The following is a 144,179-nucleotide window of genomic DNA, read 5'->3' on the forward strand; positions in this document are numbered from 1 at the left end:
TATTATCTGAACGAACAAAGTAAGCGAGAGAGTTCCAAAGACTCTACTCTTAGACGGTACAGGATTTATCGTATCCTTGAATTCCTATGTTTTATGTCCATGGCTTCCAGAGATCTTATGTTGCCTAGAGTAGTCCAGAGTATATTTTCATGAGTCCTTCATGCATTTATATATATGTATAGCCATTTTCTTATACCGTGCCTATATGGCCGGGCAGCACCACTACGGTGGGCGGCTTATGGAAGATAATATATGATAATACCGTGCCTACATGGCCGGACAGTATAACGCCGTGCCTATATGGCCGGGCAGCACCACTAGTGGGCGGCGTGAGATGACTATCGTCCCAGACGCGGGATGATGATGATGACACCGCACCTATATGGTCAGGCAGTTTACTATATATATATATATATATATATATATATATATATATATATATATATATATACAGATGTACATGATTTTTACAGAGTGTATATATATCATACACCGCAGAGGTATCTTCAGTCATACAGAGTCATTTAGACAGTCAGTTTGTTTATGAATTTCAGATTCCTTTCATGATTCTTATGTATATGTTACTTTTATGCCTTGTATCCTCAGTACCTTGTCCGCACTGACCACCGCTGGATGAATGTCCTACTGAGCTGGATCACCTGTCTGTCTACCTGTACCTGCGGGCATGAACGCAGCCCCCGAGGTACTTTTGAGATATAGATATGTATATGGGTATGACGGGTCCCTGTTCCATCCTTTCTACAGCTTTTTTCCCAGTAGAGGTCTGTAGACAGTTATGTGTAGATGACTTATGACGTAGCCTTGTCGGCCCCTATTCTTTTGTGTACAGATCATGTGGCAGCCTAGTCGGCCTGCATTGTTGCCTTCACTATATATATGCATATGCACAGTTCTTGCTATTATTCTTTCATGAGTCAGTTTAATCCAGATTGAGTTGCTTGTGGGCCCTTATTATGTAGTATTATCCAGGTGTGAGTATAGGGGTGTTTGGTCACTAGAGATCAGGCGCTCGTCGCGACTCATCGGTTTGGGTCATGACAGAAGTGGTATCAGAGCAGTTCCGTTCTAGGGTTGTCTACAGACCGTATCTAGTAGAGTGTTGTTTATGGGTGTGTCGTGCACCATACTTATAAACAGGAGGCTACAGGACATTTAAATTGCCATTCTTTCCCTCTTAGATCGTGCGATAGAGCCATTTGTTAAGAGTTCGCTTCCTAATAGTTTGTTTTGATTTCAGCGATCCCTCACAAGAAAGCTACAGTTGCCCAGAAGGGCAAGGGAGTGGCTGGTGAGGCCACTAGCCGTACTCAGCGGGCTACCAGAGCTCGGGGCGAGTCTCAGAGTGAGAGTACATCCCAGACTTCGCATACACTGCCTCCAGCACCTGCCCCAGCGCCCCCAATTCCTTAGCCAGACGTGTCGGGCCAGGAATTGGTGTTGATCAGGGAGATCGAGCCGGTAGTGCTAGGGTTAAGACTTTCCTCGAGTTATATCCTCTAGAGTTTTCTGTGTTAAAGCAAAATATGGATCCTCATGACTTTTTTGATAGTATGCAGAGGACTTTGAGTGTTATGCACGCCGATGAGGTCGAGTCAATGGAGCTGGCATCTTATAGGCTCCGTGATGTTGCAGTACAGTGGTATCAGGCATGGGAGCTGTCTAGGGGAGAGAATGCTCTTCCAGCTATTGGGCGAGAGTTTTCAGATGATTTTATTCGTCATTACTTACCATCAGAAATTCGACGGGCCCGAGTAGATAGGTTTTTGCGTATCGAGCAGGGCAGTATGAGTGTTCAGGAGTATTGTGTACACTTTGATTCCTTGGCTAGATATGCCCCAGCCATGGTGGCTGAGACGGAGGACAGAGTTCATCACTTCATGATGGGTCTAGGGCCACATTTGATAAATAAGTGTAGGACAGCTGCATTACAATCGGGCATGGATATTTCTCGTATACAGCATATGCGCAGAATTTAGAGGATCGTAAGCGTCAGCGCATGACAGAGCGTGAGCGTGACCGGAGCCATGGTAGGAGGGCCAAATCCTTAGATTGCTGGTGAGTTCAGGGGAGGACAGAGACAACAGCATTCCCGATATTCATTTCATTCAACAGGGAGTGCACATTTGCAATTTCAGGCCCTAGATTTGATCGGTCTTCTTATTCAGGAGTGGGCCAGAGTTCTAGAGCATCCGGTTCTCAGCATAGACCAGAGTCAGGCCAGATAAGACCACCTGTACCGCGGTGTGCCCAGTGCGGTAGATTACATTCCAAACAGTGCCGATGGGGATCAGATGCTTGTTATGCTTGTGACCAGCCAGGTCATGTGATGAGAGAGTGTCCGTCAAGGGGTGGTATAGGCATTGTTCAGCCCATCGGGTCCGTAGCTGGTTCTTCTTCGTCAGTACGTTCCTCAGGGCAAGTTTGTCAGACACCAGCGGGACGTGATAGAGGAAGGAGTGGAGCATCTAGCTTGAGTGGGCCTCAGCACCGCGTTTATGCATTAGCCGACATACAGGATCATGAGTCGTCTCCTGATGTGGTTACAGGTATATTATCAGTTTCCTCCTATGATGTATACGCATTGATTGATCCAGGTTCCACCTTATTATATGTTACTCCATTTGTTGCTGGTAAATTTGGGATAGAGCCTGACTTGATTGAGCTGTTTGAGGTGTTAAAGCCAGTTGGTGATCCAGTTATGGCTAGGTAAGTATATCGAGGCTGTGTTGTGATAGTTTGTAACCGCCACACCCTAACAGATTTAATTGAGTTAGATATGATTGATTTCGATGTTATTATGGGCATGGATTGGTTGGATTCCTGTTATTCTAATGTCGATTGTAGAACAAAGATAGTTCGATTCCAGTTTCCCGATAAGCCAGTCCTAGAGTGGAAAGGTAATGCTGCTTCGCTGAGGGGTAGGTTTATTTCCTACCTTAAGGCAAGGAAGATGATCAGAAAAGGTTATATATATCACCTAGTTCGGGTCCAGAATGTGCAAGTAGAATCACCGACCCTCCAGTCTGTCCCTATAGTCAATGAGTTTCTAAAGGTGTTTCCGAATGAGCTTCCAAGCATTCCACCGGAACGGGAGATTGACTTTACTATTGATCTATTGCCAGATACTCAGCCAATATCTATTCCTCCTTATAGAATGGCCCCTGCGGAGTTGAAAGAATTGAAGGAACAATTGTGGGATTTACTCGAGAAAGGCTTTATTAGGCCCAGCACATAATCGTGGGGAGCGCCGGTATTATTTGTAAGAAAGAAAGATTGCTCTTTGCGAATGTGTATTGATTATCGACAATTGAATAAAGTAACTGTAAAGAATAAGTATCCACTTCTGAGGATTGATGATTTATTTGACCAATTGCAAGGCGCCAAATATTTCTTGAAGATAGATTTGAGGTTGGGATATCATCAGGTTAGGGTGAAGGAGGAAGATATTCCGAAGACTGCAATCACGACTAGGTATGGGCACTATGAGTTCCGTGTTATGTCTTTCGGGCTAACTAATGCTCCAGCCGTATTTATGGACTTGATGAATCGTGTATTCAGACCCTTCCTAGATCTGTTCATGATCGTGTTTATAGATGATATTTTGGTTTATTCACCGTCAGTAGCTGAACATGTAGATCATCTACGTGCAGTGTTTAGAATTCTTTGAGATAGAGAATTATATGCGAAGTTTTCCAAGTGTGAATTCTGGCTGAACTCTGTGGCTTTTCTTAGTCATATTATTTCAGATGAAGGCATTAGAGTGGATACTCAAAAGATTGAAGCTGTGAAGAATTGGCCAAGGCCGATGACACGGACAGAGATACGTAGTTTCTTGGGCCTAGCAGGATATTATAGAAGGTTTGTGGAAGGATTTTCATCTCTTTCAGCCCTATTGACCAAGCTGACTCAGAAATCAGCTAAGTTTCAATGGACGGATGCATGTGAGTAGAGTTTTCTGATATTGAAAGACAAGTTGACCTCAGCACCCTTCTTGACTCTTCCAGAAGGAACAAAGGGCTATGTGATATATTGTGATGCTTCGGGTATCGGTTTGGGCTGTGTATTAATGCAGCATGGCAAGGTTGTTGCTTATGCTTCTAGACAGTTGAAGCAACACGAGAAGAACTATCCAACTCATGATCTTGAAAATATGGAGGTACTATCCAACTCATGATCTAGAGTTATCCAATTCAAGAAAGGTTACTAGCGGTGCAGAGTCGACATAAATCCTATGCAGATAAGCGGCGGTGAAAGTTAGAGTTTAAGGGAGGAGATTGGGTCTTTCTGAAGATTTTGCCTATGAAGGGAGTGATGAGATTTGGCAAGAAGGGTAAGATGAGCCCTCGATACATTGGGCCATATAAAATCGTTCGTACAGTGGGTAAGGTAGCTTATGAGTTAGAACTACCTTCTGAGTTGGAGTCTGTGCATCCGGTATTCCATGTGTCCATGCTCCGTAAGTGTATAGGAGATCCTTCGAGAGTTGTACCGGTAGAGGATATCTAGGTGAGCGAGCAAATATCATATGAGGAAACCCGGTGGCTACATTAGATATGCAGATTCGTCGATTGCAAATTAAGGATGTGGCTTCCGTTAAAGTTCTTTGGAGAATTAATAACGTTGAGGAAGTGACTTAGGAGGCTGAAGAGTAAATGAAGGCTAAATACCCATATTTATTTTCGTCATCTCAAGAGGTTCAGTCTGAGGCATTATCTTCCCCAGGTATTGATTTCATTTATAGTTATGGTGATTGGTCGTGAGGCCATGGTGTTGTATATTTTAGCATGTGGCCCTGTGTGGCATTATTTTGGGTTGCTGTGTACAGGTTGGATTGGTATATTTATAGGGGAGACTCTGTCGAAATTTTTATAGCCCATGACTGGGGGAAGGGAGGGGGGGGGGGGGGGGGGGGGGGGGTGGGGGGGGGGGGGAGAAAATGTTACACCTCGCGTTTTCGTCGTAAGAAAGTCCTTAGCTTATGGGTGGTCTATACCCTTAGTATAGGGATCCGTATCCGAGTTTTTGAGAAATTAAGTGCCTTACCCGCGTGTACCAAAGTGTAATTATACGTTCTTTGCGATACGATAGGATTAGAAGTGAAATGAATCGAATCGACGCAAGCCGGAGCGACTCAGCAGACTCTGTAGAACTCAGTCACCATCGACATGTCGACGTGCCCTCATGGTGCACCGTCCCTGCTCCGCCGCCTCTGAAGTTTCAGATGGCAGGTCGACGGGGCACGTTGACGAGCCGTCGACCTACTGTCGACCCGCACCACTGGAACTTTCTAGTTCCCTCTATATATATTTGACCCTCACGTTTTATTCTCATTATTTCCCACTTCCAAAATCAGAGAAAGTCGTAGAATATTCCTCTTAATATTTTCCATCATCATAGTGAAGATTTAGCAAGATCCGAGCCCGTAAACTCGAGCTTGTGAAGGGAAAGTTGCTCCTAGGGTTCTATTGGAGTTTTTAAGCTTTGGATTTGGAGTTGAAATTTGATTCTTGGAACCTTAGACTCCTCAAGTTATGTATATGATTCCTACCTTTGTGTTCAAGTTGATTATCAAGAGTTTTAGTGGTTTTAAGTAAAGAGAATTATAGTTTTGAAAGTTGTAAGTTGAATAAGGGTAGAGTTGGACTTGAGGGCTATTTTGAAGGGTGATTTGGAGTAGAAGTGATTATATTTTGATATATAAGTATTGATATGGTTGTTGTTAGTATTGTTGTCGATATTTAAGTTAAATTGGAAATTGAGGAATTATTGAGTTATGAAGGGGAGGTTGTCCGAACTTCGTTAAGTTCTTTTTTCAATTGAATTGGATAGTAAGTGTTATAAAAGAGGCTAATTGCGGTCTATGTTAACTTGATTGTAGACTTGCGAGTTCAAGAAGTAGACGTTGGACGATTAGATACGCTTCAAGGTATGTTAAGGTTGTCCCTTTTATTCTTTTGGCATGATCCTTATTATCTGAACGAACAAAGTAAGCGAGCGAGTTCCAAAGACTCTACTCTTAGACGGTACAGGATTTATCGTATCCTTGAATTCCTATGTTTTATGTCCATGGTTTCCATAGATCTTATGTTGCCTAGAGTAGTCCAGAGTATATTTTCATGAGTCCTTCATGCTTTTATATATATGTGTAGTTATTTTCTTACACTGTGCCTATATGGCAGGGCAGCACCACTACAGTGGGCGGCTTATGGATGATGATGTATGATAAAACCGTGCCTACAGGGCCGGGCAGTATAACGCCGTGCCTATATGGCCGGGCAGCACCACTAGAGGGCAGCGTGAGATGACTATCGTCCCGGACGCGGGATGCCCGGACGCGGGATGATGATGATGACACCGCACCTATATGGTCGGGCAGTTTACTCTCTCTCTATATATATATACACACACACACACACACACATGTACATGTTTTTTACAGAGTGTATACACATCATACACCGCAGAGGTATCTTCAGTCATACAGAGGCATTCAGAAAGTCAGTTTGTTTATGAGTTTTAGATTCCTTTCATGATTCTCATGTATATGTTACTTTTATGCCTTGCATACTCAATACCTTGTCCGTACTGACTCCCCTATTGTTCAGGGGGCTGCGTTCATGCCCGCAGGTACAGGTAGATAGACAGGTGGTCCAGCTCAGTAGGACATTCATCCAGCGGTGGTCAGTGCGCTCCACTTGATCCGGAGCAGCAGTTCATTTTGGTATGCTACTTTTGAGATATAGACATGCATATAGGTATGACGGGGCCCTGTTCCGTCCATTCTACAACTTTTACCCCATTAGAGGTCTGTAGACAGTTATGTGTAGATGACTTGTGACATAGCCTTGTCGGCCCCTATTCTTTTGTGTACAGATCATGTGGCAGCCTAGTCGGCCTGCATTGTTGCCTTCACTATATATATGCATATGCATAGTTCTTGATATTATTCTTTCATGAGTCAGTTTAATCCAGATTGAGTTTCTTGTGGGCCCTTATTATGTAGTATTATCCAGGTATGAGTATAGGGGTGTTTGGTCACTAGAGATCAGGCACTCGTCGTGACTCATCGGTTTGGGTCGTGACACTTTGGGTTAAAACCGGACGATGACCCGCAGAATTCATAGATGAGATGTTGAGGACATTGCGGGTAATGCATGCTTCTGATGTTGAGTCAGTAGAGTTGGCCTCTTATAGATTGCGAGATGTAGTTGTTCATTGGTATAGGCCTAGATATCTTCTAGAGGGGTAAATGCAGCTCCACCGGTATGGCAAGAGTTTGTAGATGCTTTTCTCCGAAACTATTTACCGCCAGAGGTTCGACGAGCCAGAGCTGATAGATATTTAAACCTCAGACAAGGGAATATGAGTGCCTGGGAGTATAGCCTTCGTTTTAATTCCTTAGCTAGGTATGCTCCAGTTATGGTTGCTGATATGGGAGATAGAGTTCACCGATTTGTGAATGGATTGGGACCCCATTTGATTGATGACTGTTTGACGGCCTCACTTCAGGAGGGTATGGATATTTCTCGTATTTAGGCCTATGCACAGAATCTGGAAGGACGATAGCAATAGCAGAGGAGTGAGCGTAATTATGATATGGGTTATAGTAAGAGGTCCAGATCCTCAGGTTCTATTAGTGACTTCAGAGGGGGTCAGAGGCAGCAGTATTCTAGGCACTCGGGCTAGTCAGCGGCTAGTGTGCCCCCTCGATTTACAGGCAGGATACTTGATCATCCTATTTATTCCTGATCGGGTCAGAGCTCTAGAGTTTCGGATTCCCAGTATAGAGGTGATTCCTGCCAGATGAGACCATCTTTACCACGATGCACTCAGTGTGGTAGGCTACATTCGGGGTAGTTCCGTTTGGGATCAGATGCTTGTGGCCAAACATGCCATATGATGCGCGACTGTCCGCCGAGTGGTGGTAGAGGTATGGTTCAGTCCATAGGATCAACAACTGGTTCTTCATCGTCCGTACGCCCTCTGGGGCAGAATTCACAGGTACCAGCAGGTCGGGGTAGAGGTAGAGGGGAGCATCTAGTTCGAGCGGTCCTCAGAACCGTATCTATGCACTAGCTGGGCGACAGGATCTTGTGTCCTCCCCTGATGTTGTCATCGGTATATTATCGGTGTCCTCTCACGATGTGTATGTATTGATTGATCCGGGTTCTATATTGTCATACATTACTCCTTATGTTGCTGGTCGGTTTGGGGTGAAACCTAAGTCGATTAAACCTTTTGAGGTATCTACACCTATTGGTGACCCAGTGATAGCTAGACGGGTATATAGAAATTGTATGGTTATAGTTTGTGATCGTCGTACCATGGCAGATTGATTGAGCTATGTATGGTAGATTTTGATGTCATTATAGGTATGGATTGGTTAGCTTCTTATGCAAATGTTGATTGTATAATGAAGATGGTTCGTTTCCAATTTTCAGGAGAGCCAGTTCTGGATTGGAAGGGTAATACAGCATCTCCGAGAGGTAGGTTTATTTCCTATCTCAAGGCAATAAAGATGATTGCTAAGGGATGTAGTTATCATCTAGTCCGGGTTATACGGAAGCGAAGCCACCAACTCTTCAATCTGTTCCAGTAGTGAACAAGTTTCCAGATATGTTTCCGAATGAGCTTCCAGGTCTTCCACCACAACGGGAGATTGATTTTTCCATTGATGTATTACCGGATACTAAGCCAATATCTATTCCTCCTTATAGAATGGCTCCTGCAGAATTGAGGGAGTTGAAGGAGCAGTTGAAGGATTTGCTTGAGAAGGGCTTTATCAGGCCTAGTTCGTTGCCGTGGGGAGCATCGGTGTTGTTTTTAAGGAAGAAATATGGCTCCTTGCGAATGTGTATCGACTATAGGCAACTGAATAAGGTGATGATAAAGAAAAAAGTCCCCCTTCCAAGAATTGACGATTTATTTGATCAATTGCAGGTCGCCAAATGGTTTTCAAAAATAGACTTGAGATCGAGGTATCACCAGGTGCGTGTTAGGGAGAAATATATGTTAGTGTCAAGTTTTTATGATGACAATTTTACTTGTGCAGGTATAGTAATTAAATCACACAAAGAATATATGTGAGCCCACAAAACAACTCCAACAAAATGGAAGCCCACAGAACAGCCCCAACGAGCTGGGCTCACTCAAGAAATAGCTTCCCAGCCCTAACGGTGCAACCAACAGTACTCTTTAGCAGTACAAAATCTTTCAAGAAAGGAAAAGATATCTGCAAAATAAAGAAGCAATATTCCTGCAGCATCAAATTGTTTCAAAGAAGGAAAAGCCATCTCCAACATTAAAAGGCATATCTCATGAAGAGTAATAATTCGGATGCTGCCTCGACGCACAAGGAAAGCAGCAAAAGCTCAGTGTTATTCTTGGAAATAGGATCCTTAATTCCATATCCAAGGATCAAATCCCTTGGGTTGATCTCTCTGCGTGAAGAGCCTAAAACACTATAAAAAGGGCTGCTTCACAAACACAAGTTTTATGCAACAATCTCATTACCTCCATTACTCTGCTTTACTTTTAAATAAACATTGTTAGTCTGAGTGATTCATAGTGTAATAAGAGAGAAAGGAGAGTTACAGTTTGTGAGGCTTTGTATCAAAAAGAATAAGAGTGTTTTGAGTGTAGACGTAGGGACTTCATTCAAAACCTTCATTGTACCAAACCTTATAAAAGAGCTGCAGAGAACACCCTTGCAACCCAAGGGGACTGGACTAGGATTCACATTGAATCTGAACCAGTATAAAATACGTGTGTCATTTATTTTCTGCACCTTACTTTAGTATTCACTGAGTAGGTAGTCGACTACTGGATTAACCTAGTCGACTAACAGATCGAAAATTTTAACAATTCACCCCCCCCCCCCCCCCTCTTGCACTTTCAATTGGTATCAGAGCAAGGTCTCACTTTCAGTGCTTAACCGCACGTGAGAAAAGATCAAATGGTTGGATATCAAATTCCTGGAGCAATATTGCAAGATGGGCACTCCACAACAAGACCACCATACTTTAATGGTGAACACTATTGCCACTGGAAGGAAAGGTTTAAAATATTCGTGCAATCAACTGATTATCAAGCCTGGGTCGTGATTAAAAAAGGATCTAAACCCATTCCCAGAGCGAACACTGAAAACAAAGAAGATGCAGAAACTTCAGCAATTGATCTAGAGTCACACGACATTACTAAAGAACAACAAGAGACACTGCAAATAAATGCAAGGGCAATAGCCTTGCTCTACTGTGCAGTGAGTGGAGAAGAGTATGCAAGAATTTCAAATTGTGATACTGCCAAAGAAATGTGGGATAAACTTGAGGTCACTTATGAAGGAACATCAAAAGTAAGAGAAATAAAAATTGATGCTCTAAGACACGATTACGAAGCATTTATGATGAAAGACGATGAGAACATCGAATCAATGTTCACAAGATTCAGCAAGATTATTGGAGAACTTAAATCGCTTGGAGTAACCTATACCAACTCACAACAAGTTAGAAAGCTTGTTAGAAGTCTGCCAAAGACTTGGGAAACCAAAGCCATTGTTCTTGAAGACAGAAATCTGGATAAGTTCACCTATGATGAATTAAGAGGAAATCTAATAGCCTTTGAAAAGAATCATATACAAAGATACCAGAAGGACGAATAGAAGAAAGTGGTCGCTTTCAAGGCTCAAGTTGAAGAATCTGATGATGATTTTAAAGAAGAAGAAGTAGCTATGATTTCGAGGCATGTGATAGAAGCCATGAGAAGATCAAGAAATAACAGAAAAGGAAGCTCAAACTTTAGAAAAGGCAAGACCCCCACTGGACAGCAAAAGAATGACGGAAAATGTTATGAATGTGGAAAATATGGCCATATTGCATCTGAATGTCCTGAGATAAGAAAGAAACCAATCAGAGGTTATCAAAAACAAAGAGCATTCAGCAGTTGGAGTGAAGATGAGATCACAGATGAAGAATCTGAAGAAGGTGAAAATATGTGCTTCATGGCTCTCGAAGGGGGCAGTAAGGTAAGTTCTCATTCCTGTGCTAAATGTGAAGAAACTCAAGAATTATTAGATCAAACTCTTATAGACCTAAATAATGTCTTTGATGAATATAGAAAACTGAAGAGAGAGAAAAAGGAATGGGAATCAAGACTAGAAATTTGCGAAAAAGAAAAAAATTCAATTCAACATGAAGTTTACAATTTACAATCTAGATTAGATATTTTATTGAAACCTTCCAACCATAACCATGTCAAGTCAAACCAATCAAATTATACACATAAGTTCACTGGGAAAAAGGTTGTGCAAATAACTAGCAATTTTGAAGGAAAGAAAACTGGTTCTTTAAACACTGATAAGTCAACTAGAACTCTTAAAAGGACTGAAAGGAAATCTGGAATGCATAGTACAACCGATTCCTATATTGTGAAAGGAAAACCATTTCAAACATGTTTTTGCTGTGGAAAACTCGGCCATAACTATTATAACCGTAGATTTCGATTTTCAACTGCACCTGGTTGGATATGGAAACCCAAGAAAATTAAATGTTTTGAAACTAACCATCAAGGACCCAAGAACTCTTGGGTACCTAAACAAGAATAAAAATTTTGTCTTGCAGGAACACCACAAGAAAAATAAAAAGGGAAAAATGGTATCTAGACAGTGCGTGTTCAAGACATATGACAGGCGACAAAAGTCTATTCAAATCAGTCGCTGACTTTGATGGAGGATTGGTAACTTTTAGAGACAATTCAACTGGAACGGTAATTGGTATTGGTACTATTGCTTTTGATAATTCCTGTGAAATTTCAAATGTTTGGTTGGTAAAGGGACTTAAGTATAACTTGTTAAGTGTAAGTCAGCTATGTGGTTCAGATCTTGAGATAAGATTTAGTAAATCAGGTTGTGTCATAGAAGACTCCTCTGGGACAAAGATTCTTCGTGGAAGCAGAAATAAAAATGTATACACTCTGGACTCTGTCAAAAATCCTAAAGGTCATATATGCCTGGCATCAATGGGAGAAGATCCGTGGATGTGGCACAAGAAGCCTGGGCATGCCAGTATGCGATTAATTGAAAAACTAGCAAGACATGATCTTGTAATAGGATTGCCAAAACTCAACTACACAAAAGATCACTTATGCGATTCGTGTCAAAAAGGTAAACAAACTAGAAACTCCTTTAGTTCGAAAGATATTGTGTCTACATCAAAGCCCTTGCAATTACTTCATATGGATCTAGTCGGTCCTACTAGAACTGCTAGCATTGGAGGAAAAAGGTACGCATTTGTTATAATAGACGACTTCTCTCGTTTTACTTGGGTAATATTTCTTGCTCATAAAGATGATACTTTAAAGAATTTTAAATTTTTTTGTGAGAAAATTCAGCGTGAGAAAGGATATTACATCACTTCCATTAGAAGTGATCATGGAGGAGAATTTGAAAATAAAGCTTTTGAAGAATTCTGTAATGATCAAGGATACACACACAATTTCTCCTCACCTCGATCTCTGCAACAAAATGGTGTAGTTGAGCGAAAGAATAGAACCCTTCAAGATATGACAAGAACAATGATCATAGAAACAAGCCTACCACATCACTTTTGGGCAGAAGCGGTAAGTACGGCTTGTCATATTTTGAACATATGTCTAATTAGACCAATTCTTAAGAAAACTCCGTATGAGCTATGGACGGGTAAGAAACCAAATATTAGATATTTTCATCCTTTTGGATGTAAGTGTTTTGTTCACAATAATGGGAAGGAAAATCTTGATAAGTTTGATCCTCGGAGTGATGAAGGTATATTTCTTGGTTATTCTCCTACTAGTAGATATTATAGAATTTATAACAAACGTACATTATCTATTGAAGAGTCTATTCATGTTGTATTTGATGATACTAATCACCTGGCCGAGAAAAGGAAAATTTCAGATGAAGAAGACAGTCAAATACTTACTGCAGTGGTTACAAAACCCACTGAAGAAAAGGCACCCTGTGAGTCGACTTCTGATGCACCTCAGTCGACTGATGTTACTATTGGAACAGTTCCATACGAATGGAGAAGTGAACCTGACTATCCAAAGAAATTTGTTATTGGAGACATCCATGAAGGGACGAAAACTAGAGCATCTAGTAAAAATAATGTAAATCTTTCTCTTATTTCTCAATATGAACCAAAGAAAGTTGGCGATGCCTTAAAAGATGAATACTGGGTCAAGGCTATGAAAGAGGAACTTGATCAATTTGAAAAGAACAAAGTGTGGAATCTAGTTCCCAAACCTGAGAATGCTTCAATCATTGGCACAAAATGGGTATACAGAAACAAGCTAAATGAGGCTGGAGAAGTAGTTAGAAACAAAGCCCGACTCGTTGCTCAAGTATATTCACAACAGGAAGGTGTTGGCTATGATGAAACTTTTGCTCCTGTTGCCAGGTTGGAATCCATTAGAATTTTGCTTGCATGTGCTTCTTTTAAAAATTCAAACTTTTTCAAATGGATGTCAAAAGTGCTTTCTTAAATGGGTTCATTGAAGAAGAAGTGTACGTCAAACAACCGCCAGGTTTTGAAAACTTAAAATTTCCCTATCACGTCTTTAAATTAAGTAAAGCTTTATATGGTCTTAAACAAGCTCCTAGGGCATGGTATGATCGCTTAAGCTCTTTCTTGGTAAGTCATGGATTTTTTCGAGGAAATATCGATACAACTCTTTTCATTAAACGATCCTCCTTAGGAAATCTCATTATACAAATATACGTTGATGATATTATTTTTGGAAGCTCTAACCCTTCTATGTGCAAGGAATTTTCTGATCTTATGCAAAGCGAGTTCGAAATGAGTATGATGGGAGAATTAAAATTCTTCTTGGGACTACAAATCCATCAAACTGACACTGGAATATCCATATGTCAAGCAAAGTATGCTAATGAACTCGTTCAAAAAATTGGGATGTCTGACTCAAAAGCTATGGGAACTCCAATGAGTCCTACTTGCTCTCTTGATAAGGATTAAAAAGGAAAACCTGTTGATGAAACCAAGTATCGCGGTATGATTGGATCACTGCTTTATCTAACTGCTAGTCGACCAGATATTATGTTTAGTGTGTGCAGGTGTTCTAGATTCCAAGCTGCTCCAAAGGAATTTCATCTTACTGCTGTTAAATGTATCATTAGATACCTTGATGGAACAACTAACTATGGTTTATGGTACCCTTACACCACTGATTTTACGCTTGAAGGTTTTTCAGATGCAGACTTTGCAGGTGATAAAGATGATCGAAAAAGTACCAGTGGTACTTGCCAGCTTCTAGGAAAATCTCTTATTTCTTGGAATAGCAAAAAACAGGGATCAGTCTCTCTATCTATTACTGAGGCTGAATATATTGTTGTTGCTCAATGTTGCACATAGCTAATTTGGATGTCTTATCAACGAAGTGATTATGACTTATTTTTTAAACCTGTAAAAATTTTCTGTGATAATTCGAGTGCTATCTGTCTGTCCAAAAATCCTGTGCATTATTCTAGGGCCAAGCATATAGATATTAAGCATCATTTTATCAGAAATCATGTTGCTCAGGGAGATTTTGAAATAGTTTTTGTTAACACTGAAAACCAGCTTGCTGATATTTTTACTAAACCCCTTCTTGAGGAACGTTTCTACATGCTAAGAAGATCTTTGGGAATTATTGATAAATCTGTCTAAATTTTGAACAATCCGTGCCAAGATTTTCGGCTACTCAAATCTTTGCCATAAATTGTATTCCCATCAAATTTATGACAATCCCATCTTCCCATATTTACTTTTTACCTTTCCCATAAAACCTTTTGTTTTACCCGTATCCCCATAAACCCTTTCCACCTTCCTCTCCACCTTTCCCTTCCAACCCTTTCGTCCGTCTTCTCATCTCTTCAATGGTGAAAAACGCGAAAACCCCTACTCTCTCCACACGTCAAAGCTCAAGGCTCCAGGAAATGGGTAAGACTCTCTCCTCTACTCCTCATGACTCTGTCATCTCCGGTGACCCTGCTTCCTCTGACGACTCCGACTCCGTTCCCATTTGTAATCTTGGAAAGCGAGCCCTTTCTGAGGTTGCATGCTCCACCTCATCTAAGAAACTCAAAACGATCTGTGATAAACCTCTTGATCTTCGGAATTTTTTTTGGGATGACCATCATCAAGCACTGTTCTCGTCTCTTGAGGACAAAACCATCGTTTCTGGTAGGATTGTCGATCTTGACCTTATGCTTTCTCTAAGTTGTAAGGTTAAACAATTAGTTGTCTATCAAGAATGGGAAAACTTTTTTAAAACCCCTCCTCATGTGTATGAAATTCCTGTTCGTATGTTCTATGCCAATCTTCGGTCTTCTAAAGCTAATGAACTCGAAACATTGGTTCTTGGCACTCACATTGTGCTAAATTTCTTTGTCCTTGACTCTATTTTTGGTTGCACCTGCTCTGGTTTTTCTGAACTACCCAAAATTTTTTGGCCTGAATCCCTTGAAGTGTCTTTTGACGATGTTAAGAAAACCCTCTCAAATTCCACCTCTGTTCATGCTCAAATTGGTCCGTCCAATATCTCGTTTGAGGCTCCTGTGCTTGCTCATATGGTTGCAACTACCATTGTTCCTCGTGCTGGGTCCTACTCTACTATCTCCCAACGTGATGCTATTTTTGCATTTTGCCTTCTTTCCAAGAAAAAAATAAATTTGTCCTCTATTATTATCAATTACATGATTGAGTGTGCTTCAAATCCGTCTAGTCTTCCATATGGTATGCTTATCTCCTGCATACTAGAAGTCCACAAAATCCACTTATTCGACTATCCCGTCACTCTAGTTAAGCAATGCTACAACTATAGGGCGTTTGGTAGCATGGGATATGTCTTGAGCAATGATCCCTGGTTGTTAAAGGACGTCTATGAGGCATCTCAACCTGGTCCCTCCACCAAAGGGAAAAAATCAGATCCTTCTGTTGTCTCCACTGAATGCTATGAAGAACTTCTCGCCAAACTTTCCTCTATGGATGAAAAAACTGAGTCCATCAAAGACTTAATGGCATCCACATTGTTTCAAGTAGAGAAGATTCGTGATGCGACTAAGGAAACAGGTCCTGATGTCTCTAAGCTGCGGCTGAAACTGGATGTTGTTATTAAGGAAGGGTCAAACTTTCCGCCAAGCTTCAAGCCAGTGTTGCCGCCATGCCTGAACGTCTTACTACTCCGTTGACTGAAATGAAGGATGCTATTGTGAATACATTAGCCTACTTTATTCGTCGTCCAGTCTTCCGCCGCCAAGAATAGTTCTTAGTTGGCTGGTTTTTTTGAACTGTTTAAACAATGTTTTTGTGGGACTTATGTTTGGTTGTGCTGCTAGTTGCTATTTGCTATTTGTTTTTTGGTTTAGCCTGTTTTGTTGTGTTGGTTGTTTGTTGTTTCTTTGCTTTTTTTTTTTTTTTTTTTTTTTTGAGTGATGCCAAAGGGGGAGAAGGACAGTCAACTGCTCAGGGGGAGCCTACAAGGACTAGTCGACTAGTCAGGGGGAGCCTCCACCCATTCAGGAGGAGCATCCGTTACAGGGAAGTTGAATACATATTATCTAAAATTGTCATCCTCAAAAAGGGGGAGATTGTTAGTGTCAAGTTTTTATGATGACAATTTTACTTGTGCAGGTATAGTAATTAAATCACACAAGGAATATATGTGAACCCACAAAACAGCCCCAACAAAATGGAAGCCCACAGAACAGCCCCAACGAGCTGGGCTCACTCGAGAAATAGTTTCCCAGCCCTAACGGTGCAACCAGCAGTACTCTTTAGCAGTACAAAATCTTTCAAGAAAGGAAAAGATATCTGCAAAATAAAGAAGCAATATTCCAGCAGCATCAAATCGTTTCAAAGAAGGAAAAGCCATCTCCAACATTAAAAGGCATATCTCATGAAGAGTAATAATTCGGATGCTGCCTCGACACACAAGGAAAGCAGCAAAAGCTCAGTCTTATTCTTGGAAATAGGATCCTTAATTCCATTTCCAAGGATCAAATCCCTTGGGTTGATCTCTCTGCGTGAAGAGCCTAAAACACTATAAAAAGGGCTGCTTTACAAACACAAGTTTTATGCAACAGTCTCATTACCTCCATTACTCTGCTTTACTTTTAAATAAACATTGTTAGTCTGAGTGATTCATAGTGTAATAAGAGAGAAAGGAGAGTTACAGTTTGTGAGGCTTTGTATCAAAAAGAATAAGAGTGTTTTGAGTGTAGACGTAGGAACTTCATTCAAAACCTTCATTGTACCAAACCTTATAAAAGAGCTGCAGAGAACACCCTTGCAACCCAAGGGGACTGGACTAGGATTCACATTCAATCTGAACTAGTATAAAATACGCGTGTCATTTATTTTCTGCACCTTACTTTAGTATTCACTGAGTAGGTAGTCGACTACTGGTTTAATCTAGTCGACTAACAGATCGAAAATTTTAACAATTCACCCCCCCCCCCCCCCCCCTCTTGCACTTTCAAGATATCCCGAATATGGCCTTTAGAACTAGATATGGTCACTTGAAATTTCGGGTAATGTCGTTCGGATTGACTAACGCTCCAGCGTTATTCATGGATATGATGATCAGTGTATTCAGGCCTTTCTTGGATTCGTTTGTGATCGTATTCATCGATGATATTTTGGTATTTTCTCGATCTGAGGCAGAACATGTGGATCATTTACGTGTTGTTCTTAGAGTTCTTCAGGCTCGGAAGTTGTATGAAAAATTCTCAAAATGTGAGTTCTGGTTGAATTCTGTGACTTTTCTAGGGCACATTATTTCAGCTGATGGTATTCGGGTGGATACCCAGAAGATTGAAACTGTGAAGACTTAGCCGAGACCTACAATGCCTACTGAAGTTCGCAGTTTTCTGGGCTTGGTAGGTTATTACAGAAGATTGTTTGAAGGATTTTCTTCTATCTCTGCACCACTAACGAAGCTGACTCGGAAAGCAACTAAGTTTCAATGGACGGATGCTTGTGAGCGCAGTTTTTAAGAGTTAAAGAATATATTGACTTTGGCCCCGATTCTGACACTTTCTGAAGGGTCGGAGGGCTATGTTATCTACTGTGATGCCTCAGGAGTTGGGTTACGTTGTGTGTTGATGCAGCATGGTAAAGTCATTGCCTATGCTTCAAGACAGTTGCAGAAACATGAGAAAAACTACCTGACCCGTGCTCTAGAGTTGGCTGTGGTAATTCATGCATTAAAGATGTGGAGGCATTATTTGTATGGCGTTCGTGTTGATATCTATACAGACTATAAGAGCCTCCACTATATTATCAAGCAGAAGGAGTTGAATTTGCGGCAAAGGCGATGGTTGGAGCTATTGAAAGATTATGATATTAGTATCTGATATCATCCTGGAAAGGCGAATGTGTAGCGGTTCTATTTTTTCCGATTCGTATTTGCACTTGCCTCATTTAAAAAGGAAAGTGTCCCGGGGAAGTACAGTTGTCAATCGTACCGGGGAAAAGGAAAAAAATATACTTCTACGTGGATTGTACTCTAAATGGACATATTTTAGAGTCGCCACCTAATTTTTAGGAAATTAGGAAAACCAGTTCGAAAAGGGTTCATTCAAAACGGTTAAATTTTAAAAAGAATACTAATCTAACCAATGTATGGGTAAGGTTCTGGTGATCTCCCGGGGAAGGTGTTAGGCACCCTGGTATTAAGAATCCGCTCAATTGCAGTTTACCTACGGATTCTAATAGTGGTTCTGTGTAAATATAAATTGGTTGTGATAAAAATAGTTTTTTTTACATTTCCGCAAATGGAAATTAGTCACTTATGCAAAAATACCACGTTTCAAGAATCAAAAGTGGTGAAACTTCGCCCAAAATTAGGCGTTTAGGGTGTCGGAGTAGAACACTTAGGCTAATACCCGAAGGTTCTTAGCCTAAGTAGGACTCTACGCAAGTCCAACCAAAAAATAGTTTAAAAATATTTTGAAGTGTAAGAAAAATTGTTTTAAGAAAATAACTTAGATATACTATTATAGTCCATATAGTATTCTACATATATAGTCCATTTTTATTCTATCTTTTGCTAAGTTTTGGTCAAATTTTATTAATATATATACTTTTTTAGTCTAAGTCTAAATAGTCACAATTAGTCTCACAAATTTTGTCCAAATCAGTCCACACGTCCAAGTCCACAGTCTTTGGCAAATGTTCAAATCAGTCCCACATTTTACAAAAAATCGGCAATTTTGGTCCTTTTGTCAAATCAGTCCCAATTCGAGTTTAAAGTCTCAAAAATTAGTCTTGATTTTTGTAGTAAACTCATTGTTAGCGACTTTAAAAAACAACAATCTCATAAGGGTCCCAATTGACATAACAACTACACAAATAATAACTAAAAAATGCGTAATTTAAAGGAGATAGAGAATTCGGGCCGACCAAGCCCAAAAGAAAATATTTATGCATTCGGGTTCGTCTTAATTCCAACGTATGCTCCATTTATCTCCAAGTTGGGGTTGACTTGACCTAGACACGTTAGCGGACCTCATTGGGGCCCACCAACGGGTTTGGGTGGACAAATATATAGAAGGGTATACTCAACATTAGAATACATCAAAGAATTAAACTTAGTACAAGAATTAAAATGATACGATAACTATTACAATGTCAAAAGATTAACTACAATTTATTGGGCCTAGCCCACTTAATACTTTGTGACGACAAATAACGAAAACGGCCCAGATCTGAGGTAGACCCAGAGATAACATTAATAATAGGCCACACAGGCAACAGGCCCAAATGACTAGCCGAGGCCGAAAGTTTCCTAAGTATTAAAGGGTAATATACGTTGTATACCACATATACACTATTCTAATTTTCACAAATTTTTCTAAGTGTCAAGTGTAACGACCCATTTGGTCGTTTAGCACTCTTGGTCTCTTTTTCGCTAAAATACACTTTCATACTTTTTTAAAAAAAATATTTTGACTTGCGGGAGTGGGTGGCCCGGTAATTTAAGTGATGGGTAATTTTCGGAATATATTTACTTAAAGTGTGCGAATAGTTTAGTCATAGGAATTTTATTTCGCTTAATTGAGGTATAAGTTGGTGAATAGTGTAATTTACTGATGAGACAATTATTTTAGTTGGGGAGTAATAGTACCAACCCAAAATTAATTTAAGACCCTATAACACAGGGCCCATAAATAGGAGTGAAATTAATGGAGTAGGGTTCACAAACCAAAAGGGAAGGAAAAAAAAACTGCTGCATTCGGATAGGCAGCCGTTTCCGTGGAAGGAATTGAACACCATCAGGTATGCTTTTTCGTTTTATTTGGTCTGTGACGTTTGGGTTAGGGTAGAGTAGGATTTCTAAAATCATTAGTCATCAGTAGTGTTGTTCGTCTAGTCCTTGTTCCTTTTACCTAGAATTATCAATTTGTGCATTGGTTAACATAATGAATAGGACAAGTAGGGGACAACTAGTACAACATTGGGTGGCAGCAAAAGGACGATTGGATGGGGAAAAAAAAGGCTTCACACGTTTTTCTTGCTTTTCTTGTATGCACAGTAGCAATTTTCAGCTTTCTTCAAGCTTTGGAAAGTGCCCCATGATTTGTTTATTATAATATTGGTTTGTGAAGAGAACTTTTACAATGGTCAATTGAATTGAGGACTAAAGGTATGGTAATAATTTCTTAAACCACTAGTTGGCAGTAAGGAGTGAAAATTTGCATAGAAATTGATTCATACGTTTTTCTTTCTTTTACAAGGACACTGCACGAATTGTAATTGCTAATATAAAACTTCTTTTTATGTTTTCGTGTTCCAATTTCAATCCTTATATATAGGGTCTATATATTTTTAATATTAGGTGTATTGGATTATATGTGTATTTCCAAATTCATGGTATTTAAATTGTGGAAAGTTAGATTGTGTCTTCAGTTAAGATTTTTGGATAATTGAAGGTTTTGAGCCCTATTCTTAAGAAGTGAGAATTAATTATTTGAGAATCCACTTGTGAATGAAATTGACTAATTTTCTGGATATATGACCCTTAGGTTATGGATGAAATGAATTTTAAATAAAATTTTAGTTTTGCCCTTGTGGACCCGGGGTCACTTTTCGGGGTGCATTTTTAGGTTTCACATATAAGAATAGCAATATGAGTATCCTTAGAGTCGTATTCTAATGAAGATCGCGTATTCTAATGAAGTCGTATCCTTAGAGTCGTATCCTTATTCCTAAAAATGCTAGAAACTCATGATTCTCAAGGTTCTTATGATATTATTGATAAATGTTCTTTATGATGATGATGATTCCATTTCTAAAGATACCAAAACTTATAGTTCTCGATGTTCTCGAGATATTATTGAGCTTGTTTCATGATTATTGATTTTATTCATTGCTGTTGATCTCATCTTATAATAATTGTTCTTTCAAGGCTCAATATAGATATAATGATGGTTCCATAATAGAAATCGGAGGTTTACCGCCCTTATCTCACTCTGATAGACTTATAGCTTTTCTTGGGCTCTCATGCATGCTTTATATATATGTATGTATTTTCTCATACCACGCCGCACTATAGGCGGCTGGGCAGGCACGTAGATGTGCACACCACTGCAGTGGGCAGATTATGATGTTACCCCGGACGCGGGATGATATGATATATGGATCGGGCTTCACGTTCCGCAGCACTAACAATTATATTATGTATGTATGAAAAATGTTTTTTTTTCTAAAAGCTAAGCATGCGTGATATCTGCCTTAAGAGGCAATCAGATGTACAGGTTATTTCTCATATCTTATACTTTTTTCATACTTTATTTATGTTGTTATTCATGCCTTACATACTCAGTACACTACTCGTACTGACGTTCTTTTGTTATGGACGCTGCGTTCATGGCCGCAAGTAGACAGGGAAACGGACCAGACCCCTAGGCTACTTCATCAGCGATTACACAGGAGCGCTCCATTTGTTCTGGAGCTACAGTTCAGCTGGTACTATTCTTTTGTGTTTATATGGGCATGGTGGGGTCCTGTCTCGTCTTTATGATGTCATGCACTCCATATAGAGGCTTGTAGATAGATGTATATGGTTAGATATTTTGTAGCCTCCTCGGTTCTTATTTTGTATATCATTTTTGGCAGCCTTGCCGGCTTGTATATATGACATAGTTGGTGATGTTATGTAGATGTGCTACCTTTGAACTCATGCTCTTATAGATTATGGTATATATATGAGTTAGTCATGGGGTCCACCTAGATATGAATATGAAAAATATGTTAAGAGGTGCTCGGTAGGTTAGCTCCGGGTGCCCGTCATAGCCCTCTGATTGGGTCGTGACATGAGGATATCGGCTACGCATGTCGGACTCAGTCTCCCAAGTGGCCTCCTCCACAGGATGATGCTTCCATTGCACCTTCACAGAAGCAATCTCCTTAGACCTCAACCTTCGAACCTGCCTATCCAAAATCGCAATAGGCTCCTCCTCATAAGTCAAATTCTCATCAAGCAATACCGAGTCCTAACTAACAATATAAGTATCATCGGCATGATACTTCTTCAGCATAAACACATGGAAAACTGGATGAACTCCCGCGAAGCCTGGCGGTAAGGCCAGCTCATAAGCAACATCGCCCATACGGTCAAGAATCTCAAATGGCCCAATATACCTCGGAATCAACTTACCTCTCTTCCCAAACCTCATAACACCCTTCATGGGTGAAATCTTCAATAGAACCTGATCACCAACAGCAAACTCTAAATCTCGGACCTTTCGATCCGCATACATCTTCTGTTGAGTCTGAGCCACCAAAACCTTGGCCTAGATAACCCTCACTTTCTCAAGAGACTCTCGCAATAGATCCGTACCCCAAGGTCGAACCTCAAATGCATCAAACCAATCAGCCGGTGATCTATATCTCCTACCATACAAAGCCTCAAAAGGAGTCATGTCGATAATCGTGTGATAACTGTTGTTGTACGCAAACTCCGCCAACGGCAAGTACTGATCCTAATGTCCACCAAAGTCTATAACGCAAGCTCTCAACATATCCTCGAGCACCTGAATAGTCCTCTCGGACTGTCCAACCTATCTAGGGGTGGAAAGCTGTACTAAGATCCACTCGAGTACCTAACTCATCATGAAAAGCTCTCCAGAAATGGGAAATGAAGATAGTACCCCGATTAGATCTGATAGAAATGGGAACCCCATGCAATCTCATAATATCATGAATGTACAGCTTGGATAACTTCTCCACCAAATAAAAAATTTGAACTGGAATGAAATGAGCGGACTTAGTTAACCGATCAACTATCACCCAAATCCAATTAAACTTACCCACAGTCTTCAGAAGACCCATAACGAAATCCATGGCAATCTTCTCCCACTTTCACTCGGAGATAGGCATCCTCTGAAGTATACCACCGGGTCGCTGGTGCTCATAATTAACTTGCTGACAATTACCACACTTAGCCACGAATTCGGCTATATCCCTCTTCATACGACGCCACAAATAGTGCTGCCTCAAATCACGATACATCTTAGTCGCCCCCGAATGAATGGAATATCAAGAGTTATGGGCCTCAGTCAAAATCAAATGAATCAAGTCACCGACACGAGGAACGCACACGCTCCCCTTAATCCTTAAAGTACCCTCAGAATCAATCATGGCCTCCTTGGCTTCACCCCTCAAATCCCTATCTAGAATCGTGCTCAACTGAGCATCCTCAAACTGATAAGTCCTGATCCAATCTAGCAAGGATGATCTCACCTCTACATAAGCTAAAACTCTGCCTGGGGCTGAAATATCAAGATGAATGAAACTGTTAGCCAGAGTCTGAACATTTATAACCAACGGACGCTCGGAAACAACCAAACGGGCTAAACTCCCCATACTTGTGGCCTTGCGACTCGATGCATCCGCGACAACATTGGCTTTCCCTAGATGATAAAGAATAAAGATGTGATAGTCCTTCAGGATCTCCATCCATCGGCGCTGCCTGGAATTAAGATCGCTCTGGGTAACACGTGCTGAAGACTACGGTGATCGGTAAAAACCTCACAATGGACACCAAACAAGTAATGCCTCCAAATCTTCAAAGTGAAGACCACGACTAGCAACTTCAAATCATGGGTAGGGTAATTCCTCTCATGGGTCTTCAACTGAAGGGAAGCATAGGCTATAACTCTACCCTCCTACATCAAAACAACACCCAAACCCTCACGAGATACATCACAATAAACTGAGAAATCTTACCCTCCGCAGGTAATGCTAGAATTGAGCTTTTGAAAGCTCTCCTCACAATCGTCGGACCACTGGAAGGGAACATCTTTCTGAGTCAATCTAGTCAAAGACGAATCAATTGAAGCAAAACCCTTCAAAAATCGGCGATAGTAGTTGGCCAAACCCATGAAACTATGGATCTCGGTCACAGTAGTGGGCCTCGCCCAATCCCTCATAGCCTCAATCTTCTGAGGATTAACCATGATCCCGTCCTTAGACACAACATGGCCCAAGAATGCCCCAGACTCCAACGGAAGCTCGCACTTCGAAAACTTAGCAAACAAGATATTCTTCTTCAACAACAGTACGAAGATGGCTCTCATGCTCCTCTCTACTCTTAGAATACACCAAGATCTCATTAATAACCACAATCACAAAGGAGTCAAGGAATGGCCTAAAGATTCCATTCATCAAAGTCATGAATGCAGCCGGGGCATTGGTAAGCCCAAATGACATCATCAGAAACTCATAATGTCCATATCTCATCCGAAAAGCTGTCTTCGGAATATCTTCAGCCCTGATCTCCAACTGATGGTAGCATGAACTCAAGTCAGTCTTCCAGAATACTGAAGCACCCTGAAGTTGGTCAAATAAATCATCAATACGAGGCATAGGACACATGTTCCGAATAGTAATCTTGTTCAGCTGGTGATAATTAATGCACATCCTCATAGATCCATCTTTCTTCTTCACAAACAACACCGGAGTAACCCAAGGGGAGACACTCGGTCTAATGAATCCCTTGCTCAATAAATTCTGCAATTGCTCCTTAAGCTCTCTCAACTCAGCAGGTGCCATCTGATATGGCGGAATAGAAATAGGGCGAGTGCCCCGATCCAAGTCAATACAGAAGTCAATATCGTGATCAGCATACTCGGCAGATCGGACGGGAATGCCTCCGTGAACTCACTCACAATGGGAATGGACTCAAGAGGCGGAGATGTAATACTAGTGCCACGCACATGAGCCAACTAAGCTAAACAACCCTTGTTGACTTATTTTTTCGCCTGAAGGAAGGAAATAATCTTCTTCAGAGCAGGGCTAGGAGTACCCTTCCACTCAAGTCTAGGAATGCCCAGCATGGCTAAAGTGACTGTCTTGGTATAACAATCCTAGATCGCATGATAAGGAGAAAGCCAGGTCATACCCAAAATAATATCAAAATCCATCATATCAATTATCATGAAATCTACCCAAGTGTCATAACCCATAAAAGTAACCAAACACGACCGATAAACTCGATCAACCATAACAGAATATCCAACCGGAGTAGACACATAAATAGGTACAGCTATGCTATCACAAAGAAAATCCAATCAACGGCATATATCATACACATACGAATAAGTGGATCCAGGATTAAATAATACAGATGCTGCTCTATGTCGGACATAAACGGTACCTGAAATAACAGCATCTGAGGCCTCTGTCTCTAGTTTACCTGAGAAAAAATAACACTGGGCCCCACCACGTTCAGACTGTGATCTACCTCTCGAACCCTAGGACCCACCTCTAGAGACATGTCACCACCGCGGCCTGACTGAAAACCACCCCTCTGCGAAGCACCTTCTCGGCTAAATGAAGATACCGGAGTCCTCTGGAACTGATGATCCTACCTGGGTCGGGGACACTCTCTAGCAAAATGATCGGACTCTCCACACGAAAAACAAGCCTTAGAAGGAGGAGACTGATAGACTGAAGCTGAAGAACCAGCTGGAATAACTCTGTCTGCTGGTTGAGAGAACGAGCTCTCAGAAGCTCTCTGCATGGATGGCCCACTAGAGGAAGTCTGCAAAGCTGACTGCACAGGGCGACCGGAATAGGGCTGATACTACCTAGAAGACTGACCGGCGCCCCTCGAGCTAGAACCACCATAACTCCTAAGCTATCGCTGCCTCTTCTCACTAACCCCTCCAAATGTGCAGGCCTTAGCGGCCTCGAATAAAGAAGCATGCTCAACAATAGACTGGAAGAAAGCACCCATGGCGTCAAGCTAAAGGCATAGAATCTGAAGAGAACCAACGAGCCCACCAACAATGTCACACCCGACCTTTGGTAAGGCGTGATTGGCACCCAGGACCTTACGAAAACTGAGTGAACCAACTTATAACTTACATCCTTCGTGTCTCAAATGGAAACAATAGGATCAAGAGGCTAAATACGAACATAATATCATGCATAAGTATATGTACAATGGACCCATGATGCCGACATTAATATCGTCATACTATGACTAAGCTGTATACAGGAACTGTCTGCAAAGCCTCCATGAACATGACTGAAGTATACAAGTCAGGACAGGCCCCCCCAACATACCAGGAACAAAAATCATACATATATATATCCAGACTCGGCAGTGCTCCACAAGAAGTGGAGCTCACCAATCAGAGCTGGTACCTGAAGGCAGCCTCCTATGGAAGATCCTTGTCTTATCTATCTACACCTGCGGGCATGAACGCAGCGTCCACAGGAAGGGACGTCAGTATGAGCAATGTACCGAGTATGTAAGGCATAAATAGTAACATGATATAAGAATGATGATGACATTGGGGAAAGTGAGTAACTATAACTCGTACACTTTCTAAGATCTCTGTCATGTGAACTGCTCGTCGATAGGAAAAACATTTCATACACATCCATACACAACATGCATACATAACCATTCAGATACATTTACTATACATACATCTGTCATATCTGTACCCGGCCTTTCCGGGACTCGGTGTCATCCGTACTCGGCCTTTTCGGGACTCGATGTCATCCGTACATGGCCCTTTCGGGACTCGTTGTTATCCGTACAGGCCCTTTCGGGACTCGTTGTTATCCGTACACGGCCCTTTCGGGACTCGTTATACTCAACTGATCAGTGGAGGTGCAATGCATACATACATACATATACATAAAAATACATAAATGAAATCAACATCATTATTAGCATTATCATTATCACTATATCCTTCCTTAGAAGATAAACTATCTTAATGTGAAGTCGACGATGTCATGGGAGTCTCAAGAATCATGAACTTAGATAGCATTGGAAATAGAATTATTATCTTCGCTATATCTCACCTTGAAGGAACAAGTAACATGAGGTAAGACTATCAACAATGAGTAAGATCAAGGGATTTATGGAATGGCTCAATAATCTCATAATGCCCTCAAATCATAGCTTCAGAATTTCTAGAATAGAATCATTATCATCGTCACAATCATTGTAGAACATTTTACATTTAACAACGTAAGAGCTTTGGAAATCCTGAGTTTCTACTTTTGGTAATAAGAACATTATAGAAATATGTACGGAATCCTAGCATAAGAATCATGCCTTTAGAAAGAAAGGGACTAGCCTTAACATATCTTTCGGTCGCCTTATTCATTCAACGTTTATTGTTCCAAGCTCGCAACTCTAAACATAAACCATCCATATTATCATTAAGCTCAACATCATACACTTGTCTCAAGCATACAAATGAAATCCTTTTAGAATCTGCCAAAATTCGGGCAGAATCCCCCCTGTTTATATGCCTAGGCCGAAATCATATTCCAGCAACCAACAACAATAACAACAATACCAACATCAACCACAATATTATCAATACCAATATATTCCATAAAATATCCCACACGACATTTGTCCAATTTTTTCACCCACAAATCCACTATACAATTATTCAACAACTATACTTCCGTAAATAAACTTATATCCATATCAATAAAGAGAGATTCTTACCTTATTCTCGCTAGTACCGCGATATCTCCAATATTTGCCTTGAATTTCAACCAAGATTTACCGTAATACGATAGTATAATCGCAATTACGCGTTGTCCGAACATAAATTCGGGGATGATACTTAATTTGCGTTAAAATCTAGAGGACGGAAGTTGGGAGAATTTTCTAGAAAATTTGAGAAATATTTGGAGTATTTTTTTTTTTTTTGGCTGAAAAATGAGGGGTAAAACCCCTTTTATAAAGTTTTAAAGTCACAGTACTGTAGCAGTTACTTTAGCGCGCGTTTCTGCTCTGTCAGCCTAACTTGTAACGTTCATAATTCTCTACTCCGATGTCGTATCGACGAGCGGTTTGTTGCATTGGAAACTAGACTCGACGAACTTCATTTTTTGCTCTAGTTTTGCTCCAAAACTCTTCATATACTATAAGATATTCTTCCTCCAAGTTGGACCGAAGTCGCCCTTCATGTTTTTCCAAAGTTCCAACAATTTAACTCTTTTGCTTCACTTGCCTTACAATCATTCCATATCTTGCTATATGAACGTAAACTGTCATAACCATAGGATTAGCTCGCATAATAACATATATCCTTGAAGAGAACTCTAGTATGCGCACTTAAAACCTTCAACACTTATAAATCTTGACGCACGAAACTACGAGGTGTAACAAACAAAGCATCGAATCCTGTTAGGCTCGGTAAGAATCAAGGATGCTGAATAACGAGCCAAATGCAAGTAGCGAGTAACATAAGCATCCACAGATAGTCCCCTCTGGTGCAAGTAAAGAAACTCATCCCTACGTGCCTCTCTCAAGGCCCGAGGCACATACTTCTCGAGGAAGGCCCAATAGAACTATGTACAAGTCAGTGGAGGAGAACCCTTAGGTCTGCAAGCAATAAAATACCTCCACTAGGTTTTCGCATCCCCGCGAAACTGGTATGACACATAATCGACCCCATGAGACTCAACAATCCCCATCCTGTGCAGCAACTCATGCATGTCCAAAATGAACTCATACGCATCCTCTCCAAAAGTACCCACAAATCTCAGCAGCTACAACTTCCTAAACCTCCCAACTAGCTCCTGACCAGTCAAGGTCATAACAGGGCCTGCCACGAGTCTAAGATCATTTCCCGGGGCTGGCACTGCATCCATCCGTGGAGCCATAGCCGCAGCAGGGTGATCTACACGAGTCGATCTCTGCTCAGGGGTCTGTGCCCTAACTCTAGTCTGCGATCCTCCGCCCGGAGAAGTAACACCAGCGGCAGCCTGTTGGGCATCCAAATGGAGTAGAACACGAGCCATAGTATCCTGCATCATCTGTTCTGAAGTGGCCTCAGGGTGTTCTCGTGCTGGAGTCACATTATCTATGGTGGCCAGGTCTCGAACCTGCTAAACCTCAAGCTCTGGAGATAGAGATCTCTCACACCGCTGCCCTACCACAGGAGCCCTGCCCCTAGCTGGGACAGCCTCATGGCCTTTAGCTCTACCGCGTTCTCCAGCTGTCGCTCGCCCCTGGTGCCAGTCGTAGCTGCAGGCTCCGGTACCTGGTCTCGGGCTATCATAGCTCGAGTCCTCATCATATGTGAGAGAAGAGATAAGATTCAGCTATCAATTCGATTGTTCCAGATACCAATTAGAATAAAATAACACGAAAGAAGGAAAGAAAGTGAAGTTTTCTAAATGTCCTATAGCCTCTCATAGATAAGTACGGAGCTCATCGTACCGATCCACTAAACACGCTTTTGTATTATAGACTGGTAACCTAAGACTCTGATACCAACTTGTCACAACCCAATTTCACAAGTCGCGCAGGCACCTACCTATCCCACCTCGGTAGGCGAAACGTTAACCCAACATTCACAAATACAGTATAAATAGCGAAAGAAGATAAAGTAACGTAAGTCTGACATATGAATATATAATAAATGTGGAAGTAAATCAAAACCACCCAGTATCTGGTCTGGTCATACAAGAGCATCTAACTAAAATCTATAAATCTGAAAGTAATAATAATACATCAATAGGCTCAACAATGTCTCAGAATAGCAAAGTTAGACATAATAAAAGAAGAGGTTTCGAGTAGCGAAGTGCCCACATGCTCACCCCAAGAGGCTCGAATCAGCAGCCATAAAATATTAGCCATGAGGGGTAGACGTCGATGCCACTCGATACTCTACATTTATAAAAGAATGCAGCAAGTGCAGGTCAGTACAAATAACACATACTGGTAGGTATCATAGGCCGACTAAGATTAGCTACCATATATCAAGGCAGTAAAGTAAGATAAACAGGTAAATCAACAAGGTATAAGTCAACACGATCCAGTAACCAAGTGCAAGTCATCACTATGTTATAGCATCTAAACCCAACTGTGCCAGGAGTACACCCAATACGAATCCGTATATCATAACTACATCACAAGAACATCACAATAAAAGCCAAGGTACAATGCAATGCAATAATGTATGAAATATGGATGCAATGCATGTGCATTAATACACATGTACTCCGATGTTGGAACATCACATCTCGGCAGCACAACCCATAGGGGAACCGCGAAGTCTATGTACCAGTCCTCATGATTCCGGCAAAAACCTCGGCAATCGCTGCCAGAACTCATACCTCAATTCTGGGATAAACAAGGGACATCGGTCCTCAAGTCACTCTCATCCGATTGAGCCCAGCTTATAACTGTGCTTCCTTGTATATCATTAATGTATCAACAGTATATTGTAACACCTCGTACCTTTAAACTAGGCTATGATTCATGATTTGGGACATAGAATATCAGACGGAAGTATTGAAAATTGAAATTGGATTTCGACGGTCAAGGTGCGGGCTGTACTTCCACTGTGAAGGTGCGGGCCGTACTTCTAAGTATGGGCCATACTTGGCATGGAAAAAATGGAGTTTCTGGAAATTGGCCATCAAAGTATTAGCAAAATGTGCAGGCCGCACTTTGAAGTGTCGGACGCACTTCCATCCCTTACTTCGCAGTGATTTTAAACCAGCTACTGGAATTTGCATTTCCAGGTACGTGTCGTACTTCAAAGTACGGGACGTACTTCGCACCCGTACATCTTCCGCTTCAGTGAATAATATAAATTCAAGACTTCAGTTTTATTTCTCACTTTTCACAGTCCCAAGGCCTAGCACAAAGTTCTTCTCTCCCAACCTTCAAGATACTTTAAGGTAAGCCCATTCCAATCATTCCAAGTCAAATTCTAACATGTCTTCATGTAATCTAAATAAGAAAATCATTGTTCTTAACCTAGGGTTTTCAAGAAACCCCAATTAGAGGGATTCAAGATTTAAGCTTTGGGATTCTTCTTCAAAATTCAGAATTTTATTACAAGTTTGGAGCATACCAGGTATGTAGTGCTTCTATCTACGTGTGGTAACATCTTTATCTTCTCCACGCCGCGTTCTTCCATGATTATACAAGAGTTCACCAAAACTAGGGTTTTTAGAAAAGTTCATGATAAAGCTAAGTCCATGTACCATGATATACTATATTAGATTACTAGTTCGTTATTGTATTCCTAATCTTCCATTTTAGTTATTGGGAATCCGTCCGTAATCCATGAAAACCCATATATTGCATCCCATGGGTTCCTACATGCAAGATATTAAATATTATGCTTACTTTCATGAATATTCTACATGTCTACACATTTTCATGCAAATAAATTATGTAATCTTTATCCATGTTATAATACAAGATATCCATGTTATAATACAACGCATGTTTTTTTTTATGAAATTCAAAGCTTCTCAGCCAACTATATCATGTTCATCTTTTGGGGAGTTATACAAATTACCGAGATGGTTTTATGCTTGAAACTACGGATGACAACGTAGTATAAGGATCGCTCCGCCTAGTAGGATGATTCCTTCATATATTCCCATTGAGGGACTTGGATCCATTCATGTCATGTTCATGTCTTGTACCCCGACAAGGTACAAGATGGCTTAGCTGATCGGGCAGAGATCAGACGCCACGTACTAACGTGGTGGTTTTATGTCGGTTACATTAATGCTCACCCATGGATACTTTTCTCATGTTATATATGTATGTATTTAAGTTCATGCTCATAATCAGGTTTCAGTTCTATTATTCCATGTGTCATGCTTATTTCATTCAGTTGATTTACATACTAGTACATTCAATGTGCTGGAGTCCCTTTTCTATTGCCTGGTGGACTCCATTTCACGATGCAGGTATGGATTTACAGGACGCCGTATCTGCTCAGCAGGACTTGCTCGTATCAGCTTGTTGGTGAGCCCCATCTTATTCGGGGTGTTATCCTTATTTATTTTTATGTCACATTTAGCAAGTTAAGGTCTGTTGGGGGCCTTATCCCAACGAGTATGTTTTACAGATCAGATTCATGATTGAGGTTTCATAGACTAGTAAGTCAGTTCTGTCAATACTCAGAGTTATGTAGCCATCTTTGGCTCAGTTGGTGATATTTCCGCATTCACGTTTTATACAAGTATTTTATTAAATATATTATGATTTCTCATGTTTCATTAAGGTTCATCATGTTTCATGTTATATTCCGCTCATGTATATGCCCCATTTTGATTCAGCAAGCCATGTGGTTCGCTCGGTTACATGCAGTCAGGAACCGAGTGTCATGTTACACCCAGGCTATGGTTCGGGGCGTGACAAAGCTTGGTATCAGAGCAATAAGTTTAAGTGTCTTAGGGAGTCTATGAAACCGTGTCCAGTGGGGTCACTTTTATATGTGTGAGGGCCCCACACATATAAATAGTTGACCACCAAGATATTCAGGATTGTCACACTTCTTTCATACTCTAGATCGTGCTGTTAGAGCAGTACTTTCAGGAATTCTTCTAACTCATGCGAATTACGTATTTCAGAAATAGCTCTGAAAAGAAAGTACAACAAGAGGAATACAGCTACTAGCCAGAGGGCTACTGCTGATGCAGCTCAAGAAGAAACCGTTCAGACTCGGACAGCTGCTACAGGCCCAGCAGCCCCAACCGCTCCAACAACTACACCTCCTAATGCTTCATACATGGATGTTAGAGGAGCTATTCAGTTGCTCACTCAGATCGTTGCTAACCAGGCGCAGCGACAAAAAACGGCTCCTAGCTCAGGTGCTAGTGGTGGGTCAACCAATTCTAGAACCCAAGAGTTTCTTCACATGAAGCTTCCGGTGTTCATGGGGTCTAAGAAGGAGGAGAATCTGCAGAATTACATTGGTGGGCTTCAGAAAGTGTTTCGTGTTATGCATGCCACTGAAACAAAGGCAGCATAGTTTGGAGCCTATCAGTTGGAGGATATGGCTCACATTTGGTATGAGACTTGGGAATAGTCCTGAGGGGAGAATGCATTTGCCGCCACTTGGGATGAATTTGTAGATGCTTTCATTGACCACTTCATGCCAATTGAGGTCAGGGAAGCAAAAGCTATGTAGTTCGAGAGGTTAAGGCAGAATAATATGACTGTTCAGGAATATTATTTCAAATTTGTGTTGTTGTCCAGACATGCTCCCCGCATGATTCCCGATATGAGAGTCGTGATTAGAAGGTTTGTGCTCGGGCTTAAACCCGAATTGTACAGGGATCCTAATATGGCTGCTCAAATGACAAGATGACTCTCTCCAAGTTATTAGCATTTGTGCAAGATAATGAGGAGAAACTGAAGGAAGAAGAAGTACAGCAGAAGCAGAAGGATACGGAATTCAACAAGAGGGCCAAGTCTTCTGGTAACTTTAATCAGGGTGGAGGTAGACAGTTTTTTAAGAATAGGTCAGCAGGACCCGCTCCATCCGCAGCCAGTGGCCCAGCCCCACAGTTTAGGAATGATCAGAAGAAATAAAGTTTCAGACCAGCAGGCTCCTACTCTCAGGCTAGTGTGGGTCAGCAGGCCTATACTAACCCGGTTCGCGGCAAGTGTTGTAAAAGACACCCAGGTGAATGTCTTATGAGTATAGATGCATGCTATGGCTGTGGCCAGAGGGGCCATATTTAGAGAGATTGTCCGTCTGCTAGGCAAGGTACTCAGTCCACAATTTCAGTAGCTCCTCGTAACAATCAGGCCCAGCAAGGGCGTGGAGCAGCAAAGTCCAGCAATACGGGAGGTGGTCAGAACCGTTTGTATGTGCTGATAGGTCGTCAAGATACAGAGCTCTGCCTATGGAGATGTGGTCACAGTTATGCTAACCATCTTTACTTATGATGTTTATGCTCTCATGGATCCCGAGTCTTCCCTATCCTATGTAACCCCTTTTATTGCTAAGAAATTTAGGATAGAACCCGAAAAGTTGCATGAACCCTTTGAAGTATCCACTCCAGTTGGAGAATCAGTTATAGCTAGACGTATTTATAGTTGTTATCCAGTTATGGTCTATCATCGCCGCACTATAGCGGACTTAGTAGAATTAGATATGGTAGACTTTGATGTAATCATGGGTATGGATTGGTTAGAACCCTGCTATGCCTCAGTGGGTTGTAAAACCAAAACAGTAACCTTCGATTTTCCCGACGGACTTATAGAATGGAAGGGTAATTCAATAGCACCCAGGGTAGGTTTATGTCCTATCTTAGAGCCAGAAAGATAATTACCAAGGGATGCAATTATCACCTAGTTCTAGTCAGGGATGCAGATTCCCAGACTCCAACTCTTCAATCAGTACTAGCTGTCAGCGATTTTCCAGAAGTCTTCCCAGAGGATCTACTCGGAGTTCCTCCCGATAGGAAAATTGACTTTAGAATTGATCTACTTCCGGGCACCAAGCCGATATCTATTCGGTCAGATAGAATGGCTCCAACAGAGTTAAAAGAACTCAAAAGTTCAGTTAAAAGATCTCCTTGACAAGGGATTTATTAGACCAAGTATCTCGCCTTGGGGCGCATCAGCCTTGTTTGTCCGAAAGAAAGATAATTCTCTATGCTTGTGTCACACCCTAACCTTACTAGGGTGTGATGGGCACCCGACCCCATATCCGAAGTCGAGCGAACCCACTGACTCCTATTACACACATAACCTCTTAGAACTTCTTAAATCAAATTAAAACGAAATACATAATAAAGCTTTCAGAAACTTTCTTTTTATCGTTCTCAAAATTAAACAAAATCTGTAATTATACAAGATTTATCACATAACACAGAATGACGTATCGGCTGATGGAGCCGCTTACAAAACTGACATTCTATACCCACGACTCTGTCTGCAAAGTCTCTAACTTCGAACAAAACTTCATAGCACACATACTCTGACTCGGCAACACTTCAGGAGCAAATGGAGTTGCCAATCCAACTGAAGCATCTTCTATCAATGTCCTTTACTCATCTGGGTGTACCTGCGTGGCATGAAACGCAACCCCCGAAGAAAGGAGGTCAGTACGGAAAATGTACTGAGCATGTAAGGCATGAAATATAGGGAACAGAATCATGACTGAAACAGAGAATTACCAAAATCAAGTATGACTTTTTAAAACATCAAAGTACTTGCCTTTTTAAATGAAAATCATGCATATCCATATCATATATCATGTATGCAGATAACGTGTCCCGGCCCTCAAGTGAGGCACTCGGTGGATAGAATCGTGCATGTTAATGTCATATATCATGTGTACATATAACGTGTCCCGGCCCTCTACTGAGGGACTCGGTAGATACATATAATGTGTCCCGACCCTCCTCTGCGGGTCTCAGTGAATAAATCATCATATGCCATCCTGGCCACCATCCCCATATCATCATAACATCATATACATATAACGTGTCCCGGCCCGCAAGTGAGAGGGACTCGGTGAATAATGCAGTAAAATACACACGAGAACATGTCCTGGCCCGGGCTTAGTGAAATCCAAACTGAGGTTTGCACGAACAGAATAATGCGAAAACATATGCACATAAATCAAGACTCGATAGACCAGTATACTTATTGACATCGGAAGGCTCAGAAACAAGTTTCGGATCAATCCGATTTAGTATGAGAAAGTTACGAGTGTTTGAAGTACAGAGCGCTCTATAAGCGTTTCAGAAGCTATTTTTGGAAAATCAAAGCAACAACCATATCAAGTACCTTTCGGATATCGTTATGGATCAAATCAAACATAACTTTTGGAACCATATGCACGTGAAAGTTACGGACATTTTTACCACAGAACTTTTACGAACATTTCAAAACAAATCTGAGATCTTTTGCGAAAGTTAGGGACATTAAAACTCACAGAACTCTTTTAGGAACAAAACTCTTTATGCTCATCCCGTTGTTCAATCACATAATAAGCTCGATCATATCAGACATACTTATATCAGAAGTGAATCAGAGTCATAGACGACCTCGGAAACATATCAAACAGAGCTTCGAAATCATGGATACATATCAAAACCATATGAAGTAGCTTATTCATTTATTAATCATACAATAGACTCAACCATACGAAATATGCTTATGACAAAAGAAAATAAGCATCGTAACCAAGCTCGGAATCAAGGAGTAGAATTACCCCAAGGTGCGTGTCATGTCATACCTTACATTGCTCTAGGACATGCCGAAAGAAAGAAAGGGTAAGCCTTACATACCTAGGCCACGACCAACTAGCTACGCTTATTTGTCCAAACTTGCTAGTCTACATTCAAAGGAGTTGACATAATCATTAGATTCATCGTCATTCACTTGCCTTAGCTTCTCAAACAAATTCACTTATAATCTGCTGAAATTTCGGCAGCATTTCCCCTGTAAACACACCATCCCCGAGAATCTAACTCGGCCAATTTTAACAACAACAAACCCGAGAATGCAACTCGGCCAAATTATCAACAACAATACCAACAATCATATCTCTAACTTCAACAATTATTTCAAAGTACATTCTAACATTAACAACTCTTCCTACACAATCCGACGACATTCCATTTATATTCAATTCAATCACATGTAATTAAGCCAATACCAATGATCTCACATTCAAGTACTAATCCGAAATCTTTCTAACATGATTCAAGAATACTCCAAACAATTCACATAACATTCTACTTCACCCGAGACCTTCCAAATTCAACAAAAACAATAACAACACATTTTCTTCTTCCACTTCAAACACAACACCCAACTTACAATCTTCCAAACACATGTTTCACTTCTAGATTCATGAAGTATATTTACAACCTACACATTAGCAACTCTATTGTTATAATTATAAGGAACCATACTAATGTCACATTAACTTTTCCAATAATGCACAAACAATTTCAAATCCATTTCAACCATTAAATCCTCATTTTGCATCATAGAATCCACAACTACAACAATCAATATACTAAATAAAATCACTTCATCATATCTACACAACCCACTCTATATTCAGCCAAGCACCATACACACATATTTCATGAATTTCATCCATTTCTACATACTATAACACTTCACAAATCATCTACAACTCATGAAGGAAAAGATTAAACCTTACCTCTTCCACCCATCCTCTTGCTCGGCTAAGCTTTCAGCTTGCACCATGAATACTTTTGCTTGTTCCAATAACCATTCCATGTTAAAGAGGACCTTCAAATTAGTAGAAATGCTAGAAGAAAATATTTTTTTTGGATCAAATTGAAGGCTCCAATTTTTCTTGGCTCTTGGCCGAATGGGATGGCCCCTTTTATTTTCTTTCTCTTCTCCAAATTTCTTGAAGGTTCTAAAGGATGAAGATGGAAAATATGACTTATTAAGTCATCTTTTGTCTATTAATAATAAGTCCCCAAGTGGGTCTTGGCCCAATCACTTGGACGGCCACAAGGCCCATTACCTCCAAGCCCATCTTTTTTTTTTGTCTTGCAATTCATGAAAAATTATTTTTTAAATTTGCCCTTAGCCTTCCCCGATATTTCCATGAGCCCTCTTGCGAATTTCCCTTCTTACCCCTAGCCTTTCTTAATATTTCCACATCAAACATTTTCATAAACAACTTGTTCACTAAAATAATTTTGAAAAATAGTCTTGACTTTAACTTCTCGCAATTATCTTGAATTTTTCGATCGTACAAAATACGGGCTATAACAGCTTGTGTATTGGCTACCGCCAGTTGAAGAAAGTCACCATTAAGAACAAGTATCCTCTCCCCAGAATCGATGATTTATTTGACCAACTTCAGGGTGCCCAGTGTTATTCCAAAATTGACCTCAGATCAGGCTACCATCAGTTAAAGGTTAAGGAAGTTGATAATCTGAAGACCACTTTTAGAACCGGTTATGGTCATTTCAAATTTCTTGTCATGTCGTTCAGGTTGACCAATGCACTAGCAGCTTTCATAGATCTTATGAACAGGGTTTTTAAGGCTTATCTCGATTTATTCATCATTGTATTTATTGATGATATTCTGATATATTCCCGTAATGAGGCTGACCATGCAGAACATCTTAGAATAGTGTTGCAGACACTCAAGGATCGTGAGCTTTATGCAAAATTCTCAAAGTGTGAGTTTTGGCATAAGTCAGTGTCATTCTTAGGCCATGCGATTTCAGGTGAAAGTGTGAAAGTCGATTTTTAGAAAATAGATGCTGTGAAGAATTGGCCCAGACCCACCTCAGCATTAGATATCAGAAATTTCTTAAGACTGGCAAGCTATTACAGACGTTTTGTAGAGGGGTTTTCCTCTATCTCGGCTCTGTTGACTAAGTTGACTCAAAAAAAATTCAAATTTCAATGGTCAGATGTATGTGAACAGAGTTTTGAAGAGCAGAAGAAAAGATTGACTTCTGCTCCAGTTTTAACACTACTAGAAGGAACCGAAAGGTTCGTACTATATTGTGATGCTTCAGGAATTGATCTCGGATGTGTTCTAATGCAGCATGGTAAAGTTGTGTCTTATGCATCTAGACAACTTAAGGCTCATGAAAGGAATTATCTGACTCATGATCTAGAATTGGCAGCCATTGTTTTTGCACTTAATATCTGGCGTCACTACTTGTATGGAGTGCATGTGATATTTTCACCGATCATAAAAGCCTGCAGTATATTTTCAAGCAAAGAGAGTTTAATCTTAGGCAGATAAGATGGCTCGAATTGCTTAAAGATTATGATGTAGACATCCTTTCTCATCTAAAGAAGGCAAATGTTGTGGCTGATGCTCTTAGTCAGTGTTCCATGGGAAGTTTAGCCCACGTTGATACAGATAGGAGAGTTATGACTGATACGCTCAAATTACACCTATAAATGGTATAACGCGGACGTTGTCAAATATAGTAACCCAACGAGGCTGGGGTCGAATCCCACAGGGAATAGGGTGTGAAAAGGTTACTAAACTCGTAGATGCTAAGTTCTAGGTCTAATGTCTTAATCCGATGATTTTGGTAAAATTTGGTTGTTCTATAACTAATTGCTAAACTATTGTTTTTGTGGTAATTGATGGTAAAAGAAACTAAGGTTGTGTCCCCGTTAGATAGAGTGTATGATCATGGGTATTGCTCTTGATATACTTGTAATGGATCATTCTACGAGTGCACTTAATCTCTAGGTGAATCTCTACTATTTCCCAATAGATAAAGATTATATGTTTCTATGATTTTCCCAAATATAAGAAAGTGATAATGAAGAACGACTAATCATGCCAAGTAAAATCTTCTTATTCCTAAGTGAATTTATTAAACAAAGTTTAAAGCTTTGAGTTCTTGTTAATTATTCTTGCCAGCCCTAATTATTTTCCCAAATAAATTAGGGTTTATGGCTTTTATCAATGTTTGCAACCATTAATTAAGAATGAAGAATGAAGAATAATTAAACCCTAATAATCCATTATTTGTATATCAATCACAAACTCAATCACAAAACACCCATCATTGGGTTCACAACCCTAGTAAGGGAATTTAGCTACTCATGACAAAGAACAAGAAATAAGAATTTGAAGAATACATGATTGCTTACTTTTGAATGAAAAAGGAATTGGTAATACTTGAATTGATGTTTGAATCTTCAAAAACTAGAGAGAATTTAATGTTCTAAGTCAAGAGACAAAAGTATGATAACTAATCCCTATTAAAAACCCTACAATGACTATTTATAGGTTTTGGAAATACATAAGTTACAGATTTTGCACTTCAGCCCCGTCATGTTGAAATACGGTCCGTAAACTGGTTTACGGACCGTAAAGTCACTTTACGACCCAGTCGTCCTTCAGCTGTCTCTTTTGAAACACGGACCGTAAAGTGGTTCACGGTCCGTAAACTGCATGCTCGTCTTTCACTTTGCCAAAACTCAGCCTTTCTGCCAGGTGCTTGAATGATTAAATACGTGATGGAATACGGACCGTAAACTGCAATACGGTCCGTAAACTCAGCTCGTAAACCACCATCTTTGCAGCTTGACTCTCTGTTGCTGAGATCCTTTAATACGACCATGGAATACGGCCCGTATTGTAGAATACGGACCGTAAACTTCAATTTACGACCTGGTTCTGGACTTCAACTGTGAATGTGCCTAATATGTTCCTTTACCTGAAAAACACTAAAAACCACGTAAAATCACCTAGGCTTGCTTAAAAACAAGTAAAACTTATAGTCAAAAAGCATCGATTGTGGCGTAAAATCACGCCACATCAATGACCAAGGAAGTTCACCGTTTGGCTAGTCTTAGAGTTAGACTTTTGGACTCCGAGGATGGCGGTGTGGTTGTTCAGAATAGAGCTCTTTCCTCCTTAGTCATTAAAGTTAAAGGTAAGCAGTATAAGGACCCCTACTTGTTGCAACTGAAAGAGGGGATTCACAAGCATAAGATGAAGGCTTTTGAACAAGGGGGAGATGATGGTACCTTGAGGTACCGAGGTAGATTATGTGTTCCAGATGTAGATGGGCTCAGAGAGAGAATTATGTCAGAAGCTCACAATTCCAGGTATTCCATTCATCCATGTTCCACTAAGATGTATCATGATATTAAAATTTATTGGTGGAATGATATGAATAAGAATGTAGCAGATTTTGTGGCTAAGTGTCCTAATTGCCTGCAAGTGAAAGCCGAACACCAGAGACCTGGTGGCTTGGCACAGAATATTGATATTCCTGTCTGCAATGGGAGATGATAAATATGGACTTCATATCAGGTCTACCTTGTTCATCCCGTAGACATGACTCTATTTGGGTGATCGTTGACTAGCTTACTAAGTCGGCATACTTTTTGCCAGTCAAGACCACAGATTTAATAGAAGATTATGCTAAGTTGTATATCAATGAAATTGTCAGGTTGCATGGAACCCCAGTGTCTATCATTTCAGATCGTGGTGCTCAGTTCACAGCGAGCTTCTGGAGATCCTTTCAGAATGATTGGGTACCAAGGTGAATCTTAGTATAACTTTTCATCCTCAAACAGATAGTCAGGCAGAACGTACTATTCAGACTCTTGAGGATATGTTGAGGGCATGTGTCCTTGATTTTAAAGGTAATTGGGATGACCGTTTTCCTCATATTGAATTTTCTTATAATAACAGTTATCATGCTAGCATAAGATGGCATCATTCGAAGCTCTTTATGGGCGAAGGCTTAGGTCACATATTGGTTGGTTTGAAGTGGGTGAACTAGAATTGCTAGGACCAGATTTGGTCTACCAGGCTATGAAGAAAGTCAAGCTAATTCAGGAGCGTTTGAAAACGGCTCAGAGTCACCAAAAGTCTTACACCGATGTGAGGCGAAGAGACTTGGAGTTTCAAGTTGATGATTGGGTGTTCCTTAAAGTTTCACCTATGAAGGGTGTTATGAGATTTAGCAAGAAGGGAAAGCTTAGTCCCCGATATATTGGACCTTATAAGATCCTGCGAAGGGTTGGTCAAGTAGCTTACGAGCTTGAATTACAACAAGAATTGGCTGCTGTTCATCCAGTATTACATGTGTTAATGCTGAGGAAGTGTGTGGGAAACCCGTCGTTAGTTGTTCCTACTGATACTATAACGATTAAGGATGGTTTGACTTATGAAGAGATCCCTGTAGCCATTCTTGATCATCAGGTTCGCAAGTTGAGAACTAAGTAAGTAGTCTCAGTAAAGGTCCTTTGGAGGAGTCAAAAAGTTGAAGAGGCTACATGGGAAGCCGAAGAGGACACGAAATCCAGATATCCCCATTTATTTGAAGAGCAAGCAGAGAATGCTCAAGGTAACCTTCCATAGTCATGTCATGTCTCATGTTTCACGCTCATGTACCCAGTGCACATGTTCTATGTCTCAATATTTATGTTTTCATGTAACCATGTCATGTTAATTCAGTCTCCATGTTTCACGTCATGTTTCCTTCATGTTTATGTATTCAAGCCATGTCCAGCCATATTCCTAACCATGACCCATTATTTGAGGATGAATAATCCCAATAGGGAGATATTGTAACACCTCTTACCATTAAACTAGGCTATGATTCTTGATTTGGGACTTAGAATATCAGACGGAAGTGTTGAACATTAAAATTGGATTTCGACGGTCAAGGTGCGGGTTGTACTTCTAAGTACCGGCCGTACTTTTAAGCCACACTTGGCATGGAAAAAATGGAGTTTTTGGAAATTGGCCATCAAAATACGGGCAAAATGTGCGGGACACACTTCCATCCCGTACTTCGCAGTGATTTTAACACAGCTACTGGAATTTGCATTTCCAGATACGGGTCGTACTTTAAAGTACGGGACATACTTCATGCCCATACATCTTTCGCTTCAGTGAACAGTATAAATTCGAGACTTTAGTTTTATTTCTCACTTTTCACATTCCCAAGCCCTAGCACGAAGTTCTTCTCTCCCAACCTTCAAGATACTCTAAGGTAAGCCCATTCCAATCATTCCAAGTCAAATTCTAACATGTATTCATGTAATCTAAACAAGAAAACCATTGTTCTTAACCTAGAGTTTTCAAGAAAACCCAATTAGAGGGATTCAAGATTTAAGCTTTGGGATTCTTCTTCAAAATTCAGATTTATATTACAAGTTTGGAGCATACCAGGTATGTAGGGCTTCTATCTACATGTGGGAATATCTTTGTTCTTTCCCACGCCACGTTCTTCCATGATTATACAAGAGTTCACCAAAACTAGGGTTTTTAGATAAGTTCATGATAAACCCTAAGTCCATGTACCATGATATGCTCTGTTAGACTACTAGTTCGTTATTGTATCCTAATCTTCCATTTTAGTTATTGGGAATCCATCCGTAATCCATGAAAACCGATATATTGCATTCCATAGGTTCCTACATGCAAGATATTAAATATTATGCTTACTTCCATGAATATCCTACATGTCTACACGTTTTCATGAAAATAAATTATGTAATCTTTATCCATGTTATAATACAAGATATCCATGTTATAATACAAGTCATGTTTTTTTTATGCTTATTTGATTCAGTTGCTTTACATACCAGTACATTCAATGTGCTAACGTCCCTTTTCTATTGCCCGGGGGCCTGCATTTCACGATGTAGGTACGGATTTACAGGACGCCACATCTGCTCAGTAGGTTTTGGTTGTATCAGCTTATTGGTGAGCCCCATCTTATTCGAGGTGTTATCCTTATTTATTTTCATGTCACATTTAGTAAGTTAAGGTATGCTGGGTGCCTTGTCCCAGCGAGTATGTTTTACAGTTCAGATTCATGATAGAGGTTTCATAGACTAGTCAGTCAGTTATGTCAATACACAGAGTTGTGTAGCCATCTTTGGCTCAGTTTATGATATTTCCACATTTGCGTTTTATACAAGTATTTTATTAAATATATTATGATTTCTCATGTTCTATTAAGGTTCATCATGTTTCATGTTATATTCCACTCATGTATATGCCCCATGTTTATTCAGCAAGCCATGTGGTTCGCTCGGTCACATGCAGTCAGGCACCGAGTGTCATGTTACGCCCAGGCCATGGTTCGGGGCATGACATATATCATGAAGGATGAAAATGCGTGCAATGTATGAGTTCAATGTCAATAATCAAATCAATCTCAACAGTACCGCACATGGGCACACCGACAATATCGATAAAAAGGCTACACAATAAGCAACAATAGAATCACAATCCTAGTCTCAATACAGGAACAGGTAAGGTGCTACAATATCATCATCACGATATATCACTAGTCACCAATATCTACTATCTTCATGTGGCAACGAGCCAACAACAAATAGAACGAGATAAGTCACCACACAACGGGATGGCTAGCCCCAAATCATACAACAAGGCCCAACCTAAGGTAATATCCAACCCAACTTCATACCCGAAGGTTTACATGCATTCTCCGACAATATCGTCTAAATATATGCTTCGCTGATCGAAGTCTCACCATAGGGTAAAGCGTAACCTACCTGGAAAGCCGAACAACAAGGTCTCCAACAACCACACCTTAGTCTTTCTTTTCCTTTGAGCCTCGTGATAATGTAAGTCTAATCATATCCGAGATATGCAATTAGAATCAAGAAGAACATCAATCAAACCTACTTCTATTCAAGACCCAAATTTCCAACTCATGGAATGAGGTTTATGAACTAGAAAGGTGAAATACACTCTAGGTGATCAATTCCCATCAATTACAAGCTAGAAGAAACAACAATTTACTTAAATTCATATTCTAGGCAAAACCCCCAAATTTGGGTATAAACCCTAACTTTCAATTCCATAATTTGGCCACTAATTAGGAAAACATCATGCAATAATAGATTCTAATCATCAATTCCATGCCTACTAGAGCTAACCCAATCAATAAGTCAAGATTACAAAGCCTAGAAAGAAGAACTCATTGAACCATCTTTTAATTCTTAAACTCTTAGTGAACTAGCATGATAATGGAATCCTAAGGTGACAATGAAATCTTGGAATGAAAAGGAAAGTAAAGGGACTTACCACAATGAATTTTCCCCAAGAATTGCCCTGAAATGCTCCCACCAACTCGATTTTCGGAATATTAAAGAATGAGAGACTTAGGGCTTTTAACACTCATTTAATGAAATTAATTGCCCGTCACCCGCTTCCGCGACCAACATACCGCTTCTACGGTCCCATGACCGCTACAACGGTCATGCCCAAATTACTTAAGCCGCTACAGCGGTAGGGTGAGCGCTAAAGTCGTACCGCTGTCGTGGTGCTGGTGCTGCTATAGCGGGCACTAGACACCAGAAATCCCAAGTTTTTCACAATCTCAACCCAACATCCCAACTATCACCCGAGGCTATCTTCTCACATACCAAATATGCAGACATACATAAAAATACGCTACAAACGCACTCGTGGCCTCGAAATTTCCAACGGAGGTCTCTTTCATCGAGTCAACCCCCGACACCTCAAATCCAACTTCCCAACCCAAGTCCCAAAATGCACCCGAGTGCATTGGGAACCGAACCAAATATGCACACAAGTTCTAAATGACCATCCGGACCTCTCGGAATCGACGAATTCCCTAAAAAGGTAAGTTTACCAAAAAGTCAACTTTGAGTCAACTCTTTTTCGCTTTAAGCCCGAATTTCCCAAAAGTCACCCAAATCATATCCAAACACCTCGGGAAGTGTGTCAACGGTCTCCTCGGGTCAAACGTGAGCTAAACAAGCTCGGGGAAGGGTCAAAAGTACCAAAAAGACTATAACGACCAAACGGGTCGTTACACTATTAGTTAATGAAACTCTTCTTTTTCAAGACTTTTTATCCTATAAATGGTGTTTCATTCTTTTGAAGAAAAAAAATCACTTCAAGAAATACTTTCCCCTTGAAAATATTTGAGAGACATTGATCAAAAGGTGAAATCACAGATTCAAGAATAGAAGAGCAACAACCTTGAATGCTACTTGTTGTGTGGCTTAGTTGAATCCCGAAGATAAAATTGTCATGTATTCTTCCGTTTGCTCGTGGGAGAGACTCCAACTATCTTCAAGAAAGGTACGTGCCTCTAAGCCAAGCAAGTCTTATTTTGGGTTTCTACTATTATGATTATCTGTATTCTAACAATTTGATGATATTTCAGTTCGAGCAGTTGGAAGATATTATTATCCTTGTTCTAACATAATTCACTTGAGTTACTTTAGTTCTTGGACTGTAATTCTAAAGAGATTGCATTAGGGAACTCCACTTGTAGGAAGCATAGTTAAAATTTCTTCTTCTTACCTTCATAAGCATGATAATAGTATGCATGATCTAGTACATTAGCTTCACTTTGGACATATTTCCCCATGCTTAATAGCATTCCTCCTTTTACATAGCTCCCACACATTAATTGCTGGTATTTCTTAAAAGATGTATTTCACATGGTAATTTACAGGAGCATCCCACCATTGATTTATAACTTGTCTCAGCTGTAGATTCTGTACGTTTAAACTCATTGGTTTGCAAAAACTGTTCCAGATGTATTGTGCTGTAGGAGAATTTAGAAAACATGTGAAATAGTTTCCACCTTTGGATCTTCACAACAATAATATCTGACGGGAATTGGATACCCCACATCTTTACTACATCATCCAGAGGCACCTTAGCTTGCTATAACCGCCATATGAAGAAAGATATATATCTTCAGTGATAAGCCTTTAATCCGAAATTTCTTGTATAGCATATTTGTCTGCATTCTCTACCTAACTAGGTTGAATGTTGTCCCCACAGTAAATTTTCCTCTTGCTTCTAGTTTCTAAAAAGGCTTATCTTGTACTTCATTGTCTGATGGAGGCTTAACACTTCGGATAATATGATCTGCAATCCCATCCTTCTTCAATCACCATATTCTTTATTAAAATCACAGTTCTGGCCATTCTGAAATCAGGGGGAATTATTTGGTATAAAGCTACCGGTTCTTTCCAATTATCAAGCCACAAGTAAGAGTTTTTTCACTTGCCAATTTTTTTTCCTATTAGATCTATGCATTGAATCACTTACCTTCCGTCTCAAAATATTTGTCATGTTTTTCATTTACACGGCCCGTAAAAAAGCATTAATAAGGGTAGCATTTTGATTTTTAGATCAGTCTCTTAAAATATTTCACCATATTATGTCTCCTCAATTAATATCTATTATATATCTAGGTCAACTAAATGTTGTAATTAATACAAAGGGTAAAATGAAAAAAACACTACTCTGTCCATCCAAATTTAAGTAGCCGTTTGGCCATAAAAATTATTCACTTTTTTCCGGAATTTTTTTTCACTTTTTTTTACTTTTAGGCGTTTGGCCATAAATATTCGGAATACAAAAGAGCGCTTCCTCATCCATAAAGAACATACTCTTTGGCGTTTCAGAAGAATTCGCAGATTCTCCTGAAACTGCATCCGACTTCGATGGTCGGAAAGCTTCAGCGGCCTGAGCAGCAGCCTTCTGAATATCCTTGGTCTCAGAGGAAGCCGGAATAGGCAACCTACAAGTAGAGTTAGGAAAGTTCAAGCAAGCAGAACGACCCCTCAATGCTATAGCTGCCACGTCATAAGCTCTTGCTGCCATTTCTAGTGTTGGAAAAGTGCCAAGCCACATCCTTGATTTTTTATTTGGTTCTCTGACTTCACAAACCCATTTTTCGGAATTCCTTTTCCTCACTCCCCTGTATATTGGATGTTGAATTTCCTGAAACTTCTTTCTCCCCGCTCGCTTTTTCGGTTTATTTGAAGCTAACATCACTGATGAATATTCAGTAAGATTAGTGGAGCTGCTATTATCAGACGTTGATGACCAGTCAGTAAGTGAGTCCGAATAATAACTTCGAAAAATATCCATTTTTGGTCACTGTTGGTTGAGAGAGTATTAGAGTAAAGATTAGTCTTGGATATTTCTTCAGTAGAGGCTTTTACTTTCTTGTCAAGGTGGGTTCTATGTATTTATAGCGGAAGTGAAGCATTCTTGAAGATAAAAAGAATGATGACGCTAAAAAACACGGCCTGTGAGGAGATAGGCTGGATTTTTTTGTGGTTCAAAATATCCCAGCTGTTTTGTGGGACAAGTGGATTGGTTTTATAAAAGTAAATTCAATCTTTAAGTGTGCTCTAACTCGTCTAGGTTTCTGCTGATGTGGCAACGTCTCTCCTTTCTTCCTTCCTTGTTTGGAGTAAAAAATTCATGGTGCATCTTATTTGAACCTTTTCACTTAAGGTGTGTATCCTGATTTTAAGTTTTTTTTCTTTGTACAAATATTTGATTCATTTTCAAAATAGATTTAAAAATATTGTTTTGTCCTTTCATAAAACACATACAGACACACTACAAGCACAAGGAATTAATGGAAGCCCTATTTTTCCAAAGCTCCCCGTAGAAAATTTACTCTCTTTGAGCCGGGATCTATCGGAAATAACTTTTCTTTACCTATCAAAAGATAGTCCCCACACTAGACCCCACCTAGTGAGATTATAGTGAGTATGTTGTTATCCCGTAGAAAATTTCTTTTTGTCTTCCGATCTCGGTTTCCAGTCACTCTTTTCATCAGAAAACATACAGCTTTCTGCACTGCACTCTTCACTGGGATGCATTCTCAATACATCTCAACGTTTCTGATATCCCAAAGCTAAACGAGATCTTGTACTACTGGCTGTTCCAGAAGACAACGTGAAACTCAAAGAAGAGAGATGACGTGAGGAGACATTTTGAACTAAACCGGCATGAATTTTGATATGTTTCATGTGATACGACTACTCCCCAAACTTCAGACAAATTTGTGTTGAACTTTTTTATTTTGGATGAGACACAATCAGCAAAAGTTAAGCGAGTGAGACTCGCTCCTTGTTAGACAAGTGGAGTTTGTAGGTCCCAGTTGATGCCACTTGATGACTAAAAGTGCTTGTCGTTTGCCGAATGATACTGAGGAAGTTAATACAAAAAATTGTCAGCCACAATCTTAAAGATAAATGGCCCACCGAAAGAATGCATAATTTTAATTAAACCACGTACAAAGAAGGAGCTGGGAGACGAATGAAAGTCTTTCAAAAGGTCTATTAGTTGGTTCCAATGACGAGAATGCATGCACGGCTCCAGAGCTGCAGTCCTCAATAGTTTTAACTTCAGCATGTTTGCATAATCTTTACTTACATCGGGTCAAAACACTAAAATTTAGCTACTTAAAAATCTAGAAAATAAGTTGGAAATTTCAGTTCTTTTAATATCAAAATGACAACTTGCATACATCCGTACCATCGAAATATTGAGTACGAAACTAGGAATATCTCCTAAATCCTTATTTAAGGAACTTCACATTGAGCATTTCCATTGCATCTATACTGTCTAAGAAGTTCTAAAAACCAGAGTTGTTTATCTAGAATAGCTCCATAAAGACATGTCAGTATCAACTTCAGCATGGTCTTCGATTTCTAAATATTGCGGTGGTGGAGGTAGCATCAGTCCTTCAGCCATATCCGCAAGTAATCCCGGCATGTAGAAGAGTTCTTCTTCATCCACGAAGGACATAGTCTGTGGCGTTTCAGGAGTCCATGATTCTCCTGAAGCACTTTCGGACTCTCGTGGACGAAAAGCTTCGGCAGCCTCTGCAGCCGCCTTTTGAATATCCTTGGTGTCAGAGGAAGCCGGGGTAGGCAACCTCCAAGCAGAGTCAGCAAAGTTCAAGCAAGCAGAACGACCCCTTAATGCTAAAGCTGCCACGTCATGAGCTCTTGCCGCCATTTCTAACGTTGGGTATGTCCCCAGCCAAATCCTTGAGTTTTTGTTGGGTTCTCTAACTTCACAAACCCATTTTCCTGAATTCCTCTTCCTGACTCCCCTGTATACTGGATGTCGAGTTTCCAGAAACTTCTTCCTCCCAGCTGGCTTCTTGGGGTTGTTTGAAGCTAACATAACTGATGAATATTCAGTAAGATTAGTGGAGCTGCTATTATCAGACGTTGATGATGAGTCAGTAAGTGGGTCCGAATAATAGCTTCCAAAAATATCCATTCCTGGTGAGTCACTGCTGGTTGATAGAGTAAAAAGTAGTCTTAGATATTTCTTGAGGTAGAGATTTTTTCTTTATGGGCAATGATGCGTGAGGTGGCTCTATATATAGTGGATGTGTAACTACTGTGATAAGTGAAGCTAAAAAATTTGATGGCTCAAGCAAAACACGTTGTTTTTGGGGGTAAAAACAAAAAAGTGGACAGGCTGGATTATGGGACGAGTAGATTGGGTTCGAAGTATTAAGTATACTGTCTCTTACTCGTTTGGGTTTCCTTTATACTTATGTGGCAGTTTGTGATTCGTTCTAGTTTCTACCTCTTCCTTCATTTCCTTTCCTTTTGGAGAGTAAACTTTATCTAGAGCATTTGACTATTTAGTCTATTACTGACCATCTCCGACATTTGAAAATGATAAGACAATTATAATTGTTTGTTTAAATTAATTAAATTTAAAATATATATTGATAATATAAATTCTTTTATTAGTGAATTATAACATGTGATAGCCTATTAGTTATTCTATTGACATTAATGCTTATCATTAAATTTGATCTATAATTACTTAACAAGTGACTTAATGATATTTTCCATATTGTGTGCATTAAACTTAACTACTCCATCTGTTTCAAAATATTTGTCTTACTTTCGTTTTAGTTCGTTCAAAAAAGTTTTTTTTTTTTTTTTTTACAACTCTTTAATTTCAATTTTTTACCTAGCATGTTTAAGACCACAAGTTTAAAAGACATTTTAGTACATTGTACATATCTTTAGTTAACAATCATAAGATTCAAAAAATTTCTTTACTTTCTTAAATTGAAAGTGTAGAGGAAGAAGTGGCAGAAGCTCTCTTCATTAGCTCCTTCTTCATGTCATTAAATTTTCCAAGAGGAAAACTTGGTGTTGCTCCTTCAAATCCATTTGCCTTTAGCTTCCGATATGTCAGTTTAGGCAGAATCCACCAAGAATATAATATTTTGCATAACAAAGAGAAAATGGTGACCATGCCTAATAGGCTAGCAACTTGAGAAAATTGGATGAATTCCATTTTTCTTACTTTATTGATCTTTCTCTCAATAGAAGAATTGTCGAGGTTGATTAGTAAATGGATTCCTAAAGTAATGGAAAGTACAGAAATTGTGTTGATGAGTGAGGAGAGTTTATAGAAGAACAAGTTTGACGAGCCCTCAAGGAAGTCAAATGATGACAATTGACCAATGTCAGAGAAATTAAATAACCAGTTTGGACGTATTTAATTTGAACATGAATATATTACGAGGAGGATAATCAGAGCCAATTACTCGGGATCAATAACGGCAGGTAAAACCTGTGGAAGGTGAAGGTTGAGTTCCTTTTGGAGTTGTGGTGTAGGACTAAATGACAAATCAGTTGTATCCTCCTATAGGGGAGAGTCCAAGTGCAAAGATCATGTTGAAAAATAAGTTAAAACAGTTGACCTTTCAAATACCTGAAGCCATTGATATTTTTGTCTTACTGAACTACACTCGCTCATTCACTCACTTGCATTAATACACGGTTTAATTAACAGTTAACATCATTTGTAAATTGCAACTACCTGCCCTTTGCAAGAAATAATGACAGAAACGAGTGGACTACGTGGAGCATGTCCAGGAAATAGGAATCTCACTAGGACAAGTGGATTGGTTTCAGAAAAGTAGTAAATTCCAAGTTATAATTAAGTGGGTATCTAACTCGTGTGGGAACTTGTGAATATTTCTAGTTTCTGTCCCTCTTTTTGGAGTAAAAAGGCATCTTATTCGAATGTTGCCATTTAAGTGGTGTATCCTGTATTTTAAGTTTTTGTACAAACGTTTGATTCCCTTTCAAAATAGATTTTTTGTCCTTCATAAAACACATACAGAGACGCCACACCCATAAGGAATTTAAGCCCCATATTTTGCCAAGTGGATTACGGGTCCAACTTCCAGCAAAAAAAACGACCTAGCCTCAGCCCCACCCTATTACACTTTTTCTCTCTCTCTGTCCAGATTTATGTTACCTTTATCTTTACCACCGGTTATTCAATATTCAAGCACTTTAAAACTAAGTAGTAGTAATTCTTTCTCTTTATTCTTCTTCTCTCAAGTAATTCCATCATTTTTTTGAATGTCATTCAAATCCATAAATTACTTTCAAGAAAATAAAAAGAAACGTAAAGGAAAGAACACCATTAACGGCCTCGACAAATAATTAAGTTTTGATGCTGTTTCTGTGAAACCCATCAGCAACAAGCAGCAATGCATAATTTTGTACACAGTATTAGCTGGGATATCCCAATACTAACTATGGGATTAATTTTGTATCATGTTTGGTAGAAGGTAAAATTTATTTTGGGATAAATTTATATCTTGTACCAAAGAAAGTATAAAGTGCATCCCAAACTTAAATTGAACCCCCACTTATTATGCTATATACGCCCCTGTCTACCGTGACTTTGGTTGAGGGTAAGCACTTTTCCATCTAGAAAAAAAAAACCTCTTTGAATACTGCAAGGGCAAAGACTCCGATTATCGTGTATACGAATATCTGTCTTAATACATGGATTATCCCTCTCAACTGTTGTGTTTCTGTGTTGTGTTATCAGATCATTATGTCTTCCCATTTAGTGATGTGTGTGTTGCGTTATCAGATCATTATGTCTTCCCATTTAGTGATGTGCTAATTAAACTGGGATATTGCGTCCTCACTATATGTCAACGTTTCTGATATCCCAAAACTAAAGAAGATCTTGTTGGCTGTTCCAGAATAAATTTTGAACTAAATTGGCCTGGTCTACTCTGCAAACTTCAGACGAACTAGTGCTGAATTTTTTTATGGCTATTTTGGGTGAGACACAATCAGTGCTGAAACTATTTTTTTTGGCTATTTTAGGTGAGACACAATCAACAAAAGTTTTGTGGGGCTCATTCTTTATTAAACAACAAGTGGAATTTGTAGGTCCCAACCAGTAGGGCAATAGATGCTATTTGATGTTTAAGAGTGCTTATTTTGCAGAATGGCGTTGAGTGAGTTAATGCAAAAAATTGCCAGCCATAACATAAAGAGAAATGGCCCACCGAAAGAAGCTCGGACACGAATGAAAGTCTTTTAAAAGTACTACACGTTGATGATGATTCGGTAAGTGGGTCCAAATAATAGTTTGGAAAAATATCCATTTTTGGGCCCTGCTGGTCGAGAGAGTAAAAAGTATTCTTGGATATTTCTAAGGGCCTATTTGGAAAGCCACCCAGGTAATTGGAATTAGATGTAATTAGATGTAATAAAAATATCAACTAAAATAAAAATATTATTAATTTGAAATTATATATCAACTATTTTTTACAATATTAGTTACAAATATATGATTATTAATTAACATATTTTCAAGAAATAATGAGTTATTAAATAGTTAATTTAATATCATGTATAAAGGCACATGTTTTTTAAATATTAATTTTAAATTTTTTATAGTGAAGGTTTATTTTAAAATTAAACTAACTGTGCAATTACACTTGTGCAACCAAACAACACGTTTGTAATTACACTGTAATTACATTATGACAAACAAACATGTCATTGTAATTATAATACTGCGTAATTACTAGGCTGTGTAATTACTAGGGTAGTAATTACACCAATTCCAATTACCAGGTGGCTTTCCAAACAGACCCTAAAGGTGGAGGATTTTTCGTTATGATGATTAGGGCTGTTCACGGTTTTGGTTAAAACCAAAACCAAACCGAAAATTTAACCAAACCGAATAAAAAAACCGACATTTGGTTTGGTTTGGTTTGATTTGGTTTTAAATTTTAAAAACCGATAATATTTGGTTTGGTTATGGTTCTATTAAAAAATAACCGAATAAATAACTGAACCAAACCGATAAATTATATACATAAATTTTATAATTATTTATATGTATAATATTAGTTTTTCATAAATAATTATAAATATTTTATACCTTTTAATCATTAATTTGATTTTTGGTCTACTTATTTCACATGATTGTTTAAGGCCCATGTTTTTAAGAATATGTCAAAGCACATGTCTTTAAGTCTTTTAACTTTTAAGTGTTAAGTGTAAACCTACTAACAGAAGCTCATGTTAGAGTCTAATGTCTTTAACTTAAAATTTAGTCTTTCTTTGTCAGCCATTTGATTTTAGGTTTTTTTTTTTTTTTTTCCGAATTTATACCTTTCTTTTTTCTTGTCTGAATGGGTTCTAAACTTCTAATATTTTTCATATGAAAAGGACAGAGGTTGTAGATTTGGAGGTTCCTATAGAAGATACTTCAGTAACATCAGCATTTGTTGTAACTCAAGTACATAGTAATGCCCTAATACTTCTTTCATGGGTAATCCTCCTAAAAAACAGAAAAGAACAACTCCTTGTAGTCGAGACCCTAGCATTGGGGATAATGATAGAAAAATATCTGAAGTTTGGGATCATTACACACAGTTTTTTTAATAAAATGGGAGAATTGAAGGCAAAATGCAAGTACTGCCCCTAAGTTTGGGATCATTACACAAAGTTTTTTTATTTCATATATTTTCATTTTAATTTTAGGTAGTCTTTATGTTTAATTAATATCTATGTTTGCAACAACGACTAAAAGCTCCTATGCTCTACTTTATTTCCAGGTATGTGTATTAAGATGACAAAAATGGTGCAACCACTACTAAGTTAGCTTTTAGCTCTATATGTAATAGTTTAGCAACTTTGGGTAACTTGAGTACTACACTATCACTAATAGTGAAAATGTTTCTATGATGTATATCGTTCCACCTTAAACTATAAATAAAAGTTTTCGTTTGAACAAAAAAAAAAAAGACATGTCTTTTTCAACTTTTTAATGTTTTACTGATAAGTCTCATGGCTGCTAGTCATAAACCGAAAAATCGAATCAAACCGAACCAACCCGACAATAACCAAACCGATGGTTATTATTTTATTTGGTTTGGTTATGGTTTTAGACATTTAAAAATCGACTAAATTGGTTTAGTTATGATTTTAATCAATAACCGATCCAAATCGAACCATGAACACCCCTAATGATGATTGTGAGAGGTGGGCTCTACATATCGTGGATGTGTAGCTACTATGATAAGTGAAGCAGTGAAGCTAAAACATTTGATGACGCAAAAAAACACGGTGTTTGAGGCTGAAAATGGACACGCTGGATTTTTTAATGGTTCAAAATATCCCAGCTGTTTGGGATCGGCCAAATGGATTGTTTTGAGAAAAGTAAATTCCAAGTCTTTATAAGTGTGCCTCAAACTCGTGTGGTTTTCTGCTGATGTGGCAAATTGTGAATCTTTCTTAGTTTCGGGGTCGATCTCTTTCTTTCCTCGTACCTTTTTGGAGCAAAGATTTTATGGGGAGCCAATCAAGCACTGCAAAATGATCTAGAAAATCTTTTTCCAAGCTAGCTGAATACTTGGAGTTGTATTCCAGAATATTAAAAACAAGAAAAACATATTTTTCAAATCTTTTTCATTTTTTTACATTACATTTCATCAAAAACTACAATTTTAAAAATTATGGCCAAACACAACTCCAACTTAAAAAATTCCAAAAAAAGTGAATTTATTTTTGGTATTTATGGCCAAACGGCACCTAAGTGTCTTAGTTTGGCTAGACACATAGTTTAAAAATTAAAGGAAGAGTTTTGAATCTTGTAGTCTTAAATTAACGATGATCCTTTAAATCTTGTGGTCTAAAACTTATCATGTAGAATGTTGAAATTAGAAAATTTACTAAATATAGAACGATACACTTTTTTTGGGACAGACAAAAAAAAAATAAGACACTTAAATTGGGACGGAGGGAGTACTTAATATTATTTTAGTTTTTTAAAATGACAAGTATATTGAGACGGATATTTTTTGTAAGGCCGACAAGTATTTTGAGACGGAGGGGGTACTTCTTTTTCAAAGCATTTGATTAATAAAAAGCATTCTAGGAGTGAAACATTTTCTTAGGTATACTCAAACTAAAACAATCACTTACTATGAATCAAATGGAGTATACAACTAGCAATAGATCGTCGGAAACACCATTTCAGTGACAATTAATTACTCGGGTGATTCTTAATACATATGACTCATGTCTGTCACGTTGAGCTATTAATTAATGTGGGCTCTAAGTCTGAAACTTAATCTGTGTCGATCTTTTTCGTTCTTGATTTTAAGGTTTACTACTACTAGTACGTGTGTCCCATCAAATGGTACAATCCATATAAACCCATTGACTTGATAGTTGAATAATGGGTTACATTTAGATGTGATTAGGTACAAATATGTAAAGAAAAGATGAAATTAAGAAAAATTAAATACTAAATGATTCACATTTTCTTCCCAATTAGGTTGACTATGAGAGGCCGAACTTGAATTTGATACTTTAGTGAAATACTTCTTCATTGAGTCTTGAATCTGTATGATAATTGATTCGTTAAATAAACATCTCAAGGAAAAATATGACAACAAAATAGTAAGATACAAAACAAATGAAGCAACAAATATTAATACACATTGAATAATAAGAAACTACAAGATAACTAAATATCACTACTAGAACATTGAGAATACCTCATTTATTTCCAATGGATGAAGGCAAAATGCAGCATACTCACGATATATTTTGTTCCAAAATCAAATCTTGTTCAATCAAATAATAAGTAGTATTTAATTATTGAAGGAAACAAAATAGATTAGGAATTCCATCAAACGTTTTGCGGGCAGTAGTCAAGATTTGGATAACCACTAAGAGGAATTTGTCTACATTGCAAAACACAAAATCAGAGAATAGCTTTAGCTTTTACTTCACGGAGAAACCTCCAACAGTTGCCGGCAATTTGGTTGAAGCTTAGACAGCTACTCTCACAAAGCACAGATAATAAATGTACGTTTTTTTCTACAATTTAATAACCTTGTTCGCCCTAAAACTTAAGTTCTACCAAGAAAGAAACAAGATCGTTTATATATCGAAAATATAAAAATCTTAACCTTTTCCAGCAACTCCGACTTCCGACTTCAGCGCAGCCGCAGGCGGAGCTTTGTGATTGTCCACAAGTCGCAACTGGCGGAAAGAACATTTTCTTGTTGTCCCGCGGGATCGCACCCGGGAGGTTGGGGTGTATTTTGAATACTGAACCGCTAAGCAAGCCTTTTTTGTATTGTTCAGGGTGTTCAAACTATATATATCTACATAAACTCAGAAAATCTACCCTATAAAATTAGTGTAATTTTTTGCCGAAAATGTCTGGGTGAACACCCTCACCTCCCCTTAAATCCGCCCCTGTAGTCCAAAGAAACAAAACCGTTTGATAATTCAGATATATAAAAGAAGGACGAACCATTGCTCAAAGAAATCTTAGAAAACTCAAGAATATTGATCGTCGATGAAAGGGATTGTAAACCTTCCACATATTTGATGCATGCAACCAAATTGTATACCAACAAACCAATTTCATTTGCCGAAAGAAATAACAAATTTAATCTTTAAACATATGTTATTCCCATCATCACAACTTACAAATAATACATATCACATAATTAAGCATCCATCCTATCATTTTTGAAACTCTTATCATAATATTTACAGAAACTAAATTTTATAAATCACATACGGTAGAAAAAGTAATTAAAAAAATGAGTAAACAAAGTAGACCTAATTATGCCATTACCTTTTTCTTGAGTCATCCCAATACGGGGCTTCTTCCATTCTCTAACAATAACAATAACTCCAACTCTTTAATTAACATCTTTGGATACAGTTAGAAAAACGAAAGAGAAGACTAATTAACCATCACCCATAGGGACACGCTCTGGACATGAAAATGTGGCATTGAGCTCTTTCTTTTAGTAATGAATATACTTCCCATCAGGAGGTTGGAAGATGGAAGAGAAAAATATTGAAAGGACATTTAAAGATTGATATGAACTGTACCTCTGCAATAGGTAGTGAAAGATTAAAACAATTCTAAATTGAATGGAAAAAATGGCATTACCTTTAGAAACAATAAACATGAATAATTCATTCTTTGCAATAGGCGATGAAAGATTAAAGCAATTTTAAATTGGATGGATTACAATAAATGACATTAACTTTAGAAACATGAACAATGCATACGGTTCATCTTTCTTTGCAATAGGTAGTGAAAGATTAAAGCAATTCTAAATTGAATGGATTACAATAAATGACATTAACTCTAGAAACATGAACAATCTTCATATAGTTCATCTTTTTTTGCAATTGGTAGTGAAAGATTAAAGCAATTCTAAATTCAACGGATTACAATAAATGACATTAGCTTTAGAAACATGAACAATCTGCATATGGTCATCTTTTACATTTATCATATACTATCACTTTATTATTTTCTGAAATGTAAATTACATTTTAGTATATAAATATTATATGAATAGGTTTGAAGTTAAAGGTAAAATTGTCGTTCAATATTTTATGGGCATTTTAGTAATCTAGCTTTGCACTTTAGAGCTTTTCACTTTTAGTATAGTATGATATGATATGATGCATATGCCTAAAGGTCATAACACAAGGACGAAAATAATTATTTTCCCTTGTAAAAATATGAATTGGAGAAATCACTTAAGGAGTAGGCATTTAAATTTTATTGGATTTATTCTTTTGAAAAAGATTGGATTAAATTTTAAATTTAATATATATTAGTTTAAATAATTATTGCGGGCTAATATAACTAAATTAACTATTTAAGTTCAATAAATATGGATAATTTTTCAATTTTATTAGGCTAGTCCATTTAATTAAGCTATAAATGATAGCCTCCTTATTTTATTACCCTAAGTTGTTATCTTATCTAAGAACTACCAACTTCTGTCACATGTCAAATTATGTGGCACGTCAAGTCAAATAGATAAGCCAAACATAAGATCGGGCCACATGCGCATTTCAAAAATGTCAAATTAAATAGTCAATGAAAATGCGTCATATGTCCAGCTAACATGTTCTGGCCAATCAAATGTGATGTTGTCACTGCTTCAATTTGATTGGTCGGTCACTTGAGTCAACCAATCAAATAGAGAAAAAAGAGTTTGTCATCATCACAACGTTTCTCTCCCTCCATTACAAATAGAGATCCTCATAATTCAAAATACACCAAAACTTATATCAAGAAGCAAGAGAGAGTTCGTGAATCGAAAACTTTAAGTTTCTCTACAAATCAATGGATTCTGCAAAAGGGGTTCTAGTTCAAAGCAAGAACTTATTAAGTGAGTTTCTTTTTCATTCCCTTGTTTCTATCCACCGATGATGTAAATATATTTACATTGTCAAATCAATTTTACTTGTTGTAACAGATAATTTGTTTTATTTTTAAGATCATAAATTCGATTTCTTATGGAGGGTTATTTGTAGTTATTTTTTGGATGACCTAATAGGTAAAGTTTTTGTTACACTTTTGGTGTATATAAATTCTATTTATTTTACGTTCTTCATGATGTTTTTATGGTGCTTGCTATTCTTAGAGAAATTAAGAAAATAAGGCACTTAAGCTTGACAATAAAATGTTCTTCTTGCAACACAAATTGCTGAGTGAAAGGATAAGAATCCAACTTGTTCAACTTATAGCAAAGGCCAAAAGTTGTCTAAGGAGATTGACCAATTGAAAGTACACTGTATTTATTAGAGTTTAAGTTCTATACACTGACAGGGGAAAAAATATATTTATATAATCATGTCACTTATTTGGTAATCATAACTAACTTTGTTGATAAACATGAATTGATAATTTGATAAAATGATAACTAACATGCTATAAAGTCAAATATTATTTGCACTGTTATATATAACATAAACCTTAGAGATAATAGACTATATTTCTTTCTTTCTTTTGCAGAATGAAAAGTAGTTGAGTTTTGTCAATTTTGTTAAGAAATTACATGCAGAAAAGTAGAGTTGGCCCTAAAAACATTCAATGAGATTGCATATTACAAGGTTTTTGTAGTAAGGGGAAATAAGTTGGATATTCGTAAAATAAAAATAATTTTTTTTATAACTCTCTATCCCCCTCTAACTCTCTATCCCCCTCTATCTCAACGAGCAATACTCATTTTCAAATTTAGTTGCTATCATGTTTTCCTTTCCTTAAATTTATACAAAGACAAGGTAAGAGAAACATGATAGCAATTAAATCTGAAAATGAGCATTGCAATATCACTAGATTTTCAAGATAATCAGGTACAATAGCTAAAGTTTCTCCTCCAGTGAGAAAGAGAGTTACAATCTGTTTTATTTATATTTTAGCAATATCCAAATTGTATCCCCGCTACAATAACGTGTTTATCCTATTTCATTGCATGTTTCTAGGGCCAACTCTACTCCTCATCATATAATTTCTTCATAAAATTAACAAAAGTCAACAACTTCTCGTTCTGCAGAATAAAAGAGACAAATAAAGTCAATATTTTATTGGATTTATATGATATATACTGATAGTGTGAATAAGGTTTCACTCTATAGCACATTAGTTACAATTTTATTAGATTATTAAATTAAAAAATATAGTTATAATTACCAACTAAGTGACATAATTATATAATTTTTTTACATGCCAGTGCATAGAACTTAAAACTTTAATTTATGGGTTGAGATGAAAACTAACCTCGACTTTCAATTGGTCAATCTCCTTAGAAAACTTTTGGTCTTCATTACAAGTTGAGCAAGTTGGATTCTCCATCCTTTGACTCGAATGGAAGGGGCTTGCAATGATGGAAGGCTTACGGGATAGGGGCATACTCATATAAAAAAATTCCTAACAAAAACAATTGGGGTGATAGACCCGCGAAGCAAAAGCTTTTTTCCTAGCATTGAACCTTACTTCAAAGACTGGAAAGCTTACAACACAGGTAATAGAGCGAAGCCTTAGGCTGATAAACTGATTGAAGGCAGACCAAGAGGCAATTTGTATCCCAAGAATAGCATATTATTTTCAAGCTTAAGTGCCTTGTTTTCTTTCTTGATTTCTCTAAGAATTGAAAGCACCATAAAAACATCATGAAGAATGTAAAAATAAATAGATTTTAACTTATATACATCAAAAGTGTAACGACACTATAGGTCATTCAAAAGATATTTACAAATAACCCTTCATAAAAAGCGAAATATATAATCTTAAGAATAAAACAGATTATTTATTACAACAAATACAATTGACCTGATAGTGAAAATTATCTTTACATCGTAGTGGATAGAAAAAAGAGGAATGAAAAAGAAATTCTCTTTATAAGTTCTTGCTTTGAACTTAACCCTTTTGTGCAGAATTCATTGGTTAATTAGAAATTAGAGAAAATTAAGAATAAAGAATATTTGCTACTTTTTTTCTTCTTTTTGAAACCGAAATTTTCTCTGTATTTAGCTCTAAAGGCGATCAGAAATTTTCATTTCTCAAATCAGTAGTCGAGGCGTATCAAAATTTTAAGGTAAGAAATCCTTCACTATTCAGATTTCTCCTCTTCATAATTTTTCTTGGGGATTTTGTGTTGGAAAAATATCTTATTATCTAAAAAAGATGATGTACTAGTTATGTTTGAATTTCTTAACATTTGAAACCAAAGGATTGATACTACTTTTATTAACCTTAATGGCTTTTCTTAATGGGAAAAAAGTGACTGTTGCTAAATCGTTTCTAACGATTTCATTTTGGTCATTTGAATAGTCATCGTTAAAATTTCTATTACCTTTTAATATTTGAACGTTGGTGCTAAGCATCAGTTCACTTTGTTTCCGTCATAGATATACACTCCTATGTGTATTTTGAGAGAGGGAACCAAAAAAAAAAAAACATGAAAAAAATTCTTCTCATTTTGTATTGCTGATTTTTTTAAAAGATAAATCCTTGTTAGATTCCCGCTTTTAGTTTTATATAAAAGAACTTGTTGAATTATGGGAGATACACCTATATCGGGTGAAACATTTTTAAGGACAATGTCTTTGACACGCCTCAAGCTTTTAAGAATTCCCTACAATTTTCATGATCAAGTATTTATCTTAAGATTTCTAACAATCTTAAGAATTTTTATTTCATGATGATTTTACGGAGAATACGGATTACAATGTCAATCAAAGTGACGAGAAGAGCAAACAGTAGTAGCAGACATGGATGGAATGGAACTTTACTTGTTGGACGTAGCTATTTCCCTTATTTTGCACTTGTTGAATAATTGAAATACCATTTGTCGGCATATTGATTTGCAATTTCTAATTCAACTACCTTCAGACACTACTTGTTGGCTTTTTCTCCCAATTAACGAAATACATTCCTCTCTTTTTCAAACTAGTCACATTTTCTGTATTAGTTTTTCAACTACTCCCTAATTTTAAACTTTATAAGTCAATTAGAGCTTTCATTTTTCTCCATTAGATCAAGCTCATTTCTCCTAACATTAACTTGCAGCTTATGTCTTCAAAAATAAAATAAAAAAGCCTCCAACTAAATTGAGGGAATACTTGATGATGACTAGGATAGTGACCCGGTCTTGGTTATCATTTGGGAGGTGGTTGTATCTAATGGCTTTTCTTTGAATACTGCATCCGAATCTAGCCAAGATTGACAATCTGACTCCCTCTCATCTTGACTATCTCATTTATGTTCTAATTCCAGTTCAAATGACATTTCACTCCACATATATTCCAACGTTTCATAACTTGTTGTCATAGAAGCTAGCAGCCAGATATGACTGAGATAAAGCTCCAACTGAATGGCTCTAAGCCGAATTATCAGGCCTTAGCTCTCAGTCATCTCAGTGGCGCGAAGGTCTTAGCTCGAAGATAACTGAGAGCTATGGCCTTTGCGCCAAGAAGATGAGAGAGATAAGGCTTGTTCTAACTCGGCCTTAGAAATAATCAATTAAAGCTTTATCAAGTCATTTAGCTGCTCACTTCCATGACTCTCACTATGAAGGATTGGCAGATATATAAACCAGATGTCATTTCAACTGGAAATGGAACATAAAAGATATAGTCAAGTTGAGAGGCACTAAGATTGGCGAGCTAGACCACCTACAGATGTTGTATTCAAATCATAGCCTTAGATGCAACAACCTCATCAAGGATAAACAACATTTTGATCATTACACTCGCCATTATTAGTTCTTTCCTCAATTTAGTTGGAAGCAATTTTTGAATTTGTTTTTATGGTGAAATTCCATTGTTTCCACTTTTATATCAACCCCAGGATGATGTAGAAAGTGAGCTTGATCTAACACAGAAGATTTTAGCTCTTATTGACTTACAAATTATCCAAAGTTAAGCTCTAGACTAAACTCTTCTGAGACAGATGATTATTAACTGGTGGATGGCCAACGGTAAGAATGCTATTCAGAAAATGGCTTTACAAATTATCCCAGGTATTATCATTTGGTAGATATGGATAGTAAGGTGCAAAACCAGGTCTGATAGTATCCAGATGCATTCTAACAGGATTATTCCTCAGATTTATCAACAAATAACTGTTATCATTCATAAACAACAACAACAACAACAAGCCCAGTATAATCCCACCATGTGAGGTCTGAGGAGGGTAGAGTGTACGCAGACCTAACCCCCACCTTGAAAGGTAGGGCGGCTGTTTCCGAAAGACCCTCGGCTCAAGAGAGGAAAACAAGACAAAAGGTTAGATAGGACCAAGCATATCGAAAACAATATGAAAACAAGGAATAACAAAAGCGAGAAAGTCATGGTAGAACAGTCCGGAAAGAAAGGAGCATTAACTACTATCATTCATAAACAATTTCCTAAATTCCCTCCTTTTATGAATTGGGATCACTTATACAGAATACTGGAGGATACTAACGAGTAAGGCCAAATGACTACTATGGCAGTTAAATGGACCTTTCCAAGTGAGGGGATACATGAAAGCTCAACTCTGATGGATGTTCAAAAGGCAATCCTGGCCCTAGTGGAGGAGGTGGAGTAACAAAAAATGATAGAGGCATGTTGATCAATGTATATGCTCCTCCTCTAGGTGTGATGACCAAAAATAAAGCTGAAGTAGTTGCTCTAAAATATGGTATCGAATGGTGCATCAACTCAGGAATTCAAAAACTGGAAATTGCACAAAAATGACCCACCTTGGTGCTTGTGGGATATCATCAAATCCACTCGAGAATCCCTAGCTCATCTGGACACTTGGTCTATCAAACATTAGTATAGAGAAGGAAACAAAGTGGTGGATATTCTTGCAAATTGGGGACTAGAATGCAACCTCATTAAAACATCTGTATTGTGGGGATAGAATGGAGCCTGTTCCATTCTTAAGTAGGTGCAGTGAGTTAAACTCGTCTGCATTGTATTTTGAATTATATGCATATAAAAAGCTTCCAACCTCTTGAGGATGGAAGAAATTGATCAAAAAAAGAATTGAATGGTTTTCATTGGAAATGTAAACAATCAATTGAATATATTACTAAGTTTGAAGAATAGAACAATTTGTTCATTAATAGGGAGAAACAATCTGATGAGTGTTGTCATAAGGAAATTGGATTAGAACTTGTAAATCAACAACAACATACTCAGTGTAATCCCACAAGTGGAGTCTGGGGAAGGTAGGACGTACGCAGATCTTACCCCTACCTTTTTGGGGTAAGAGTGGATTAAAACTTGTAAATCAACATACTAAGGGCTCGTTTGGTATGATGGATAAAGAAAAATAGTCCTGGGATAAAAATTAGTACCGCCTTATCCCACGTTTGGTTGGAAAAAAAACTCGGGATAACTAATCCCGGGATTAGTTATCCCGGATTAGAGTGTTTTTTTATCCCACCTTAAGGGTGGAATAACTAATCCCGGGATAACTTATCCCGAGATTAGTTATCCCGGGATAAGTTGTTTCCAACCAAACGAGCCCTAAATATGTAAGTTGACTATTAGCTGGAAAGAGAAATAGAGGAGTCAAAAAGTTAAAATCAGAAATTCTATCAAATGAAGAGTTATGAGAAAAAAATTTAAAGAATTAGAAGGTAGATTGTCGCTTTTGGATGTGAAAATAGCGAAAAAAATATGGTGTGGAAGTCTCGATGTCTGAATTATTGCAGAAGATTTAGGAAACGGCAAAGGATGAGGTTGTAGAATTGAAGGTGAGCCCCACACTTGTTCTGTAAGAAACATGCTCAGATTTGGAGACATGTTTTAGGAAGGTGTGAAACATTAGATTTTTGATATGTTTCTAGCCGTTGTGAATTAGAAAGAGGGCTATCTTCTTTCAAGAACGCAATTCTTTTTCCTGTTCTTAAGTCCTTTATCAAGGTTTCAGTTTGAGTTTGTGAATTATACTCAGTTTAGGCACATAATTCATTTTGACAATAACAGTACACCGTCAGCATAATTCATGCAAATAAAAGTACACTTTCAACATGATTCAAGCAAATTTAAAGAATCCTTCAAACTTATCCTTTTGGATAAATTTTGCATATCAGTTTGAGATGTTTCTTGTGTTGTTGTATCAAATTTTCAAGTAATATTTTATTCGCTTCTTATTTTTTTTCTCTAAAAAAGGAAAATAATAAAGCACGTATCATTATATACTCAGCCATTTCAGTTTAGACCCTATTTAACTTGTAAGAAAATGCTGGTTTCTGATACCTAGCTACTGAGTGAGATTTAACAGCATGCAAAAGACATAACGATAGTAAGCAAATTGGTAAAGAAACAATATGTCCATACTAAATACAGGTAGCTAGAGCAAGCAGCCTCACCAATTCGATAAGCATAAAGTCTAGATTCAGACAAACATTGGCTAGTTCTCTATTTTTTTAAGTTGGTCTACTAAACACCATGTTCCTCCTTCTGTCCTGTGGAAAGATTATTCGGGATAGAAATTGGCGATGGAGGAAGAACGTACAAGAATGCTAATTTTGAAGGTATTCGTGCACACCAGGACAACCATCCTCTTGTTTCGCACAAGCAATATTCAGTAGCGATTGGATTACCACAAGCCTCCAATTTTAAAGTCTTGACATTGTATGTGACAATATAGACCCCTAATCTCAGGCAAACAATGTTTCCATCAAATGGATGGAAGGCAAGAGGAACAGGAAATGATCCAGTTAACCCCTGGCGAGTTAAGATATCACCAAACAAGACATCAGTAACCCTAGGTCTGTGCTGCAAAGACCAAGTAGCAGAGTCATAATCATCAAGTACCCATAGAGAAAAACCTGAAAACCCAAAGGGATCCGAGGGTGCAAGAGACACCTCAAAGTACCTCAATCGACCCTGATGCAAGTTGAACAAACTATGAAATCCATTATTTTTGTAGTTTTTACATTGCTTGTCAATGTCAGGTGGAAGTCCAATGATGCCACACTGACTGGAAGCCCTGCAAGGATCACATGCCATAATCCCAAGCGAACGGTCAATCCAATGTAACATTCCACTGAAGGACAAAGGCATTCTTAGCCTGGTAATCTGAATGGCTTGGTCACTGTGCACAACAACACTCCTCCAGCTTCCAGTTTCAGAATAGAATATCTCAAACTTGAGGTTATGGGACTCCCTTAATTGACAATCAAATCGCACCACTTTATAGCTCTTCAATGTTCCCCCTTCAATTTGGGTAAGAAAACCAGTACTGACAAACCGAAAGCACAAAAGTGGTGGAGGAAAGGCAATACACTGCTGTGTGATAGGGTTATACATATGATAATCTGTCATGTGATTGATGTAATTCTCCTAATACACAATTCGTCCGTACAACACTACTCCGTCATTAATTGCTACGATATCATAGCGTTCAAGCACAGAAGGTCGTGGTTGAGAAGGAGGAAAATGAAGATGATATGATAAACTACTGGGGTACTCAATCAGATCATTTTCTTCTAACATGTCGTCCAGCATTAATGGGGGATCATAAGTGATGAACTTTGTGCCTTTAGCATGCAGACGGTGACTAAGAACGGTCCATGGTCGTGGCTTATGTGACAAAGAAACTCGAGAAATGTACAAGTTCACAAAAGAAGGGTCCGAAATAAAATAAAGCCTCTGCTTCGATACACATTTGAACCTAAAAACGCATTTCAAAGGCAATCATGAGAGGACTTCCAACAAGAACCAATCTGGAATATAGCCAGTCTCAAACTCATGAACCAGACCCAGATAATTTGTTTTCACTCTTCTTGTGAAATTCGTCTCCATCTAGTTGAACTTGCTTAATTTGCTAAATCGAGGAATTAATGAACTCACTATGGAATTACCAATTGCAATAGAATTCAGATCAACTCAGCTGAGTTACAATTCAATTTCTTGGAAACAAACTAACAGATCAATCCAATAACGAAAAGGAAATACAGTCAGATCTCTCTATAACGGCACTCGCATATAACAACACCTCTCTATAACAGCCAAGTTTTTTCGGAACCAATTTTTTATGTTATATTTTACTTCTCTATAACAGCATTTCGCCTATAACAGCAACAACCAACTTTATAATAGTACGCTCTTTGTAAAATTACCTCCCATCTAACAGCTATCTTCTTTTTTTGGTAATATAATAATTAAACATCTTTACAAAAATAGACTATATATGATTACCAATAATAAGTGTATAAATTTTGACCAAATATTTGATCATTTAATATTCTATTTATGACAAAAAACATCATATGAATATATATATTTTCATCATTAAACGATTTTCCTTCGTTGTATGTGATTAAGCTTAGAATTTGACAATTAAAAATGAAAAATAGATTTTATGGATCTTTTTTGCCTATAATAGCAAAGTATTATTTAAATGTCAATGCTATTATAGGTGTATAACAGTCATTCTCTATAATAGCTGAAAAATTTCGGACCCAACGATGCTGTTATAGGGAGGTTTGACTGTAGTTCGAATTAAGCATGTAATCAACAATTACGACAACTAAATGGAATCGAAACAGCCCAACAACATATCCCAGCTCAGCTCATCTGAACATACCGGAATTGGGAATAGAAATGCAGCTTTTAGTTCGGTCTACAACTCGAGAATATTAGCTACTCCATTTGGTCATTGAGTAATTTTAGGTATTTATAGTTGACTCTGATGCGATCCTCTCCCTCCATTCGCTTTTAATCTGAGTTGTTCACGACATTTAACCACCTTTTGAATACCGAAAGGGTCAAATATACCCCAGTACTATGAGAAATGGTTTAAATATACCCCTCGATATACTTTTGGTCCAAATATATACCCCTGCTGTTATACTATTGATTTAAATATACCCTCCTCAGTTAAAGTTACCCAATGTGGAATCCTACGTGGCACTGACATTTGATGAGATGGGTGTCACGTGGCATGTCACCTCAGCACTTTCAACCCTCTATTTGTCTTCCACCACTAAAATTTCCTTCCCCTCCTCCGTTGAAGTTGTCCATGGTGGACATCCAATCCTACGTGACACCTCAACACCCCTAACTCATTCCACCCCACCCCTCTCTATTTGTCTTCCACCACTAAAATATCCTTTCCCTCCACTGTCATTGCCACCGTTACCGCCACTAAAGTTGGAGATGAAGGTAGGAATGAACCAACTTCTACTTCTCGAGCAATGGAAGGCTGAGGAGGAGATATGACCAGTGGCATTACACAAAGTCCGACATTGATGAAATCTCTTCTTGATAAATGGAACCTAAGCCGAAAGTACCTGCTTCATCTTATAGTCCATCCATAATTTTCTAAATTGTACGGTCAAATTCTACAGACCCATTATCATCCATATTACCAAACTATTAACAAACAGAGACGCCAAAAACATTTTAAAAAAAAAAAAGGATAACAATTAATTGTAAGATTCAGATGGGAAGACAAAGACTTCATAATCCAATCACAAACCCAAATTTTTCGAAAAACAGAAATGACATGCACAAAAGTTGAACTAAAGATCAAAAGTAAAGAACCTGTCGGTGAAGAGCATTCCTGCACAGAAGCAGCTAATACAGAAGAAAAATGGTCAAATCTCTTCTCGAGCAATGGAAGGCGGAGGATGGGTTAAGGGTGCCATGTCACGGACGGATGTCCACCTTCCATAACTTTAAAAGAAAAAAAAAGGGTGTATTTAAAGCAATAGTATGACGGCTATATTTGGGTTGATAATATAAGGAGTCCAACTTAATTGACCCACAAAGTTGGATTTTGAACATAAATATCCACTAAAAAAAAGTTATAATACCACCTTTTGCGCAGGAATTTTCTGCGCAATAGGGGTTAATATAAACCCTAATACTTACCCATTTTCAAGTCACTCTTCAGCTCCTCCATTTTCACTCTTTTAACATACTTTAGTCTTCCGAAAATTATGTCCCAAAGCTCCCAAATGTCAAACTTTGCTATATAACCCGATGTTTGTGAATGCGGTTATTATTATAAGCTAAAAACATCAAGGACCCAAGATAATCCAGATCGTCGTTTTGGTGCTATAAAGTACCCGAAGGAGTTATTTTTACAAGTTTTTAGGGTTTAATTTTTTTCACATTATCTACATATTTTACTTTCAAAAACTGATTTTCTTGTAATGTTTATAGGATATGAATGATTGCAAACATTTTCGATGGAAAGATAGCATTCCCAAGGATAAAACGATGGCGGCCAAGTTTAAAAAGCCTCCTTTGATAGAGAAACCGCGACTTCACGTATCACTATAGATACCGTGAAGTTTGACTTGCAGTTTAAGCTTATGGAAGCTCAAGAAAAGATTGACCTTTTGGAGGTTTTGCTAAAAGAATCCGAAGAAAAACAAATTTTTTTCTAGGCTAACCTTAGAGATACTCAACACGAGAAAAATGCTTTGAAAGAAAAACTGAAATTTTGGAAGATTATTTGTGCTATCTTGTTGTTGTTTATTATTTCTATGTATTTTGTTTTTTAAGTTTATTATTTCTATGTTTTTTTTTTGTTATTTTTATGTATTTTGTTTTTACTAGTTGTACATTTTCATGTATTATGTAATCGGCACCTTTATGTACTAATTTATTTGTGTTTTCTTTAAAATTGTGAATTGTTGAATTTTTATGTATTATTAATTCTAAGAAGCTTATATAAATTAATAATAGACAATAACAATCAAAGCAAATTAAAAACATACTAATTTTCTTCAAATTGATGACTTCATCATAAATTAAAAATACAAACTAAATCATGAGTCTGAAACTTAAATGACCCAAAAACTAAGCAAGTGAACCAAAATAACCCTTAATCATCATCAGAATAGAAGTCTTCAATATCGTCCTCAGATCAATATTTTGGGTTTCTTAAGACATATCTTCTTTCTGTAGATGTTAGTTCTTTACCCGTTGATGATGCTTGTTCTTCGGCCAACTTTAGCATGTAAAATTTACAACGTCTTGCTAGCATTCTATTGTTTTCTTTTCTAATCCTTTGTACAACAACCTCGCGAGAATGTGGATCAGTTCGAGGCATGGTCATTGAGAACCTTGATCGAATTTGAGCGTTGAGATTTTCCAAGTCACGAACAAGACGTCCTGATTCGGCATGCCGATATGCCCATTCTCTGCCTAACCCGCAATAATATTCTCGTGGATTTGAATATTTCACATTACAAAAATCATCATTACGCTCTATAAGAAGGTGGGGTTTCAAATCGTCTATCTTTAATTCATTGTTATCAAGATAACTCGATTCACCGAAATATCTGCTATGATTTGAGCTTTCATCAGCACTGCTATTCGAATAATTTGGAAGGAATACCGACCAATCTACATTTCTACTACTCGACATTGAATATGTTGTAGCTTAATAAGAAATGAAAGGCTACTTATATAGTTGCAAATCCCCAAGTACCCTTGGGGTCGTCATTATGACCCTACCTATCTACTTTATTATAAAAAAATATTAATAGGATCACCACGAATCATCTTCATCGGACATCTCACTAGGGCTGGGCATAAAATACCGAAAACCGAATTACCGAACTGAACCGGCTATTTCGATATTTCGGTATTCGGTAATTCAGTAATTCGGTTCGGTATTTAGTACTGAAATATAAAATTCGGTATTTCGGTTTCGGTATTCGGTATTTACAATTATACCGTTCGGTATTCGGTAAATACCGAATACCGAAATTAAATTACCAATACTAATATACTATACGTCTGTAGGGCCTAAAAGAGTAAAGGGCTAAAGGCCCATTGTAAAAATATTTTAAGTCCAGCCCAAATCCGTAAAAATCAAGTGTACTCCCTAAGAGTCTTAAGACCCTAACACTTCAGTACTTCACCAGTCACCGCCTTCATCTCATTTCCCTTTCTATTCATCCAAATCCTAATTCCTAACCGAGTAAATAACTTGGACATCCAAAGCCTGTGATTTCTCCATCTTAATTTCTGATTCTGCTATCTTCGTACCTCCTTCTTCTTCTTCTTCTTCTTCTTCTTCTTCTTCTTCTTCTTCTTCTTCCGTGAGGTGACTGCTGAATTTTTGTTATCCGCTGTTCTCTGTCTACTTACTTGGGTCCTTTCTTGATTTGTTTTTTTTTATCTTGTGGTTTATGTTGGGAGCTTGGGCCTTGGGGTATTCATCTATTCAATTCGTTTTCTTTTTGTATTTCATATATTGTTCATGCTGATGTGGGAAGGGCATCGGGGAATATGGGTGTAGTCACACACAAAAGGGAAAATTTAAGTTGTTTTGGTTCTTTTTGTTTAAGTTGAAGTTGGTATGTTTTATTGTTTTTCAGTTTTTGTATTTTATTTTTATATTTTTTTACTTAGTTTAATTGTTGACACATTTTAAATTCTTTTTAGATATGGCTGATAGCTCAAAAGATTCCCTCGTTCTTGATTTGTAATCGCAAGATGCCTCAGGTATAAGGCTCTGAATTTTCATTTGATTATTCCACATTATTTCCACCAGTACTTTTAACTTTTGATAATGCCAACTGCTGCATCTTAACCTGCTTCTTCCCCTTGTTAGTTTGCCATTTGTGTAAGTCTTTAACATTGCTAAAATAGGAGAAGCAGTGTATGAATGAAGAATAGGCAATGGACAAGAGATGTATTCCTCCGGTGTAATTATGATAAGGTTTTAAACATTACTTTCAATCCTAGGTGCTAACTTGATGTTTTTGCTTTTATATTCTGCATTTTCACTGAGATACCAATACTTTTATGGTGAGGTTTATGATAAATTAGTGTCTGAAACGTATGTCATTGAGTTTCTGATGTGACAAAAAATAGAGAAGGTGCAGGGCATTGCACATCCAGTAAGGAACATGAATCACTTGGGATCAGTTTATTATACTTTCTGGATGAAGCTCTACTCTGAAAAAAAAAATGAGTTGTTGTAAGTCTGTGTAGATCAAACTTATAAATTGAGGTAACTCAAACTCAAAAGGTTACTGGTGGAAATAGTGTTATGCCTGATTTTGGTTCTTTATGTACGAAAACATTGTTAAGTTGCAATAGAGATGCTCTATGTTTCTGAAGGTGATCATAATTTTTTTATGTTAGTGAAATCTTGGTGAGTTGGTCATTGTAGAGGCTGGCTAATTTATTTGTATGCTTCAATATTAATATTACCGAGACAACAAAAAGGACCAGTTCCTATATAGTTAAAATTGGTATTGCATTTAAGATGAAAATAAATTATCATATAGTCTTGCGAAACAGTTTTCCTTTTTACCATGCGTGCTTCTGTCCCCCCTCATGAAAAATAATCTGGTTGGTACTATGGCAATTACCAAAGGATAACACATTCTCTTTTATCTACTTAATTTGTGCAGGGTGAAGTTGAGTGGTGTAAAACGTGGACCAGAATTATCCATGGCAGACAAGTAAGTCTACAGAACACGCGTGAAATCCTGTTGATATTTATGAATATGGGCTGATTGATGTACTTATTTAAAAAAAAAAGGATATGTGTTGATATATCTACTTTTATTTACCAGCCATACATACGTGTATATGCTGCCTTCTAAGCTCTACACAATGAAAGGTTTGAGTTGAAAATGTAAAGATAAAAACTTCGTTAACTGTATAATCCTTAAGGATCATAACACGACAGTGTAGAAACCATGAGTGCATCGTTTGTTTTCCAAGTTGTGCCACCATATCTAGGAAGCAAGATCCTTTGACTGTGGAGATTAAGCTAAATATACATACACTTGCTAACCGAATATGGTATTATCGAATACCGTACCGAACCGAAGTTTGATTTACCGATTACCGAATTACCGAACCGAAGTTTGAAAGTTCGGTATTTGGTATATACTTTGAATTACCGATTACCGAATTACCGAACCCGAACTTTGAAAATACCGAACACCCAGCCCTACATCTCACAGTTCGAATCCCACTTGGATTTGAATTTGACGTATCCATGTTGACTAAATTCTACCATGAGGCAATGATTTTCATCCAATTGTTGTCTTCTCAAAAACGGTTAAGAGCAAAATTGAACTCTTATGGTGTACCGCAAGGCATTGACATAACACGGCTTTTTGAACGTTTGAGTCTGAGTGCCCTCAAGTTTTGTTCTAGCATTTCAGCCTCCCTAACACGCCAGTTCCACTCAACTCTCATTGTATTATTGTATTCTTGATTGTATTTGTGGTTCGGATTATTTGAGTATTTAAAATCATCCTCATCCAGTTCCCACGTCCTACCCATTGCTTCGAATATGTTTGCTCGGGTACTGATTACTGTAGGAATGGTTACCAATGGGTGGATATTCCCTCTTGATTTCGCCATTGCCGCTAACAAGAGCAACGAGGCATGGGGGATGTTTTTGACACATTTGAGGCAATATGTTATTAAGGATCGTATGTGCATATGCATGCTATCTGATCGACATCACGACATATTGAACAATATGTTTCATTTTGCGGGGTGGCAGCCTCCCTTTGCTTACCATCACTTTTGTTTAAGGCACATAAAGACAAATTTTCAAACGAAATTTGGAAACAGCACACTAAACAAATTGATATGGGCGGCTGCAATAGAGCATCAAGAAAAAAAGTTTCTTGTACGGATGGAGATGATCAAGGCAGCAAAGCCGGAAGCATATGATTGGTTGAAGGAAATCGACATTGACAAATGGATATTACATGCGGATGAAGGCAGGAGATGGGGATGCTAACAACAAACAGCTCGGAGTCATTCAATGGTTTGCTAAAATCTGCTCGGGGACTGCCCCTTACTGCAATGGTGAGAATAACTTACAAGCAAGTTGTGGAGCGGTTTGTGACTAGAACAAGACATGCCAAAGCCATATTAGCATATGGTGGGAAATGGATGCCAAATCCTGCAAAAATGTTCGAGCATCATAGGAAAAAACATGAGCTACACAAGATGGTATAGTATAACCATGTTGAACATGTGTATGAAGTCAGGACAGGTTATTACCAACGTCGGGGAGGAAACATTCATACCATTTATGAGAGCACGAGAACATGTAGTTGTGGTAAGTGGCAATCATACCACATGCCGTGTTCTCATGCCATAAAGTGTTTCGAGGAAATGGGAAAAACGGTATCAAATTATGTGGCATCAGAATACAACGTCAAAATTTATCTTAAAGCATATGCCGGTAGTTTCTACCCATTTGGTGATCAGTCTTATTGGCCAAACGAGCCATTTCAATGATTGCTAACAAGGAGTATATCCGTAAAATATGTGTTAACGCACGAACTCGGATTCCCAATCAAATGGATATTCCGGATAGGACATACTCTCGAAGGTTCTTGACCTGTAAAGAGTTTGGCCATGATAAGCGTTTGTGTAACCTACGAGGCCGTGGTGGTGCAAGTACCTCTCGTAGTGGAAGAACCTCTCATAGTGGAAGAACCTCTCGTAGTGGAAGAGCCTCTCGTGGCTGAAGAACCTCATGATTTTATGAATGTATTTTAATTCTTCTTCATATATTCAAATTATCTTGAATTATGAATCTAAAGTAATTTGTTATTGTAATGAATGATAGTTTTTTTTTAAGGAAGCATCTTGAATTAGGCATTTTTAAAAATGTGAGTTTTTTTAACCGAATGAGTTATATAAATGCGGTCAAAAGCGAGTATAGTGTTGTCAGATGTGGGCTGCTAAATAATTAACCCCCTATTGCGCAGGAATTTCTTGTGCAAAAGGACTTCTACCTATTGCGCAGTAATTTCCTGCAGCAAAAGGACTTAACATCGCCGTTAACTGTTAAGTCCTTTTGCGTAGAAAATTCCTGCGTGTAACTTTTTTTTAGTGGGTATTTTGAATCAAACACCCACTTTGTGGGTCAATTAAGTTGCGGACTCCCTATATAAGGGCATATTTAAACCAATTCTCCTAGTACAGGGTATATTTGGCCCTTCTCCATTTTGAATAATGTCCAAATTATCGTTAATGAGCTGGTTAACTATGTGTTAAACGCTATTGTAGCATTAATTGATTTTACCCTGCTTCTTCTAGGAGCCTGTTTGGATTGGCTTATTTTAGGTGCTTTTAAGCAAAAATAGCTTTTAATCACTTTTTAGTACATGGATAAAACAAAATAAAAAGTGCTTTTAAACACTTGTTTTTAAGCCAAAACAATAAAAATAAGCCATAAGCTAGAATTCCTAACTTATGACTTTTGGCTTATAAGTCAAAAGTCATAAGCTCATCGAAACGAGTTCTAATTATTCTTCAGCTCATTACATGATTGTACATCTAAAGTTGACCCCTTAGCATTCGATTACCTAGTACGACAATGATGAGTGAATTTGGGGGAGTGGAATTATACTTTATTCCCTTCGAAATTTCCATTTAATTCTTGTGTATGATATATTCCGAGTTAAAATTTTCTTTGGGCTCTATTTTTTAGATTTTTGCTCAAAATATTGGGTTCTTTCTAATTTTCTTTTAAAGAAATCTATCGACTACCATTGGTTATGTTTTGTGCAAAAAATACATGGAAAGTATAATTGCTTTTTAGAAAAAAAAAAAGGGGAGGGGGGGGGGGGGGGGGAGGACAAAAGTCCGTCGATTTTTTCTTCACGAAAATAAAGCGCAAAACTGTAATTGAAGAGTATAATAAAAACAATGGTAGTTAGTATTTATTTTTTTAATGATTTCTGGAAAATCGACGGAGTGCTCGATTTTTTAAAACCAAGCAACTCTGTCTGTTTTTCTTTTATATCGGCTTTTCAATGCAAACTGAGATTTACTTATTTCATATAACTGATGGACGTCCCTCAAATTTAATCGAGATGGTACGTCATTTTTTCATTCCGAGGCACTACTTTTTGATGTTGTCAAATCCGTCAGTTTTTCCTCGAAGGCTATCATTTATAGCTCAATTAAATGAACTAGCCTAATAAAATTGAACAGTTATTCATAATTATTGGACTTAAATAGTTAAGAGTAAAGCACACAACATACTAAATAAGATCTTATATTATTAAATATATAGATTGTTAGCTTTGCACGACCTAAGTATCTGTCCTAAAGTGTTCCTACTTTTTGCCTATGGACAAATTAAATGCGTTACCGAACCTATTCTGCAAACGTGTTTGCGGAATAAGAAAAAACATAAAGGTAAAGGACACATTATTTTTATGTGGAAACCACCCAACTCAAAAGGTGATAAAAACCAGGACCTGCAAACCTACAGGATTTTCCCCAACTTCATCACAACAACGAGCCAACTGCGAGTTACAAATTACAACCTCTGTAATCTAACTCTTACCTCAGCCTCGCTACCCAAACTTTGACTAGCAAGCTATCTCCAAATAGTAAACTTCCTACTTGGAGTTACAATTGTTTGTATCTACTTTAATGCTTCTAAATAAGCTGATAAAGATACACTTTGATAAACCAACCTAATACACAAATCTAGACTTTAGAACTGGGAAACATTATTCAGTAAAACAGCTCCATCGATCCTTCTCTGTGTAATAGGGATGCAACCTCGAATTCTTGAATATTCTTGGATATATCTTCTTTGCTCAATATTCTGAATTCTCTCTTTGTAGGTGTGCAAACTTCTTGAAATGACCTGGGTATTTATAACATTATGCTTCGTAGGTCGGTTGAACACAAAACCCTTTCCTAGTCGGTCAATGACATGCACATAAAGTTTGTGGCGTACTTGGATTCTTGCCTTATTGAGTCGGCTTCTCTTCCTTGTAGAAGGATTACTAATACCTACAATTATGGTAAGGAATCTTTCATACTTGACCACCAAGTTCTTTTCATAATTCTGCAAATCCTAGTTGTTGTAGAACTTGCCCTGGAACATGTTCACGAACCTGTTTCATCCACCTGGTTTGTTTGCCTCTGAATCCTTGCATTGTTTGAGATAAAACATGTTCTTGTACCTGTTCCACCAATCTTTTTCATTCTTCATCTGCCGTTGAACTTCTTCTGAGATCTTGGCTGGAACATGTTGACAGATCTGTTTCATATAATTGTAAGCTCTGTGTCTGCAACTGGTCAACTTCACCTCTGATCACTTTAGGCTCTTCTTCATACAATGTCTTTGCTTCTAGGTCATTCATCCACTACACCTGATCACATGTGATCATTCCTCCTTCAGCATATGATGACTCTTTGCTAAAGAACTTGTTTTGCATACTTGTTCTATTTCTTCAATGAATTGCTTCTTTCACTGAGTCATCTATTCTCCCTTTGTTGTCTTGTTTAGTTATTCTATTCATATATCATTCATGCTATCTACTGAACATCTCTGTGTGCCTGGCTATGTCATCTTCTTCACCTCTTTGACTGTGTTTGTCTGCTTGTCTGTATCTGATGAAACATGCTTGTGGACCTGATTCATGTGCATTGCTTGAAGCTGTCTCTTGGGATCGATCAGGTCTTTGTACTAGTTCCATGTGCATTGCATTCTTACTCATTCAGGACATTGCACAGTGTTTGGAACATCTTCTTCAATTAGCCATAGGTATAACCTAGTTTGTCTTCTTCATGGTATCATGGTCAATCATTGTTCATCTTTTGTCAATCATCAAAACTCATATATGCATTAGTGCCGATATAGATATTTTTCCTTGTTTTGTCTTTAATGGCATTTTTAAAAGAAAAAAACAAGTGGGAGACCATCGGGGAAGGAGAAGGGCCTGCGCCTTTTAAGGACCCCTTTAGCGCAAGATATTCTTGCGTTAAAGGAGTTAACTGGACGAACGGTTAACTCCTTTAACACAAGAATTTCTGGTGCTAAAGGTACTTTAGTTATTTTTTTATAAGGTATTTTAGTCACTTTTTTTCTGGGTCATTTAGGTTCCAGACTCGAAAGAATGCGCATATGAAAAGTTTTTTTTTATATCAACTATAGTCACAGGTAGATGAATGTTTAATTGAATAATATGCTCAACTGATCTGTGTAAATTGAGGCTCAAATTGATGTTTGAAAGGAATTCCCTATATCACATTTTTTTTAGGCTTACTCAAGGACGAACAATAATTTAAGCGTGAGGTGTTGATGTTTGGCTACAAACTTCTATGTTTTGCTAGTATTCTCCTTGCATTTTAGTACTTTTTCGCAAGACCCCAAGGGTGAATTCCAATGCATGCTTAATATTTACTATGTTCTAGTCTGTAGGACGTAAGTTGAATGATAATCGAGGCAAAAGGAGCAAATCATTCTTTCATCTCCTACTTGTAATTTTATGATATTTAACCCCCGTGAATTTTCTAGCATGACTATGCGTGACTAGTTTCTTTAGTTCTAAGGTTATGGATTTCCGTTGTGTTGACATTTGAGGCCTGACGATAGTGTAGAGAGAAGGGTGCCAGTGACGGCCGCGATTGCAAGGGCCATGGGCCGCAATCGCGATGAGGGGCACCTAGACAGACTTAAACATTTCCCAGTTTAGGATTTGACATTTCAAATTACATATTTTGAGTCCAAGACCTCAAGTTGGAGTTATTTTGGAAGGGATTTCGAGATTCAACAAAGGGGTAAGTTTCTACCTTCATTTTAGTGATTAATTATGATTCTATGTCTATTAGAGTTTTAATTTATTTTTGAGTTGGAGAACAAAGGTCTTTATCCTGAAACTTTAAGAGAATATAATTTGAGGATTCGCGGAGCGATTAAGGGTTGGATTTGGGTGAAATTCGAGATGGGAGACCATTGGATTATGGGAACCCAATTTTGGAAGAAATTTTTTATTTTGACCCAAGGGGCTCGGGGTTGACTTTTTACCAGCTATTTTTATATCAATATGAGTATCCTTAGCTTCGTTTAATCACATTGAACTCGATTTTGAATAGATTGGGAGCGTTTGGGACTGTCAAGAAAGGGAAGGTGATTCTTTGAGTTCGTAATGCTTCAAATCAAGGTAAGTTAAGACATGACTCCTAATGAGGGAATATTTTTACTAATTAAGTAACTTGGAAGGGGTTAAGGGTAAGGAGGTACCGTATATGTGAGGTGATGAGCACCTATGGGGGTACCTGGTGCCATGTTGGTGTACTTAGGAGATTACGTGGAATCTTGTGTGATTAGCTAACAATATTTGTGATTTATGAGCATGCTTTGATTAAACTAAGGCGATTCTTATAGTATCGGCTTGCATCCTTAAACATCACTCTGAATATATCATATACTTAGTGATAATTGTGTTACATAGATTTGTTTCTTCTCACTGCGATATGCCTTATGTGAGCATAAGAAATTCATGTCTATATATGAACATCCATGCTTATTATTTCGTGATGATTCATATGGTTATGGAAAGATAGGATTTTGTTTCGAGCGGAGTGATTATTTTAGCTTGGCGGGCCGGTTGAAATGATTAGTAGCAGGATGGGACCTCGTTCCGTGCTGACATATGGACAACGTGGTTGTCCCTCATAGGTCACGCTCTCTGACACCTCTATTAGAGTTAGTTTTATGCCGGGTTTTGAGTAGTTATGGCCATTGCATTGCATTGTATTACATCCTTATATTATCTTGTTGAATCTGCTTGAGCATCGTACTACAATGTTGAGGCAATTGCGCTTATTTCCTCTTATGTGAACCTATTTTTTTTTCCAGTTGAGTTAATCCACTCTTACTTGTTGGTTATTTATCTGTTGAGACTTATAACTGTTAAAGTGTAGACACAAGTATTTCAAAGGCCAGGCCTCGCCACTACTTCGCTGGAGTCAATCGGTGATACTTGTTGAGTACACGTCGATTCCCGTACTTATGCTATACTTGTTGCTTCTTTTGTGTAGATTTAGATTCGTGCACTAGTGAAGCACGTGGACCTGTCTGATTCAGTTGCTTTCTCGGTGATCTCAGGGTGAGCTGCTTGGCTGATCCGCAACTCCGGAATCCATCTATGACTACTTTATTCTGTCTTTTTTATTCCTTAGACAGTTATATTTAGATCACTTTCAGACTTGTATTCAGTATTATAGTCACTCTTGCATTTGTGACACCATGTATTAGGTTTTATTTGTTATCTCCAAGCATTATGGTTATTAAACCACCGTTTATGACCTATTATCGTTTCTCACATTTACTTTTCCAGTTTAATTAATTGAAATGGATTAAAAAAGGAATTGATTCTCCTATCAGGTTGGGGTTTAGGTGCCATTGCGGCATAGCAGATTTTGGATCGTGACACAGGCTTTAGTATATTTTTTATAAGCGAGTAAGAATTTGAAATATTCTTGTGAACAATATTAACTCTGTTAATTAATAACTGAGATAAATAAATTGATTGATGTAAGTGGATGACTTAACAAGATTGGTAGTCGACCCAAAACTCTAGAATTTGTCTCTCGCTGAATTCAATCTAAGCTTGCCTACTCGTTTCTTCAGATTGTTTACTTTACTGTTTTCCATGAGTTTTGGTTAAGCATAATCAACAATTTTGGAAAATCGCTTGAATAAATAATCAACATTAACTTAATTTAGTTAATAAGTAGTTGATAACAAGTCTATGTAGAACGATGTTTGAGTGGAATTCATATTCCCAGTCTTGCAATGGATGCCCTCGTTCTCCCCACAAGCAAAATAGTAAGGCCGCATTTTATTCAGCACAAACTCAAATCCTTCCCCTGCACCCTCGGTTGGATCTGCTATCCTTTTAGCCCCTGTGAAGTTGCATCTGATCAAGCTCCCGTAGTTTTTTAATAGGTAAACACTGTGCGAAAATCCGGTACCATTTGCATTTGGTGGATCATACTTGAACACTATCACAAACAAAAGGGAATTCATAATTTATAGAATGATACTTATGCACCCACTATTTACTTTCTGTTAAGGACTATTTTTTTTTCCGGCTTTCTGTTAAGGACCAGAACTTAGTATAAATATACACATATAAATAACCGAAACCTAAGGAATTTTTTGAATATTATTTGCCACTTTACTAGAGGTTCCCTTGTGAGGAATTCAACAATACATATACATTAAAAAAATTGACTATATACACAATATATTTTTTTAACGTAAGAGATTTAGTTGAACCCTTCGGCCAACGTCCATATCCTTGTTGAGTTTTGTAAAAGAAAATAATAACAAGAACATGCACTAAAAGCAAAAACTTAAAAGAGAGAGATATAGACATACCTAAGGTGTCATTAACAAAGAAAGGAGCACACTTTCGAGCCCAATCCATCCTGTAGTTAAAGCCATAATGCCAATCTTCCGAACCTCCAACAACAAATTTATTAGAGGTGTGAGTAACATTTGGTGGATGCTCAGTAGTATAAGGGCACTTGGTTTTGCTCCAGGATCTAGGACCCCAATTGAAGTCAGCTAGTCCAATAGGAAACAAGGATGAGAGTACTGCAAGTAAGAGAAATATTTGTGCATTAGCAAAAGCCATTTTACAAGAATCAGCTCTCTGAAAATCACAAGTTTGCTAATGAAAAAGAAAAGTTGAATTTCTGGGAATGATAAGTGAACCCATGGATATGGAGTTATGGACTATATATAGAAAAACATACTCCTTTCATCTCATTTTATCTGTCGTGGTTACTAAAAATAGTTGTCTCAAATTATTTGTCGTTTTAGAAGTTTAAGGCCAATTAATTATTTTTCCCCCTTTTTACCTTTAGTAGAATTATTCATTAATTGAGATGACACATAAAAAAAGTAAATATTTAATGAAGAGAGATTAGAACTTAGAAATAAATAAAGGTAAGAGCAATCAAATATCCTTCGCAATTAATATTTCTTAAGGAGTCGTGTAAAATAAAAAAACAACAGATAATTTGAGGAGATGGAGGGAATATATGGTCAAAGTGAAAATTAATTAGGAAATGAGAGACGAAAGTTGGTTGGTGAGACGGGGAAAGTAAGTGCAAAAAGCTATTCTTTTTTTCCCAAAGTTTCTTTAATTTCTTTTTAAGTGAGACTGGGTAACTATTCCCAAGTGCACCAATGAAAAAGCAAATACTCTTCCACATATGCTGCCGTAGTCTTTACGATTTCAATATGCTTACTAGACTAAATTAACCGTCTAAACCCATTAGAACCATTTAAGTTTAAGCACAAGTTTCCAAGCTTCTAAACTGGAAATATTGTGAGCACAAATGTTTTTGGCTGGATCGACTAACAACGGAAAATACTTACATAGACTCGTATTTATACCAATTCAATAAATAAATAATTATGTATTTTCATAATATTATCACTAACTAAAGTAGATTTAATTATCTACACACTCATCTTAATTTATCACCTAAGCATAACTAATAATGTCCGTTCAGATGGGAAACTAGTTAATGCTTAAACTTTTCTATTTTATATATTGCCAGTGTAATCAATTTTTAAATTATTAATGTAAATTAAGTTATAGAAAGTTATTTGCTTTATTCATGCTACGATATTGCTTGTTGTAAACACTATGCAGTATGCATTATCAGTTGCAACTTGCAAGACTTTTAAAAGTCAGATTAACAGTATATACTTTTTTTTTAATGGTTATTGGGATGTTGGTCATAATCCATCATTTAGTGCTATAGTAAGGGAAAGCATTGCTTTTGAAGTTGAAAGATGGAATTGATCAAAATTACCGGAAGCCGACTGAGAAAGTGGATATATAAGGACTATTTAATCTTCAAGGATGGTGGATTGATGTAAGAATGACATCAATTAAAAAAGTGAAAGATAAAAAAGGAGAATATACACAACTAGCAATCAAATGTTAGCAATAGATCGTTGGAAACGCCATTTCAATGACAATACTCGTGTGATTCTTAATAAATTCATCTATACGCGAATCCTATCTCAAAAATTGGTCGGTCTTTTTTTCTTCTTCTTGATTTTAGGTTTATACATATGCGTGAAGGTTCGTAAAAGAAGTTTACGTTTTGTGTATTGTTAGTGTATAAAACTATTTTACTATGTGCATTTGCTCAGCCGGCTTCTTTTTATTTTGTTCCACAAGTAATATATTCCCGTTATTATGGCACTCAATGATGGATTATAACCTCTTTTTGATCAACATCCCATTTACAGTTAATCTGACTTCTGTAAGGTCTTCCAAGTTGCAGTTGCAAAAGACTTCCAAGTCAGATTAAGTATTAAAAAGGAAGAAAGGAGATAATAATTAGGGAGATATGATCCCTCAACTTTGTTTTCTAATCCCAAAAATCACCGAACTAAGGGTAGTTCACTCAGAAAGTCACTCAACTTTGTTTTCTAATCCAAAAGTCATCCAACTAAGAGTAGTTTACTTAGAAAGTCACTCAACTATTTATATTTCACCTAGAAAGTCATCCAACCAATTTAAGTGATTTTTTCGTTAAATTTTGCTACTGACATAAAATTTTATTTAAAGCCAAATTCTTTTAAAATAAAAAGATACTCATTTAAACCATTTTATTAATCAGCCCCACTTAGACCCGGGCTGCTAAAATTATATTGACCAAGAGCCAATGGATACAACTTACAAAAATTGACAAAAGATATGTTGAAAAATTCATATCTAAATTCACACAAAATATATATTGAAAAATATATGGAAAATAAATATCTTAATTGGTAGTTTTTTTTTTCTCCTTTCAGAAACCGAAGACGATAATTTTTTTATTTTTTTTAGTTTGCTATATGACTTGCTTCTCCCGAGAGGAGAAAGTCCTTTATATAGATAGATTTGATAATGTTCTTACCAAACGTAATATCAAAGTGCACATTATTGTATTACGACATTAATGAGTTCTGAAAATTTTGTATATCTTAAGAAAATTGGTAAGAAATTGATTTTATTGCTCAACTTCATGAGATCAATTTAAGAATAACCTAAGGAGGAATTGATCTAGACTCTAAATCTTATTGGAATATAGGTATTTTAGAAATAAATTTAAAATTTGTCAACTACTTTCCAACGGTAAGGTTGTCTCCGTGTGACCTATATAGGTCACAAGTTAGAGTTGTGGAAGCAACCACTAATGTTTGCATTAGGGTAGGCTGTCTACATCACACTCCTTGGATTGCGACCCTTCCCTGGACCTTGCTCACGCTAGATGCTTTGTGCACTAGGTAGCCCTTGATTTCCAAATGGAGATAGCGAAATATTATGAGTGCCAAATGTGAGTTAGGCTGCCTACATCACAATATTTAATATTCATGTGTATTTAGATTCAGATATCTAAATCTTAATGTATGTCTTAATATCTAAGTGTGTATTCAGATTCAAACATTTTAACCTTAATATTTTCCAGTTATTATCGCATCTATTGAAGGATTAATAATCTCTTTTTGACCAGCATTCCACTAACCAGGAAGAGTAAAGAAGTTACAGTTAATTTGACTTTTGTTAGGTCTTCCAAGTTGCAGCTGCCTTCTAATGGATTATTAACAACAAAAGCAAAAGATTTCCAACTCAGATTGATATTTAATTAAGAGAAGAAAAATTAAGGTTCCATTCCAACTTCAAAAAGTGCCAAAGCTTAATATAGCGGCAAATTTGTGTGTGTGTCCGTTCACATGTGGAATTAGGTTCTTCTAATCTCACTTTTCTCCTGAATTCCGCTAATGCTTAATTTACGACTCCGTATTTCCTTCTGTTCATATTATTTGGTGTTTTTACTTTTGGCACACCCCTTTGGATAATTCCAAGAAAGAAGCCATATCCGAATTTTAAATCAGAGGGCGCAAATTAAGTATCCAATGTATATACGCACTACTTCTGTGAGACGATAGTTTAGGACTTCGTGGATATATATACATTTTACATCTTTTCAAACTATTTGCATACTAACTTAATGAGCTAAAGAAATACTAGTAAATAACTAGTATGTTGAAATTCTTAAATATTTCTAACGAGGCAAAGCGGGGAAATTGCGTTTCAGTGGTTGAACTGGAAATTGGAAAATAGTTTACTCGGTCTCGCTTAAAAAGAAAAACCCAACAAAGAGCTTTTTGTCCTAATTTTCCTGTCTCACCAACCAACTTCAGGAAAATGACCATGTTTTGGACACTCATTTCCTAATTAGTCTTCATTTTGACCACACTTTTTCTATATATAGTCCATATTCACTCATCATTCCCAACAATTCAACTTCTCTTCTTCATTAGAAAATTAAACTTGCGAGTTTTAGAGGTTGTAAAATGGCTTTAGCTAACAATGCACAAGCATTTCTCTTACTTGCAGTAGTGTTCTCATCCATGTTTGGTATTGGACTAGCCAACTATGACTTCAACTGGGGACCAAGAACCTGGAACAAAACTAATTGTCCTTATACTCATCCACCAAATGCTACTCAGACTTCCAATAAATTCGTTGTTGGAGGTTCGGAAAATTGGCATTATGGCTTCAACTATATGGATTGGGCTCGCAAGAGTGCTCCTTTCTATGTTAGTGACACCTTAGGTAAGTATATATATCTCTTTTAAGTTTTTGCTTTTAGTGCTTGTGCAATTGCCATTTCTTTTACATAAACTCAAGGGCGAAGCTACGTTGGCAGATTTGTTCAACTGAATTCCCCTTCGTCAAATAACTATACCGTGTCAGTGTATATAGATCAATTTGTTTAAGCACAGCCATGCATGCATTTTTGAATCCCCTCACAAGGAATACTTCCACTACAGTGTCAAACTATATAATTACTCCCTATAACAATAAGCTTAGGTACTCAAGGATTTGACTTCTAAGCATGACACTAGCCTTTTTTTGTTTTATTCATATGCCTATATTTATACTAAGTTCTACTCCTTAACACAAAATAAATAGTGGATGCAATAGAAGTATCTTATATTTGCTGACTTAAAATTCTGAATAAGCTTTTGTTTGTGGCAGTGTTCAAGTATGATCCACCAAACGCAAATGGTACTGGATTTCCACACAGTGTTTACTTGTTACCAAACTACAAGAGCTTCATCCGGTGCGACTTCAGGAGGGCTAAAAGAATAGCAGATCCAACTCAAGGTGCAGGGGAAGGATTTGAGTTTGTGTTGAAAAAAATGCAAACTTACTATTTTGCTTGTGGAGAACACCAAGGCATCCATTGCAAGACTGGCAACATGAAGTTTGCTGTTATGCCTCTCAAACATTGGCGTTTTTAAATGAAAAGAGAGTTGTAGCTTGTGCTGTCGATTGGAAATTGGAAAATGCATACTGATTACACTTTCCTTTTTATGTTTTTGTGTTTGAATAAAGAGATCTATCTAAACTAAAATGTAATAGCAGTTTTTGATGAGTGGTTATAATGTTTAATGCTTCAAATTGTTTCTCAGGGTGAAAGGTCTACTTCTAAAGATTGATTGTAGGTATGATTTACCTCTAAACATAATGAAAATTATACTTTCTTCAAAATTTATTTCTCAGTCTTTCCGCTTTTGTCTATGCCTATGAAGCTAATCTTTTCAAACTTTAGCTAAACTTAATAGTCCCAAATCTTCCTCTTCCCCAACTAGATCTTATAATCCTATATTCCTAACCAACTTACTTACACTAAACACCGTTGGCAATTAAAGTAGCCCCTAAGAATAGATACCCAACTCAGAAAAGTACAGGTCCCTCCAAACCAAATAACATTGAGGCACTTAGAGAGAAGGGTTTTTACTTCAAATTTTAGGAGTAGCATCACCCTGGACACTAGTGTAAATTGAAAACGTTGTAGTATTAGTTAATCAAAATAAACTTATCCATTAATTCTTTAAATTGACAAATGTTAGAATTATAAAGCACAACTGGAGAAAATGGAGAGGATTGGTTCATGACTTGTAAGTTTGGTTGTTCGTCGAACTGTAGCAAATTTAAAGAACATCAACCAAGCATCCATGTTACTTTTGGCCTAAACTTCCTATCACGTTGGAATTTTTTCTTCAGAAAATATTGGCAATTTTTTTTTTCTCCATAAGTGTCCTTCCTTTAATTACCCCGTCTCAATATTGGTTGACCAATTTGATATAGTTGTCCCTGTTGTCTTCTCTCAAAAATTTGTGTTATAAAATATGATTTTCTCACCTTATTTTCACTGAACCAGCTCACTGGAAAACGCATGGTGGGGAACAGGTTCCCATTGAAACGCTGGGAACTTCCTAATTTTTCATGTAAAAACAAAACTATTTTTTCTATATCTTTGGGAATAGCCACTGAACATTTTTCAGTGGGAAAATACTGATTTTTATTGGAAAATCTGAAATCAACTCTTTCTCCTGATTTGGCCTGCTTATTATTCTGCCTCTGTAACTTGAACAATTTCTCTTTGTCACCTAATTAGTGGCAATACTTTCTTAAAAGGTGATACAGGCAATAAAAAGACACTAACTCTAAACCAGAAGTAGAATCAAACTGCATTTGAAGGACCAGACAGAAAGAAAGACATTGAGAAGTTAGCAAATTGGTCTATGTTATGAACTTGTCCTGGGGTGCTATATTGTTGTCTTTTGGTATTACGATTGCTAAGTTCTTGCGAGTATTGGACTAATTACATCACAATTGAAAGAGATATTTTCCGTAAGAATAAAGTATGAAATATCTTTAAAATTGTTGGAAATCACACAAAAAATAATTGAAATTCTCATAGTTTGAGTCGTGTAAACGATGCTATCCTTAAGGATTATTTACCGGTAGTGTTGTATCTCAGGATTCAACAAGCTCTCCTTAGTATGAAAGTATGAGCATAAAATAATAAAGATTACTGCCAAATAACTAAAACAATAGTACAACCGTTTACTTCAAGGGTGTATAAATTTTGTTGTCTATCCCAGAAATACCAACAATTAATATCTGATTTCAATGCTTATTAGATACCTTTCAAACTTTCGTCAAGAATAGTTGAATTATCTATGTTCCTTTTCACAACAACAGAAAAAAAGAATTAGGGTGACTGATAATTGTTAAACCTAATTAGCGAACATCGAGAGGAGCTAGACCAATGCCTTTAGTGTCACAGCTCAAACGCACAGCATATAGTGTCCGCTTTGGCCAAACACACCTTATGACTATAGTTTAATGCACACTCCTTCTTTGAAAGGTTCTCTTTGAGGTTTGTCCCGCTACCGTACTAAAGGAATAGCTTAGATTTGGAAGAGGCCACAAAAACGCCTTTTATGGCACATTTACCCCCTTAAGGGAAATTTATCACGAGGGGTTTGAAACGTCGCATTTCTGCTTCTAGAGACCGCTCTCTCATTGGCATTGGGAAGGCTCGAGTCCAGAGGGAATGTTCGGTTCTGATATCATATTTTTCATAGCCCAATCACACGACACGTATTGTCTACTTTCGCCCAACAACCCTCATGGATTTGTCCCTTGGCTATGCCAATATTAGTGAGCCCAAAAGCACATACCATGTGAACTTGTGTTATTCCTTATAAAGATTTCACTTTCCTCTTTCATTTCGATGTGAGATTCGCGTACGTTGTAATTAACTTTCACCCTTTTTGGAAGCCTGCCGGCCTACAAATCTACAAGTTCTTCTCTTTGACCCGCCCCAGCATGGGTGTCACATTTGTAATTTATAATAATTGAATATAAGAGGGTGCACCTTTATTAATTCTATTTACTTGAAATTCTATGACATTCAAATTGAAGACATAACCATACAAAATTAATTAACTTCATGAAGAGTAATGAAAAGTTCGTCAACTGATAATATAAAGAATTGTTTATAGGTTCAAAAATATAATACGAAGCACCCCTTGTCAAAATTAAATTTAGAATTCCTTTTTCTTGACCATGAATGAATCATAATTTTGGACCCAAACGAAAGCTTTAATATTTTTGAGTTTATTCCTTTCCCTTCTAAAAGAAAACAACCCAATATATTTCTTCAGTTATCAAATTGTCTGAATCCGCGACTTTTGTAGCATAAAAAAAAAAAATTGAACCAAACTAGCACAAAAAAAAAAAAAAAACATTACTAGATTTCACGCACTAACTTAGTGCGTGAAAGGACCAAATTGCAAAAATGCAACTTTGGCCTTTCACGCACGAATTTCGTGCGTGAAGGAGGCAACAAAAAGTTGCCCCCTCCTTCCCCACCACAGACCCGACCCTTTCACTTTCCCACCACAGAACCCGCCATTAACGCCCCCTTTCAGTGGTCCCCAACCCCCCAAAACGTTATTTTCGTGTTGTTTTTCAATCCAAAAGTTAATATTCTTGGTATATTGAAGTGTAGGAACAAGTTTCTAAGGTTAGATTCTGGAATAGGGCGGCGCGGAGCTCATTTTGAAAACTCAAAAACACCTTCATTATAGGTATTTTACTACGAATTTTTTATTACATTGCTAAATATATTATTACCTTAGGTATGGTGGGAGGGATTTGTGGTGGATTGCGCATTTGTTTTGTGCGTTTTTGGGCAGTCCGCACCTGCGGCTGCCTCCTTTATTTATTTTTTTAAATTTGTTTATCTATTTTTAATTAGTTAATTATTTATTGCTTGTTTATTTAGTATTTGTTAATTGTTCGATTAGCGACTTATGTATTTATTAATTGTTAGACTAGCTATTTCAATTGTTAAACTGACTAATTATTTATTTAGTTTTTGTTAAGCCAATTGTTTATTTGTTAATAATTTCTTAATTGTTTCATTAGTTAATTAATTGTTTATTTGTTAAATATACGATAATAATTTATTAATTTTTTGATTAGTTACTTAATTGTTTATTTATTAAATATATGATAATAACTTGTTAATTTTTTGATTAGTTAGTTAATTGTTTATTTATTAATTATTTATACTAATTGTATGCTAACTAATTGTTAATTATTTGACTTATTAATTTTTAATCTTTATATTTTAGGATTGAAAACCCTTAGTTTAGGATTCATAACCCGTAGCTTAGGATTGAAAACCCTTAATATAATTTTCGATAAAAGATTAAATAACTAATATTAATTGTTAATGATTTATTTAAAATACGTAAAACAGATGGGTCACCACAATCCTTAATAAAATTTTCGATAAAAGATTACATAACTAATATCACTTGTTAATGATTGATTTAAAATACGTAAAACAGATGTGTCACCACAATCCTTAATAAAATTTTTGATAAAAGATTACATAACTAATACTACTTGTTAATGATTGATTTAAAATGCGTAAAACAGATGGATCACCACCTTCTTGATCCGGGACCCTTCGACCGAGAGTTACTGTATCTTCAACCTGAGCATAGGTCGCAACATATATGGACATCCGACCTGCAGCCTGAGTCTCAGGTCCATACCGGTTAGGGGACTCAGCATGGGAGATCTTAGCTGCTCGCCCCCCACATCCTCGTGTCCTGGATATACTACATCGCGGCGGTATCTACCGGTGCGTCGAAGTTGGTCGGGTACAGCACGATAGGTCGCTAGTGACGGCATTGATTGAGAGGTGGCGACTGGAGACGCACACATTTCATCTCCGCACCGGTGAGGCTACCCTTCAGGATGTGGAGGTCATTTATGGGCTACAGGTTGATGGACGCCCATTGTATATTGAGGAGCCTCATGTGCTGCCACCTTACCGGGATGAGTTGACTAGGCTCACCGGTTTCGCGGCTCTGGATGGTCATATTTCCGGCCAGAGTCGGCTTTTGTTGTCGGCCCTTTACGCTCACTTGCGCCTCACAGACATGCAGTATCCGATTGGAGAGGACACGCCTCAGGCTGATGTTAACCGACGCGCGCGTCTATACCTACTCATCATATTCGGGGTCATCCTGTTCCCGAACACTTCAGGTTCGCATTTGAGCTTAAGGTATCTTCGGTATATCGACGATCTCGCCGAGATAGGATGTTATAGTTGGGGCGTTGCTGGGCTGGGCTACATGTATCGAGGATTATGCCGATGTTCTATGGGCACGAGGGTAGAGGTCCTTACATTTTGCTCGCTCCTTCAGGTAATATATTTAAGTGTGTGTAATTAAACACAAAATATATTTTTTTAAAACGACGACTGATAAAATGTTTTTAAATGACTATATCAGATATGGGTGTGGACTAGGTTGAGACCTTTTCAGCTCATACCAGCTCACCCTCCCGCTGACTATCTTACTGTGCCGATGCCATACGTGCGGAGATGGTCGCAAGGCGTACGCCGACGTGCGGATACGCATCACAACCTTCTCCCGTTTAGGGATCAGCTAGACCGCATGACGACGCAGACGGTATGTTCATATTTTGGATCCACACGTTAGACCACATAGCTACTATTTTAGTCTTTTATTTTTAACTAGTTCAATTCTTTTTACAGGCTTTTATATGGACGTCGTATGATCATATTTTGGATGAGCTGCCGGCGTTTTGTAGGGCTGGTCAGCACATGTGAATGTCGCGGTGTCCATTGATACATATGGATATCGTTGAGTATCACGCGCCCGACCTCGTGTTACGGCAGTTTGGGTATGTACAGAATATACCCGCGGCTACGGTTTGGGAGCATGACCACTATGCGAGGGACGAGCGAGCGGGCGTCGATGATGCATGGCGACTATATATGCAGCAGTAGGTCCAGAGTTGGGATGTGAGGATGACGAGCCTAGCGGTGGTCGGACATGACACTTCGATCCATGTGTACATGGAGTGGGACATGCGGATCACTCGCATCATTATTGGCAACCCCTATAGGCATCGTCCAGATGGCCTGGGATATGTAGCTCTCGCAGGAGCATACGAGGCGCTGGTATGGACCGTTCAGACGATGCGCTATGAGAGCACTGCCCGTACGGAGGCTCCCGAGACGGCGGAGTATGCAGCACGGATGATTGAGCTTGCCGAGACTGGTATGAGACAGGCACATGACTTTGAGCGTCTCCATGAGCGTGTTCCCGCTGCCCCACCTGGGGCAGTAGGTGGTCGTGGTCGCCGAGGAGTTGGTGGCCGTCGTAGAGGTGGTAGGGCCGGCAGAGGTGATGAGGCTCCGTTAACTTCAGAGATCCCACCGAGTTCTTACCAGCCAGCGACTACAGATATCCCATCGACTTCTCATTCCCGGCCATCGACTTCACAGACACCTCTGTATACGCTGGACCCTTTTTCAGATTATGTGCCCTGGCCTTCATTTCCACATCCACCAGTTCGTGATCCACATGGTGAGCGGCCGGTTTGTGATCTACAAGGTGGCCTACATCTGCACTTCGACGACTTCATGTTTGAGGACTTCGTGTTTGATACGGCACCTTCTGCATCTCCTGCACCGGGGGCCGCTCAGGAGCCATGTGGAACCATCTCCTGATGAGATTGACAAGGAGCCATGTTATGAACCGGCCCCACCGCCCACCGTCATTTCCCATAGAAAGCATGTTATGAACCGGGGTCCGGTCGAAAGAAGGGAAGGAAGGGAAGCAAGGATGATCATGCCATAGAGCATGTACAGATTAAGAGGAGGAAGGGGGATGGAGATGATGGTGGTGGTGGTGGGGTTAGCCTTAGGCCTAGCCGAACTCCAAAGGCTCCCACTTGTGGGACCTAAGATTGTGAAAGTTGTAAATAAAGTGTACATTTTATGTTATTATTTTCTTAATGATAATTAGTTATCTTAATAATAACTCGTGCAACGTATGGAAAAAAATGTGATTTTAATAGGTTAAAAAAAAGTAACCTATTAAATCTGTGCGTGAAAGTGAAAAACTTAACCTTTCAGGCGTGGTGGAAAATTAACCTTTCACACACAGAAACTGTGCGTGAAAGGCTTTTCTCCTTTCACGCACTAATTTCGTGCGTGAAAAGGCCTCCCTCACTTAAAGCCTTGATTTGACAATACATTGTTGCATTATTTGACTGTTTTAACACGACTTGTATTGCGCACCATTTTAATGCGCCCTGTAAGTATTGATTTGAAAACACACCACGCATGACAATTTCAGGAATCTATGACACATAAAGGCTCGGACAGCAAGTATAACACATTTCGCTCTGGTAACAGCCTCGGATCACGGATTCTCACCTCTTATACACAATCCGGCAAAGACCTTGGATGTTCCTTTGTCTCACTTATCATCATCAGTACCAAGTCATAGTTCATATCAATGTATCATATGAAATGAGTATGTATCCCATGCAAGGTATCATAATTAACAATAAATCATAATCAAGATCTCATTCGTGTCTTATCATAAGCACACATCACGATTCAAGCGTAATCTCATTATCCTTATTTTTTCTGATGATAAGTGACATAACAAGAGAAAGATGAATGCATACACAAGTCACAACCAAATAAGGCGACAAGCCCAATAACAACAACAAGGCGACAAGCCCACAAACAACAACAACCAACCTAATCGGATTACACTTCAACTCCATACCCGAAGGCCTAGTATGCTTTCCCCGTCAATATCTAACTCTTACATATGTTTCACTAATTAGAGTGTAACAGAAAGGTAAACCGTAACCTGCCTTGATGCTGAACGGGTGCCACGAACTATCCAACACGAGCCTTGCCCTTCCGATCGTTCGAAGTCTATTCAACAACAGTTTTAATATTAGAAATAGAGACCACCTGTAACGACCATTCGGTCGTTATTGCATTGTTGACCATTTTGCCCCGTTGACCTATCCCCGAGCTTTATTAGTACCATTTTGACCTGCGAGAACAGTTGACACGGTTCCCTAGGCATTGGAGTGAGTTTTGATGTGACTTTTGGAAAATTTAGTTTTTAAGTGAAAACCGTTTGACTCATAGTTGACTTTTAGGTAAACGGACCTTTTTCGGATATCCGTCAATTTTGAGAGGTCCGGATAGTCGTTTAGAACTTGTATGAATATTCGGTTCGATTCCTAATGCACTCAGGTGCATTTTGGGACTTGGGGTGGAAAGTTAGTTTTGAGGTATCAGGGGTTGACTTGATCAATGAGACCTCCAATGGGAATTCTGAGGTTACGAGTGCGTTCATAGCGCGTTTTTAGGTATATCTGCATATTTGGTTTGTGTCCGGGAGGTTCTAGGTGTTGATTCCAAGTTTGGAAGATACCAGAAATTTTCTAGTGTTTGGTGAGCGCTATAGCAGTGGGGTGACCGTTATAGCAGTGGTTTGACCTCTATAACGGCTGACGAACTAGATTTTTTTTATTTAAAGGCCCTAAGTCTTTCATTCATTACCCACTTCGAAAATAGAGCTTTGGGGAGCATTTTAAGGCATTTCTTGGGGGAGAATGATTGTGATAAGTCCTTCCATCTTCATTATTATTCCATATTCCATTAATCATCATAGGAAATCTATAAAATATGTTAGTTTCTTTAAGAACTTAAGGATTAAAAGAGGGTTTTTGTCGGTTCATTGTTCTAGGCTATAAAACCTTGAATTATTGATTGGGTTAGCTTCATTAAGCATGGATTTGATGATTAGAATCTATTTTTGCATGATTCCTTCCTAATTAGTGGTTAATTTATGGAATTGAAAGTTAGGGTTCATACCCAAATTTGGGGATTTTGCCTAGAATCTGATTTTAAGTGATTTGTTAGTTCTTCTAGCTTATAATTGATGGGACTTGATCACCTAGAACATTAATTTCATGTTGGGACCTATAGATTTCTAATTTCATCTTTCCAATTCATAAAACCCATTCTGTAGGTTGGGATTTGGGTCTTGAATAGAAGTAGGGTTTGATTGATGTTCTTCTTGTTTCTACTTGCATATTTTGAATATGATTAGGCTTCCATTATCACAAGGCTCAAAAGAAAGGAAAGACTAAGGTGTGATTGTTGGAGACTTTGTTGTTTGTCCTTCCAAGTAGGTTACGGTTTACCCTATAGTGAGACTTCGATTAGCGAAGCATATATTTAGACGATATTGTCGGAGAATGCATGTAAACCTTCGGGAATGAAGTTGGGTTGAATATTGCCTTAGGTTGGGCCCTGTTGTATGATTTGGGGGCTAGCCACCCCATTGTGTTGTGACTTATCTTGTTCTATTTATTATTGGCTCGTTGCCACGTGAGATATTAGATATAGGTGACTAGTGATATATCTTGATGATGATACTGTAGCACCTTACTTGTTGATGTTGAGATGAGGATTGTGATTCTATTGTGGCTTATTGTGTAGCCTTTTATTGATATTATTGGTCTGCCCGTGTGTGGTACTATTTGAGATTGATCTGATTATTTATATTGCACTCATTCCTTGCACGCATTCTCATCCTTCATGATATATTGTTGATACATTGATGATAATCAAGGAAACACTGTTATGAGCTGGGCTTAGCTGGATGAGAGTGACGTGAGGACCGATGTCCAATATTTATCCCCGAATCGAGGTATGAGCGCTGGTAGCGATTGTGGAGGTCTTTGCCAAAATCGTGAGGGTACATGGACTTCGTGGGTCTCTCATGGGTTGTGCTGCCGAGATGTGATGTTCCATCATTGGAGTATATGTGTACGGTGCATATGCATTGCATTAACACTTCATACATTATTGCATTGCATTGTATCATATGGCTTCCTGTGATATTCGTGTGATTTATTGTGAGGCCATGGTGATATACGGATTCAGTGTTGATATACTGAAACCTAGAACATTTGGGCTTAGACCTGTGGTAGGTATTGTGATATACATATTCAGCAATGATATACTGAAACTTGGCCCAATTGGGCATTATATGCCTGATATGTATTGCGATTCATAGATTCAGATTGGATATATTGAGATTTGACACAGTTGAGTTTAGATGCTATAACATAGATGATGACTTGTACTTGGTTACTGGCTCGTGACTGACTTATACCTTGTTGATTTACTTGTTTATCTTACTTTATTGTCTTGGTATATGTTAGCTAATATTAGTCGGCCTATGATACCTACCAGTACGCGTTGTTTGTACTGACCTACAATTGCTGCATTCCTTTACGAATGTAGAGTATCAGGTGGGATCGACATCTACCCCTCGTGGCTGAGAGTTCGAGGCTGCTGATTCGAGTCTGTTGGGGTGAGCATGTGGACGATTCGCCACCCAAAAACTCTTCTTCCATTATGTCTTACTTAGTTATTCTGAGGCATTATTGAGACTATTGATGTATTGTTATCACTTCCAGACTTATAGATTTTAGTTAGATGCTCTTGTATGACCAGACCATATACTGGGGTGGTTTTTGATTTACTTTCGCATTTATTATATATTCATATGACAGACTTCATTACTTTATCTTCTTTCGCTATTTATACTGTGTTTGTGAATGTTGGGTTAAGGGTTCGCCTACCAAGGTGGGATAGGTAGGTACCTGCGCGACTTTGTGAAATTGGGTCGTGACAAGTTGGTATCAGAGCCCTAGGTCACCCAGTCTATAATACAAGAGTGGGACTAGTAGAGTTTTGTGGATCGATACGTTGAGCTCCGTACTTATCTGCGAGAGGCTATAGGACATTTAGGAAACTTCCAATTCTTTTATTCTCTTATGCGACTTCATTCAAATTGGTATCTAGTGGATTCCAATTAGTATCTGAACTTTCTTATCTTAATCACCCATGGAGGGTGGAAACTCGTCCCAAATTCTTTTGCGACTGGTCGATTTATGACGTGTTGTGGTATGGTATGAGGTGTTTTATTCTGATTCGGACACGTGATCAAGTTCAGTCTCTAGTTATGGCCCAAGGATTCGATTGTGTGGAGTCGCGATTAGACTCGTTTATTATGGGGGTTCGTGAGAAATAGGAAAGATAGTTCAGAGGGTTACAGGGTCTCCATGTTTTAGCATTGGGTTGCTCAAAAGTGACAAAGTGCATTGATGACTTAACAATAGTGGGTTGCTCGATGATATGATCGGTTTAGGAAAAACTTCAGCTTCGTCAAGGATTTATGATGGTGTGCGTGACACTGGCATAATAATGGCTAGTCAACGATTCTGCAGCGGTAGAGTATTAGAGATCGGTATGTGAGGACAAGTGTAAGTTCGGTAATGACCATCGAATTGGACAAACGTGTTGTGATCGTGTGTCATAAAGAAAAGAAGTTGACAGTGAGGTCATGAAGGAAGACTTTCGTGAAAAGCGTGTAGCGAAGTAAGACTTTATAGAATATCTTAGACATGAGTAATTTTCGTGAGATTGGGAAGGGAAAAGTTGGTATCTGATATGGTTGTCAGGATAAGGTTGCAATTGATGCGGGAGCGAAATTCGTGTTCGGTTGTGAAAGGTAAAAGGTGGTTCGGCATGACAGAACGATACCGATGAAAGTGGTCATCTGAGCTATGGTTATTATGGAGTATTGAATGTTGTGGGAATAATTAGGCATGGTTCGGTAACAGTCGTACTTACATGTTCACGTGATATCTCGGGAATATGGTACTAAAGGTCATTCTTGATATAAGCTCGTTGATGTTAAAGGACTACTCTGTTATTAAGTGAATGCTATGGGCACATCGATTGATCGGTAAATTTGACTGAGTTGTGGCTTTCTGAGAAGCTAATAATCGACTGATAGAAATGACTTCAATTATGGGCGTATGCGATGAGTTAATGACTTGGGAAGTTACTAGTTGCTACACTTCAATTTGAGGAGAAGTATTGATATTGTTTGTGGTTCGTTCGGCTCAGAGGGATAATTGGTTTAGCGGATCGAGTGGATTTGAGTGTTTGTTGGTTGATAGTGATAAAGCGATTTGAAATGAAATATGGAAACTAAAGGATTACAATGAGGCATCTTCCTATCGGGTTCAGAGGATTAAGGTTTGTAAGGCTTGAGGATAGGTAATATGGTTACTTGAGTTGTGGGGACATTATATCATGAAGTACAATAAGGGGTGCGACTGATGAGGTTGATTGGTGTTTTCGAGGTTAAGGGCAGAGTGGAAATCGTTGAAGCAAGAGTTAGTAATCTGAGAGCTTGGTTGCGATTGTACAAGTGTAAAGTGGACTTGAGAGTTGGATGAGTTGGTATGTTCGGTTATGTCATAAACTAATAGAGGTCAGTGGGGGACTGAGGTTGGGAATCTTGTGTTCATTGTGTAAATTGACTAGATCCTGCTACTAGTGGTGTTATTACTCGGCTTATGTGATTGAATAAAAAGGAATTGGCGTGCGAGCGGTTAGAGGTGTTCAGATTCGATAATTGAGGTAAGAGGTGATTCTTCGAGGACTAGTAACGTTAACGATTTGAGTAAGGGATTAGTAAACCTGGGTACTTGAAATGGTAGATCAAGGGTGGGTTAACTGAGTTAAGTTTGGCATATATTTCAGAAATTGAGCAAGGCAATTCGGGCAAGGACGATTCAGTGGGATACATGAGGATATTAGTAAGACTAGCGATGTGATACGTCGGACTTGGGATTATGCGATGCACAGGATTTTGAGAGTTTTTGGTTTAGAGTTGAGTGAGTTAAGGAAAAACTATAATGTTTAGAGTGTGTGGCCTACTATTATCTCCTGGTATGATTCAGCTAGTGTGCGAGACTTATTGTTATGTGATAGACTACTGAGTGGGTTTGAGTATTGGTTAGACGATGTCGGTGTATGCGAACTAATAGAAATTGAAGATTAAAGAGTCGAGGAAAGGTATAGTTACTTGAGATTCAATAAGTAAAAGGTATATCTTGAGGATTTCTTGGGTCAGTATGAATTGTGGTATTGTCTTCTTTCATATTTCCGACGGGGTGTGTTTGTTGAGTAGCTTAAAGAAGGAAGTCTACAGAAATGGACTAAGTGATACGATGGAGTTCCGTGTGGTTTCGCGATCATCGGCTAGTGAGAATGCAAATTTCAGGTAACCGACATGCTAAGGCTTATGGAAATGGCTTGTGTGGTACCCCATTGGGCAGTTCGTAATACTTCACATTGGATGAGTTAGTGTGGGTTTAAGAGGTAGGATTTGTGGAAGTTTCGATTATGCGAGGGTTAGCAGTGTATTTTCGGGGACCATATTCGTGGTAGTGTATTATGTTGCAAGTAATATTATGTTGCAAGTAATATTGATTGCATAGCCTAGGTGAGTACTGTGGATATTAAGGACTTAGGAGTAGTTGTGTACGATTTAGAGCAGCTGTTGTAAAATTGGATACTTTCGGAAAATTTATGGGCATATTGAGGTGATATAATGAGAGGTTCGATGGTTAAATGACTATTATATGAGGATTCAGGTTTTGCGTCGAAAAGTTCGAGATTGTATCGGATTTGCGTGTCGGGTAAAGATCGAGAAACATGAATTGAGATTGGAAGGTATAGTTATTCGGTACTCAGTGGACAATTTGGACATGATTTAGCTTTTGGGAGCGGAGAGCGACATACGTGATTTATTATGCGTGGTAAGACCGTGTTTAGTTTCGAAATTTGGAGTCAGTTTGAGTTGTGATTGATAAATGTTCAGGAATTGTGCAATGATTTCGGGTCAGTGTGGTTTGATTAGAACTTGATGAATTGTGTTCATAAATCCAAAAGAACTTATGGGTTCCCAGTAAATCAACTTCATGGATTTGATGAGTTTCAGTTTAGCTTTGGGGTTTGTGTGACTAGGCTTGAATAATATCTTACCGGGGTCAACCTTTCGGTTAGTATAAGGGGTTGTAATGAGCATGGTAATGATTTGAGGACGTACTATATATGCGATAAATCTTCGTAGTGGTCAGTTGAGTTCCGACGGACTTTGCTCGGCGAGATACTTAGTGGTATGTTTCTATATAGTGATTTGAAGGTTTAAGAAGACTTAGAACTAGCCAAGTTAGCTATCAATAAGATCAGTTTTGATGGAATTGCGTGGGGATCTCAGATGAATCAAGGATTCGTTTTGGTGAGAGTAAGTTATGGTTTCAGAATTTTGGTATGTGTGTTCATGTGTTTGTAAGTAATCGCGGTACGAAAAACGACTTTAGCAAGTGCGAAAGAAAGGTTAGCGGAATCAGAATATCTTCCCGGTTCAGAATAGGCTATAGTTTGTGGTCATGCTTCAAAGGATTGCGTTGGTTTGGGAAAGTGTGTGTGGGGCCTATTGATCGCGTTCAGAGTTGCGGCTTTATCCAATCAGAGAATTCTAGCAAAAGCAATTTTTTTAATTCGAGGATCAGTTGTGAGGAAAATTCAAATACGGAGATACGAGGATTGGATCTTGAGCTAAGTTTAAAGAGTTGTGACTGATTAAGTGAGTGCATAGGTTCTTCTAAAGGTCACACCCATGTAGGTTCAAGTGTTGAAATTACTCTAGGTGACAGCTTTGACCACCCCAAGCTCAAAGGCCGCTCAAAATTGTGATTAAGTTAACTAATTTGAGTCCAAAATTTTAGAAAACATCACTCAATAATTAACTTAATCATAAATTTAAGTGGCCTTTGACTTGCTGCCATGCGATTTGGGAAGGAGGGCAAGTGAGCTCGAGGTGTATTGGCCTATTTGAGACTATCTGTTGTATTGACCCGGTGTTTTACGAGTTAGTTTTCCACCAGACTGGTCAGGTGTTCATCCGGTCTTCCATGGTTTTATATTGAAGAAGTGCCATTCTGATGGTTCTATATCATTCGTTAGGATTCAGTTTTGTTCGATGAGAATCTTCCTATTAGGAGAAGCCCGATATGTGTGAGATATCCTCAGTTGTTGCGGGCTCAAGCATCTTTCCCCGTTCTCTTCCTTGTCGCTTGAGGACGAGCGATTGTTTAATTGGTATCTGATGTAACGACTCGTTTAGTCGTTATTGCATTTTTGACCATTTTCCCCGTTGACCCTTCCCCGAGCCTTATTAGCACCATTTTGACCCACGGGGACAGGTGGCATAGTTCCCTAGGCATTAGAGTGAGTTTTGATGTGACTTTTGGAAATTTGTCTTTCAAGTGAAAACCGTTTGACTCATAGTTGACTTTTGGGTAAACGGACCTTTTGCGGATATCCGTCGAGTTTGAGAGGTTTGGATAGTCGTTTAGAACTTGTGTGAATATTTAGTTCGGTTCCCAATGCACTCGGGTGCATTTTAGGACGGGTTGGAAAGTTAGTTTTGAGATATCGGGGGTTGACTTGGTCAACGAGACCTTCGATGGGAATTTCGAGGCCACGAGTGCATTCGTAGCGCGTTTTTATGTATATCTGCATAATTGGTTTGTGTCCGGAAGGTTCCGGAATGATTTCGGGTGTTGATTCCAAGTTTGGAAGATACCAGAAATTTCTGATTTCTGTTGTCTGGTGAGCGCTATAGCGGTGGAGTGACCGTTATAGCGGTAGCGCTATAGCGGTGGTTTGACTGCTATAGCAGCTGACAGACTAGATTACCATTCCACACTTATGACATGGTTAGTTGGCTAACCGTACCATCTAGAATCAACAACATCTTCCCGTTACATGCCATAAATGCACTTCCACGACTTCCGAGTCACTAACCGTTGAGACTAGGCTATCATGTAGTGGTTTGTGACATCATGCCCATTTTATAGGGATATCGCCGCAACCGGGGAATCTTAGTCATGGCTCCATTCAATCGACTCTTCAAGTCAAAGCTAAAATCTGAAGTTGGTCACGCGCCTTTATCACAGTCACACACCTTGTACCATACCAACAGACGTCACATCCAGCCGCTCATGTACGAACCCGAGAACGTGTCCTCAACATCAGTGAGATATTGGAACAACAAAATTTAGACCTTAACCGAGTCAAACACACACGATAAGGAATGAAAGAGTGGAAGTTTCCTGAATGTCCTGTGGCCTCTCGAATATAGATACGGAGCTTATCGTATCGATCCTCATGACTCTACTAAACATTGTTCTTGTACATGTGAGACTGATTAACCTAAATCTTTGATACCAATTTGTCACGACCCAATTTCACAAGTCGTGAGGCACTAACTCCCCCGGGTCAGTAAGCCATCCACAACCCACTGATTAAGCAGTTTAAGTAACAAATAAAATGGAATAAACATACAAGTCAACTTTTAAGTCTTTAAAACACGTTATTTTCATAAAAGTGCAGAAATAAAAGTACAACCACCCCCAAATATAGTGTCACTAGTAAAAGAATGAACTAGAGTATAAGTCTGGGAATACATCCCGAAAATACATAAGTTGTTTAAAACAAAAGACAGAAAGTAAAGATAACTGAAGAAGATTCGGTGCCACGGATCACACTAGTGGCTCACCCCGAATCATCTAGATGGTCTCCTTAACGGTCGGAAGTGTCCAGAGATCCACTTATGCTAGGAATAGAATTTGCACACAAAAAGGTGTAGCAAGCGTAGCGTGAGTATGGAAAACACGTGTACTCAGCAGCATCATCGAACTGACCCTAAAAAAAATAGAGGCGAGGTTTCTCCTATGATTACTACTTCCATACTTAGCCGCTATTAGTCAACAAAAAAATATTCACGATAAATCGGGTTATATGCCTAGGTGAAAGCTTCTAATCCACAAGTCCGTCAGATAACAAAATAAGCCTCTAAATCCTCAATCCATCACATAACCAAATAAGTATCGAAATCCTCAGTCCATCACATAACCAAATAAGCATCGAAATCCTCAGTCCGTCAAATAACCACATATACACTTAAAAATAACACCAGGCAACAACTCAAGTAAATCATAACCAAGAGATCAATGAGATAGTATGATATGCCATGATATGAAATGCAAGGCCTTTTCCATCTCCCAGTACACACACGTCCAAACATTAACGAATCGCGAGCCATGTGGGACCCGCAAGGTCCATATACCAACCAGGAACCATTTCCCTTTGGGTTTCCTAGCCATTAGGCTTCCAAATTATCAAACATAGCCCATAGGCTCACAATATCTGTCACTTGGCCAATCTGGCTCATATCACTATCGTCACTCCATCCGGAACCATTTCCCCTCGGACTTTACACGCGTATCCTCAAATGCTCTTGAGATATAATAAACAACATGAATAGGGAATGCACAACAATAAGAAATCAAACTATGCAATAAAGACTTAATCGTTAGCTCTTTCTACTTTTAAATGAGTATTTAGGAGTGATGAAACACATAATCACCACGAGACAGGTAATAGCATAGAAACAGTAAGCAAGGGACCTCATATGCCAATCACAAATGCAAATTAATCTATGCTATCAGCTAAGGCCCAAAGCGTGGCATTCAAATCGGACTATACAATTGAAATTACAAAAATATCCTTATCATGGCACCGGTACCCGCTATAAGTACTCATCACCTCACAAGTATCAAGATCCCCTTTAGTTACCCCATTTCCCCTCTTATTACTCCAATTTAACCAACCATGACGCGTAAGTTAAGGTTTATAGTCTCAACATGTCTGGAACAGGAGTCCGATAATCACAGTGATGCCTTGACCTTCTGTAGAGCCACCACACGATCACAATCTGTTCAAACACGGATTATACGTAAGAATACGAGTCAATTGATACCCATATTGCCCTATAAAAGATTCGTGTCTAAAAAGTCAACCCAAAAACCCCGTTCTAAATCCTGAAGGACAAAACTGTAATTTTGTAGGAAAATAGAGTTCAATAAGGTCAAATTATCATTCTAGGAAATCATACGAATCCAATTATACACATATTAGCACACTTTAAATCCGAACCCAAAAAGTCATCCAAAGTAGGATTCCGAGCCTAGAAGGGAAAAACGGGAAATTTAACCCAAAATTAGTTTACCCATGATTTATAGTATCTATATCTCAAAAATGAATAAAATCTATCCACAAATTCGTGCTTAACTGAACTTCTTTTATTTCAAGCCTAAGGTCCAAAACCCTCAATTTGCTACTCCTAAATCATAATCATAGCATGAAAACCCTTACTAATCCATTAAATAATCATAAAAAGAAGGTTAGATTCTTACACAATGGATTGCAAAATCTCTCAGAATCACCTTAAACCGAGCTTCAAATGATAAATATGTGAATAAGCAATCAAATCACGAAATGGGGTTTTAAAATCTGTCCAGACATTAATATTTTTTTGCGAACGCGAGGCTACCTCGCATCACGATCAACGACCCAGCCTAGGCCTACGCGAATTCGACCAGCCCATCGCGAACGTGATGGGTCAGTCGACCCGACCTAGACCCCTCTCTTCGCGAAAGCGAGCCCATGCACTTGAATACGTCCCACTTGGCCCACAACTCTCGCGAACGCGAAGAAGGAAAACAGATCACTGAAAAAAAAAAAATCTGGTTTTTCACTCTTCCACCCCGAAATCCCGAGACTCATCCGGAACCTCCCGAATACAAACCAAATATGCATCTTAATTATAAAAGACACTACGAATTCACTCACGCACTCAGAATTTCCAAAAGAGGTTGTCTTGACCCGGTCAACACCTAACGCCTTAAAATTAGTTTACCAACCAAAAAGACCAAAATACCCTCTAGTCCCTTGGGAACCGAACCAACTATTCTACCAAGTCATAATTGACATTCCGAACCTATTGAAACTGACGCAATTACCAAAAAGACCCTTTTACCCCCAATGTTGAATTTGGTCAACCAAAGACGTAAGAACTTCTAAAATTTCCATTTTTTCATTCAAATCATATCTGAATGCCTCGGAAATCGTGTCACTCATCCTCACAAGTCAAATATACTCTAATGAAGCTAGGGAAAGGGTCAACTGGGGTAAAATTATCAAAATTTCCAAAATGACCTAAAGGATCGTTAAAATAAAAACATCATGAAGAATGTAAAATAAATAGAATTTAACTCATTTTCTCCTTGTAATGAAAACTTTACACTGTTATGTCATCCAAAAGATATCTTGTAACACTCCATAAACCTGGGTTAGGTGTGAATATGTTAAATGAGTATTAATATGACATTTTTTCCATATGAAGTCCCATCAGGATGAGTTTGGGAGGAAATAGTTGTTTTGAAATCAAGACAGATAGTGAGGTGCATAAGATTCGATAAAATTGATTAAGTTTTTGATAGGTCTGTCTTCCATCCTGACTGTGTGCAAAATTCGTTGGGAATCTGGGAAAACTTTCTTCAAGAAAGTTGTAGCCCTTTGCAATACCTTTCCATCGATATATGGTGGAGGCCAAATAGAGCTCTATATAAGAAGTGATTCCCATTTTACTAAAGGTAGTGCGCAACACCCACACGTCGCGCAGGTGGTGCTCGTAGGCACCCTTTCTGAACTTTTATTGGTCATGTGCGGCACCCATGAGACGCACAGGTGCCGCATATGTCAGGATTTCTTAGTTTTGCAATTTTATTATATATGTTAGGTTAGGGTTTATTTCCCCAACTTCCCCAAACACGAAAAACGACCTAGATGGAGATAGAACTCGTCCCAAACCTCAAGAACACTTCAAGGTAAGTTTTAATGACGATTATAAGTTGATTTCAATTCCCCAATACCTTATTAACATGATTAAACCCTTCAAATCTTTAGATAATCGATTGAAACTTAGTTTTCAACGAAAGAACCCTAGAATCCGAATTCAAGAGAATCGAACATCAAAAAGGCAATATATTCATCCTCTAATAGATTATATCTTTTTATTGGTGATTATAGACTATAAGTTCATGAGATATGAGTATGATGGGTTGATAGAAAAGTATGAACTATTACATATTTGGGTTGTTCGTTGTTGATTGTTGATTAAGAGTGTTGTTTATCTTATGGGTGATGAGGGATGATGATAATTGTAGCATTATGTGATTGTAGAATCATCTAGAAGCAAGAGGATGGGTTGTTGGGAGTAGAAACACCATGGAGATTCATGTCCACCAAGTGTTTGATAAAATTCTTAGATGACCAAAACATGAGTATTATTACTAATGTTGATTCCCTTTGACATGTATTGCTATAGATTAAAGTCGAAAGGGGTGACAAACATTGTAGTACACTAAAAGGCCAGAATTGAGGTATGTAAGGCTAACTCTCTACGTGTGGGAATTTTAATGATTCTCCCCACGCCACGTTTCTTTTATAACTTGTAACGATCCGTTTAGTTGTTATAGTGTTTTGACCCATTTAACCGTGTTAACCCTTTCCCCGAGTCCCGTTAGTATGACCCATGACTTAGTGAAGTCATTGGTTTGGGTCCCAAGGTGTTTGGAGATGTTTTGAGTCTCGAGTGAAGGCTTAGTTTCCTAGTGTTGGGGTTGACTTGGTCAACACCGGGTTAAAATGATCTCTTTTGGGAATTTCGAGATCACGGGTGCGTCCGTAACGTGGTTTACAATCAAAACGCATAAATGGTTTGTGTTCGGAGGTTCTGGATGAGTTTCGGGGGCTAAAACGAAGTTTTGAACAAATTAAAAATTTGGGCACTCGCTATAGCGAAGGGTGCACTCGCTATAGCGAAGGGTGCACCCGGGCAGAAAGTCGTTTTTAAGTGTTATTTTTCAGTCTTTCCCCTCATAAACCCAAAAACACTTCCTTAGAATATGAGAGGATATTTTCCTAGGGCTAGGGTAAAGTTCCTCCTTGAAGGTAAGTGCAAACCCTTATGTGATTCATTATCGTTCCTTCTTCAAATCCCATGACAAGCTTAAGCTCCATTAAAGGTGAGTGAAAGATTAGTACCCAAGAATTGATGAAACCTTCAATAGTTGAAGTATTGGGGAGAGAGCAATAGAAAATCATTCACAAACACTTTGGGGTAAGATTCTAACCTAGTATTCATTATTTATTTGTCGATTATCATCATCTCATAGTCATCCTACACACTAATTGTGAAGAACTAATGGGTTAAGCACCCTAGGGCTAAAAATACAAAAAGATGAATTTGGATATCTTGTGATGAATAGAATTCCATGAAATTAAGATTGAAGGTTAACTAGATGATGAGTAACATAATTATGCACTAAATTTCCCGTTTTACCCTCATGAACCTGGATTCACATTGTAGGGGTATTTTGGACATTTTTTTAAAAGTATAGCAATATGGGTATAGTTGGACTCGTAGAGTACTATTTTGACTATATTGTATCTGAATTTTCAATAAAATTACAGTTTTTCCCTTGTGGCTCGGGTTTGGCTATTTTGGGTCCATTTTTGGGTTTTGGGTAAAACTATGGCAATATGGGTACCCTTAGATTCGTATTCTGACATAGAATTCACATTTGATAGACGTTAATCGTTTCGAGCTTCTCCAAAGAGGAAGACAAGGCTAAGTTTTGGCGATTCGAGACTGTTACTCGGCATTCCAGGTAGGTCACGGCTTACTTTAGTTAGACTTTGATTAGCTTAACGTATGTACTGTGTAGAATTGATGGGAGAAAGCATGATTAGGTCTTCAGACATGGTGTTTTGTTTGGATATTAGCTAGTTTGGTATGACTTCTGATTTTGTGGGCTCGTCGCCATTACTTTATATACTGAAATATGGGGTGTAGTTACATTCATACTGTGGCGTTTCGGGATGGATTTCTATTGGGTTGAGTGTCATTGATGGTGGCTCGTTGCCCTGTTATTGTGATTAGACTTATTGCCTAAATTGTCGTATTGTACGCAATTCTCTCTTATTATGACATATATTATCGGAGAAAGGAAGGATACTAAGTTTAAACCTGAATTGTGGTTTATATAATTATGATAGTACGTAGATGAACACTTGATGTATGATTAACTGTTGATGATAATATATAGAAGAGTGCAGCTTCTTGGTGATACAAGACTTAGTTGTGAGGCGTACTTGCTATATGAGGAAGTAAAGAGGGGCATAAACTCTTATGTTGGTTGAGACAGTTTGTATGATTCATTCCATGGTTGAGTTGATCTAAGTCTTGATATGACTTGTGGCTTTGTGACTTGTACCTTCACTGTTTCTTTATTGGTTTGCATTGATTTACCATGTTTACACTCATTTATGCATTCATACACTCATGCATGATGGAAATGGTTTGGAAGACTTGTGGCATGATGCCTTGTGTTTGACATTGATGTTGCTAATTGTTCATAGTCCATACATACTAATGAACTGGAATACGTTGAGACATACATTGTGATGTGAAATTAGTGAAGAAGTTAATATAATCTTCTTGTTGAACTTGTGATACTATTTGATACATGGTACTTGATGATTTAAGCATGGATAATAAAAGAGCAAGAAATACCGTTACGTACAGATAGATGAAAAGGCATATATGTGACCTAGACTATGGTTCGTGGTCCGAGTTTCATTCCGAAAATGAGGGATACACTGATGTGGCCCGCGTCTGAGGTTCTTTCTGGAGCAGAGGTTTATGCTCGGGTTCGAGGAGCGAGTCCGGAATGAGGGGTACATGGACACCATGGGTCCCCTACAGGTCATGACTACTGAGCAATGACATCAGTTAGCATGTGTGTACAGTTCGAGTGATTGGCCAGTGCATTGCATTGCACATTATCATATTTTGCATTGCACATCATTACATTTTATTCTGCATTATTATATGCTCGTTTGGTTCTGATTTTGATACGGATGTTGAATGTCTATTGTGATATCAATATGACCATTGACTGAGTTAAATGGTGGATTAGTAACTTTACCTAGGGACGGAACTTGGACTTGTGATTATCAGGTGAGATTATTGAGACTTGACAGACTTGTGGTTTAGAAGCTCCATCTTAGCCTGTGACTCTGTTATGGGATATTCTGTGACTTGGATTTGAGTATTAAGTGCCTATCTGTTTATCTTGTTGATTTTTTGCTTATATACGTGAACTAATCCTAGTCGGCCTATGATGCTTATTGGTACATAGTGTTTGTACGGATACTACCTTGCTGTATCCTTTTTGAGTGCAGATTGTGTTTCAGAGATTTCATCCAGACTACATCTCCAACTTGAAGCTAGTTTGCTCGATCAGATCCGAGGGTGAGCTTCTATCCATGCCATGCCACCTGAAGATCTCTCTTTCCTGATGTCTATTTTCATTCCAGACATTATCTGTTATTATATTTGAGATATACTTCATTCTTTAGACATTGTTGGTTAGATTCTTTGTACGATAACTTTTAGATTTTGGGGGTGTAATAGTTAGACTTCCGCACTTATATCATCTATTAATTATGACTTGTTTTAATTATTCATTCATTCGCTTATCTAGTGACTGTTAATAAATGATTAAAGAAGTTGAAATTGGCTAATGATTAATAGGTTAACAGGTAAGGGTTTGCCTACTAGTGATAATAAGGTAGGTGTCGGCACGATCGGTAATTAAGGTCGTGACAGTTGGTGTCAGAGCCTGGGTTCGTGAATCTCGTTGTACAAGGACGTGTCTATTAGAGTCTTGCGGATCGGTACGAAGAGCTCCGTACCTATCTGCGAAAGTCTATGGGACATTTAGGAAACTTCCACTTCTTTCATTCTTTCGTGCTACTTCATTCAAATTGGTATCTAGACGATTCCAATTGGTATCTGCACTTCCTTGTCTTATTCTTCCCCGAATGGTGGAAACCCCTCCGCTAAACTCTTATACGAACGGTTTGTGATTATTGGTTGAGTTGATCCAAGTCTTGATATGACTTGTGGCTTTGTGACTTGTTCCTTCAGTGTTGCTTTATTGGTTTGCATTGATTTACTATGTTTACACTCATTTATGCATTCATACACTCATACATGATGGAAATGGTTCGGAAACAATTCATGAAGACTTGTGGCATGATGCCTTGTGTTTGACATTGATATTGCTAATTGTTCATAGTCCATACATACTAATGAGCTGGAATACATTGAGACATACATTGTGATTTGAAATTAGTGAAGAAGTTAATATAATCTTCTTGTTGAACTTGTGATACTATTTGATACATGGTACTTGATGAATTGATCATTGAGAGTGATGTGACAGTGTTACTATACATATGAAAAGGCACATTTGACCGGGGGTGAGGATGTGGCCTAGTTGTGAGATCGTGATCCGAGGTTCGTTCTGAAAATGAGTGGTACATGATGTGGATCCGCGCCCGAGGTTTTTTTTGGAGCGGAGGATTTATGGCTCGAGTCTGATGAGTATCTGGAACGAGTGATACATGGACACCATGGGTCCCCTACAGGTCATGACTACTGAGCAATGACATCAGTTAGCATGTGTGTACAATTCGAGTGATTGGCCAGTGCATGGCATTGCATTGCATTGCACATCATCATATTTTGCATTGCACATCATTACATTTTATTGTGCTCGTTTGTTTCTAATTTTGGTATGGATGTTGAATGCCTATTGTGATATAATGATGACCATTGACTGAGTTAAATTATGGATTAGCGACTCTACCTAGGGAAGGAACTTGGACTTGTAATCATCAGGTAAGATTATTGAAACTTGACAGACTTGTGGTTTAGAAGCTTCATCTTAGGCTGTGACTCCGTTATGGGATATTCTGTGACTTGGATTTGAGTGTTAAGTGCCTATCTGTTTATCTTGTTGATTTTATACTATATGCGTGAACTAACCTTAGTCGGCCTATGATGCTTACCGGTACATAGTGTTTGTACTGATACTACCTTGCTGCACCCTTTTTGAGTGAATATTGTGATCCAGAGATTTCATCCAGACTACAACTCTAGCTTGAAGCTAGTTTGCTCGATCAGATCCGAGGGTGAGCTTCTATCCATGCCATGCCACTTGAAGATCTCTCTTTTCAGATGTCTAATTTCATTCCAGACATTATTTGTTATTATATTTGAGATATACTTCATTCTTTAGACATTGTTGGCTAGAGTCCTTGTATGATGATTTTCAGATTTTGGAGGTGTAATAGTTAGACTTCCGCACTTATATTATCTATTAATTTTGACTTGTTTTATTTATTCATTCATTCACTTATCTTTGACTGTTAATAAATGATTAAAGAAGTTGAAATTGGCTAATGATTAATGGGTTAACGGGTAAGGGTTCGCCTACTAGTGATAATAAGGTAGGTGCCCGCACGATCGGTAATTAGGGCCGTGACATGACTATTATGAATTGTATCAAAAATGTAGTTATGACTTAGTTTCATGAAAAGCTTCACAACTTCTACTCCCTAAAAGACATAGTTTCATAATTCGTTCATGATTGTCATTCTGAATATCATGAACTCAGTATTAATCAGTATAGAATCGTGTTTGATATCTCATGAGTCTCAGTCATGAAAACTCGGTATGCTTATGAATAGTTAATGTTTTAAGCTCCATAATCAGTTCATGAATACATGTCTCAACATAGCAATGTTCAGTATTCCAGTGTTATACATTACAGTATGATTCTCAATTCCTTAATATAAATTGTGGAATGTTGAACACCTGTATTTGGGCCCGAGAATACAGACTTGTATACTGCCCCGAGGTCACAGACTTGTGCACTTAAATTGAGCCTAAGGCCATAGATTATTAACTCAGTTAAAACAAGTGATTTCACATTCAGAACAGGGAGTACTTATGACTATACTTCTCTTGTTCAATTCAGCTATCCGTTTCAGTTTCAGCATGTTCATGTGTATTGATTTGGGTTGTCCTTTCCCAAGCACCTCACAACTATTTGTAATTTCATTTGGTTTTACATACAAGTATCATTCAAATGTACTTATGTCTTTTTTGCCCGAGGCCTGCATTTCACGATGCAGGTACTGATTTACAGGACGACAGATCTACTCGCAAGGATTCTAGTATCAGCTGCTTGGTGAGGCCCATTTTCCGTTATCTTATTTACAATCTTTAAGTATTTTAGTCAGTCAGGTATGCCGGGAGACTTGTCCCGGTAAATAGTCAGTACTTCATTATTCGTTAGAGGCTTCATAGACTAGAACAATAGTTAGTCAGTGTTTAGCATGCTTTTGTGTTAGCCATGTCGGCTGCGTTTTTACACTTCAGACTTATTCCTCATATATGATTATTCAGCTACACATTTCCGCAGCTCAGCATGTTTATGTATTATATTCCGCATCCGTACATGTCTCATGTTGATTTAGCCAACCATGTGGTTCGTTCGGTCACATGCAGTCAAGCACCGAGTGTCGTGATACGTCCAAGCCATGATTCGGGGCGTGACATATCTACAAATAAATCTCCATAAAAAGTGAGATTGTAATCTTGAAATAACTTAGATTATCCGTTGAAACAAGCAAAGTTTACCCGACAGTGTAAAACATATTTACATCTTCAGTGGATAGGAAAAAGGGGAAAAGAAAAGGAAATGAATAAAAACTCACTTTATAAGTTCTTTCTTTGAACTAAACCCTTTTTGCATAATCCATTGTTAATTAGAAACTATTGCAACTTATGAATAAATAAGTTTTGAAACAAAAAACAATTCTCTGTGCGTAGCTCCAAAAGACAATCAGAAATTTTCAATCTTAGAATCAATAGTTGAGGCACTTCAAAATTTTAAAATAAGAATATGAAAATTCTTTCGCTATGCATAATTTCTCGTCTTCATGCTTTTGATTGGGATTTTGTGCGTCTCTTGTTGAATATCAAGTGATTTTTTGTACTTTTCATATATCGATTCTACTATTAAGAAGAAAACTTATGTATTTCATTTGGAATCTTTTATTTGATAATTGTGGATCAAATATTATTATCTTATGTAAGAAGGCGATTCGATGTTGCATTAACAGATTTCATTAGCTTTCTCTCGAGATCATTAATCTGATAGGAAAAATCAATTCTATTGTTAAATCTGATTGAATGTTGATTCTATTATTAAATGATTCTATTATGGATTTTACGTATGCTTCATTGATTTTGATTTTTATTGTGAACTTTAATAGTCAAAACAGTGTTCAAAAGTATCAAAATTCCTCTGTTTTGTTTAGAGGAAGTTTGCTGATGGCGATGGAAAATCAATAATCCTATGAATAAGTATAGGATTGAAAACTTTGAATTAGGTTGTTGACTGCTCAAATTGGTGATGCATCATATGGGTCTTTCCTCATCTCTCCCCTTCATTTCCCTCGCCCTCCTTTTTTTTTTTTTTTTTTTGCATCAGTGTGTATCGCAGCAAAAAAAATGATCAAACAATTATGTATGCATAATCAGAGCTAAGAACTCTTTTACTAACCTATCTACACAGTGATTATACTAGATTGCTAGGTTGTAAAAAAAAATATCCAACAAAAGTAGCAGTGAATTATATTTTGCCTCCCCATCTCTCAATTAAATATTACAATTCATTCATTTGAAAAACTTTTGCGACTGTTTCGTTACTGGATACAATAACGTTTCTTGTGATGTACAGTTGGAAGGTATAAACAGCTTCTCACTGCAAGTTTGGCAAAAGAGTAAAAAACAATTTCCAAACATATATAATGTTTGAATTATAAAATAATTGAACGTGATAAAAAAATTGATTCAAATGATTTGTGCGAATAAGTCATTTTGATAATTAAAAAAACTCAAAAATTTATTTACATAATTGAAAATGAAAAAGAATAAAAGCTTTTAAACATATATTCAATGCATGTAATACAAAATGTTATTTAAATAGAGATACATTCTATAATATACATTATATGCTTGAAAATTATGCTTATTTATTTTGTTATTACATCATTATATATGCTTGAAAACAAATGTTTTACTTTTTCACTTTATAAATAAAATTTATTTCTTCTACAGTTAAGTCCATAATATAGATTAAAAAGAGAAAAGAACTTATAATATAAAAAGTAAAAAAATGATAAAAGTGATAATTTAGAGGGTAAAATAGATATTTGATCGGTGAGCAGTCTTCTGAGTGTATAGTCATATTTAAGCAATTTTCTATTACAAACAAGAAAAACACTACTTTATTAAATTACTAGTATGCTTGTCCGTGCTTTGCACAGTCATGGACATAACTAAACTTCAGTGGAATACTAATACCATTAATTCTTTTTTTATAAAATGGAACAAATTTTTGTTAATCACACATATTTCATAAATTTCATAAAAGAATCTATGAAAAATGTTTTAGGTTCAATATCAAACAACTATATAAGAAATCAATATATGTGAACTTGAAAAAGTAAAATATTAAAAATAAATTTAATGAAAAGAAAAAAAGATTGTAATATTAAAATTAGCAGAATGTAAACTTGAGATGTGATCGCTTTTCCCCCCCTCTCCTTTGAGGCCCTTTTCTTAATTATATTTTCTAAATATGATTTCTCGACAGTAAATAGGTATTTGGTTGGTAAGTGATTAGCCTGTTTGACCAAGCTTATTTTTCTTTAAAAGTGATTATTTTTTTCAAGTAAGTGCTTATTTTAAAAAAGTGAGGTGTTTGGCTGAGCTTTTGAGAGAAAATAAGTGTTTCTGAGGAGTAGCAAAAACTGTTTTTCAGGAGCTCAAAAAAGTTACTTCTACGCACTTTTTAAAAAAACACTTTTGAGAAAACTACATTTAAAAATATTTTTTTAAAAGCTTAATCAAATACTAATTACTGCTTAAAAATGATTTTTAAATTAATTGGTCAAATACAAACTGCTTTCCACTAAAAAATATTTATTTGATAAAAAATATTTTTCAAAATAAGCTTAGGTCGGTCAAACAGGCTACTGTTCATATTTAAGCGATTTTCTATTGCAAACAAGAAAAACACTACTACTTTATTAAACAATTACAGATAAATAAGTGACTATGAGAGAAGGACAAAGCGGTGTTTTGGGTCTCACATTTTACCAGTTTAAATCCGTTACTTACGGGCGATTCAATTCCGGCACCGGCGAATATTCCGCTGTTTTAGCATATTCCGGCGAATAAAGTAACTATGAGTGTATTTGGAGGAGATAGTTGGGCAAGAGAAGCACAATATCGGAAGAGAAGACTCGATGAATTGATGGTTGATAACATCCATTCCTCTGTTTATAAGAAGCTCTCTAGCAGCAAATTCGCTTGCCTCATTTGCGCTCATCGTCCGGTCCTCGATACCCCTCTCATGCTCTCTGTACGTACATACCCCTCTCTTTATATTTGATTATCGTAATTTCTAATTATAAGATATTGATACTCTCTCTGTTTCTAAATAAATGGTGTTTTAGGCTTTTCATTTTGTTTCAAAATAAGTGGTGCTTTGGGATTTTAATTGATCTTATTTTTTCAAAATTACCCTTATACTCATAATTACATAATCAAAGAATCATTTAATAAGCACCACTTATTATGAAACGGAGGGAGTATCGAGCACCTAAGGCTGTGGCGGTTATTGAATTGGACTGAGAACTATGAGGCCTCGGGTTCAAATTCTAGTGGAGATAAAAATAATACTCTCTCTGTCTCAATTTATGTGGCACCTTTCGGTTTTCGAGAGTCAAGCAAGTCTTAATTTTTTCAGATATCTTTTAAATATTTTGAATTGTCAATTATTGTGATTTATAGTACTTTTTACGTAGTTTCCAAATATGTAAATTTTATTTGAAAAAAATTAAACATTTCATTCCCGAATTTACAGTCAAAATCAAACTGTTTGTCTTTTGTAATTCGAAATGTGTCACATGAATTACAACAATGATACCTCCTTAGGTGGTTAATGAAGTGGGATGGAACCATGAGGTCTCAGTTCAAATTCCACCGCAGACAAAAACGCTATTGCTGGTGGGAGGTGGCAGATATCCCGTGGAATTAGTTGAGGTGCGCGCAAGCTAGCCCGGGACACAACGGTTATGAAAAAAAAAATAATAAGAAGAAATTGATATTGGATCCAGTATTGTGGTAGGTGAAATATCTCTGCACCCAGTGGTTTGTCACAATGAGTGCAATACTGGTTAATACATATTCAACAATTACAACAACGATAACTCCTTAGATGAGATTAGAATGAATTAGGTTCATTTAGTAACGTTTAAAACAATTGGAACTTAACCTCCTGAGGTTAGGAATTTGATGCACCGACTTTAGTTTGATGTTGATGATCATTTTCAAACTTTAAATTCCTGATCATGATGTTCAAACTTTAAAATATTTGTAACCAAATATGAGATGAAGTACTAGGAACGTAAATCACCCGTGTACCAGATTATTCCGACTTCATACCTTTTTGGCGTATATGTTCTCCTATCTTCAATTCCCTCTTAACATGTCATTCAGCTTTGGTTTGAATTTAAGTACAAGAGTAAGCCCCTAAAGAGTAAGACAAGTTTTAAAGTCTATTATTGACGAAATAGCCTAGTTAGCTTTAAAAGTTTGGGGGCTGACTCTTCCTGTATCCCGTCTCTATAGGATGAATAATTGGAGGCCTTCAACATGATCCAGGTTCATGTAAAGATTGAAATGGCTGGCGAGAATCGCCAATAGGAATCTTGTAAAATCGCTGCTAGACCAACAATATTGTATGAGAGTGAATGTTTGCTTGAACACCGAACATATTCACAAGGTGAATGCCATAAACTTGCAGATGTTAAAATGGATGTTGTGATCTTTCAAGTTTGGACAAATTAGAAATGATCACGTATAGAGGGTGTAAGTTTTTTATAAGGCATAACAGAGGGTGTAAGTAGTGCACAGAAAATAAAATAAGATGTAGGGTGTGTTTGTATGGAGGAAAACACTTTCCAGAAATGTTTTCCAATTTTCCCATGTTTGGTTGGTCAGAATCCTCGAGCTTTCTATAGTTCCTGCAATTCAGATAACACTCAAGGAGTATGTTGGTTTTTTTTTAAGGAGAACAAACAATAGGGAATAATAAAGAAAGGCAAAGATTGAATTGCCTTCTTATATAAGATCAATTTTTGATCCATCAAATCAGTATTTTCAAATCAAATACAGAAGTTTCTCTTTTTAATTGTAGAATTGATATCTGAGAAGAACAAAATTTAACTTGATATCCAACCAGAGACATAAAAGATCCCAAATGAAATCATGAAGACGAGAAATCATGAATTACGAAGGGATCTTCATGTTCTTACCTTAAGATTTTGACGCGCCTCTACTACTGATTCTGAGAAGGCTAATTTCTGATACTCTTCCGGAGCTAAACACGGACAAAAAGTTCGGTTTCATAAAGAAAAACAGAACTAGAAAAACTTCTTTATTCTTAATTTGCTCTAGTTTCTAATTAACCAATGGATTGCCAAAAAAGGGTGTTAGTTCAAAACAAGAACTTGAAAAGTCAGTCATTTCTTTTTCATTTCCTTTTCTTTTCCCCCTTTCTATTCACTGACGATGTAAATATATTTTACACTATCAGGTCAATTTTAGTTGTTGCAACAAATAATCTGTTTTCTTTTTAATATTGCAAATCCCGCTGTTTATGAACAAGCACTCTTTTTTGCAGAATGCATTGGTTAATTAGAAACTAGAGCAATTAAGAACAAAGAAGTTTTTCTACTTCTGTTTTTCTTTCAGAAACAGAAATTTTTCTGTGTTTAGCTTCAGAAGAGGATCCAAATTTTTTTCTTTAGTTTGCTATTTGATTTCCTTCTCTCGAGAGGAGAAAATCCCTTTATATAGATTGATCTCATAATGTGCTTACCAAACATAATATCAAAGTGCACATTATTGTATTAGGAAATTAATGAGTTCTGAAATTTTGTATATCTTAAGAAAATGGTAAGAAATGGATATTATTGCTCAACTTCATGAGATCAATTAAGACTAACCTAAGGAGGAATTGATATAGACTCTAAATCTCGAAATATAGGTATTTAGAAATAAATTTAAAATTTGTCAACTACATTCCAACGATAAGATTGTCTCCGTGTGACATACAGATCACGGATTCGAGTCGTGGAAGCAGCCACTTGCTTGCATTAGGGTAGGCTGTCTACATCATACCTCTTAAGGTGCGGCCCTTCCTTGGACCCTGCTAACGCGGGATGCTTTGTGCACCGGCCTGCGCTTACTTTCCAAATGGCGGTAGCCAAATATTGTGAGTGTTAAATTTGAGTTGTCTGTAAAGTCAAGTATGATTTAGAAAGTTTTCTTTTTAAGAATTTTTTATGGCAAAAAAATAAATAAATACTATAACTATTAGAAGAATAGTTTTGTCACTTTATTATAAGTTTTTCATGTTGTTGTAAAGCCCAGAAATTTTTTTGGAAGGTTTTAAGACTTTAGAGTGTGCCAACAACACATAGAGATAACGCCTTGCGTACCAAAGGAGACTATGGACTTGTACCAAGTTGTAATGACCCAGAATAATTTTGTTAAAATTTAAGTCTCTAAAGTGGACTAACGAATATTAAGTACATCATATGCTTGTCAACAATGGCAGAATGAGAATATTATCATTCGAATATGAGAAATATAGTTGTAATTTGATTTGTAAGGTTATAAGGATGGTTACATGTGGGTAGAAATAGCTTAGATTGGTTTTGAAAGAGTTAGGGGGGAAGGAAGGTTAAAATAACGTATGTGTGTCCTACAAAAAACACATACGCTTCCTTTTGGGGTGGGGGTTGTTGATGGTGTTGTCAGACCTCTGCTTCTTTGGACTAGATAATTTTGAATTGGTGAAGTTTTGTGATTAATTGGCGGACAAACCATACAGACATAATGTGCATGCATATTACAATTTTGCAATGCGTGAATGCAACATGTATGTCTATGTATGCATTGATAGATGTATTAGGAAACTTCTCATGTTATAGTACTTCAGCTTTAGAGATGCTTGTTCTCCTACCATCTTCGTCAGTGATAATTCCCTAATTATCAGAAAGAGCTCTACTTCTTCAGACAAAATGTTGTTAATAGGTCCAAGTGAGCTGTGGAAGGTAGGTAGAGCATGATTATCTTAATCATGCCACACACGCTTCTGAGGTGCTTCCTGCTGCGAGGAAAGAAAGAAAAAGTGACTCGGTTGATGAAGGAAAGAAAAAGTGACTCGGTTGATGAAGGACATCTACTTCCTTGGACCGATGTCGTCGATTAATGAAGTTCTGTGTTTAATTGATCGACAAACTATACAGACAGTGCATCCATGTTTGCAGTTTTTCAAAATGTGGATCAATATGTTTCTATATTTGCATTGATAGATGTATTAAGACATTTCTCATGATATAACTTTATCAGAAAAAACAAAAAAAGAAACTTCTCATGTTACTTAATTTGGGGATGCATCCTCTCTTCTGTAATAATTCCCTGATTATCAGAAAAACATCTGCAGGTACATGTGAAAGGTTCGTGCCATCGGGCAGCAGAGTCAAGGCTTAGAGAAGGAGAATTAGGGAGGCAAGATGAAATAAACAAAAGAATAGCCTTGTCAGAATGTGGTACTGCCACCTCGAGCACCTTGACATCCAGCCAGTTACGTAAATCAGCAAGCAAACCATTGATCGAGTGCACAAGGAAAGCTGCTTCTGACATACTTCATCAAACTTTGGCACGAAGTACTGCTTCTCAAGTGGATGAGATCAAATGTAACAAGGGTGATACTACAAGTGGTCTAGCTAATAAAAGATATAGTCAATGTGTTCAGGTAGGAGTCGCAACAAATCAAACTCTCATGCCTCAAGCATACAACCGGGATCTTCGAGAGAGGGAGCTTAAGTTCACCTCTGCTGGCTGGAAGCGTGATGGCCATGGGAGGTGGTTTAGGGATGAAAATGTGAGTTTTCCATTTGAAGCACAGAACCAGAGCTGAAACTTTTCTCTTATTGTTTCTTACAGCGAAGCAACAATTTTTTCTCGTACTGCTAAACTATGACTAGAGGTTTATCACATTGATTGCTGTTTTATCAATTATATCGATCAAAGTAAATGTTTTTAAGTTGAGCGAAGGTATGATAAGGTCCATATAAAACTAATCTGGGTTGCACCTTTTGACTTGTTGCCAGGTAGAGTTTGACTCGGATGAAGAAGATCCTAATCTCTGTCTTCCATGACTATTGGTTGAAAACAAGTATGATTTTATACTTGATCTTTTTCTTTTTCAGCTAAACTTGAATGGATGCCAAAACTAAAATGGATGCCAAAACTAACTCTGTCACTGGTGTCCATCACTATGTATCACTTTCCTCACAGGGAGTTGAATACTAGTTCCATTCAAGTAATAACCAGACGTATTCCAATGTCTGACGGTCCAAGTAATTCATGGTTATGATGCCTGCGCACGCTACAAGTTACAGTGTAAAAGTTGGATGAGTTTTCAATTTAGCTGGTCCGCGTTTCTGAATATGATGCTTCGGTTTCTGTTGGATATGGATGGTAAACATGTTGCTTTGTATGAGATAGGTTTGAGCACTTGAGCTGGAATGCTTTGCTCTGATCTGCTGGATACTGGTCGAGCAGCTGAGGTGACTATTTCTTCTACTTCGTCCCTTTAAATCCTCAATTTGTGATAGCCACAAACCTAGCAGGGTGAAGCCATTGGGAAGTGAATTACATGGCCTTCAGTTTTAGCATCTACTCCGTCTTTCCTCAGTCTAGGTGTAAAATAATCGGGGCTCACAGTATAGTGGTATTGCTGAAAGTCTCTGGCACAATAGGTGTGAGCGATTCCGCTTCCCTCCTGTCCATTCTCTGATCCTGATTTTCTCATGCGTTAGTTGAAGATTACTGAGGCCATCTTTGACAAAATCCTACTTGTGAAAAGCAGCAAGAAATGTACAAGCTAAACATTTATGTTAATGCAAAACAAAGAAATACAGGCAGTTAATTTTCAAGTACTTTTTTAAAACTTCAATCAAATATTTTCCGAAGGTTTAGAAGTCCCTCTTTTTCTTTCGTGGCCGACCTAAAATCAGTTGCCCTTGAAAAAACTATACTTGCACGGAGTCTTCACCGGGTACACCAAATTCCATAAGAAAAATAAAAGGATCAAATAACGTGGTCTTTGATACCTGCATAGTGTTTTTCTTTTGTTATATTATTTTTACGTGGTCTTATTTACGCTAGATAAGAAATAAGGATCAAATTATAAATAAATGTTGATTTGCAAATTGCAAATAATGTTTAAAGTGAAAGTTGAAGTGATAATATTGTATCTATGGATAAATGGCTATTGTGACAGAGATGACAGTCGTACTTCCATAAACTCTTGAACGAAGAGGGGGACGGAGATAGTCGGGAGATTTGGAGCACTCTGCGGGGTGTCGCGATTTTGGGTATTGGACGAGTCTAAAGGTTGAGGAGGTTAAGGCTGTCATTCGCAGGATGCGCAGGGAAGAGCGATCGGGCCTGACAAGATCCCGATGAAATTTTGGAAGAGCGCAGACAAGTGTGGAGTGGTGACAGAGTTGTTTAAAGTCATTTTTAAGACGGGGAAAATGCCTGAAGAATGGAGCTGGAGTATAATGGTTCTTTTGTACAAGAACAAGAGTGACATTCAGAGTAACAACTATAGGTGTATAAAACTGCTAAGCCACAAAATCAAAGTTTGGAAGAGGGTGGTGGAGATGAGGGTGCAGAGAGGCCTATGTATTTTTTGGAATCAGTTCAGTTTCATGCTGGGGCGTTTGACTACCGAAGTCATTCATCTTTTAAGGAAACTGGTAGAGCAGTATAGGGAGAGGAAGAAGTATGTTCATATGATATTCATCGACCCAGAAAAGACATAAGATAAAGTCTCAAGGGAGGTACTATGGAGATGCTTAGAGGCTAGAGGTTTACTTGTGGCTACAATAGGGCGATCAAGGACACGTATGATGGAGCCAAGATCAGGGTAAAGACTGTGGGAGGAGACTCAGAGAACTTCTCAGTGGGGCTGCATCAGGGATTAGCTCTAAGCTCGTTTTTATTTGTCTTGGTGATGGATGGATTGACGCAGAAAATCCAAGGTGAGGTGACATGGTGCATGTTATTCGTGGATGACATAGTTCTGATTGACGAGACTCGTATCAGAGTTAACGCTAAGATGGAGGTTTGACGACAAACCCCAGAGTCTAAAGGGTTCAAGTTGAGTAGGATCAAGACAGAATACTTAGAGTGCAAGCTCAGCGACGCATTACATGAGGCTGGCGCGATAGTGAGGTTTTGTATTAATGTCATTCAAAAGAAAGGAAGTTTCAAGTATCTTGGATCTATCATCTATGAAAATGGAGAGATTGATGATGATGTTACACATCGTATTGGGGGAGGGTAGATGAAATGGATGCTCGCATTCGGAGTCTTCTGTGACAAGAAGCTGCCATCAAAACTTAAAGGTACGGGCTATAGAGTGGTGTGGTTCGACCAACTATGTTGTATGAGGCGGAGTATTGGCCAGTCAAGAACTCTCACGTTCAGAAGATAAAAGTTGCGTAAATGGGGATGTTGCGATGGATGTGTGGGCATACTAGGTATATAGGGTTAGAAATGAAGATATCCAGGACAAGGTGGGAGTGGCTTCAGCGGATGATACATGTGTAGAGGAGATGCACGGATGCCCTAGTGCGGAGGTGTGAGAGGTTGACTATGGATGGTTTCACGAGAGGTATTAGACAGGATATGACACACATCCAACTTACCGAGGATATGACCTTAGACAAGGATTAGGGTAGAAGAGTAGTGGGTAGTTGTGCATTGTCTACTTATTTGTTAATACTAGTAGTCGTAGTATTACTCTTATAGTTTCTTGTCCTTAGATTTCTGTTACTTTTTGTTGTTTCTTGTACTTCTATTATCGTATTAGTTTGTGGTAATTACTGTTGCTTTTTTCATATTGCTTTATTATGCTTTTATAGTATTTTGTCATGACTCTTTATACTGCTTTGAGTTGCTTGTCCTTGTGCTGAGGGTTTACCAGAAACATCCTCTCTGCCTCCCATGGTAGGGGGTAAGATCTGCGAGGCCTCACTTTCTGGGATTTTACTAGGTATGTTTTCGTTGGATAAACGACTATTGTCAATAAAATATATTTATTTGAAAAGTGTTATGTTTTATCATTTGATCCATTATTTCAATTTCACTTGTAAAAGAAAATTTGAAGTTCGAAAAATTAATTTGACGAGTATTTCAAGTAACATAATGATTTCACTCACAAATGTTTAACTTCTTTATCCGAATGAAATTCGTGCACACATAAATCCAGTCATGAAGCTTTCCATCCACTTTTATTTTATGTACCAAAGGTAAACGAAAATTAAGAGAATTCATGACGAGGAGTTTCGATATTAAAAAACAAGATTAAACATTTAACCCAACTTTAAGGTAATTTAGTGGAGTTTTAATTTTCGCTCAGATACAGTTGTTATTGGAAACAATAAAGAAAATGATTTTAAAATTATTGGCGTTTGGGTCTTTGTTTGAAACTTTCAAGACAAAGTTTACAATTTTTTTTTTAGATTTTGCAAACTCTGTTTTATTTGAATTGTTTACACGGTACTTTAGTTTTTTGCAAAAAAAAAAAAAATAATAAAAAAAAATAGTATCTCTTTTTGGGTCGGAACTCGTCCAATAAGTCTGTTACAAAAATATAGTCCATAATGTCTATTCATTCAAATAAAACCCAAATAAATTTATGTCCATTTTTGTTATCTCTTATTAATAATACTTGTTTTATGAGCTTTTATTCTTATCTTTGATGGTAAACTTAGAGTAATTTTAACTAGGCCTAGACATTTCAGGAGAACTAAAGAATAGTTTAATGCCTCCTTAATTTCCTAATGCGACATATAAAAGTCTATTTTTTATCTGAGGAGTTATATCAATAGGGAGCTATATTTATAAAAATAAATCTTGACCACCTGATGTTACTTGAACACATGACATTTATTATCTGCACTATTGAAAAATATTGTACAAGTACTCATTACACGCCTGAACAAAGACCATCCTACCAATATGTGTTGACGAATCTTTAGTCAACTAAGACTAGAGTTAAGTTTCTGGTGAGTCTCAAGAGGTGTAAAGATTAGTTAATGTCATCTTATCCTCAATGACTCTAAATCATAAAGCATTAATGTTACATTTTGATATTCATAGTAATAACTACTAATAATTAATGACCAACATTATTTTTAAGAAGCAATCCTGTATTCGTATAATCTGGTTATTGGAGAAAAAGTTGGTTAAAGATTTCAAATTTTAAAGAAACAATGTTTAAATTATTGAGACTCAATAGTATAATAACTTTCAAGCATTTGCACAATTTGTGGTTTCTGTTGACGTACTTGAAAATGTTATGTGTTGTACTCTATTTAAAATTAAGAAAAGACTAACTTATACCATTCTAGCATTCCTTAGAGGTTGTCTAGTTATCGATATTAGAGTATTGATTTCATGATAAAATTTAAAATTATATTTATCTCATATTTGGTTACGGATATTAACTAATATCGGTATGAATTTTATATAATAACTTTAGTATTGTCATCCTACGTTGCATGTGGATAATAGTGTCACGATGCGAGTATCAAAGCTAAGAGGGCACCTACCCCCGCCCCGTGAGTGAACCAAACACCATTGGAAAACCAATTCATTTCATTAATTAAGTGGAAAAATAAAGTGATAACGCGATAAAAGTCAAAGCCAAGTCTTTTACTCAAAAAAATACAGAAATAAAGGATACCACCCAAAATCTGGTATCATGTGTACAAGAGCTACTAAGAATACTAATACAAGTTTGAAATATCAAAGTAAAACTGTCTAGGAATAAAAGAAAGAAAGCAAGTAAAGATGGAAAGAGACTGGTATTGAGGAATAGCGAAGCATCCCACTCCGAGATCTCCAAAGCAATAGCCTGATGGCTTCGCGTGCTCCACTTGTGATCGGGTAAGTCTGCACCACAAAATAGTGCAAAAAATGTAGTATGAGTGCGTTAAGCAGGTGTACTCAGTAAATCTCATAGACCGACAACGTTGAAGTAGTGACGAGGTTTATTAAAAAAGTCTTATTTTAGCATTTGATAGGGCTACTTTATCACAATTACAATTTAACGAAACCATATAAGAAAATAGTCCAAGAAACCAAGTAGAATCCAACCAGTCAAATGATCAACAGATAAGAGATGACTACCTCCATAAACCATATAAAAGTCTCACGATTAAATCAAGTACAACAAATAAACTCAATCCTTTCCAAGAATCCAACAGAATCATCTCATAGGAAAATTTAGCACGATTCTCATAAGAATCCAGTAATAATTTCAAACATCTCCATAAGATCAGATAGAGATAAAAGCAATGTAATATAATGCAATTCGTTGCAGGCATGCTACCCGAGCCAGCCACATATCCGTTGCAGGGGCGCACCCCGAGGCAACCATAAAACTATGCATGAAATGCATCCAGGCAACCACAATGTCACTGATAGAGATGAAATATAATGTAATGTACGACAATCCTATGCAATGCAATGGCCATATTATGCCTACATTGCATTGTATTGCCGTCGGTGGCCAGTCTCTTCCAGCTGAAATAACATCACTCCGACCTGAATCCGATCTATAAAGATTATGTTGAGTCATAACTGCATGAACAATCACTATGAATGAATATGAATGATCACATAAAACATGAATATCTAGTGTAATTCATCTATAACCATGTACCGTTCAGAATTACGTAAAACTACTCGATTATCACTAGTCTACGGGATTTAATGGAATGATGTATGCACAAAATAGTTGAATTACGACAATTATCTATCAGTTAATGCCAATATGCTTTGGCTTTATTGGTTTGCAACCATCAATAACTTATTTCAAAACACTACCGATAGCATGGCTTCTGTACCCGTATCAGTGCCTGTCACACCATGGATACGAGACTCCCTCTTTAGCCCTTAACCCTTATTATTAGTTAGTTATTGAAAACATCCCCAAAACAGAGTCTAGGATAGTCTTAACCTACCTCAACGCAGAGCAAACAAATCATGATATTGCCTTTCCCTTCTAGAATGCCTCCGAACGCTCCCAATCTATCAATTACACAATCTGCATGAGTATATGAATTCGTAGACACTCATATTGATATATAAAACTTTGGTCGAAAAGTCAATCCCGAGGCCTTGAGGTCAAAACTAGAATTTTTTGACAAAATTGATTTACCCATTATCCTTAGATTCTTAATTGAAAATTCACCAATTTCATCCACAAAGAGACATCCACATTCCCATTTACACTCTCTTAACTTTAGGGATTAAAATCCCAATTTTCCAATCAAATCCAGGAATCATCAAAATAGCAATTAAAATCTTACCCCCGAGTTAACTCGTGAAGTTTGCTTCCAAAATTGCCTAAAATCGAGCTCTAGAACTAAAAATATGGAGAAATGAAATGTCTTCTCAGATTGGAGATTTAGAGCCCGTTTGGATTGGCTTATAAGTTGCTTATAAGCTGTTTTCAGCTTTTTTAAGTGTTTGGCTGGCCAGCTTAAAGTCATTTTGTGCTTAAAATAAGCTCAAAAAAATAATTGAGCCCATTTGACTTAGCTTATCTAAAGCAGCTTATAAGCTGAAAACAGCTTATAAGCCAAAAAAAAAAAAGTTAGACTACCCTAACTTATTTTTTTTTAGCTTATAAGCTGTTTACAGCTTATAGGCATAAGCCCATCCAAACAGGCTCTTAATTCTATCCAGATTCCAATCCGTCTTCGCGAACACAACCATGTCTCGCGAACACGACGCTCTGACCCGGTCCAACCAAACCTGTTGTCGATTCCATTAGGTCTAGAATGTCGTGTATGACTTAGTTGAGTAATTGGTTCGGTTCCCTAGGGACTCGGGGGTATTTTGGACCTTTGTTTGAAAATTTGGGGTTGGAATGATTTGGAGTTGACCACGGCTAATATCGGGTCAAGACGACCTTGTGTGATTATTTCGAGTGTGCGAGCAAGTTCGTTACGTGTTTTAGGACTAGTTTGCATATTTGATTTGTGTTTGGGAGGTCTCAGATGATTTTGGGTGTTGGATCGAAATTTGAACTTGGTTTGGTTGTGCTGGTTTCTAGTGCGTTGCACCTGCGCAAGGGCGGTCGCAGGTGCGAGAAATGGGATTTGGGCAGAAGGCCACACCTGTGAGCCTTTGGATGCAGGCGCGACATCGCACCTGCGGGTGGATGTCTGCACCTGCCCCTCTTAAGTGAACCTCGCACCTATAATGATTTGGTCGCGGATGTGGATGTCGCAGATGCGGAAAATGGACCGCACCTGCATCGTTGGACAGTTATATATTACATTCCCCATTTCAAACCTAGACATTTCATTCATATATTTGGAGCATGGAGCTCGGATTTGAGAGTTTTTAGAGGGGTTTTGCAAGATTCTTCATGTGGGTAAGTTTCTAATCCTCCTTTTGTCATTATACGATCAATTATTATGGAATTTGAACTTGGAAATCTGGATTTGAGATAATAAATTGGGGTTTATGAATCCTAAGTTAAAAATGATATTTGTTCAATTAATCATCAAATTGATGTCGGATTTGGTTCGTTTTTGATACTTAGACTTCATGGGTGATGGGTAGACTAATTATGCTTCGAGTTTTCAGTTTTACCCTTCGGGGCTCAGAATCCTATTTTGGGTGACCTTTTGGGTTCGAAACTATTATATAACAATATAGGTGTCTATGGACTCGTGTCCTAACGTGAAATATGTATTTGAATAGACTGGGATTTTTCGGAGGCTCTACGAAAGGGCAAGCCTTTAGTTGTGATCGTCAGACTCCAAATTAGGTAAGTTGAGACCTTTCTTGACCTTATCTAAAGTGTAGTGGTTGGTTTAAAATTAAGTAATAAAGAGGGAGCAATGGGAGTAACTAAGGGGGTTCCGATACTTGTGAGATGACGAACACTTGTGTTGGTTATCGATGCCATGATATGGGTATTTGTGTAATTTCCATTATATAGTCTGGTCTGAATGCCGTGCTTTGGGCATTAGCTGATAGCATAGATTAATTTGTGATTGCGACTGGGATATCATCTCCCTTTTTATTGCTTCTATGCTTATTACCTGTCTTATTTGTGATTATGTGTTCTTATCATTCCTAAATACTCGTTTAAAAATGGAAAAGAGCTAAGATTAAGTCTTTATTGCTTAGTTTGATTGCTTATTGGTGTGCATGTCATATTCATTCTTTATATGATATCTCATACATATTTGAGGATACATATGTAAGGTCCGAGGAGAAATGGTTCTGGAAAGAGTGATGTTGATTATATGAGCCAAATTGGCTAGTGACAGGTAATGTGAGCCTACATGCTGAGTGTGATGATTTGAAAGCCTAAAAAGACTAGAAATCAGAAGGGAAATGATTCCGGGTGGTATATGGACCTTGCGAGTCCCCCATGGATCACAATTCACAGTATTTGAATGTGTGTGTACTGGTGATAGAAAGGCCTTGCATTGCATAATATTTACATATCATATCATCTCATTGGTTCCTTGTTTGGATGACGTGCTTAAACTATTGATTGAATTTTATTCACTTGCTTATTTGGCTGCCTAGACGGACTTGAGGACTTAGAGGCTTCTTATCTAGGCTTGTAACCTATGATTATTTTTATGATGGACTAACATTGGTTAAGCGTGGAAGTAGTATTCGAAGACCAACCCTCATCTCCGTTTAATTTAGGGTCGATCGATGATGCTGTTGAGTACACGTTGATTTCCCGTACTCACTCTACACTTGCTGCACCTTTTTGTGTGCAGATTCTGTTCCTAGCACGAGCGGAGCTCGAGACTTCCCTACCTGCTGAAGAATTGTTACAAAGGATTCGGGGTGAGCTACTAGCTGATCTGAGGCATTTGATTCTTCTGCTTCATTTACTTATTCCTGTCTCCTTGTTCCAGACAGTGTATTAGCTATTATCTCAAACTTGTATCAGTTTCTTAGTGGTTCTTGTACTAGTGACACCAGGTTTTGGAATTTATAGTACTTATTTCATGTTTTTATGATAACAAGACCATTTAAGACTTATAAATGACTTGTTTGAATATTCCACATTGATCTCCTTATTAAATTGCTTAATTGGGTTGTGAATGGCTTACATACTTAGTGGGAGTAGGTGCCTTCATGGCCTTATGATTTTGGATCGTGACAAGTGTAGTCTCCGCTTTAGTACCCGAAACTCATCCGGAACATCCCAAACACAAATCAAATTTGCACAACGATCATAAAATACATACTACGAACCTTTGGAACGCTCAAAACATCGACATGGGATCGTCTTGACCTGATATTCAAGAATGGGATCGTCTTGACACATAATTCAAACCCGTATTCATTAACCGAGAAGTTGATTTTGGTCAAAGCTTTTCCTTATTTCATCTAGATAACTTTCAATTTTAGATTTTCTTCTTCGACATTCACCTGATTGCCTCGGGAATCGTGCCATCCATCCTTGCAAGTTAAAAAATATCTTTTTAAGGCTACGTAAAGGGTCAGTTAGGAAAATAAAGTCCTAATTCTCAAAACAACCTAACGAGTCGTTACAAATAATTTCGAGAGTATAATCGTGAGATTATGAATTCTTGGATATTTCTGTCTGGACCCAAATGATGCGCATGATTTATTGTATTTTTATAAAAAATAAAATAAAAATATGCTATCAATGAGCGAGAGGAAACAATTAAGAGGGAAAAGAAGAGGGAGAACTTTTTAAATTTTCAATTTGAGAAAAAATAGTGTTAAATATAACTATTATAGTAATAGTATGACGTGTCACTATTGTTCACAATTTCTTACAATGATAAAGTGGATAACCATTATAATAATAGCAGCGAATACTGATTTTGTGCTTGTCCTTTCTAGCATATTAAAATGGGAATATGTAGGAAATTAACTAGATATATGTTGATTTAGCATTGACGTATGATGTTCGCAACTACACAATTGTATAACAGCAAAGGAGAATAAAGAAAAAAATTAGGCAAAATTATTTTAAATGTTCAATAACTTACTAATAGTACTGCGCATTGGTAAGTGGCTAAATAGAGATAGCAAATAGAATAATTATAAATTCAGATGTTAAAGTCTCATGTGTGTGTATTTACCTTGCAAAATTATTTTGATCATTTTCAAAGTTTTGTAAGGCATGAGTTAATGATAAATGATTATCATACAATGTGGAATACATATAAGATATGGAGACAGTAGTTTTATGATGCTTTTGAATGCTAATAGTTTATAATAATGTTTAAGTGTTGATCGTAATAACATAGATAAAGTAAGAATGTAATTTGGTACTTTTTAAATGAAAATGAGTACTTACTCAGATCCCACAATGTCAAGACCCAAAAATCTTAATTCATGATGGCACCTATTTACCAACCAATAAGTAAGCCAAACCAAACGATTATGACACAATAAAGTAAAATAAGCAGAAGAAGTAAAGGGAAGAACTGATTATCCATAATACTAAGTCATATAATAGAGAATGCGGAAGATACATAATCCAAAACCACCCAAGATTGGTGTCATGAGTACAAGAACCTCTAGAATAATAGAACAATACAAGTCTGAAACTGTGAATACATAGTCTAAATAAAACATAAAAGACAGAATGCTAAATGATAGAGGGAGGAGGGGTGCTGCAGAACAGCCAGGTAGCTAACCACAGCCTCCGAAATAGGCTCGACATGAACTCGCTCCGCCTTGCGTGATCCAGTGGTACTAGGGTTTGAATCTACACTACAAAAAGTGCATCAAGTGTTTTCAAAGTACGGGAAGCATGTGTACTCCGTATGCCTCATAAACCGACAATAAAAAAAATAATGATGAAGTAAAGTAGAAAAATCCCTTTTTTATTATTCTTACCCGATACTTGTTCTCATAACCTAAATCATCACTAAAATAGAGAAATAATGAACCACTTAAATAACTTAATCAGATGGGCAGACAGTCAAGTAGTCAAAGAATTAGATATGAGTTCATCACATAACCAAATAAAGAAACGTAATACAATGCAATGCAGTATGCTCCGTATACACCGAGCTTCTAGGACTATATGGAAGATATAACCCATGAAACCGCCAAGTCCATATACCCCCGGAATAATTAGACATCCCAGGTCACATCATATCTAGGCCTCCCAAGACCTAATCATGCTCCAGACCATAAGAAGTCACTTACCCTGCATTTTAATGCAACCTGTTGCAAGCGTGCGACCTGATCCCTTCATAACCATATGCACAATTGAATATATAAGACAATGAATAACTCAACATCTGGACTTAATAGAAAACAATTATAAGTTCATCAACCATCAGGCTTAGTAGCCACAATTTCCATTTATATTCTCCGATATGTTTATGTAATGACCCGTTAGGCCGTTTTGGTGATTTTATCCATTTCTCCCTAAACAACCCTTTTCTTTGCTTTAATTTGGTGTATTGTCCTGCATGGATGAGTAGCACGGTTATCGAGGCAATCAGATAAGTATCGGAGTGAGACACCTAAGTTTTAATTCTTAAGTTGTGATTTTGAGATATCTTTGACCAATAGTTGACTTTTGAGTAAATGTTTCCGGAATCAAATTTAAATAGTACTGTTAGGTCTGGGAGGTGATTTTTGACATAGTAGGGTAGTTGGTTCGTGTCTCGAAGGTTTCATAAAGGTTTTGGGAGTTTGATTGCTAAGTTTTGATTTTTGAGAAAGTTAAGAGTATTGTTTAGAAAAATATGTCTTAATGATGTTGGATCAGCATTTTGAGTGCACGAGCAGGTTCGTTGTATGTTTTAGGTCTGGTCTATATATTTGGTTTATGTCTGGAAGGTCTCGGATGAGTTTCGAGTGTTGGATCGAAGTTCGAACTTGAGTTGGACTTTTCTGGTTCTGGTGTCTTGTTTCTGCGAGATTTGGCTCGTACATGCGGAGTTGCACCTGTGCAAGGTGGGCCACAAGTGCTATGTTTTGGCTGAAGGGCTCAACCTGCTCCTGCGATGGGAAGTCTGCAGGAGCAGGAGCGCTTATGCGCTATTAGGGCAGCTGATGTGGCTCTCGGGATTTAAGTGGACCTTGCACCTATGAGGATTGCGCCTTCAAAGAGGGCCCACAGATGTGAGGATTTGGCCGCGGAAGCGAAGCCGCTGGACAGAAATATTTAATTTCCCAATTCTAGTTTAGACTTCTCATTCACATAATTGGAGTTTGAGACCTCAGTTTAAGGAGATTTTGAGGGATTTTGCAAGATTCTTCTACTGGGTAAGTTTCTAATCCTCCTCTTAGTTTTATATCATCAAATATTAAGGAATTTCATATAAGAATCATGATTTAGGATTGTAAAATAAGGTTTTTTTCATAATTTGGATTTAAGGGAAATCAATGAAATTGAAGGATCATTTGTGATTAGAAATATATTATATTTAGGATGATGACTAATTAGACTATGGGTAAGGTGAAATTAAGTTGAATTTCTAGTTTTGCCCTTGAGGCGCAGGTTTGGTGATTTTGGGTTCATTTTTGGGTTCGGACTTAAGTATAGCAATATGGGTATTGTTGGATTCGTTTGACCTCGAAGAACATTATTTTGACCTTTTTGAACTCTAATTCATGATAAATTACCATTTTGAACTTCAGGATTTGGGACGGGGTTTTGGATTGAATTTTGGACCTGAATCCTTGTTATGACTTTATGGGTATCCTAAGAATCGTGTATTAATGTAGAATTAATATCTTGGTAGACTTTACTCGTCCGGAGGCACTCTAGAAGAGGAAGACTCAGGTTTGAGGGTTCGTGCCTCCCGCTCGGCATCGAGGTAGGTTACGATTTTTTGTTTAAGACTTTGATTGGAGGACGTATATAGTTTATAAATGCTGAAGGGGTATTGGGCATGAAAGGGGGTCCCACCTGGGTGGTTGTGATGAACACTTGGGTGGGTACCGGTGTATTTGTTTGGGAAATTGATTCAAATTAAAATATTGTGACGAGGGCAGCATGCTAGGCCTACAGGTATTTATTGTGGTGATAAATCCACTAGGTTGGTATGGATGTTCCTTATTTGGGATATGATAGCCATGGTTGGTTGATACGTGTACACATCGATTCATTTGCATTCATCACTCCATGTTGTCGTGTAAGTTATAATAGTGGAATCATTCATGATATTAAGTACATATTATGAAATTTCAAGTGCATTCTCTCATCTCATACTTCATTTTATTGTTGGCATATGTATCATGCACATTGTAATTATCCATGAATTGATATACATATTCACTGGAAAGAGATTGTGAATGAGATATGAGATGGTCCGACGAGGCCGGAAAAGAGGTAAGAAAGTTGTTCTTTAAGCCCGAATGTAAATGGTTCAGAGTATTAGGATGAGAGTGACTTGATCAAGTATTATATGATAAGATATAATTCTCACCCAGTCCGAGGGTAAATGCCGGATGAAGTTGAGAGGTATATAGACCTCGCGAGTCTCCCATGAGTCATGACTATAAGGCATGACCTATAGCATGTGTATACCAGGTATGAGATTTTGGCAAGTGCATTACATCCATACATTCATTAATCTTATCCATTGCATTTCTTATGTGATCACCTACATCCTTGATAGACTGAATGAATTATGACTAAGGAAGCAAAACTGAGTAATGATGAATTTATTGATCTATTTTGTGTTGTTTTCAACCTTTATATTCTTTATGCATTGTTCCTTCGTTGTCAGCTTGTGATACCTACAGAGTGCTAGTGGTTTGTACTGACCTACACTTGCTACACTTTTTTGGTGCAGATACAGACCCCTGTTCCAGTCTGAGACCACACGGCTAATCCCGAGGCTCAACATTCAAGACATTCAGGGTGAGCTATATGGTTGAGTCGTGGCCCTGGACACCTCTTCCTCTTTTATTTTTAGTTGAATCTACAGACAATTTATTTCATCCTACATGAATTGTATTTGGACATTCTACTCTTGTACGACTTAGAATAGGTTTTGGGATGTATACGATTAAGTTACTTCCACACTTCCTTCTTTATATACATGTTAGACTGTTGGATTATGTTCAAATGTATTTACTGTACTTGTTATTTCTTTCAAGTGGCTTTAACTTTTGGGGATGGTTAGCCTACCAGTGGGACAGTGTAGGTGCCATCATGATCCTCAAATTTGGATCGTGACAAATCAGTATCAGAGCCTTAGGTTCACTGGTCTCATGAGTACAAGAGCAGTATCTAGTAGAGTCTTGCGGATTGGTATGTAGACGTTCGCACCCATCCTCGAGGTGCTATAGGACATTTAAGAAACTTCCTTTCTTTCATTCCTTTCGTGTTGACTTGTTCAGGCTAATATCTGACTTCATATTCTATTCTCTTACAGATGGTGAGGAGACGCGCCGATGTGGCTAGGGATGAGGCACCGGCACCTGCTGCCATAGCTGTGGCACGTAGCAGGGGTCGAGGTAGAGGCCATGGTAAGGATAGACCCTGTGGAGTAGCACCAACCAGAGGTCAAGCACTAGTGGCAGGTCAGCCCCTTCTAGATCAGTGTCTTTCCAGTCGGAGATTGAGTATGAGATTGAGCATGAGGCCGAGCCTATTCAAGAGGAATCGGGGCCAGCCCAGAGATCATTGCTACACTAGTACTATAAGATGCTATGGTGCGCATTCTGATCCTATTTGAGGGTTTGACCCAAGCCGGTGAATTCTAGGCTACACTGATAGGTCACAAACTAGAGTTGGAGGTCAGACACCTGATCAGTTTCAGACTCCGAGGGAACAACCTGCTGTCGATGTGGCTCACCACATTGATGAGATCCCAATACCAAAGTTTGCTTCTCGCACAGTCCCTAGGCCAGTTATGACCTGTGATGAGCAGAAGATATTTGAGTAGTTCACTAGGATGAGTATTCCCTTGTTCTATGGTACTCCTGAGGAGGATGTGTAGGAATTCATCATCAGTTGTCATGAGAGGCTTCATAAGTTGGGTGTAATGGAGTCGGACGGGATTGATTATGTTTATTTTACAACTAATTTGGGACGCCAAGAAATGGTGGAGGTCTTACATTGAGTGTCGACCAGCTGAGCCGCCTCCTTTGACTTGGACTCGGTTCTATCAGGTATTTCTGGAGAAGTATGTTCCCCGTAGCTTGATTGATAGGAAGAGGGATGAGTTCGCCAACTTGGAGCAGAGAGGGTTATCTGTTGCAGAGTATGTTATTCAGTTTCATGCTTTAGCCAGTTATGATGGGTTGTTACTCCCCACTGAGGCACAGAGAGTGAGGCGGCTTGTGAAGGGGTTGACCCTTCCGCTTTGATTGGCGACGTTGCAGGTGGTAGCTTCTTAGGTTTTATTTCAGGCAGTAGTGGATCATGCCAAGGAGGTCGAGTTAGTGAGATGGCAGGTACATGATAGGGGTGATGACAAGAGGATTCGCAGAGTTAGTGGTTTCAGTGGTCCCTCTTCTAAGAACGGGGGACACTATGGCAGAGGTTATCATTATCATTCCAGTCGTCCCATTCAGTCAGTGCTTCATGAGAGAGTTCCCCAAACTTAGATAGGGTGGATCCTAGCAGAGTTCTCGGGTACATGCACCTAGGCCTCCAGCACAGTTAGTTCTGGTAGAGAGGGTTCACAGCCTGGCAGAAGCAGTCATCAGCCTCTCGCACATAAGTATAGAGCACATCGTACCGATCCGCAAGACTCTACTAGACATGCTCGTATACTTGTGAGACCAGTAACCTAGGGCTCTGATATCAACTTTGTCACGACCAACTCGTAGGTCGAGCGAGCACCTACGCTATCACTCTATATGGGCGAACCCTTCCCTTACTATACCTCATTTAAATAAACATGCAGAAGATAAAGATAATACATAAACAATCTCAATATATAAATACTAAGTAAAAGTGTGGAAAATACAAACATACACCCCAAGAATCTGGTCTGAACCGTAGTACAAGAGCTACTAAATACAAGTCTGAAATGGAATATTAAGTCCCAATCCTAAGATAACTGTCTCAAAAGAGTGCAAATGACATATAATAGAGAGAAAGAGACTCGGGGCTGGGGATCTGTGTCACGACCCAACCGGAGGGGCCGCGACGGGCACCCGGTGCTAACCCACCCGGACACCTCTTATCATACTTTCACATTTACATCTAGGTGAGCCACATAGCTAAATCATACCTTCCATCCATTATTCATACTAATTCCATTGGGCAACAATACATATGTATATCATCATCAATAACAATGCCCATATAGATGTACATAAGCCGACGAGGCTAACAAAATGATATCCAAAATATAAGTCGACAAGGCCAATCACATCTAACCATATACATATGTCTACGAGCCTCTAAAGAGAGTATGTCATATCATATAGACGGGACAGGACCCCGCCATGCCCATAAATATGTACATAAAAGAATAAATACCAAAAGCTGTAACTCCGAATGAAATGGAGCTCCACTATGTAGCCCCTGAGTAATAAGGCTATGGATCAAGTCTGTCTCCCTAGCCACCTGCGAGCATGACGCAGCGTCCACAAACAAAAGGACGTCAGTACCAAGAATGTACTGAGTATGTAAAGCATGATCAAAATCATTATGAAAGCATAATAGACAACATAAGAAATAGCATAGGATGGGAGATAGTAGTATCATCGTCATAAACACTTACTTGCTTTTCATAGGTACTTTCCATTTCTAATGCGTGATTGTGTACATACATCCATATCTGTATCTGTATTCATATCCGTACTCATTTACATTTCGTATCCATTTTCGTATTCATAGCATATTCGTATTTATACTCATTTTTATATCGTATACATATCCATATCATGTACATAGCATACCCGACCATGAAGGTTCGGTGTTTCGCATACCCGGCCATGGCAAAGCTCGGTGAGTATACATACCTGGCCCTACCAGGGCTCAAGGTTATCCGTACCCAACTGCAGTGGTGCGCACGCAATATATATTCTAACCGGCCATATAAGCTCGGGGTTTCATAATAGTCATACATAGACACATATACATAAAATCTCATAAGCATCTTCAGCATCATTACTATCGTCGTTCATTACATCTATCCTTAGAGGATTACTCATCATATAAGGAATTTAGTACAATCGTAACATATCGAGAATCTTGAGCTTAGTAGCTTTTGAAGATAGCATCATTTGGAGGACATCATAGGCTCATAGAAGATTAGATATTTGGCCAAAGAACCATGCCTTATGAAAGAAGGGTTAGCCTTACATACCTTTCCGTTCAACTATTCTATCACTTGCACGTTCTCCTTCAATGCTCACGTTTCTACCTTCATTAGAGTTATACTATCATTAGAAAATCGATAGCTTAGCATACATGAATAAAGCTAGATAAAATTGGACAACATCTCCTTTATTTGTACGACTTCCTCCATATCATATATCAACTCCCAAACATCAATAATAACATTCACAACATCATAACAATAGTCTTTATTCACCTACATTATCCTTACTTCTCAATTCACTTCCAATCATCCATATCCATGGTCATAGCACACGATTACATTCATTCATATGCAATGTCTACCCCATGTTCTTAACATCATTTATAACATAACCATAATTGCAACATATCAAGAATCATGACTCAATCCAAGCTATTACTAAAAAATGACACTATTCCCACATTCATGACCTATTTTCTATATCATTCTATAATCCAAGTGTTTCAACTTCTCAATACCTTAAACAACATGGAAATACCGTAAATCATACCTTAGATGGTGTAGTAATGAACCTTAGGTGGAAATACTTCACTTGAGCAAAACCCTAGTTTCACCTTCACCTGGATTCCTTGTCTTGGATGAACTTTAATGGGTTTCTTACACTTGATTCTCTTGGTTTGATGAAGTTTTTCACTAATATCCCTTGAATTATTGTGGGAGACGTGTAGAGAAATGTTCTAGAGAGAAGGGGAGTGAAGGGGAAATGAAATGAAATAAGCTTGGACCCCTTATTAATAATTAAAAATCTGTCCCGCTTGGATTTCACGGACCAACATACGGTCCGTATAAATTATACTGACCATATGTTTGGTCGTACTTTTGGTCCAGTGAGGGGTGCTAATATGGGCTGAATATACCGCCAAACATACGGCCAGTATAATTTATACGGCCAGTATGTTGGGCCATATAATGCCCAGTTCTTCCGAACTCATTCTCATCGACTTGTTTGATCTCCAATCCTTATGGAACCATATTGACACTTGTTTATCACCTCATTAAAAATCTAAGGGACGTTATAACTCTTCTACAAAGCATCATTAAATCATCATTAACTTGTTACTCGTAAATCCTTTCCGATACATATCGTATGCCTTGCCTTCTCTTGGCAAACTTTCTCCTCTTACCTCGAATGTTTTTGAAATCTTAATTAGGGTCATCAAATGTCATTCCTTACTTATTGAAATACCATATACTTCATGCTCTTCGTTAGTCTATTCACTGTGCATCAACAATTTTTTTTTCAAGGTGTAACAATCTGGCAGTGCTCACCCTGAAGAATCTGGTAGATAGGCCTCGAGATCACTCGCGAGGCTGTGACGAGGACACAGAAGCAAACTCTACACTCAGTAAAGAAGTACAACAAGGTAGTATCAGTACAACACAGTACTGGTAAGCATCATTGGCCAACAACAATTAGTTCACATATATATAAGACAGAAATCAATGAGTAAGCAGATAAGGAATCAAGCACACTCCAAGAACAGTCTCAATATAAAGTCAGACCATGAATAAGATCAGTTGAAACATAAGATCAATCAAAATGCACAAATCAGTCAAGACAGATAATCAACCAATGCAAATGAATGAATGTATATGTGGTGAAATGCACTGGCTAAACTTTCTATATCATACACACATGATAAGGACCAAGTCTCATTTCCATGACCCGTGAGGGACCCATAAAGTCCATGTACACCTTGTCCCAGCAAGACACCCTGGACAGCGAGCACCCGATAAATGACCTTAGATCTCTCTTTTACGCTCTTCATTATAAACCTCGAGGCTTCACACTGTTGCTTATCATCATATGAAGATTAGACCTCCGTTTGGAATTCCGAGGCCGCGGGTGAGTGTGTAGCGTGTTTTTATGTGTCTGTGCATGTTTTGGTTGAGTCTGTAGGGACTTGGATTGGTGTTGGGATTTTTGGGTGAAAACTGGTGCAAAATCCCGAGCTACTGGTCGAAATGGACCGCTACAGCGGGTGATGGACCACTGTAGCGGGTCCATCATAATGAGTAGAGGATTGCCGCTGCAGGGAGGCGGGACTTTAATGAGGTGCACCATAGCAGGAACTTTTCCGCTATAGAGAGACCGCTGCAGCAAGGACTTGACTGCTGCAGCGGTCAACGAGAGGCAGAATTCGTGTTTTATATTCTTATTCCGAACCCATTCCCCACATAACACCAAAACAGTTTTCAAGAACTGCTGTGGCAAAATTCTAAGGCTAGGGATGGAGCACTTTTGAAAGGTAAGTCTCAATCCTTGACTTTGTTAATTCCATGATCATATTAGATCCCATGATTAATTAAAGGTCCGTTAATGGTGAGCAAAAACCCTAGAACTTAAGAAACCCTTGATTAATGAATGGGTTGTTGAATTTATCGTTGTTTAATCATATAGGAGTATAAATTACCACTTCCTAGGATGAGAACTTGTCTATTAATGATGGAACTTGTTGAATGAGACCTAGGGTTTCATAAAGATGATAACTTATGCATAAAAAGTTCTTGTAAAAAGGTTGGAAGGATTAGAAAACCCATGAGCGGATAGAATATGATTGTTGGGGTTGATATTATAATGAATTCACGATTAATGATAGTTCACCCATTTGAAAAGGGTAGAAGTAGTTGAGTTCTTTTCCCTAAAGTGTTGTATTGTTTGAGTAGATGATTTGAATACTCATATAACTTTATATTTCTAGACTTTGAATGTTCAGAAGCTTTGCGAAAGGGGAAAGATATCGTGGAGTGATTACATTATTCCAGTTCTGCTTTGAGGTAGGTTACAGTCTACTTGAGTTACACTTTGATTAGTTGATTGTATGTGTTACGAAATTGATAGGAGAAGCATGATTAGGTCCTCAGATATAAAGTGTGGTTGGTGATTCCTATAGTTTGATATTGATTTATTAATTATGTGATGAGCTGATATGAAATGATAAAGGAGTTCATAAATACTCTTCTTGTTGATTTGGAGAATTCCCTTATTAATGTTATTGATTGTTGAGTCTTGATATGACTTGTAACATGGTGATTTGTGTTCCTTGTTATGGTTCGCTTTTACGCGGGTAAGGCATAAAAGTTACTATGAGGTTGTTGGTGGTCCAACTGGATTTTATATTTTTTAGAGTCGCCACCTAATTTATTATGGAAAACTAGGAAAAACGGGTTTAAAGATTTTTCCAAAAGTAAGTAAAAATCTTTTTGAACCAAAGTTCGAGGTAACAGTTCTGGTGATCCCCTAGGGAACGTTTTACGCACCCTAGTATTAAAGATTCGTAGAATACGGTTGACCTACGAGCTCCAATGTGTGATTAATGTAATTATTTGCAAAAAGAGAGTGCTTTGATTTTTCCGCAAAAATGTCATTCTTTTTCATATCATAATCATGGTTCCGAGAAAAATTTGGCAAAAATTCCCCACTTTTGGTGGTGGTGGGGAGGGGGGGGGGGTGGGTTTGGTTTAAAAAATCCACACAAGTGTTCAACTCACTTTGTCTCCGGACTAGGACACACCCGGGATTTCTCCCGAGTAGAATCGCTACTATTCTAGTCCTAACGTAATGGGTTTAGTACTTACATATATATATATATATATATATATATATATATATGAAGAAAATATAACCTTTTTAAGCCCAATTTTATTATTCAAGCCCATAAGTCAACTTTGTATTCCAAACCCAAGGTCTTCAATTTTGGTCCAAATAGTTTGTTGCCATTTTAGTCACTATTTTTAGTCACCATTGCTTTGGGGCTGTCAAGTCCAAATTAGCCGAATTCAACCAGATTTTTATCAAGTCCAAAACCATTTCCATTAAAAAAAAAAAGAATGCATACAACCAGATCGAGCCCAAATCCAAAATGGTTTTTGAATGTTTGTAAGAGACTGTTTCAACCAGTTCCAAAACGTTTACCAGTTTGCCCATTTTTTACAAATCACGGATGATAGCTTAGAAATCCATTTTTTGGCCAGATTTAGGGAAAAAACACCAGACATTGCTCCATTTCAAATTTAAGCATGATCCTGTTATAATTAGCCATGTCATTTAACCAAATTTTGAGAAAAAAAAAACTCATTATCAAACCTAGTTTTAGCTTTGTGCGAAATTAAATATTAAACGAGTTTGGAAGATGAGTTTTTGGCGACCTCTTAAAAATACTAGGCGTTCTTCCTAAGTTCTAGCATGCATAAGGGTTCCAATATTCACATATTTAGCATTCATACAATATGTACACGTAAATATATAGAGAGAGAAAAGAGGAGAGTGAAATTTTAAACTGAAGGCCCTACCCAAGCCCATCAGTGCCATTTTCACCCATTGGCTGGGCCTTCAAAAACATATCAGCTTCCCTTTCATTTTTTCCAGCGGACTCGATCAAAAGAAACTAAGGCCCAATGGATTTTTGCAAGATAGATCACCCGACGATGACATTTCATGCAAGCAAGGATAGAAAAAGATAAAGATTAGGACTTGTGCAAGTTAAGATGGTAAAATGAGAGTGAATTCACGTAATGCTCAGATGTATAAAGCAAGCCAGAACAAAGCTTAGAATTGACTAAGTATTGGAGGCACTAAACAAAGTAAGCCCAAAAATTATGCATAAGGCCAAAGATTACATAAATCAAAGCCCATAGAAGCAGACCAACTTATTTTCATAGGTAGAGAAAAGTATATGAGATCAATCTTCTTAAAACAAACACCAGGCAGTGTCATACAAATATATGTAGGACCTCAAACTTAATATATCCTGGATATACACATTCATGGAGATACATGAATAGCCCAAAAATGAAAGCTTTTATCTTCTTATTCCTGATGTCGCACAAGATTCAAAGGGTTTGTAGGAACCCCAGGCATGGAAGATGTTACACCTCACCCCTCGGGACTAGCATTGTATCGTAGCATAAGATGGGAAATGGGAGAACTCTTAGATCGTGGGAGAATTAAGTAATAGCCGGTGCTCGGCAAAGGGTAAGATTTGTTTTAAGTACATTTAATAGAGAATGTTATGTATGGAGCGTCTCGGAAAGGTTGGAGGTCAAGCGAAGTGAAGTGAAGTAGCAAGGCCTTAGGAAGAGTTGGTTAAGTTCCGAGAAGGACAACCTTGGAACCAAGGGACATGAACCTTATCAAGAATAATTACTAATAAACAACATGTATGGAAAGTTTCGAAAGTGTTATATCCCGTGTTTTGTGCATTCGGGAAATTAGAAATGATTTTGACTTGAGAGAAATAAGGCTATGTTTTATTTTATCTAACATATGTGTGATATTCATGAAGAAAAAAAAAATTGATGTGGAAATACGGGAGAAGGCCAAGGGCAAAATTAAAATTTCGGAGATTAGTTTCGGGAATTACAAATAAGACCCATAATGAATTGGGCTCAAAATAAAATAAGAAACATTTAGGCCCAAAGATGGAGGCATGGCCGGCCATATGGCCAAGCCCAAAGAGCATGGAAATTATCCATGTGGTAATTAAATATAAGGGGGTCTTTATCCTTTAGAAGCTTCAAGAAATAAGAGAAGGAGAAAAACAAAACAAAGAGGAGCAAAAACTCCAAGGCCATTCGGCCATGACCCAAAAATTTTGCCCCTTGAAATCTTGCTTCTAAATTACTTTCTTGTGATATTTCCACTAATTCAAGGACCCTCTACGACGTGGTGTAATTATTTTGGAAGATGGGGAACTTGTTTCATCAATTTAACACCTTAGCCAAGTGAAGAAGTTGAAGAGAAAGGGTAAGATTTAATCCCTTTTTATGTGTTATGAAGGTTTGGTTTATGTTGTAGAATGTAGAGAGGGTTAAAATTCATGAAAATATGGGAGTTGCATGAGTGAATATATATATATATGTGTATATGGCTATATAGATGTATTGTGTTGTAGATAAATATGAGTTAATTTTATGTAGTAATCCAGTTGTAGTTGTTGTGAACTCTATATTAGAAATGAAAGCTTAATGGTTTTGGTTGAGGTTGGGTTTATGTGGAGGTGGCCGAATATTATGTATAGGTGTAGTGTGACATGTGAACTAAGTTCTATACAATGATTTAGTTGTTGTTGATATGCATTCCAAGATGCAAATGAGAATATGATGATTTTAATAAAGTTGTGAAAGCTAATGTGACTTGTATGTAGTCTTTGTATTGATGGGAAGTAGTGTGATTAGTATGTGAAAGTTAATGTAAATCATGGAACTAGAAGATGAAAATGTGTTGCGGATGTTTATGCCCAAGATTGAAGGTTTTGGGTGAATTATGGTTTTGGTGAAACTTTTGTACATTTTGTGGAATGATATGAAATGGTTCCGAATCGTATTTATATGGTATTAAGTTAGTTAATGAATATGGAAATGTTGATATTAGTTTGAAATCATGAGGTTGAAAGGGAAGTTGTTGGACTATGTGGAAAAGAAGACTAGTTATGTTATAACGTATTTTGTGATGGTTGTTGATGTTGTTGGTATTGTTGTGTTGTTGTTGTTGTTGATATTTTGAGCCGAGATAAATCTCGGGGATGTTGAATTTATAGGGGAAATGCTGCCGAAATTTCGGTAGACAATATGAATTTAAGATTTAAATTCTAAAAGCATATGACTTACATTTGGCAACTATGACCAATTGTAGATTTTGGATGAAACGGGGATTGAGTTTGAGTGAGCGTAAGATGCAAGTAAGGTATGTAAAGCTATCCCTTTTCTTCTTTTGGCATGTCCTAGATATACTAGGTTGAGATTTGAGCTTCGGGGACAACTCTGTTCATGAAAATCCGAGTTTGATTTTGAGTACTATTCATTCAGTGTAATTGAACTATGATTCTTATGTTTTGTTGGAAAAATGACCAAACATTCGTAACTTTCTCAAACGTAATCGGATCTCCTTGAAACTTTCATGGATGACTCCATAGCGCCTAAATATTGTGGTTTTATGTCCGCCACTTCGAGTTGACTCGAGGTGGGCCCACTAGCCCCGAGACTTCCTTCTTTGTCCTATCCGACTTACTTTGGTAAAATGTTAAAAAGGAACTTTTGCTTATGATTCTGGCTATTAAAGAATGATATTTTAGTGGCTTCGTTTGATTTGCTCTATAAGTTATTTGAAAGCTCCCCAATGTGAATGATACCAAATTTTCAGAAAAAGGCTTATGAAGTAT

At 37.8% G+C, this 144,179-nt stretch overlaps 6 protein-coding genes across 9 annotated transcripts; 2 read left to right on the plus strand and 4 right to left on the minus strand.

Moving 5' to 3' along the window:
- Window positions 1-46,553: 46,553 nt before the first annotated feature.
- Window positions 46,554-47,766, minus strand: LOC132605219 (dehydration-responsive element-binding protein 1D-like). Its single transcript, XM_060318434.1, has one exon. It carries the CDS (start codon window positions 47,711-47,713, stop codon window positions 47,150-47,152), a length of 564 nt encoding a protein of 187 aa, XP_060174417.1. The 5' UTR covers window positions 47,714-47,766; the 3' UTR covers window positions 46,554-47,149.
- Window positions 47,767-48,961: 1,195 nt separating this feature from the next.
- Window positions 48,962-49,947, minus strand: LOC132605220 (dehydration-responsive element-binding protein 1B-like). Its single transcript, XM_060318435.1, has one exon. It carries the CDS (start codon window positions 49,871-49,873, stop codon window positions 49,235-49,237), a length of 639 nt encoding a protein of 212 aa, XP_060174418.1. The 5' UTR covers window positions 49,874-49,947; the 3' UTR covers window positions 48,962-49,234.
- Window positions 49,948-56,002: 6,055 nt separating this feature from the next.
- On the minus strand, window positions 56,003-68,986 carry LOC132606524 (uncharacterized). Of its 3 annotated transcripts, XR_009569919.1 has the most exons (3): window positions 68,782-68,986; window positions 56,874-57,165; window positions 56,006-56,300 (listed from the first exon to the last, which is right to left on the minus strand). XR_009569919.1 is itself a non-coding variant. In XM_060320075.1 (2 exons), the coding sequence occupies exon 2, from the start codon at window positions 66,556-66,558 to the stop codon at window positions 65,671-65,673; it is 888 nt and encodes a 295-aa protein (XP_060176058.1). In that variant the 5' UTR covers window positions 66,559-66,907; window positions 68,782-68,975; the 3' UTR covers window positions 65,505-65,670. The 3 variants fall into 3 exon arrangements, 1 of the variants encoding a protein (XP_060176058.1); XR_009569918.1 differs by lacking the exon at window positions 56,874-57,165 and having other exon boundaries at window positions 56,003-56,300; XM_060320075.1 differs by lacking the exons at window positions 56,006-56,300; window positions 56,874-57,165 and adding an exon at window positions 65,505-66,907 and having other exon boundaries at window positions 68,782-68,975.
- An 11,566-nt stretch (window positions 68,987-80,552) lies between these two features.
- LOC132605221 (uncharacterized) lies at window positions 80,553-81,702 on the minus strand. Of its 2 annotated transcripts, none has more exons than XM_060318437.1 (2): window positions 81,386-81,702; window positions 80,553-80,907 (listed from the first exon to the last, which is right to left on the minus strand). In XM_060318437.1, the coding sequence occupies exons 1-2, from the start codon at window positions 81,642-81,644 to the stop codon at window positions 80,729-80,731; spliced, it is 438 nt and encodes a 145-aa protein (XP_060174420.1). In that variant the 5' UTR covers window positions 81,645-81,702; the 3' UTR covers window positions 80,553-80,728. The 2 variants fall into 2 exon arrangements, with proteins under 2 accessions (XP_060174420.1, XP_060174419.1); XM_060318436.1 differs by having other exon boundaries at window positions 80,553-81,006.
- Window positions 81,703-85,308: 3,606 nt separating this feature from the next.
- On the plus strand, window positions 85,309-86,579 carry LOC132605222 (uncharacterized). Its single transcript, XM_060318438.1, has 2 exons — window positions 85,309-85,637; window positions 86,064-86,579. Exons 1-2 carry the CDS (start codon window positions 85,376-85,378, stop codon window positions 86,327-86,329), a joined length of 528 nt encoding a protein of 175 aa, XP_060174421.1. The 5' UTR covers window positions 85,309-85,375; the 3' UTR covers window positions 86,330-86,579.
- Window positions 86,580-114,607: 28,028 nt separating this feature from the next.
- Window positions 114,608-122,571, plus strand: LOC132606525 (uncharacterized). Its single transcript, XM_060320076.1, has 4 exons — window positions 114,608-114,944; window positions 119,100-119,540; window positions 119,770-119,834; window positions 119,957-122,571. The coding sequence occupies exons 1-3, from the start codon at window positions 114,768-114,770 to the stop codon at window positions 119,815-119,817; spliced, it is 666 nt and encodes a 221-aa protein (XP_060176059.1). The 5' UTR covers window positions 114,608-114,767; the 3' UTR covers window positions 119,818-119,834; window positions 119,957-122,571.
- The last annotated feature ends 21,608 nt before the right edge of the window (window positions 122,572-144,179 follow it).

The sequence above is a fragment of the Lycium barbarum genome, chromosome 8 (assembly GCF_019175385.1).
Source record: "Lycium barbarum isolate Lr01 chromosome 8, ASM1917538v2, whole genome shotgun sequence".
Lineage (NCBI taxonomy): Eukaryota > Viridiplantae > Streptophyta > Magnoliopsida > Solanales > Solanaceae > Lycium > Lycium barbarum.

Coding starts and splice junctions, on each gene's coding strand:
- LOC132605219 (XM_060318434.1), bottom strand. CDS start 47,713: ATGGATATTTTTCGAAGTTATTATTCGGACTCACTTACTGACTGGTCA.
- LOC132606524 (XM_060320075.1), bottom strand. CDS start 66,558: ATGACAGATTATCATATGTATAACCCTATCACACAGCAGTGTATTGCC.
- LOC132605222 (XM_060318438.1), top strand. CDS start 85,376: ATGGCTTTAGCTAACAATGCACAAGCATTTCTCTTACTTGCAGTAGTG. Junction 85,638..86,063: donor CTATGTTAGTGACACCTTAG/GTAAGTATATAT, acceptor TGTTTGTGGCAG/TGTTCAAGTATGATCCACCA.
- LOC132605221 (XM_060318436.1), bottom strand. CDS start 81,644: ATGGCTTTTGCTAATGCACAAATATTTCTCTTACTTGCAGTACTCTCA. Junction 81,007..81,385: donor CTTTGTTAATGACACCTTAG/GTATGTCTATAT, acceptor TGTTTGTGATAG/TGTTCAAGTATGATCCACCA.
- LOC132605220 (XM_060318435.1), bottom strand. CDS start 49,873: ATGGATATTTTTGGAAGCTATTATTCGGACCCACTTACTGACTCATCA.
- LOC132606525 (XM_060320076.1), top strand. CDS start 114,768: ATGAGTGTATTTGGAGGAGATAGTTGGGCAAGAGAAGCACAATATCGG. Junction 114,945..119,099: donor ATACCCCTCTCATGCTCTCT/GTACGTACATAC, acceptor AAACATCTGCAG/GTACATGTGAAAGGTTCGTG. Junction 119,541..119,769: donor GGTGGTTTAGGGATGAAAAT/GTGAGTTTTCCA, acceptor ACTTGTTGCCAG/GTAGAGTTTGACTCGGATGA.